We start from the raw sequence: 129,886 nt of genomic DNA, 5'->3' as shown, positions 1-129,886 counted from the left end.
TTCTGCTGAACTTCCATGCCTAGAAAGTAGGACATTAATCCCAAGTTTGTCATTTCAAAAACTGACATAATTTGAGCTTTAAAATTCATCAAATACTTTTCATCTGGACTTGTTATTAACAAGTCATCAACATATAGGGCAACTATCAGCTTAACAGAATCATCAACCTTCTGAACATACAAAGTTGATTCTGTTATACTTCTATCAAACCCCAAACTTCTGAAATGCTGGTCAACTCTGTCATACCAGGCTCGTGGAGCCTATTTCAAACCATACAAAGCTTTTACTAACTTACATACTTTAGTTTCTGAACCTTTCACAACATAGCCTTTAGGCTGTTCCACATAAATGTCTTTTGTCAGTATGCTAGTCAAGAATGCAGATTTCACATCAAGATGGCTTATTTTCCAACCTTGCTTAACTGATAATGCCACAAGTAATCTTAATGTGTCAAGCTTGGCAACATGTGCAAATGTTTCAAAAAAATCAATACCATAAGTCTGTGCAAACCCCTTTACAACCAGCCTTGCTTTGTACTTGTTTATTGTACCATCTGGGTTCAAGTTTGTCCTGAACAGCCATTTAACACCAATAACATTTTGATCCTTTGGCTTATCAACCAAATTCCAAGTGTTATTCTTTAAAATCATACTCATTTCAGTGTCCATTGCAACCTTCCAATTTGCATCTACACTGGCTTCTGCAAAACAAGTAGGTTCAGCCATAGCAACATTACATCTGCTGTAGATATCAGCCAATGACCTTGTTCCTCTAACTGCTGAATGTTTATCTTCAATGTCTTCAATCTCACTAGCTTCATCATCCACTGTCTTGTTGGATAATTCAACTAGATCAACACTTTCAGCTACATTTTTTTCAAAATTCCATTTCTGCCCTTCATCAAACATCACTTTTTTGCTTATAAATAGCCTCTCAGACTTAACATTCAGTAGTCTATAGGATCTAATTTAGACCTCTTCTCATCATCAATCTTTGTACAGCAGACACAACCAAACACTCTAAGATGAGACACTGTTGGCTTATGATTGTACCACAATTCATAAGGAGTTTTTGAAGCTAAAGCTTTAGTACATGTCACATTCAAAATATAATTAGCAATATTTACTGCCTCAGCCCAAAGCTTCTTTGGTAAATCCATTTGGAACATCATACATCTACTCATCTTTAAGAGAGTCCTGTATTTTCTTTCTGCTGTCCCATTTTGATGAGGACTATATGTCACAGTCAACTGATGCCTAACTCTCAGATTCTCTAAAAACTTCTCAAACTTTGATGAAGTAAACTCTGAGCCATTGTCACTTCTCAGTGTTTTAAAATGCAACTCTGCAAAGTTCTTAACTAATTTTCTGAACTTGACAAACTACTGCAAAGCATCTGACTTATGCACCAGAAAATAAACCCAACAGAATTTGGTATAGTCATCAATGAAAAGTTAAAAATACTTACTACCATTCAAAGATGCTTCTTGCATAGGACCACAAAGATCTGTATGAATGAGTTTCAATTTCTGCTGAGCTTTCCACCTTCTCTCCTTAGAATGGGGCTTTTTGCACTGTTTTCCAAACTGACAAACATCACATAGTTTTAAAGCCTTTTGTATACCAGGTAATCCATCTACCATATTTTCTGATGCCATCCTGACAAGTGAATTGTAATTCACATGTCCAAACACCCTGTGCCACAATTCTAACATATTCACTTCACCATATAAGGCACTATGCTCAGTTTCCATTAGATTCAATGGATAACATCTTCTCTTCATAGCTACTGTCAGAATTTCAGCACCTGTTCTGTCAAAGATAGTGCAAGCTTTATCTTTGAATAGCAACACATACTTATTATCAGTCAATTGACCAACACTCAACAGATTTTGCTATGCATCAGGTACAAAGTACACATCAGAAATGGATTTCAATCCTTTTGGAGTTTTCACTATAACAGTACCTACTCCAAGTATCTTCAAAAACATACCATTGTCAATTTTCACTCTGGCATTATCTAGTTTACTGAACAGTTTCTCATTTCCTGTAATGTGGTTAGAACTACCACTAACAATCAACCAGGTATCATTCTTAGCTGAATTAATATCAACTTCAACCATGTACAGCACTTCCTCAGACTTAGTAACTTCCTCAGCTACTTCTGCTTTGTGAAGTATCCTTCTTCAGCCTTCTTCACTTTACAAACCCTCTCTACATGACCAAGCTGATTACAACCTCTACACTTCACATGAGGTTTGTACTAGCAATACTTAGGCGTATGATTGCTCTTTTTACAATAAGGACAAGGAGGATACTTGTCCTTTATTTTCCCTTGCTTATCCTCACCTCCTTTACTGTGCTTTGGCTTCTTAGAACCCTCACCCTTTCTCCTTAAGCCTTTGGTCTTTGCAACCAAAGCATTTTTAATAGAAGCTTCACACCTAAGAGCTCTCCTTTGCTCTTGAGCAACCAATGCAACAACCAGCTCATTAACAGAAATTTTGGTTAGATCTTTAGAATCTTCCAAAGACGAAATCTTATATTCAAATCTCTTTAGAATACTAACCAAAATTTTGTTCACTACTCTCTTATCACTCACATCTTCTCCTAACTGTCTCAACTCATTAACCAACCTCAACAATTTGTCAGTATAATCCCGAATGTTATTTTCCTCCTTCATCTTCATAAGCTCAAACTGTCTAGACAAATTCAACATTTGCATTGTCCTAGTTCGACACTACCTTGGTATTCCTCTTTCAAACTATCCCAAACAACCTTAGGATCCTCATAATTCATGATTTTTGCAAAAATAGTTTCAGAAACAGCAGACTGTAAACAGATTAATGCTTTGTACCTTTTAGCTACATCCTCATTGTGTTGTTTGATCTGCGCCAAAGTAGGATTGGCATGCCTCAGCATAGAAGCTTCTCCAGACTTAATTGACTCCCACAGATCAAAAGCCTTTAGGTACGTTCGCATCTTCACAGCCCAAAAGGGGCAATTCACTCTAGAAAAGATAAGAGGTGAACCAGCACTGAAACCTGTGGTTACCATTTGATTTGAGGAAGGTACACTCAAGAATGAACAATCAAATTACAAGTCCCTTAAGAATAAGAGCTCTAATACCATGTAAGATTTTGTAAGTGTTTATGAAATCCAGAATAAGAGAGAAGAAACAGAGAAAATAGAAGAAAATTCTAAACAGAGTAGTGAAAATATATACAGGAATTCATCAAATTTTTTAGTACATCTCTTAGTATTTATATGAGAGATTTTGAATTCAAAAACTACCTAGATCCACAAAAATAGCAACGACTTTCAAAACAAAATGAATCAAGCCTGAACTCAGCTCACATTCACCATGAAAACCAGTGCCCAGCAAATAGATTACCAAATTGAAAAACAGACTTGGCTTAAAGCCTTACAAGAAATACAAAACGACACCTTAACAGTAAAACATAAAAGAAACTAAGCAAAACGACAAACTTCAACAGCGTTTCATTAATAACAAAGAAGTAGAAAACAAAACGACCCCTTATTGCTGCGTTTTGACTTCCAACGGCTACTTTAATTTGTCGTTACAACCCGCCACCTGATTCTCCCTTCTTCCACAGCTTACAGCTTTTTATCTACTAACTAAAGATCACCTTTCTAACATTGTTACGTAGATAATATACAAAATTTGAAAAAATTTTTAATGATTTTTGATATTTTTACTTAAGATAATGTTCTTACCATTTAGTAAGTATTGATCAGATTTTACTTCTGTATTTATTGATACTTAAAGAAGTTTTACAAGAAGCCCGACCTGGCTTTTTAGATAGCCATTGGCCTAAAGGCTACTTGGAATAAACCCCTAGACAATTTTAAGTAACCCCTGTTCAAGCCACCATTACAATGCAATAACCTGGCCTTACCAAAGAACACGAATACAGTAAAACCAATAAACAGATACCTAATAGAGTAACATAAATAATCAAACTCACTACCAATGATCATACAGATTAACTATCAGCAGAGTAACAAATAGAATCTGGCCATACCACAGTTGATACCTCAAGGATCCAAGTTCATTACTTATATCCATCTAACCTCATCAATAAAAAAAAAAAAACAGTTAACACAAACTCAGGAGAACATTCATACGATCCAACTTTGATACTATTACTGGTTTTGGTTGTTTGTTGCAAAACTTTGACGGCTACAACAATGTGTCTTGAGTTGTTGATGACAAACTTTGAAATTAGTAGTTGCGGACTTAAAATTTTACATGAGGGGTGCCTTATCACCAGTGACGGAAGATGTTATGGTCTATGAATCTATAACTAGTCCAACTCGATTGGACCATCAAGTTAGCAAGGATGTGCCATACGTACGAGACTCGATTTGGCCATGGGGTGATATGACCCATGAGTTCAACATTAGTTGTTGGCGAGTTAACATTGATTGGGGGTTTCCAGATGCACTACACGTCAACAATGTTGGACAGCACGAGCAAGGTGTGGACAGATGGGTCATGTCGAGCAGTGCAGGACAACAAGCTTGGCGTGCCAAGCTTGTGCACATATTATGCGCACAAGAGACGAGCACATAGGCCTCACGCATGAGGAGAATGTGAACATGGGTACACATACAGAAATGACGCACGTGTTGTGCGCATGTGGAAGCCTCGCACTAGAAGGCCACACACACACACAACCTGCCGGCCAGAAGGCTGTGAGCATACAGGCTACACTTCAGAGGGCGCACACTAGAAAGCCTCGCACTAGAGGGCCACACTTCAGAGGGCCATGCATTAGTGGGCCACACATCACTGAGCCGCATGCAAGCTATGCCAAGGGGACTCATGCATATGGACTTGCACATTAGTAGGTAGTGTACAAAAAGACAACACATATGAGGGTGGTTTATTAGCTACTAGGAAGAGTAGCAGCCAAGTTAGTGTTTTAAAGAAATTAGAATACTTTTCATATCTATTATTTACTTTACTTGCACTCTAAGAAAGGTTAGCATTGGATTACTTCTTTTTATTTTATTTACTTTACTTACACTTCAAGGAAAGTTAGGATTAAATTATTTTTTATGTTATTTATTTTACTTATACTCCAAATAAACCTAGGTGTAAAATGGTTATCACATTATAAAATAACCTGTCAAGCCCTACTCTATTATATACTTGTCATGTCATTCATATGCTTGATAAAATGTTTGTATAAGTGAATGTATCGAAAAATCATTAAAAATCGGTATTGTACCTAGTGATACAATTAAGTTGATTAAAACCTCAAACTAAGCCAAATAAAGATTTTACGATGTATTTGAGAGTTATTGAATCTTAGAATGTCTTATTATGATGATTCGAAATTCGAGGATTGATTTGGAGTTAATTCGGAAATTTTCATAACGTAGGGGCAAAATGGTCATTTTGCCACCTAATGGCAAAATTGAAATATTGGATGATATTTTGACTAAATTTGACTAGGATCTATTGGTGTCTTTTGATCGTTAGAATGATCTTTGTTTAAAGATCTCCAACTTCATGTTGGAATTTTGACAGGGTAAAAAAACTCAAGTAGTTGATACGTATAATTAAGTATTTAATTTTGGGATATATTTATAATGTAATTTATATTTTTAATTAAGTACATAATATTATGTTAGTAATAAGCATGTGAATCTAGCTTGAAGTTCATGGACATGGACAAGATTATTGGGTTGAAGTTCAATTTGTTAAGTACATGGACAAAGCCAAGACTTTTCCCTTGGCGACTTGGTTAAGAACAACATTATTTAATTATAGTAAAGGAGATCAAATATAGTATAAAACATGCCAAGTTCACTGAAACAGTACTGTAATTGCATCAGTAAGTATAAAATTATTTTGATTAAAAGAAAGAAATATATGTATAAAATATATAATTATTTTGATTAAAAGTAAGAAACCTAAAATTTTCCTACGTTGTATATATGAGATAAAGTCTAAGGGAATATGTCTCTTTAATTTTATATATTGTTACTTTATTTTGATTTTTAGATAATTTCACTAATTGAGATGTAGTGACACCAAACTGGTCCATCATTGTCTTTATTATCAGTATAAATTCTTATTTATCAAAAGGAAAATGCTCGAATCTCATGCTACGTGCCATCCATCAATTTCTAGTAACTTTCACCTGATGGAAATTGGTTGAGAAAATTTACTCATCAGTGAATTTTGGGAGTATGTGTATATTATGATAAGCGTCATCTGGGTCGTACTGTTTGTTCAATGAACCAACTCAATAAATCTCAATCCATAAATATAAATAATAAATGCCTTATCTAACATGCATGATCAAGTGATTGCAGAGAAGAAAAATAGGCCATCCATTCATGCCTATTCTGGCAATGTATATGGTATAGCTCAACCCAAACTTTCATGATACCTTTCCTTTTCTATGTATATATATATATATATATATATTTATTTATTTATTCATTTTGCTTTCCTAAGAATTTGTTTTCAAAATTGTAATAATGAGAGGCAAGGCTTTTCATGTGATAGAGGCCTGAATTAGTGGAAAATGTGTTTGTGGTTGTTAATGCTAGCCATAAGATCTGATTTGCTTCAAGAGAGTGGAAGGCAAGAAATAGGAGGATGTGAGGGTTTTGATTAATTTGTTAGATAGGCATAGAATCCAGAGATTTTTAGGGAAAAATATGTATATATTGTTTAACATTACTTTGATTTTGATTCTTCTTTTGTGCTTATTTCAAAATTAATGATTTTTATATAAAAATGGATAAAAAATAAAACCCAAATTTTTAAAAATAGGTTCAAAAAGTCAATTGACAATAAAAAAGGGCATGATCCCACTTGGTCATTGTCAATAACTTAGCAATATATTTATACTTATTGATCAAAGGATGGAAAAGGACCGAGAGGAATTTACCCTAGTTGGTAGAGTCAATTACCTTCATAAAAATTTTGGGTTCTAAATTTAAGCATCATATTTAGATATGGACAGCAGTGGGTTAAACAAACATCTCATGTAAATCTTTATTTATTTTTTGGTATGTATGAGAAAGTCTAAAAAGGAAAGATCAGTGAATTTAAATTTTTAATCTCAACTATCAATAGTAATAGTTTAAAATTTAATGTCACGTTTACATAAAAAATTATAATCACAATAATCAAATATAATATTTCATATGAAAATTCAATCAAACAAATAAATCAACATATAATTAGATAAATTTAATATAAAATTAGATCAAATTCACGCATAATATAATTTAAACATGATTACTCTTCGAGATTTCGGAACCTTTTTATCGTCGTTGGGGCAAGGCCTTGTCGGCTTCTTTTCCATCTTTATACCACCATACATTCATGAGATTCCAACATTATTTATCATCATCAACCATGCAATCCCTCTCGTTCTAGGTTTTCCTAGCAACATATATTTCCTTGTGAAAATTAAGTGATCCCTCACACTTGTGTACTGTAATGGCACATGAAATTTATGGACCAAAAACTGAAGATGCTGATGACAAATTCTAGAAAGAGCCTCAAAAGACAACCTTTAATTTCTGGTTGGAAGGGTTGCATCTCCTTTGACCCCGATTGAGTGTCACTGAACAACTATAGATCGATGAAGCAACACCTCCTACCACCTGCTTTCTATCCCAAATTAAAGCTGCTAACCTAATTGCAAGTGTTTCATCCCAATACTCACTACTCTGATACTTTTCAAGGGGAGCCACAAACTACAGAGTCTTTTTGCTAAGAGTGACAATTTGGGAGGTTTGAAGTATGTTTAGGCAACAATTGTCTTCTGCCATACTAATTAATATTCACGTGCTAGACATGGAAGGATAACTGATATAGCTGTCCTGCCTGAAAAATTTCTAATCAACGATTCTGATACTTATAATTTCAATATGAAGAAGTTAGTGCAGCTAATTATTTAACCATGCTATTTTCCATTATATGACATATATAGTAGATAATAATCTCTATTTTATCTTTTTCCTTTTTATATATTTTCAACTTATTACTTGTTTGTTTACTCTTTAAGTTACTAGGCCTGACAGCTGAAAAGTTAATTCAATAAATTGAGATACAAAAATCTTAGTCAAATGCCTTAAAACTATATTTTTTTTTGGGCAGATGCCTTAATTGAGGCTTAAAATTAAAAACCCAGATTTCTAAATCTCTAAAATATAATTACTAAAAATTAAGTTTCCATACTTATATTTTATAACATGAATTGACTAAAACACAGAGCAAGCTACACAGCTTGGCATATTATTCTCTAACCTCACAACTTGCATTTTTTATTTAGCAAAAAAGAATTGACTCAACTCCTAAATTAGCACATCTGCTCAACTTGGCACAGTCAATAGCAACCTCACAAATTATTGCATCCCTTTCTCTCTCTCTCTCTCTCTTATTGTGTGAGGTAGACAGACACCAGACTCTTACTTAAGAACAGCTAATGATGCTTAAAAAAAGGCATAATACAAGGACTACAAGGCCGTTTTGTCTTCTTCAATTATACCTCAATTGGATATTATCGCCAACTTTGTGCTGACATTCAGCTCATACCACAACTTTAATTAGCTTAGCCCTGGTTTATCAAAGATCTAATTCCTATAGCACTTCCAAAACTACCAAACCAAATTAGGCATTTTGTTAGATACAAGTCAATACTTAAAATATTTTGGAACATTCTTGAAAAATATTTATGAAACGAGAGAGAGAGCTATTTCGAATTACGTAACTCAAAATTTTTATATATGAAAAAAAAATCAATACTTTAAGAGAAAAAACAACCGTTGACTTAATGTACCCCATGTCAGATATACCTGCCTTGTGGTCCATGACAATTACAACAAGCCATTGTTTAAGTGCTTGGCTATCAGTAACTTAAGGAAGATTATTTGCTGTTATATATGGCTAGATGGAAAAGCTATCATAGGTGCTATGAGTTAGTAAAATTGATTGTATCAAACGATCTGCTATATAACTGACTTAATAAATTTTGAATCTAAACCACTAGATTAATTAAGATCAATTTGATGATGGTAACTGAAAACTATAGTGAATGCAAAGTTGAATCTACAGGCTGTGAGAATATCCAAAATGGGGAGGTGCATTGTAAGAATTGTGGGTGAAGGAGCATGGGATAACTTTCCACAAGGGGGTGATTAGTTGTCTTTGAGTATACTAGTAACTAAAAAAAGAGGTGGAGGAAGCAAAGAAAAGAACAATAATAGCTAAGTAGGAAACATCTTTTAGAAGCATGTTATTGTTATTTAAAAGAGAAAAGGACAGGAGGTGAATTCCTACGAGAAGTGCAGTTCCTTACTGGCCTTTTTCTAGACTTTTATTCTATTTTTGTCACCCCCAACATGAGAGAGAGAAAGAGGGAGAAAGGCATTCTTGTAAATGAAACAATGAAACCTAAGCCACAGGCTTTTGGTTGCGGTGGTGACAAATCCAAGCCTAAATGCTCTCTCTCTCTCCCCATGTGTGTAACACATTCCCTCCCACTGAAAAAGAACAGAAACCAAATTGGGAAAGAAGAAAAAGATGCCCATCATGAAACTTTACACGAACAATTTAGATACCTTTCAGTAACACATTATTCATTGCTTTTTATCAAAGAATTCAAGTTCATATGATTAACACATGTTATCAATATGAGGCCAAAAAACAAACGAAAAGAATCAAATGAATCTTATAAATGTTGAATAAATACGAGAAAGAAAATTTAAAAAACACCCAATTCAGCTTGGATCAATTGTGTAATATAAATGGGGGTAGAAGTAAAAAAACAAGAAAGAAAAAAATTTCCTTTAACCTTGTTTAGTAATGACAATCCACCAAAGTGGGGGCGGAGAAGACAAGAGGTGATTGTTGTTGTTGCTGTTGTTGTTGCTGTTGCTTGGAAGCAAAGGGGAATTTAGATTCCCGGTGATCGTCTTCCGGGGCAGGAAGATTGAGATCCAAGTCCAAAGACAAAACATTCCTTGGTTTCTTAGGTTGCTCAGATTCCATTGCCACTGGTACTGTCAATGACAAGGCTGTGCTAGCTGTAGGAATACTACCACCTATTGGCCCTCTATGCCTTCTCATATGCCCTCCCAAGGCTTGCCCAGAGGTAAACTCCGCCCCACAAATGGAGCACTCATGAACCTTAGCCTTATTGTTATTGCTATACAAACCTCTATTGTTGTTATTATTATTAGTCAATTGAAGAGAAAGAGAAGAAAGGTTGTTAGTCCTGATGAATTGTCCTTCTTCATCTGATGCTGCTGCTGTGAATTGTCTTGTTTTCTCATCAACCATGGCTGCTGTCTTAGGCTTCTTATGACTAGCCCTGTGACCACCAAGGGCTTGGAATGAAGGGAAGGTTCTGTTACAAGTTTTGCACTCGTAGACATAGTACCCGGCCTTGCCTGTCCCGTTTGAAGGTGCTTCCATGAACTTTCTACTAGTGAATTTGTTGTCAGTTCCCGTATGATGATCATGATCATCAGCTTGCTTCGTGGATTGTCTTGATTGGCCTTGCGCGAGGAGGATCAAGCAGTTAGCCATGTCTTCTTCTTCCTCGGTGCTGTCCTGGTATTCAGAGGAAGAAGAAGAAGAAGAAGGTGACAAAAGAGTAACATTCTTGTTGTCTACATTTGCACTATTCCCATCAAATTCACCTTCATCTTCATTGTGTATTGAATTAGAAGTTATGGCAAAAGGGATTGGTGATTGAGGCCTCAAACGCTTGGTCCGCTTCCCTTTGACGATGTTGCTATGATCTTTAGACCCCATTGCAACTTCCTCCGGAGCTTCCATCTTCCCCCAACACCACCAATGACAAAAAGGAAAAAAGAAAGAAATAGAAGGAGTTTGAGAGAGAAAGAGAGGGTCAGGGGGAATATAGGGAGGTAGCAAAGGAGAGAAAGTGGGCTTCAATATATAGTGAATGGCACGATAAAAAAGAAAAAAGAGAGAGAAAAGGGAGGAAGTTTCGGCCTTTGGGATCAGTTTTGGAGTCAAAAGAGAGACACCAATGGAACAGTAAGAGTAAATTAGTAAGGCCAAAATTTCTTGATTAGCCCACAAGATTTTGAATAGCTAATTAATGGAAGTATATATATTTTTTTATATTTATAGGCTTAGTTGGAAAAAGATAGGGAGGGGGAGATGGGGTGAAAGGGAGAGGAAATGGAGACAGACAAAGAAGAGAAAGGCCAAAAACGAACACAAATGTAACTGAAAAGATGCAAAATTAGAAGAGATAGAGAGTAAAACAGTTGGGAAAAGGTTGTTAACGTAAAGTCCGTTTCACACTCTCTTTCTCACACTTTGCCAACGCACTTCACGATATGAAATCAACAACAAAGAACATACATCAACAATTCCCCCTCCATCCAATGCTTGGTTGCACGATATAAGCATGTTCTTCACCCTCCTTTGCTCCTTGTCCTTGGACTAAACTTGATTACCAATCACACCCACTTGCCTTTCTCTCTTTGTATCATCAAATCCCCTAATTAATGCTGTGATCTACCTCTATATATGTTGCTAACATTTCATCTATCATTTACTTATTAGGATTACACTTTTTGGTAAGTAAATATGAAAATTTATTGGTTTTAAGAGACTGTATCTTAATATAAGATATTGTTTTATCATTTCATGAATCTTAATATAAGAACAATCACAGAACTTTTTTTCTTTTTTCTTCACTTAACATATGATTTCTTGGTAATAAGCTATGAGTTAGGTAAGTTATTACAGTGAGGCGCGTGGAGGAAGGAGGAGAAGAATGAGTCTCACACACGTCTTTTACAAGAAAAGATGGTGCAAAGATACAAATGTGTGGTATATGCATAGAGAGGTGGGATGGAATGGGTAGGGGGATGAGGTGAGCAAGCAAAGCAAAGCAAAGATAGCCCATTACTTTGCCTCAACGATTCTCTCTATAATGAGATGATTGGAGTGCAAGCCTGGAACCCACGGAATCCGCGGTGCTATCCCTCCCCTCCCCCCCCACCTTTGCTTCCTTTCTTTACTTCATTTCTTTTCTTTTTCTTCTATCTCTTTCTTGTCATGCTTCTTGCTTGAATGATTTCCTCCTATGTTACATGGAATTCTTTCTTATTATTATTGTTAAATATTGAACAAATAAGATAACTTGACTAGAGTAATAGTTTTAATTGAATGAGATAAAAATCCGTATTTCTTTAATTTATTTTTTTTATATAAATACATGTTATATGTATTAACGGGACAATAACATATCAGTTTGAATTTGGTCCAAATTTTTTCTTACTAGATATTATTGTGCAGTTACTGCTATTAGTTCATGAAATAACTGCTTGTAAGAATAAAATCTAGCTCTTCTGCTGTTGATATTATGCCACTTATGAAACTTGAGTGCAAGAAAAAATCCCAAGTAATTGTTTAAAGTGAAGGTTTTAACTCTCTTTTTTACTTCTAACTTACGTAAAACTTCAATAAATTTTAGCATATAATGCCAGCAGGAATATCTTAGATATTAAAAATTCGGATGTGTAAGTATCTTTGTGAGGGTTACGTGATCCATTATTATGCACACAATTCGTTTCTAATCAATCAGTTCATGTGCTGTTCACCCACTTATTTATCTAATCACATTAAATAAATCTGTCATTTCTTTTATATTTATTATATTTATTTATTATTTTCCTTTTTTTAATGACTGCAAAACCTGTTTAGCATTTAATTTGGTCATTAAAATACAAGGCTGCTTGATTATCATATGAAGCGGCCAATTATTTTGTGTTCGAAGCCAATCATTAGGGTTCATTTAATTGGATAAAACTTGGAATAATTGCCTGTTGTGAAGCTGCTGCCCAATGAGTTGAGTGCATAAGCTTACAACCACAAGCCAATAAAAAATTAACCAACTTTTGATAACTTTTGACACAAGCTATCTTGCTTCTTGTCTTTCTATTTCATTCATTTTCAAGAGAATTTTTAACAGTTAAAACTGAAATCTTTAGTTTGATAGTGGAGATGAAAAGGGTAAGATATATGAGGTAGGGAATTTACTAACCAAAGACCCAATAACAATTAATTGCTATATATACCCAAAAAACTTTTTCATAAACTTTTTTGTTTTCTATTATGGTTATATTGTATACATAGATTTTGTATTATGATCTTAAAAGGGAATCGTGAATCCTACATCGATGGGGTATTTAGGTATTTACATCATTTTTAATTTGTGAGGTGTTCTTTACAAGACAAAATTAACTAGTTAAAATGGATAATATTTTATAAGTTAATGCAAATCGTGTTATTTTGCTTATGCCTAATTCTTCTCTAGATGATCTTAAGCTATGTTGATTTAGTATGTTCGTGATTTATTTTCAGAATGCTCCTACAAGAATTGGACCTTGATTGACGAGGAAAGAGATTTCGCTCCTTTCCAACTAGCTAACCTATGAGGTTAACTTTTTATATGCTTGACTTAATTTGAGTTGCCTTAATTTACTCAATCACTTGATGAATCTAAAGATCTCTTAAATCAATATTATATATATATATATATAGAGGTGAAGAGTATACCTGGCTGCTAATTGAACTAACCATGTGAAGCATAGAGCAACTAATTAATTAATAACAAGAGAAAAAGAACAAAAAATGTAGATTCTGTATGAATAAATTGTGAAGATATATGTAGATCTCCGAGATCATGAATAAGGTGAAATGAAGTGAAGAATTGAGGTGCTTAGTGGCGGATCACAACTTGCAAGAGCTTTACTTGCATTAATATCATAATTTACTTGGAGCTAATGTGACTCGTGTTCTTAATTAAGGGCTGTTGATTTTTTTTTATTAGAGAAAAAATATTTGAATTTGACTCTTTAAATAAAAAGATATCTACATTTATTATTGATTCATGTACTCAAGTGATAATTATTATTGATTTGAAGCAAATAAACAATAAAATTATGCATTGTTATACATCGTAGATAAAAAATAAAGGATATATTATCAACTCGCTATATAGCATCATTTTACATGGTAAAATTATTTATGAATATTTTATTAATATTTATTCAATTATTATATTAATTTATTAATTTCTATAAATATAATTTGATAATGCATGTGACAATTCTCTAACTTCATGTGTGAAATTTAGAAATTTCATCATTAATGTATAAGATAATAATATATAAAATTTAAAACCAGAAATAGTACTTAGCCATGTGATCAATGTCAAGGTGGCAATAAGCCAAAACAAAGTCTACTGTCCCTACAAACTAAGTCATCGTCTCCTAATGTATAGAAATGGTGAGACAAATTCCCAGCAAAGATAAAGGGAAAACATGCTATAATTACGTCAACACGATTATCTAATCCCATCTATGGCTAAATTAATAATATATTGCTTGCATTCTTAAAGTCAGCTTCAAATTGCAAAGGGGAAAAACAGACCTATATACAATATTGGAGTACAACATATTTGAAAGAAAACAAAATAATGAAGATTCATTAAGTATGAAATCAAATAATATGTGGCAAATTAAAGAGTAATAATTTACTTGTCACGACATTTAGTATCAATTTTTTATCCTTCACGACGTCGTAAAAATTTATTAAGATAAATTTAAAAATAGGATTTACTGATTCATAATTAAATCGATCAAATAAATATTTAAAATTAAGTCAAGAAATTGTTTTCACACAAGTTTTTAGATAAATTGTTGGGACTAATCATGGAATGTTGCAAGCATATAATCGGTAATTAAAACATTAATTTGGTTTTAGTTTAAGGATATGGGATATCAAGAAAAGGGATGATGGGTGGATTAAGGAGGGCAAGTTCCTGGGGGTGAAGAGTGTCATCATTGAAGGATTGTGTGCGGCACGTAAGGTTGAAATTAACTAAACCCAAATCAAAGAATAAGAGATTCGGAAGCAAAGGATATATCCCATAATATGCATCATGGCCTCCTCTCCTGTATTCCTAAACCTTCTAGCCCACCTTTTTTTTGTGTGTACACATATCTCAGGTTTATAGCCTTCTTTCGTCCATCATTAGCACCAAATTACTTTAATTTTTTTAAAACTCTATGCATAAAAAGTGTGAGAGAAGAGGACGAGCTAGCTGGCTTGGAAGAGAATGCTTGGTAGCAATTCTAAGCAAGTTTGTGGGTGAAATACATGCAACCGAGAACCGACCATTTCAATATTTTATTCACAAAGTCATCCCATGATGAAGAGAGAGAGACAGAGAAAGGGATGAGATTCAGTAGCTTCTGAGCCACTCACTGCAACTAGGAATGCCAATGGAGCTGGGCGGTGTCAGGGAAAATGCCTCATCCGCCTCCGCCTCTACTAGAACCGAGCCCGCCGCCCTGCCTCCATGGATGTCCCTACCCTCCATATCCGCCTTGCCTTGTTCATATTAATTTTTATATAAGAAAAATTTATAATTGAATTATTAGTGTAAAACAATTATGTAACTTATTTTTACCTTGATATCAATACTGACAAAATTTAGAGAAAAAAAAAAAAAAAAGGAATGTTCATCTGCCAACCACATGTGTCACTACTGTTTAAAAATATAAAGCAGTCTAGTCTGGCTATGTGTAGATACTGCAAACTTGCTTCTTTCTCAAGTCAATCTGGTTACAGTGAAAGTTATATTTATTGTATTGTCAGAAAAAATAAATGTGAGCCAAATTAAAGTTGAAAGAAAATTACATTGTTGTCTAACAATCCCATTGTCTACTCCTTGATTTGCACCCCAGCCTCCTCGGATATAACTCTTTGCTTAGTGTCGTTTCATATCATTAAATTCATTCACTTTCAACTCTCTTTCAATATGTTTTCAATTATTTATTGCTTCTGCTCAGGTCTATTATTCCGCAGCTGGGGTTTCAATATCGGTCCGAGTTTGATGAGCCTTCTTTTACGTACTTTGCTCAACTTGACCATTATTTTTTTGGTATAATATATAAAAAAATTCCTAAGTTAATTAAAAAATTAAATAAATTTTTATATTTTTATTGCATGCAATGAAGTTTTTATATTTTTATTTTGAACCTAATAAGCTCTTATACTCTTATTTTGACTTAAATAAACTTTTATGACTAATTTTGATTTAATCAAAATGTTATTTATCATTTTATGTTGTGTCGCATTGATGCGTAATGCTGACATATCATAATTGATGATGATATACCATACTGATATATTATAATTAATGATAACGTAATATATTAATTTAATATGATAATATGATCATATGATATTTTTTATTTTGTACATCAATACCATGTTAATGTCATATGGATATAAAATGACAATTGATACTTTTAACTAATGACAATTAATCAATTATTAGTCATAAGAGCTTATTTCATTAAAAATAAAAATATAGGGCTTGATTGAATGTAATAAAAATATAAAAACTATAAAAAAAGAAATTATTTAATATTTTTTAAATAACTTAGGAATTTATTTGAGCATATACCTATTTCTTTTAGTACATATATAGAATTTCAAAAAAATAAATTATTCAATCTCTTGAATTAGAACAAGATAAAATGTATCGTATTTTTAAAAATTGTCCGATTGAGATCAGATGGTAAAATTCAATCCCAATCATGCTACTTACCATCAACGAAAATTTACCAATTGAGTCAGTCCCATATTAATTCTTAGCCTAATCTGTTTTCATAAATTCTTGTGATTGTTTTTTTGTTCCAAGAGCTGTGAATTTTAAATGAATTAAAATAGTTTGAATTTAATTTAAGAAAGAGAATTAATTAGGGGAAGCTGGAGTGAAGTTGAAGTCTAAACCTCTTTCTCTATGACAATTAATTTGTTTGTTTATTTATTGCGAGATTATTGCAGGAACCAATTGAAAGTTCTTTTTCGATGCACCGACCAACTTGGCTGAACTGAGAAGTAATCTAAGAAAAATCAAACAAATTTGCACCAAAAGAAAATATATATATTTATAAAAAAAATTAATACTTAAATATTTGATTCAATTGTAAATGCATATATTCTCTTCAAAACTCTTTTCTTTCAAGAAAAAAAATCGAATTAATTTATTTTAATAAATATTGGGTATATATATTGAGATTATTCCATCAATAGGCAAGTGAAAGCACTCATTGACAACTAAATATTGCATGAAGAATAGACATGCATAATGCTCATGCACCTTTAAGTTTTCATTCCTAAGTAGTTGAAGAAGAAAAACCCAAGAATTGAAATGGGACATGACATCGGGAAGAAGCTAGTTGAATCAGCACCAGGAGACCCAGCTGGGTCACCCCCCCAAAATTTGATTGGCCAACATTGGCACACCTCACATTTTATTTCCTTCTAAAGCTTTCCATCACTCCAGATCTGCACCAAGGATGGAAAAATACATGCAACCCCATGTACCAACATCAACTCAAGTCATTTTCCAAAATGAATTTAGTGAAGGAAAATGCCAACATCTGCAACATTGACACCAATCATTATTATGGCAAAATTGAGTAGCAGCTAAAACATGAAATTAATGTTTTGAGTATGAGATGTTCAATTAAATTGAAATATTTATATCAATCTCTCTTTCTAGGGTGTGATGGCAAATGGTTTAGGATTTGTTTTCAAAGGGATAGTGACTTATTGCCTACTCCCATCCACCATTGTTAGGTTTACACTTTACACCACTCTTTCATTCCTTCATACATATGGTTAGTGCTCCTCAGTCTCTCCTCCCACTCGTGCTTGTCTCATGAAGTGGCTGTTTTAACTCCCACTTACCAAACAGTAAAGCATGATCCTCAAAATAACAATTGCTTCTCTTGCGAAGTTAATGTGTCTGGTAGGAAGGAAGGGAAAAACAAAAAGAAAAGAAGGAAATCTGTTTTTCCTTCCATTTGGCGCAAGAGATGGAAAATGGAAGGAAAGAAAGGAGTTGAGAAGGTTTTCTCCCACTTTTGAGAGGATAAAATTATAAGGGAATAGCTATAAATCCACCCATTTTTCCTTTCCCTTCCTATTCCCCTCCTATCAAACAAACCCCCAGCCCCCATCTAGCTCCATCATTCCTCTTTCCTTCGTACCAAACACAGTGCAAATGTTTCAATGAGAGAGAGAGAGAGAGAGACTTGTACAATGTGACATGTGCAAGCAATTGTCAAATGTTGTGTTAAAGGTGCAGCCTCCATGTATGCATCAACGTTAGTGATATGACCATTATCCATGAACCATAAAGAATAATTTCAAATCCCAAGTGGATAGCATGACTGCTTATTTGTCTATACATTTTGGTGGCATTAACTCACGTGCTCTTCCCCCTCTCTTTGTTTTTTTTTTTTTTTGGTCATTTCTTCAATTAGGCATGATTTAATTGTCTAAGACTTGTTAAAAGCTCTAACCCCATTTGGAAGGGAAGATGGAAAGGAAGAAGGAAAAAGTTTTAATCTAACAAAATAGCAAATTTGATTATGAAACCTGATCATTCGATTGAAACATTTTCCATCCTCCTACCAAACATCATCCCCAGGATTCTCCTTTACCAGTCTTTCCCTCAGGTTTTGCCTGTCCCCAGCTCGAATGAAAACCATACTAAACGGGGATGCTACTTATTGAACAATCATACTTTCATTTATTATGCTTAATTATCAAACTTTTTAACCATATTATATACCATGAAATCACTTAACTAATGTGCGGAGTAATATTGTTATTCATCAATATGATCATTATGAAATCACCTATTACAGTAGCTGATCTGCATCAATTGTTAAGAACTGTCCAATACCATATAAAAGGTGAGTTAACACGGTGGCATGGTACTGCATTCCCACTCCTGGATTTCTAAATCACTGCAGATCCATTGGGTGAGCAACCCAATAAAAATGTCTTTGGGTTTGGTATGGGTCACTGCCCATGTATCCAGGGAATGCGTGCACCATTAAATCATCATAATCCTACAACAGCAGAATGGTTACCCTTGCAATTAAAAAGAGCACAGTATTTAATTTAATTTTTCCAAGCATTGACACGACAACGAGTTTCCCGCAGATGCTTGAGCATCGAGCTTTCAAATCTGTTTTCCATAGACCTTGCACGTTAGGATTTTTTGTAACATGTCTAGTCTTTAACTTGATCACCTTCCTTCCCAAGAAGTTGCTCAGCCTAGTTGCCTGATGTAGTATGTAGAGGTGTTAATATGAGCTGATTTGGCCCAGTCCGGCCCAAATCTTTATGAATTGAGAAAATATGAATTACGTTGGGTTAGTTTATTTTTTTATTTGGATCATCAAAACCTTAATCTAATTCATCCTTGCCAACTCATGAGCAGAGTTGGACCAACTCACTTCTTTTTTTTATCAAAAAAAATTTCAGTTTTACAATTCTACCTAACAAACTTTCTATGAATAAAATTATTACATAATTTAATCCATAAATATATAATAAAAGCATACTACAAACAAATAAATTACACCAAATATAAATAAGCAAATAAATTACATCCAACATAAATAAAATTTCAATTTTTAACACAAACTATAATCCTATAAACATAAATATATAACCAAATAAATAAAAATAATATAAATATATAATTAAATAAATAGAAACTTCAAGACTCATTTGTATCTTCCTCAATCCTTATTCTCAAGCAAAACATTTAAATTTTATTTGGACAGCAATTATATCTCAAAATTTAAATATTTTTAATTTATATCTAATATTTATTGTCATAAAAGAAAAAGAGAGTAAATTTCAATTTTAATTAAAATTATTAATTTGATAAGTAAAGATTAAACATATTGAAATATATAAAATAAACAATATCATTGACAACTAAATTATTAATTTTATATAACTAAATATATAAAATTATTAATTAATTAAAATTACTAATTTTTTTTCTTCTGCCGGCTTTAACCAGAGACAGCTTATTGATCAAATGGGTTGACTCATTTAGGCCTAATTCTAATATAAATCTAAATTTTCAAACCCAATCCACCCGTTTTAATAAAAAATAAACCGATCCAATAAATCTTACCTATTTTGACAGGTTTAGTAGTATGGCCTCAGGCTTTCTCTCTCTATTAATTGTGTGTGTGCAGATGCACATGTTATGATTGACTGACTTAAACTTTAGTGGATACTGAGGACTAATGTCAAAAAGGCAAGCTATGCCAATGGTGACAAAACGGAAACAGAAGGGACCAGGGGTGAACAAACTCTTCTCTTATACGTTAAATACTAAAAGACCACACTTCCAAATATTAATTCTATAACAAAGACAAGGTAATTCTATAAGGCCAACACTTCCAAATACTAATTCTATAACAAAGACAAGGTAATTCTATAAGGCCAACACTTCCAAATACTAAATTAAAACAAAGACAACACTTGCCAATCATCAGGTAGGTCATATGAAAACTTGATGGACATGAATATCAGGTATCTTACCATTCCGAATGGTTCCATGATAAAGAAGAAAGTGTGCCAATTATCATCTTTTTCCTTCGTTTTAATCATGCTTTCCACAGTTTAGTACTCAACTCAGATCACATTCCCCATCTAACCAAGATTTAATTATTATTGTTCAAACGGTAGAAAATGAATAAATGAAAAAGAGAATAGCCAAGTCTTTTGATATATTAAATAACTGAAATGAATGTCTTCATAACGAGAATGCCAGATATCATGATCAACTATAATGAGCATACGTATTACCCCAACAAGACAATCTCATTAGCTAGAACCAGAAAGGATTTAACCACATAAATATCTTATGCAAGATTTGCATTTCATTTGAAACTCTTGCCAATACTTCCATCATATATAATGCACCAGCTTGTACCTGGTGACTAAGTATCATTTAATCCATCAGGAGATATTCTTTAACCTAAATTAACAAGTAGCATTAGAAACCTGCTCAGAAATCAGGTACAGAGGTTAAGATGATTGAATTGCTGTCTTTCAACAAGAGACTTCCCTAATGCATATGTAAAATAGAAATTGGAATATCCCTTATGAAAATATGACAGTTCCAGTGAGAGTTTCCCAATTTGTCCAACATGGGAAAATAATTGAGAACCAGTACAAAAGATAATTTCTTGCAGTTGTAGCCATACGTTCAGTATACAAATTTCTAACATTCCCACAACTGAAACAATCACAAGTTCAAAAAAAAGTATGGAAAGAAAGAGAGAATGAAAGAGCCTCCTCTTATTATAAATACAATTCAGATGAGAATGCTATCCATGTATGTGTTCAATACCACCTCCAGATGAGTATTTCCCTTTTTAAACATTGGCAAACGGGACTCCATGAATAGCCTGCCACATTCATATATAGATAATTATACATAGTAATGAACCACTAAGGCTCCACTTGATTGGAGCTTTTACTATTTGCTTTTACTGCTAGAAGCAAAAGAACAAAAAGTGCATTTGGATACAAAAGTGAACAAAATTATTGAAGAATTCTGCATAAAAAATGTAGTTTTCTAGATGAAAAAATACATGATTCTACTTGGATGTAGACCGTAATAATTGGTACTAAATTTTACTTAGTTGTGCATTTTAATCAATTATGATTTCAATTTTACCTTACAGCAACTTTTAAAAGTAAAAAGCAACTAGCAAAATGCAAATAGCAAAAGCATCAACCACAAAATGGAGCCCAAGCACAATGACCTTATATTGGTGTCTTCAAGTAGAATGCATCGGACACAAAAGGATAGCACAGATGTCCAACAGCAAGCAAAGTGTCATATCAATCAAACTGAAGTGAGGAACAGATTCATATTACAGGTTGAAGAATTGTTATCACAACTGTAGACACTAAATTATATACAAGTAAAAATTAAAAATATAATAAACAAAAAAATGATGAAATGAATAAATGAAAAATGATGAAAAAAGAAAGGAGAGAGGTACGACTGGCAGGGTGCGGACGCACCCTGCCAGGCACCTCTCTCACCTGCCAGACGCGAAAAATTCGCGTCTGGCAGGTTAGTGGAACTTGCCCCTGGGTGCCCAGGGACAAGGCAATGGGGCGTGCCCCTCCAGAACCCGAGAATCGAGTATAAAGGAGAGGGGGCACTGTAGCATTTCGGAGGGGGGAACCTGCAACGAAAATTCCAGCAAGCCACACCAAAAAAATACACAAAAAAATCGGAGATCCGGCAGGCAAAAGCAGCAAAGCAACCTGCAAGCAAAAAACCACCAGATTCCCGGGGGCAGCAACATCAGCAACCGCATCTGCCATGGCTAGAGACGAAGCAGTGAACAGCACCAAAATTCCTAAGCCGCAGACGTGAGGGAGGGAGAATCTGCAGATTGACGCAAGGGGAAGACGCACTGAACGGAGAAATAGAGAGAGAGGAGCGGCGGCTGGCGCAAGGGAGAGAAGACCGTCGCGCCACCAGATCCGCCACCGGTTGGGGGAGAGTCGACTTGTCCCACGCCGCAAGGAGAAGTTCGCCGGCGGAGAAGGAACCAGACCATCGACGCCGCCCGATCTGTCGCCGGAAGGAAGAGCCGATCCAGGACAACTGCGACGCCACCGGTTGGGGAAGCCGGCCGTAAGAGTTCGCCGGCGTGAGATTGCCTGCAGGTTGACAACCAAGGGGAGCTCGCCGGCGTGAGGAGGGGAAATCCGACAGAGGAAAATTGTAGAGAGAAGTCAGAGAGTTTATAGGTAGAGAGAGAAAGTGGAAGGGAGAAATGGGAAGAAAAGGAAGAATAGGGGGGTTTTATAATTAGTGCTTAAAGCTAAACGGTGTCGTTTTGGGGAATACGTTTGGGCAGCTCAAGGACATTCAAAACGACTGCGTTTTGGCTAAGGAAGGTTGAATACTTGGGGCATGCTCACGGGCTTTCTGCCGGACTGATGTGTATTGGGCTAAGTCGGGCTTGAATCTTGGGTAAGTTTTAAATATTGGGCTTTTGTTGGTGTTAGTTATGATGATTTTCTTAATGTAGTCTTTTGTTAGTAAAATAATGGGGACATAGTATAATAATATGATAATATAAATTAAAAATATAAAAATAATAATGAGTAAAAAAATTAGAATCATTAAAATAAAAAAATATGTATAAAAAATAGGTAAATAACAAAACAACAATAATAAAATATAAATATAAACGAATGAAACAAATGGTAGGCTAAAAGATTAAATTAAGAAATTAAAAATTATTAGATTAAGCATTAAAATAATAAAATAGGTATGAGAATCAATATTAGAAAGTTAACCCTTTTAAAAAATATATACATATATATAATTAATAAAAATAATTGGCCGATGATGGGATAATCGATCGAGATGCGAGAAGTCGCAATCCCGAGTTTATGTTCCCTAGGCTCGGGATCCGAATCAAGGCTCCACCAGTATGATGGGAGGGCCTCGATTTCAAGATTTCGAAATCCTTAGTAAATAAAGAGCTTGATTATACAAAAAAATTACTTGATAAAATTACTTGATAAAAATAAATAATAAGTAATAAATAATAATAAAGTAATAACAATTCAAACATATGATAAATAATTAATTTACGAAAATATAGTATACATGACATTAAATAAATAAATAAATAAATAAATAATAAAAATAACTAATCTAAAATTAAGTATTGAGTATTAAGTGGCATAAACTATAAAAAAATGTGAAGATAAAGATAAAAAAAATAAAATAATAATAGTATACATATGAAGTAAGATCTTAGGCATTAGGTTTGAATAAAAATCGCTTATGAAAAATATAATAATAATAAAAATATAAAAATATATATAAAATAGTACGATAAAAAAATATATAATTTTTATTCATTAAAATAACATAGAATTATAAACAATTTGTCTAACTATAAATAAAAAACAAAGAACTTAGGACAAAAAATGTAAAGTATAAAAATAATAATAATAATAATAAGAAATAAGAATAGGAAATAGGATAATAAAATATATATAAAAATAAAAATATAATGAAAAAATAAATAATTGCATTAGCATAGCATATACATATTGCATCATACATGTCATTGCATATCAATATTTTTGATTTCGAGTTTAAGCCCCGATGATTGGATCTTTCGGGGATCCTGCGAAGGCGGGTATTTCTCGAAAAGTTCCTTAGGTGAAAAGATGTCCTCGAGTCCCACCAGTATGATGGGAAGGCTCGAGAACCATCTTTAATAAAAGGCTTTTGCCGAATTAGGTTCATTAGGCACGAAATATTATTTTAAAACGTACGATGACCCCGAAGACGGGAATTATTCGTCGAGTTCGCGAAGGCGAGTTTCTCGGATAATTCCTTAGGTGAGAGAATATCCCGAGTCCCACCAGTATGATGGGCGGATTCGAAAAATATCCTCAATAAAAGGTCATTTGTCCGGCATTTTTATCTCACGCCATGCATTTCATCTCGCCACCCATTTGCATTCCATTTTAGGTTAAATAGGAAGTAAAATAAAAAAATAATAATTAAGGAAATCTAGTGGAATTAAAAATTAAAGCCCAATAGGATAATCTAAAAATGGTACCGTTCATGGAACGGGCGTCCGAGGGGTGCTAATCCTTCCCCGGGCGTAACTGTACTCCCGAACCAAGATCCAGAAAATTGTAGACCAGTTTAAGGTTCTTTTCGGTGGGCTTAAAATTAATTTAAGTTTTCATCGATTAGAATCGAGTCAATAGGTGGCCAATCGCACCTAGTAAAAAAGATTGGTGGCGACTCCTAGTTAAATTTTTTTAGTGAGTTTTCACAGTTCATCGTATAGCGGTCGGGTTCCCGGACCCGCACGTTACGACAGCTGGCGACTCCACTGGGAACCAAATAGAGAGTCGAGCCATAAAAAAATAATAATAGGTTATCCAAGGCTTTAAATAATTCACTGTTTTCTTAATATTAATGATTTGTACTGCATACTTTGTTTGGTACATTAGTTTATTTCGCATTTATTACTTTATTGCTTCTAATACTTATGGGGATTTAAGGTAGAGGGATGTGAGATTGTTACTTTGAATTAATGATTTCCTTCACACACACAACACATTTTACATTCATGCATAAACCCTCCACCCGGGTCATGTCCTTTTTAGGAGGGAGTTTAGTAGCTACGCTCTCGTGAGGTGATAACCTCCGCACGGGCTAGTGAAGACTCCCACTCAAATCGAACCTAGTCCGTTTGAAGCCTGTAATGGGTGAGGACCGGGGTGCCTTACTAGTCCATGTGGACAACAGTGAGGAACGATTTGGGAACCTTAGCTCTGTTTATAAACCCCGCTCAGCATATAGAGTACCAAGAGCAGCTTAACCTTAGAAAGAGCCATACCCGTGAGAACATACCTTATAAATAGGTACACATGAAGGAATTTATTCCACTCCCTCTATTTTAAATTATGTCCCGAGATAATAAAGTATCGTGGAGTAGACAATAATACCCATGATATTGCTTGTTATTCTCTTATTATTTTTAACACCACGTTATTTCTTTTTACCATACTAACTCAAGTTTATTTTGCTTGTCATGCGCATGTTACATGTTCATTTGCATACATCGTAATTGCATATAGGAGGAATATTGGCTACACAACATTCAACCTAAGAGATCCGAGTTGTATCCATGGCATCGTCATCAGCCGGCCCGCTCAACATATACAGAAATGACTATGAGATAGAGTTACAGATGAGGCAGATTCAACAGGAAAAAGGAGACTGTTTGACCCAAGGACATATCTCAAATTTACCCGAGAGAGTTCACTTGGATCTTCAGCAGAATGACCTTACAGAGATGGTAGGGATTTGGGAACAATGGAGACGTGATCACCGAGATAATTTTCAGAACAAGTATGGACACATTGCATGGCTCCTATATGTACCAGTCGATGACCAGATGCTCCGAGCCATTGTCCAGTTTTGGGATCCCTCATATCGTTGCTTTGTCTTTAACAAGGTGGACATGACCCCTACTATAGAAGAGTACTCCTCTCTGCTCCGGATAGACCATATGCAGCCTAACAAGATCTATTGGAGGGCCCAGAAGACGGGACACCGACGAAAGTTGGCCAAGTTATTAGGAATGACTACGGTGGAAGTGGATCAGCATTTGAAGAAGAAAGGAGACACAGAATGCCTTCCGTGGAGTTTCTTGAACGGATATATTAAAAAACACATGGAGGATGAACAAGGTCTCTTGGCTTTTGCGATGGCAATTTACGGCTTAGTGGTCTTCCCGAAGGTTCTAGGTCATGTGGAGGTATCAGTCATAGACTTCTTTGATCAGGTAACAAGGAGCATCAACCCGGCCCCATCCATCTTAGCTGAAACCTTCAGATCCTTGAATTTCTGTCGACGCAAAGGTGAGGGACGATTCATCGGATGTGCTCAACTCCTAACCATATGGATCAAAAGCCACTTCGAATGCAAAGAGAGCAAATTTCGAAAGCTCTATCTGTCTGCGAGTTGTCCTATCCTTGAGTTCTGCGAAAGTGAATGGCCCGACTACAAAAGGAAAGAAGAGTGGGTCGCAAGGCTCCAGAGGTTAATGAGCATTGAAGTGACTTGGAGAGCTCCATGGATGCCACGAATGCAAGTAATGTATAAATGTGGGGATAAGCCATGGGTACCACTGATGGGACCTTGGGGAGCCATCAGCTATGCCCCGATAATGGTACGGAGACAGTTCGGATCTGAGCAGTTCGTGCCCATGACTCACCAGCTCGACCAGTTAGAGTTTACATATGGAGAGCCAGAGACGCTAAAGAAAATTGAGGAAATTACTCAGGACTGGAAGAAAACGTGCCGAGTAGATCAGGGAAGGGTTACTGATGAAGTCACCACAGGATATCATACTTGGCATGACCAAAGGGTGAAAAATGTCATACATCCCTCGAAGAATCCATCCAAACATCCTGTAAACCCAGAACCTCAAGACGTCCTGTTGGAGAGTGAGTTAACGAGGAAAAGACTTGAAAAGGAGATGATGAATATGAAGCGAAGACATGAGGATGAGCTAGAAGAAGTGAAGAAAGAGACTGCAAGAAAGGTACGGGTGGCTTTGAAAGAGCGGGATGAGTGGCAAAGCAAGTTTGAGGAAGTGAGCGGGGCAAATTCTTCTCTGTTAGCCAGAATACAAGAACTCCAAAGTGCCAACAATGCTTTGCAGCACGAGGTACGAAGACAAGGACAAACCATCCAAGAGTTGAAAAATGACTGCGACATGTTGGAAACCGCCATGGAGGGCTATAAGGCACAGTATGAAGCAATAAGGCAAGAATATTTCCAAATGAGGGAAAGAAACAATTCATGCACACAAAGCCTTCAAAGGAAAGAAGCTGAAATGCAATGGATACTGAGACAGATGAGAGAAGTGGCATTTAGAGCTCGAGTAATGGCAGATAAGACCGAAGAACTCAGGCGAGAGATCCTCCCCAAGGATGAATTGAGTGAGCGGTTGATCAGTCACCTCAAGATGGTTAGGGACCAATATGACAAAGTCGGTTTTTCTTTTTGATAGTTATGGATGGTTTCAGACAATGATGTAATTAGATATTTAAGTTTTATGGATGCGGATTTTCTTATGGTAAATGTTGGATGGCCAATATTTTTCCTATTCAAATACATTTCATTTGCATCATACTGCATGACTCAGATAAAAATAATAAATAATAATGCACTCAATATAAAATTCTAACTTATTCCTTGAACTAATAGAACAAAATTCCAGAAAAATAAATTCTCCACAGATACAATACAAGAGCCCGTTCTAAGATCATGGGGGACGAGTATTCAGAGAGGATGGATAAGATTGAGAAGAAGCAAGAAGAAATCATGGGTCAGTTATCAAAAATTTTGGAGTTAATATCTACAGATAAAGGAAAGAAAGCGGCAGGGAGTTCTGGTACACCAGAAGTCGTTCAACAGACAGAAACCAATACAGACCCCGTGTATCCACCAGGATTTACACCTCCACCTGCAAGGAATGCTTCTATTCCCATGCCATCCATGGGTCAATATCCATTTTTTGGGATGCCAATAGGACCACCACCGACTTATGCTCAAAGGCCAATTGGAGGGGCAAGTCCTTCAGATCCCATCTCTGTACCTGATTTGGATGATCCAAAGGAACAAGAGAAGCTCAAATGTGGATCCGTTGAATCGAAAGATAATCCCGATACTCATCAAAAATTTGACCTTTTTGAGGAAAGACTGCGCATGGTAGAAGGAATGGGAATGTATTGTTCTATGGATGCAATTGAGCTTTGTCTGGTTCCAGATGTGGTTATACCCCCAAAGTTCAAAGTTCCAGACTTTGAGAAGTATGATGGAACCAAGTGCCCGGTCACACATATCACCATGTATTGTAGAAGGATGGCCGCATATGCTCATGATGACAAACTCTTGATACATTGCTTCCAAGATAGCCTTACTGGTGCTGCAGCAAAATGGTACGTCCAACTGGACCGCAATCGAATCCACACGTGGAAAGACCTTGCTCGGGCGTTTGTAGCTCAGTATAAGCACGTTACAGATATGGCTCCGGATCGCCTTTCTTTACAAAACATGGAGAAGAAAACCACTGAAAGCTTCAAAGAATACGCTCAAAGATGGAGGAATGTGGCCTCTCAAGTTCAGCCACCATTGACTGAGAAAGAAACCACTGTAATGTTTGTTAACACCTTGCGAGCCCCTTACCATGAACGATTGGTTGGTAGTGCCACAAAGAACTTTGCTGATATGGTGATTTCGGGAGAAATGATAGAAACTGCCATTAAGCAAGGGAAGATAGAAGGAGGTGATATGACAAACACAAGGAAAGGGGGAACTTTCAAGAGGAAAGAAGGAGAAGCCCAAGCCATTACTTCAGGACAACACCAAGGAGGAACATACAACCCTTACCAGCCATATCTACCATACCCCTATTACCCAGCTGTGCACAACACTTCACAAAGCCCATACCCATACCCGCATATGCCAAATGCCTTCCCTAACCCGTACCCATATAATCCCATCCAACGGACACCTTACCCACCTGCTTCCGCACCTGTTACAGCTTCAACCACACAACAAACAACACCTTCAAACAACCATACTACCGGTGAATCAAGAGGATGGCGAAACAAGCAAGAGAAAGTGCAGTTTGACCCTATCCCAATCCCTTATGCTGAACTCTTCACTCAGTTGGTTGCAAACCATCTAGTAGCTCCCTTATACATAGAGCCATTAAAACCTCCGTTCCCGAGATGGTATGACACTTCCGCCCATTGTGATTATCATTATGGAATCGAAGGTCACTCGATTGAGAATTGCACGGCATTCAAGCATAAGGTGCAAGGGTTGATCAAGGCAGGAATCCTGAACTTTGAAAAAAAGACAGAACAGAATGTTAACAACAACCCACTGCCAAATCATGCTGGGGCGGGGGTAAATGCGATCGAAAGGGAGGTGTATGTCAAAAGGAACATTCGGGAAGTGGAAACCTCCATGGAGAAAGTATTTGAAGCCTTGGTAAAAGCCGATATGCTCGAGGTGTGGCCTGAATGTCCCAATGTGAATGATTCACGAGATATCCAAAGACTATGTTGCTTGTACCACAAAGGATGTGTGGGGCATTCAATCCAGGATTGTAGTTCTTTTCGGAAGGAAGTGCAAAGAATGATGGACGAATCAAAGATCGAGTTTTATACGGAAGCTTCAGAATCAGCAGTAAACATGATATCCAAGGAGTCCACTCACCCAAGGAAGATAAAACCTTTGACCATTTTCTACGAACCAAAAGGAGAGTTTGTGGAGGACAAAAACCGTGCCAAGATGATCATCGAAGTCCCTAAACCCTTCTCCTACAAAGACAACAAAGCTGTCCCATGGAACTACAACTGCAATGTACAAGTGTCAGAAGCGAAGAAATGGATAGCTGAATCTCAAGATGATGCTGCCAACATAACTGGCGTTGGAGGGATTACCCGCAGCGGACGCTGCTATTCACCGGAAGCATTCGAGAATCTCAAGAATGAGAAGGGAAAGGAAAAAGAGCAAAGTCCTAGAGGAGAAGAGGTACAACCTCCGAAATCGACAGATGGTTCAAAAAGATCGGTGACAGAAAAAGAAGCTGCAGAGTTCCTCAAGTTCATCAAACATAGTGAGTACAATGTAGTCGAGCAATTGAACCGGTTGCCCGCTCGTATTTCACTACTATCTTTGCTCCTCAGCTCAGAACCACATAGGAACTCTCTGATGAAGATTCTGAACCAAGCATATGTGGATCATGATATCTCAGTTGAAAATTTGGACTACATTGTTGGGAACATTTCAGTGGGTAACATAATATCCTTCAGCGACGAAGAAATCCCCTCTGGAGGTAGAGGAAATTACAAAGCCTTGCACATCACTACCAAGTGTAAAGGTTGTACCGTCGCAAAGGTACTTGACAACGGATCGTCCTTAAATGTGATGCCCATGAGGACCTTGGCCCGTTTACCCATCAACATGTCCTACATGCGAAAGAGTCAGATGATCGTAAGAGCTTTCGATGGAACAAGGAGAGAAGTAGTAGGGGACATTGAGATACCGGTAGAAATTGGCCCATGTACCTTTACCATTGAATTCCAGGTTATGGATATTACTCCTTCATACAATTATTTGTTAGGAAGACCTTGGATACACATGGCTGGGGCCATACCTTCATCTCTTCATCAGAAGGTCAAGTTCATCGTGGAAGGGAAGATTGTCTGTGTTAACGGGGAAGAGGACTTACTCATAAGCAAGCCAGCAGATACGCCTTACGTGGAAGCGGCGGAAGAAGTGCCTGAATGTTCCTTTCGATCCTTCGAGTTTGTTAACACCACGTATGTGGGAGAAGGAACCACACCGCCTATTCCGAGGCTTTCCAAAACCACCAAGATGATTGTCAGTCAGATATTAGGAAAAGGATACCGAGCGGGGGCAGGATTGGGAAAAGAACTGCAAGGTATTAGAAGTCCCATACGCACTACCAAAAATGAAGAAAGGTTTGGCCTGGGATACAAGCCAACTAAGAAGGAAAGAGAAGAAATGATAGCCGAAAGAAGAAAAGAAAGGTTGGCTCGCTTTAAGGGGCATGAGTTGGAAATCCGAGGAATGACATATCCTCATCTTTACAAGACATTCCGATCTGGAGGTTGCATCTTTCCTGAATCACTCACCGTTGAGAACCAAGAATCAGTGTCAGCTCTAGGAGGGACTTTTTCTGATTTATCAATATGTGCAACGGAGGAAGGTGAAGAACAGCCAAGAAATGCGGATGAGATTCCTACTACATACCTTGGGCCACCGAATCTAAAGCTAAGCAACTGGACCACCATGAGTTTACCAGTCACTTGTGATTCAATTTCAAAGTAATGCAAACTAAACATCCATGCTTATGCCCAAAAGCATTGGAATTTTATGTATCGGGCTTTTTATCATTTATCATTTTAATAAATTGACATGCGTAGTGCATTTCTCATATCTCTTCTCATAATTACTCATTTCCATTAGTATCATTTCATCCCTTTATTTTAACTATTTACCTATACAATAGCTCTACATGTTTCAATTCCCTTTACCTTCCAAGATTCCAAATAATGAATGCAAAGATGATAATGACAGTGGTTTTGAAGTTGATTTTGAAAAAGGTACAAGTGTCAGTGAACTTGACAGTACAGAAAACGTGGAGGATTATGATTTGACTCCGGACTTGTTAAGACTAGTAGAACAGGAAGGGAGACAAATTGTCCCACATCAAGAGATACTTGAAACAATTAATTTGGGAGATGAAGAAAATAAGAAAGAAGTTAGAATTGGTGTGATGTTGGTGTCAATGGAAAAAGAAAAACTAATAAAGCTACTTCATGAATATGTAGATGTGTTTGCATGGTCTTATCAAGATATGCCAGGACTCAACACAGACATTGTAGCCCATAAACTGCCTTTGAAACCTGAATGCAAACCGATTAAGCAAAAGTTGAGAAGAATGAAACCTGAAATGTTGTTGAAAATTAAAGAAGAAGTGAAAAAGCAGTTCGATGCAGGATTCTTGGAAGTAGCTAAGTACCCTGAATGGGTTGCGAATATTGTCCCAGTTCCTAAGAAAGACGGGAAGGTGAGAATGTGTGTGGATTATCGAGACTTGAATAGAGCTAGCCCAAAAGATAATTTTCCTCTTCCCCACATTGACACCCTTGTTGACAATACTGCTCGTCATTCCATGTTTTCCTTTATGGATGGCTTTTCAGGGTATAACCAAATTAAGATGGCACCAGAGGATAGAGAGAAAACTACCTTCATAACTATGTGGGGAACCTTTTGTTATAAGGTAATGCCATTTGGTTTGAAGAATGCCGGGGCAACTTATCAGCGAGCTATGGTGACTCTCTTCCATGATATGATGCACAAAGAGGTTGAGGTGTATGTGGATGATATGATTGTAAAAGCTCGCAAAACAGAGGACCATGCGACTAATCTTGAAAGATTATTTAAGAGGTTACGAAAATTTCAGCTCAGATTAAATCCGGCAAAGTGCACTTTTGGAGTCACTTCGGGAAAACTACTGGGTTTCATCGTCAGTGAAAGAGGAATAGAAGTTGACCTAGATAAGGTTCAAGCAATCCGTGATTTGCCTCCTCCCAAGACGCAAAAAGAAGTTAGAGGATTTTTGGGGAGATTAAATTATATAGCCCGGTTCATATCACAACTCACACTCAAATGTGACCCGATCTTCAAACTCCTTCGCAAACACAATCCGGGGGCGTGGAATGAGGAGTGCCAAGTTGCTTTTAACAAAGTTAAAGAATATTTGTTGAGTCCGCCAGTATTGGCACCACCTGTGGTCGGGAGACCCCTCCTCTTATACTTAACGGTAAATGAAGGATCCATGGGATGTGTGTTAGGGCAACATGATGAAACTGGTAAGAAAGAAAGGGCAGTTTACTACTTGAGCAAGAAGTTCACTGAATACGAGTCCAAGTATTCCTCGTTGGAAAAGATGTGTTGTACTTTAGCATGGACGGCGCATCGACTCAGGCAGTACATGCTATATCATACCACTTGGCTCATTGCAAAGTTGGACCCGATTAAATACATCTTCGAGAAACCTTCCTTATCAGGTAGAGTGGCAAGATGGCAAGTGTTATTGTCTGAATATGATATTGTGTATGTGTCACAGAAAGCTATCAAAGGAAGTGCAATCGCAGATTTCCTTGCAGAAAGGGTGGAAGAGGATTATGAACCAATGGAGTTTGAATTTCCAGATGAGGACTTGATGTCAATATGTCAAACAAGTGGGGAGGAATCAGAGAAAGAGAATTGGAAGATGTTTTTCGACGGAGCTTCGAATGCCTTGGGGCATGGCATAGGGGTCGTGTTAGTATCACCAGAAGGAGATCATTATCCCGTTATAGCTAAACTCAACTTCTATTGCACCAATAATGTAGCTGAATATGAAGCTTGTGTCATGGGCATTCAAGCAGCAATCGAGAGGAAAATTCACATTTTGGAAGTGTATGGGGACTCTGCTTTGGTTATTTATCAGTTGCGAGGAGAATGGGAGACACGTGACTCAAAGTTAGTTCGGTATCACAAATATGTATCAAAGCTGATTGAAAATTTTGATGAAATTTGCTTCAATCATTTGCCCCGAGAGGAGAACCAAATGGCCGATGCATTAGCCACGCTGGCGGCAATGTTCAAAGTTGGTACCAATGTCAAGATCCAACCCATCATGATTAATCTTCGAGAGTGTCCCGCGCACTGCTCTAGTGTAGAAGAAGAAATAGACGGGAAACCGTGGTATCATGATATTGTGCACTATCTCAAATTTCAGCAGTACCCGGATCAAAGCTCAGAAAATGATAAGAAAACCATTAGAAGGTTGGCAATGAATTTCTTCTTGGATGGGAACATCCTATACAAGAGAAGTAGGGATCAAACACTTTTGAGATGCGTGGATTCAACCGAAGCTCGGAGAATAGTCGAAGAAGTTCACGAAGGAGTTTGTGGAGCACATGCAAGTGGACATAAGTTGGCGAGACAGGTCATGAGGGCAGGGTATTACTGGCTCACGTTGGAAAAGGATTGTATAGACTTCGCTCGAAAGTGTCACAAGTGTCAGATATATGCGGACAGAATCCACACCCCTGCTAATTCACTGCATGTATTGGCATCACCATGGCCATTCTCAATGTGGGGCATGGATGTGATTGGGTTGATAACCCCGAAGGCATCAAATGGGCATCGATTTATTCTGGTGGCAATTGACTACTTCACTAAGTGGGTAGAAGCAGCATCTTATGCCAATGTGACCCAGAAAGTGGTATGTAAGTTCATCCAAAAGGAAATAATATGTCGCTATGGTCTCCCGGAAAGGATCATCACGGATAACGCTAGTAACCTCAATGGTTCGATGATGAAAGAGGTTTGTGCCAAGTTCAAGATCAAGCATCACAATTCAACACCTTATCGCCCAAAGATGAATGGAGCAGTGGAAGCAGCCAACAAGAACATCAAAAGGATAATTGAAAAGATGACAGATATATACAAAGATTGGCATGAGAAGTTACCTTTTGCTTTGCATGCTTATCGCACAACAGTCCGAACTTCCACGGGAGCTACACCGTTCTCTTTGGTGTATGGGATGGAAGCAGTTTTGCCAATTGAAGTGGAAATTCCTTCCCTTCGGGTCCTTAAAGAAGTACAGTTGGAAGAAGCCGGATGGGTTAATGCTCGTTATGAGCAATTGAATCTCATAGAAGAAAAAAGATTGACAGCACTTTGCCATGGGCAGTTATATCAAAAGAGAATGATGAGGGCATATGACAAGAAGGCACACTCTCGACAGTTCCGAGAAGGAGAATTAGTATTGAAAAGAATTCTCCCGAACCAGCATGATCTTCGCGGGAAGTGGACGCCAAATTGGGAAGGACCATTCGTGGTGAAGAAAGCTTTTTCAGGAGGAGCACTAATTTTGGCGGAGATGGATGGAAGGGAGTTTTCCAACCCGGTGAATGCCGATGCTGTCAAGAAATATTTTGCATAAAAAAAAAAATGAATAATAATAATAATATAAAAAAAAAAAAAAAGAAGAAAGAAAATTTTCAAGTTGAAAACCTGAAAAGGCAGCTTGAATTTGGGAGATGTGTTTAGGGCGAAAACCTGAAAGGGCGGTCTAGACACGAAAAGGTCCAAATACTACAAAAGCTTAACACAGAAAGGGTGAAGCTCATGATCCGAGATGTTCATGCAAAAGGCAAGGGAGCTGACAAATGTGCCTATTTCGGGATAAAATTTTGAGACTACTGTTAATATCTATCGAAACAGTCATTAAGAAAGGACTATATCTCGTTTGTATTAATCAATTTTCCTTTGTTCCTTGTCATTATACTTGATTGTAGAAACTTCACTTTTTTCTAATGAAAAATAGCCTTTCACTCCCAACAATGCCCTCATTTTCATTCTGCCAAAAGAGGAGATATGAGTACATTGCATTACATTTGCCATAAAATTAGAATGATACTTAATAAAGAGCATGATAAAGTAAGAAATGTTTGCAATATGTTGAAAAAAAGGATCATAATTGACAAGGAATGAAATGGAGTCTAAGAAGAAAAAAAAAGGAATGGAATTAACAATAGAATGGAGCACAGTTAAAATGTGAAGAGTGATCGGAACATGCATATGATAGAAGAAGAAAACAGTTATGAGCAATGAATTGAGGAAGACGAGAGATAAGAAATGTGATCGATTCATCCCCCATTGATCAAAGAAAAGGCTCTAAAAACACTAAAAAAAGGGAAACTGATGAAGATGAATTGACATGTTCAAAATTTTAAAGTAATTGAAAAAGAAGGAAATTCATCTTTAAAATTATATGAATCTCAGATGAGGAATTGATTATTTTTCACCATTTCAAAAAGGAAAAAGGTTTCATTGCCTCAAGTTTGAAGAATTCATTTTTTTAAAGGTACGTTGTCTCAGCTTTGAGGAGCTCACTTTTAAAAGTTCTCGTTGCCTCAGTTTTGAGGAGCTCATTTTTAAAATCTCGTTGCCTCAGTCTTCAGGAGTTCATTTTGAAGTTTTAGTGCCTCAATTTTGAGGGGTTCATTTTAAAAGTCTCATTGCCTCAGTTTTGAGGAGTTCATTTTAAAGTTTCGGTGCCTCAGTTTTGAGGAGTTCATTTTTAAAGTCTCGTTGCCTCATTTTTGAGGAGTTCATTTTAAAAGTCTTGTGGCCTCAGTTTTGAGGAATTTATTTAAACTATATATATATAATAAAATTTGGTAAGAGAATTAAAGAATTTAGTCAAATACAGTGTCTACGTCTTTGCAATATTTCGAATTTTCGAAAAGCTCAAAGAGGGGCAGCTGTAGACACTAAATTATATACAAGTAAAAATTAAAAATATAATAAACAAAAAAATGATGAAATGAATAAATGAAAAATGATGAAAAAAGAAAGGAGAGAGGTACGACTGGCAGGGTGCGGACGCACCCTGCCAGGCACCTCTCTCACCTGCCAGACGCGAAAAATTCGCGTCTGGCAGGTTAGTGGAACTTGCCCCTGGGTGCCCAGGGACAAGGCAATGGGGCGTGCCCCTCCAGAACCCGAGAATCGAGTATAAAGGAGAGGGGGCACTGTAGCATTTCGGAGGGGGGAACCTGCAACGAAAATTCCAGCAAGCCACACCAAAAAAATACACAAAAAAATCGGAGATCCGGCAGGCAAAAGCAGCAAAGCAACCTGCAAGCAAAAAACCACCAGATTCCCGGGGGCAGCAACATCAGCAATCGCATCTGCCATGGCTAGAGACGAAGCAGTGAACAGCACCAAAATTCCTAAGCCGCAGACGTGAGGGAGGGAGAATCTGCAGATTGACGCAAGGGGAAGACGCACTGAACGGAGAAATAGAGAGAGAGGAGCGGCGGCTGGCGCAAGGGAGAGAAGACCGTCGCGCCACCAGATCCGCCACCGGTTGGGGGAGAGTCGACTTGTCCCACGCCGCAAGGAGAAGTTCGCCGGCGGAGAAGGAACCAGACCATCGACGCCGCCCGATCTGTCGCCGGAAGGAAGAGCCGATCCAGGACAGCTGCGACGCCACCGGTTGGGGAAGCCGGCCGTAAGAGTTCGCCGGCGTGAGATTGCCTGCAGGTTGACAGCCAAGGGGAGCTCGCCGGCGTGAGGAGGGGAAATCCGACAGAGGAAAATTGTAGAGAGAAGTCAGAGAGTTTATAGGTAGAGAGAGAAAGTGGAAGGGAGAAATGGGAAGAAAAGGAAGAATAGGGGGGTTTTATAATTAGTGCTTAAAGCTAAACGGTGTCGTTTTGGGGAATACGTTTGGGCAGCTCAAGGACATTCAAAACGACTGCGTTTTGGCTAAGGAAGGCTGAATACTTGGGGCGTGCTCACGGGCTTTCTGCCGGACTGATGTGTATTGGGCTAAGTCGGGCTTGAATCTTGGGTAAGTTTTAAATATTGGGCTTTTGTTGGTGTTAGTTATGATGATTTTCTTAATGTAGTCTTTTGTTAGTAAAATAATGGGGACATAGTATAATAATATGATAATATAAATTAAAAATATAAAAATAATAATGAGTAAAAAAATTAGAATCATTAAAATAAAAAAATATGTATAAAAAATAGGTAAATAACAAAACAACAATAATAAAATATAAATATAAACGAATGAAACAAATGGTAGGCTAAAAGATTAAATTAAGAAATTAAAAATTATTAGATTAAGCATTAAAATAATAAAATAGGTATGAGAATCAATATTAGAAAGTTAACCCTTTTAAAAAATATATACATATATATAATTAATAAAAATAATTGGCCGATGATGGGATAATCGATCGAGATGCGAGAAGTCGCAATCCCGAGTTTATGTTCCCTAGGCTCGGGATCCGAATCAAGGCTCCACCAGTATGATGGGAGGGCCTCGATTTCAAGATTCCGAAATCCTTAGTAAATAAAGAGCTTGATTATACAAAAAAATTACTTGATAAAATTACTTGATAAAAATAAATAATAAGTAATAAATAATAATAAAGTAATAACAATTCAAACATATGATAAATAATTAATTTACGAAAATATAGTATACATGACATTAAATAAATAAATAAATAAATAAATAATAAAAATAACTAATCTAAAATTAAGTATTGAGTATTAAGTGGCATAAACTATAAAAAAATGTGAAGATAAAGATAAAAAAAATAAAATAATAATAGTATACATATGAAGTAAGATCTTAGGCATTAGGTTTGAATAAAAATCGCTTATGAAAAATATAATAATAATAAAAATATAAAAATATATATAAAATAGTACGATAAAAAAATATATAATTTTTATTCATTAAAATAACATAGAATTATAAACAATTTGTCTAACTATAAATAAAAAACAAAGAACTTAGGACAAAAAATGTAAAGTATAAAAATAATAATAATAATAATAAGAAATAAGAATAGGAAATAGGATAATAAAATATATATAAAAATAAAAATATAATGAAAAAATAAATAATTGCATTAGCATAGCATATACATATTGCATCATACATGTCATTGCATATCAATATTTTTGATTTCGAGTTTAAGCCCCGATGATTGGATCTTTCGGGGATCCTGCGAAGGCGGGTATTTCTCGAAAAGTTCCTTAGGTGAAAAGATGTCCTCGAGTCCCACCAGTATGATGGGAAGGCTCGAGAACCATCTTTAATAAAAGGCTTTTGCCGAATTAGGTTCATTAGGCACGAAATATTATTTTAAAACGTACGATGACCCCGAAGACGGGAATTATTCGTCGAGTTCGCGAAGGCGAGTTTCTCGGATAATTCCTTAGGTGAGAGAATATCCCGAGTCCCACCAGTATGATGGGCGGATTCGAAAAATATCCTCGATAAAAGGTCATTTGTCCGGCATTTTTATCTCACGCCATGCATTTCATCTCGCCACCCATTTGCATTCCATTTTAGGTTAAATAGGAAGTAAAATAAAAAATAATAATTAAGGAAATCTAGTGGAATTAAAAATTAAAGCCCAATAGGATAATCTAAAAATGGTACCGTTCATGGAACGGGCGTCCGAGGGGTGCTAATCCTTCCCCGGGCGTAATTGTACTCCCGAACCAAGATCCAAAAAATTGTAGACCAGTTTAAGGTTCTTTTCGGTGGGCTTAAAATTAATTTAAGTTTTCATCGATTAGAATCGAGTCAATAGGTGGCCAATCGCACCTAGTAAAAAAGATTGGTGGCGACTCCTAGTTAAATTTTTTTAGTGAGTTTTCACAGTTCATCGTATAGCGGTCGGGTTCCCGGACCCGCACGTTACGACAACAACAACGATCAGCATAAATAAACTTGGGAGATGAACACTGAAGTAATACTTGTGGATGGGAATAATGAATTAAAAGGGACAGAAGATGATGCAGAGAACCAGAGATAGAGTTTTCAAACAGGCCAAAAGCACTTGCATGCCAGATAATCAAATATTGGACCTCAATATAATGAAAATGAACCAGGAACCATCCTATCAGCTAGCACAGAAGATTAGGTACAGAAGCTCTTATGGTAGGCAAGAGCACTAATATGAAGTAGTAAGTTTAAACCATAAAAAAAACATTACACTGCACAAATAAGAAATAGGAACTAGTTTGAACAAGTCATTGTTTCCGCATTGTAGTCATTTAAGTTGCTAGTATAAAATATTACTACTCAGAAAACACATTCCCAACCAGAAGTATTTCACAAAATAGTATACCTGAGACACCCAGACTACTTCCTCCCCAATCATAAAAGCTTACAATCAGGTTCTGCAGTTGCCAAATGCTTCTTGATGCCATTAGCAACAACATAAACCCATTATCGCCCTGAAAAGTTGCAAAAAAAAAAAAAAAATTCATCATTAGTTTCAAATAACAGTTGCAAATCAGCATTTCCCATCTACAAGGATCAGAATATTCACATGGTTCAAACAAATAAGAAATAGTAATTCCAAAAGGCAATGAATTGTGAAAGCAGAAAGAACTCTCAAAAACAAAAGCAACAGATTCCCCCTGCCAACACCCCAGCCCCACCTTTTTTTCCCCTCTTTTTTCCAATTTTCATAACCATTTTGATTCACCCAGGTTGAGTTTTACTCTCTAAAGCAGAAACCCAGAAAGAAAAAAGGCAGCTCAGCAATTAGATAACAATTAGCTAAACGTATCCAAAGAGAAGTAGAACATGTCCCTGGTTTAGCTTCTTTAAAAAAGGGTACATTCAATAGAGGACTAAACAAAGAAAAATACTATTATTGCATCCTCTCAACTTTCCTTGCAAACTGACTCTGAACAAGAAATAGGCATAAACCAAACAAAGGAAGAGTAACAGAAAAGACCCACTAAAGGCAATCAGAAGAAAACTAAGACAACAATCAAATATTGGAAACAAAAATATGGAAATAATATCAGTAAGTAGGCATCCAAATTTAACAATTTACAAACCCAGTGTTAATAAATTTTTCCATATATTCAAAACAAAAAAAAAAAGTAAGTATCTGTTTTGGCTCTGAGCCAGTTAAAAAGTTGGGGTATTCAATTTTTCGGGTTTTGTGGGTCAGGCTTTCATATGATTATAGTTAAAAAAAGTTAGTGCAATAAAACCGTGATTTTTAAATATAATAAATTTTTTTAATGTTGATTTTTTAAGCCAAGAAGTATTATTTTCACTTATTTTAATTAAAAATAAAATGTTTACCTATTATTCTCTCAGTTTCGATAAAATATTTAAAATAATAAAGATTAAAGTTTAAAAATTTTAATCAATAGAAAGTCAAAATACGACAAGTTTAGTGGATTGAGAGAGTAAATTCTTTTACTGATTATGATTAATTATCAAGTTTCTTATAGTATTATTGGATGTTGGATGTAATTATGGAAGATCAAGTAAAGTATTTGATTTTTCAAATTTTAGATTTTTTAGTTAATATGGAAAACTTGTATGAGTTTTTGAGAGAAAAATAAATATCAAAGTTATGTTTCAAAACATGTCGATATATAGTTATAAATATTTAATTTTTACTTTACTCTTTAAGAATTTATAAAAAATTATAAAAGAAAATTATTTTATTTCACATTCATTTTTTTTACTAACTCCAAATTTTCTATTGATTATATATTTTTTATTTGTAATCAACAAATATATCTTCCTTTATTTATTTCTTTTATTTGTAAGCAATAAAAAGGTCTTTACCATTACATCTAAGCCTTTGCTTTTGATTAATTTTTACTTTTTTTTTCTTCTTTTTTTCTCTCTTTTTTTTTAATTTTTTTCTCTAAAACTACGTTATTTTGAACTTTTTTACACTCTCAAAAACCCTAACTAAAAAAAAAAATTCTTTTTTTCCTTTTTCCCTGTTTGCTCACTTTTTGCCTCATTATTTTTTCTCTCTGGGAAGGAAAAGAAATGATAAAATGATGCTTTTATAATTAGGGTTTTTGAGAGTCTAACAAGGCATCAAAATGATATAATTTTAGAGAAAGAAAAAAAAAAGAAAAGCAAAAAATAATTAAAAGTAAGGGCTTAGGTGCAATGACAAGGGTTTTGGCATGTTTGAGGTTTTTGGTTTGAACCTCAACAAACACATAATTTTTTGGTGAAAAGAAACATGTTGACGTGGCAAATCCTAAATCCTAAACCCAAACCAAAATGATGATGTGGCAATACCACGTAACATTAATGTGTTGATGTGGTAATCCCACGCCAACTACCCGCACCTAGATGGTGATGTGGCAGTGCCACATCAGCAACTTGAACAAAAATAGTGATATGGCAATGCCACGTCACCCTGATGTGTTGATGTGGCACTACCTCGCTAACAACTCGCACCTAGATGGTGATGTGGCACTACCACGTCATCCTTGACATGCTAAAGTGCCACTGCAACATCAGTAATATGAGCCACTTTTGTTTACTACGTCAATATTGGCATCATGATGGTTAACGATTAATTTGGATTTTTTAACGATCAATTTGGATGTCATTTAAAAAAAGAAATTAAATTGAAACAATTTTTAAAATTTTAAAATTAAATTATTTTGATTTTAAATAATGAGATTAAATTAAATAAAATACGCAAGTAAAAGAACATGATGAATATGTTGATTATCTTTTCTTTCTTTCTTTTCACTAGCCTTGATGACCATGGTTGGTAACATGACTGTTTGTCTTGTTTGGTTTGGTGCTTATTTTGAGTGGTGGTTCAGTTAAGGCAATGGAGGGTGATGGGCCTTTTTGGACAAGTGATGTAGTAGGATCATTTTGGACAAGCTTTGACCCATGACTTCTCTTAATACGTTCTTGTTTGGTCTATTAAGCATTTGCCTAGGCAATGGTAAACCAATCGACCCCATTTTTGTATCACTACACAATGGAGGCATTACACAATTGTATAACTTTCTCGTGCAACACATTGGCAAAAGAAAAACCAAATTCAAAAAAGTTATTTATTCTCCTTTCAACAAAAAGAAAAAGAAGAAAAGAAAGATTGTAAACATTTGAATGCAGATGAAGATGCTTCTCTTTCGTAACAATTCATCTTTTGCTTGTTGGTTGGGAAATGCTTTAGAGCAAATGATAACAAGAGAATAAAGTAAACATGGCTTTATTTTAGGATTGAGTTTTACTCTCCAATCAAGATATCCAAAAAGCATATTCATAGCTCCACACAATTAGATAATGTTGGAATTATCTAATGAGATATATACCTTTTTCATTCATTATTCTTTTGAAAATTACAAAAAAAAAAAGAAGAAGAATAAAGTAATCCTCATTTACTTTTTTAAATTAATCCATTGGTTATTTTGAATGTAAAAGATTTAGAGAAAAGATAAAAAAAGAATAAAATAAAATTCTTCCCCTCTTCTTTTTGTCGAGTTCAAGCTAATCTATCCATTTATTACATATTTAAACCATATATTTCACAAATTTTAAACCTTTTTTTTTTGTACTATTGCATTTAAATGTGGTGTGTCCACATGGTATGCAACTTTATTAATTATTTGTGAATAATTAATTGATTAATATTAAATATTGTTATGATATATCTTAATTGAATAATTAATAATAATGCTTGAAATAGGATAAATTTAAATTTAATTTGTTTAAATTTAAATTATCTATTCATTGTATTTAAATTTAATTTGTTTAAATTTAAACATAATATCCTATCTCTATATCCCTAATATGTCTATAAATAGTGAATAGATGTACTAGTTTCAACACACAGCAAAAAGAGTGAATGTGAATTCTTCTGTAAGTCAGAAAAACCAAGAAACTCTTTTCTCCTTTTTTTCTTTCTCTTCATTCTTGAGGCACCATTAAAGGTCATAGGGTTTTGGAACGTGTAATTCTTTTTGAAAGACTCTAGTAGTGGCTCCATATCAACAAGAATGAAGAAATTGTTGTATGCACGAACGAAGATTTGCAAGGCAAGCTTTTTTGATCAGAAAGGAAGTGGTATATTCTGTTGAAACGGTAAGCCCACATATCAACAGTGGTATCAGAGCAGGTTTTGGCTTACTTTCATCCTATTAATTTATGCATATTTTGAAAGCTTATTTTGATTATGATTATCGATACTGATTAATTTTGAAACTGATATGAAAAAGAGTAGGCTTTAATCCAGTGCAAACATGGGCATTGGTGTAAGGCCACGTGGTGCCTTATGGATGGCAACAAAAAAAAAATTGAGAAAAAGAAAATGCAATTAGCAGAATTCGAACCTACACTAAAAAGATCATTAAGACTTCAAAAATATCCTTCAACCACTGCACCAATGATGCATCCTTGAAATAAGGGTGCAACAAATAATAAAGACTAAAAGGGTTCAGATACTGCCATAAAGGGCCTCATATGATAGTCACATGACACTAAAATATATATTTTTCTTAATTGCATCTTTGGCCCATGAGTTTTTATTTTTACAGAATGACCCCAAAATTTTTCTTGGTAAAATTTTTTTTTTTCATAATATTATTTATGCTTTTAGCATGTTACTATTTTATTAAATTCACATGCATTATAAATATAGTTAATTAATATGTTAATTAACCACATTTTTTTATATGTTCTATATTAGAAATTATTTTTTTCCAAAACATATATATATGAATCTAGCAAATGTTTGTTAATTCAATTATGTTACATATGTTGTACAATGCTATGTACCATATAAATATATTTTGTATGATTTTACTCATTTGTTAGGTAAAATTTATAAAATGTATGATGTAATGCATGATGTAATTATTTTACTTATTTGTTAGGTAAAATTGATAAAATGTATGATGTAATTATTTTACTTATTTGTTAGGTAAAATTTATAAAATGCATGGTGTAATTTTACTTATTTTTTAAGTAAAATTTATAAAATGCATGGTGTAATTTTACTTATTTGTTAGGTAAAATTTATAAAATCATGTTGTAATTATTTTACTTATTTGTTAGGTAAAATTTATAAAACGCATGGTGTAGTTATTTTACTTATTTGTTAGGTAAAATTTATAAAATGCATGGTGTAGTTATTTTACTTATTTGTTAGGTAAAATTTATAAAATGCATGGTGTAATTATTTTACTTATTTGTTAAGTAAACTTGTATGCAAAAAGACAGCACGATAATTATATATCTCAGTAGTTTTGCCAAAAGAGACTGAGTTTTAGAGAGACCGTTTGTGACTCCTCCAACCTTTCCTGAAAATAAATGTAAAAGTAGAGTGTTTTGTTGAAGAGACTATTATAGTCTTTCCTAGAAGCATTTGAAAATATGATTTACTTAGTACTATTTTTGTGTGCATAATATTTTTGGATATTGGCACTTATAAAAGGGTTCCTTAGTAGAACTCATTATATTATGTGGTACGTGAGAGTTGTTCCTATGCTTAAGGATAATGAGAGTTGTTCCCATAATCTAAGGTTAAATTAAATTAGATATTTTAATTTATGTTTATACTATTGGTGATGATTAATAGCATGCATGCGAAATTTTCGAACTAGTAATATAGGTAGAAATTAAATATGTGCCTAATTAAATCTTATGTAGTGATGTAGTGATATGGCTTCAAAACAAATTATTGCTGATTTGATAAAAGGTGCCAAACTTGATGGCAAAAACTATGATATCTGGCATAAGAAGGTTCAGTATCTTCTCAATGAGCAAGAATTGCTCGATCATCTGACTAAAGAGATGAACCCACCTAAAGTTGGAAACATAACCCAGCATCGTCGTGACCAAGAAGTCTATGACACTTGGTATAAGAGAGACCGTAGTGCACGTTTTATCATGTTAAGCTACATGCATGATGATCTCATTAGGGAGTTTGAGAACTTCCCAACTACCAAACAGTTGTGGGAACAACTAAAATTCAAATATGGTGGAACCACAGTTATGAGGCTTCGTGCCTTGACACTAAGGTTAAATCAATATGTGATGGACTCTAAGCATATTATGGCTGAACATTTAAGGGTTATGTCAACCATGATAAGAGAGATGAAAGCAGTTGGTTATGATCTCACAGATGAGCAGCAGGTCTTAGCTGTCATCAAGTCACTCCTTGAGTCCTCATGGGACATGTTGAACTTGTATTAACACATAATGAAGGGATAAAGACTTTTGATGATATTTCTCACCATTTAGAGCTTGAGGCAGAATGTAGAGAAACTATTCGCAGCACTGCCCTGATAGCTCAAGCTGGAAATCGCAAAGGGTATGTTCCTCAGGGCAAAAGACAACAAAAAAAGGGAATGACAAGAAATCTAAAGCCCAAAAGTGATGGAGTCACCAAGCACCAAAAAAAGGCAAGCGTGGTGGGAAAAAGGATAAATCCAAGTTGAAATGCTTTAATTGTGGTAAGAAAGGACATTTTGCTCAGGAATGCACTAAGCCTAAGAAGGTTCGTGCTTTAAACCGCTTTAGAACTTATGTATGTTCTCATGTGTTTATAGCTCATTCTCTCCTTGGTTGGATTATAGATACAGAAGTAACCAAGCACATAACCTGCATCGTGCAGGATATGTATATTACCATTGTTTGCTAACGGGTAGACACTTTGTCATGATGGGGAATGGAGAACAAGAAGAGGTCCTAGGAGTAGAAACTTACCAACTCACAATGCACAATGGGCGAAAATGGCTCCTACATGATGTGCTTTATACTTCATCTATACGATGTAATCTACTTTCAGTTTTAGCATTGATGAATTTAGAATTTAATTTTATCTTCAAGAATTATAGTTTGTCTATTTTTCTTGAAAACACGTTTTTTGGTCATGGTTATTTTAAAAACGGATTGATTATGTTAGATTTGGATTGTAATAATGATGATGCTTTTGTTTCAAATTCTTTTTCTGATTTTATAAATGATTTTGTGAAATGGCATGCTAGATTAGGACATATTGAGCAAAATAGAATGTCCAGATTGGCTAGAGAAAGGTTATTGGGCTGAATCATTAATGTTAAACTTCCTACATGTGAGCCATGTCTTGCTGGTAAGTCCAGCAGAAAGCTTTTTAGGAAGGCTAAAAGGGCCACCCATCTTCTAGAACTTGTCCATTCAGACATTTGTGGGCTTATGAATGTAAAGGCACGCAATAGCGCATCTTATTTCATTACATTCATAGATGGTTACTCACGATATGGATCCAAATTTCTGTTGTCTCACCATTCTGAAGTTTTGAATTGTTTTAGACGCTTTATGGCAGAGGTTGAGAGTCAAAAAGAAAGGAAACTTAAGGTTTTTCGCATTAATAGAGGTCGTGAATACTTATTTGATCAGTTCAAAGAATTATGTGAGGAAAAAGGAATCCGTCGACAATTAATGATACTTGGAACTCCGTAACAAAACGGTGTTGCAGAGAGAAGGAATCGTGCCTTGTTAGACATGGTTAGGTCAATGATGGCACAAGCTAACCTTCCAATAAGTTTTTGGGGGGATGCTCTTTTGACCACTTCATACATCCTCAATCGTGTGCCCTCAAAATCTGTACCCACAACTCCATATAAGTTATGGAATGAAAGTAAGCCCAATTTGGAAGGCTTACGTCCTTGAGGATCAGCCGAGTACGTACATCACTCATCTCATAAGTATGGGAAACATGGTCCTAAAGCTAATAATTGTGTATTTATTAGATATTCAAAACATTATAAGGGCTACATGATGTATGGAGAACACCTTGATGGAGGGCTAACTGAGATGGAATCTCGTGATGTTGATTTTCTAGAAGATGACTTCCCAACCATAGATGAGGTTAAAGAAAACCTTGAGCTTTATGAGATAGAGAAGCCTCAAGAAAATGTATTCCAACGGAATAAATGAATGTGGAAACACATCCAATCCAAGAGACTGTTGAGGTCAGTGGGAGTCCACCATTTGAGCTCCACAAAGATTCATAGTTGCAAAGAAGTGAACATGGGCAAATACCCTGTAAACGATTCAAGATAGAAGGTCAGTCTTTCTTAAGTATTATTGTGGATGTTGATGAACTATCTCTTTATGAGGAAGCTTTAAACTCACCATCATCAGACAAGTGGCTTATTGCTATGGAAGATTAAATGAGATCTATGACTGAAAACCAAAGTATGAGAGTTAGTTGATCTTCCACCTGGACGCAAAGCAATTAGAAACAAATGGGTTCTTAAGGTAAAGTGCAAAGCGGATGGATCAATTGAAAAATATAAGGCTCGTTTAGTGGTGAAAGGCTATACCCAAAAAGAGGGTGTGGATTATGAAGAGACGTTTTCTCTTGTGGTAAGATTTACTTCAATTCGCCTTATCTTGGCTATAGTGGCACATCTAGATTTAGAATTGTTCCAAATGGATGTGAAAATTGCATTTCTTAATGGAGAAATCAATGAGGAGATTTACATGAATCAACCAATTGGTTTTCAAGCCAAAGGAAAAGAACAAAAGGTGTGTCGCTTGAAACGTTCTATCTATGACTTGAAACAATCATCCCGACAATGGTATCTTTGTTTTCATCAAGTCATCATTTCCATAGGGTTTGTGATGATTGAAGAGGACCATTATGTATATGTAAAGAGATTAGGGAATAAGTTCCTTATTCTTTCATTATATATGGATGATATCCTATTAGCTGGGAATGACATGGAGTTAATTGTCACCACTCAAAAGTGGTTGTCCTCCATTTTCGAGATGAAAGACATGGGACAAGCTGAATGCATCCTTGGGGTTAAGATCTCGAGAAATCGTTCTAAAAAGTTCTTGAGTTTGTCTCAAGAAAATTACATTCAAAGGGTTTTAAAATGATTCCATATGCAAAACTCCAAGCCTATAGACACTCTAATTGAGAAAGTTTTATATCTCAGCATGGAACAATGTCTTAAAACCAAAGAAAACAAGAAACAAATGGCAAACGTACCATACGCAAGTGCTGTTGGAAGTTTGATGTATGCTATGATGTGTACTCGATCAGACATATGTTTTACGGTTGGTATAGTTAGTAGGTACCAAAGTAATCCTGGGATTGCCCATTGGGCTGCAGTCAAAAAGATACTACGGTATCTAAGAGGAACCATTAATTTGGCTTTGTTCTATCAAGGTGAAAATCTAAAATTAGTCGGATATAGTGATGCTGATCACGCCGGTGATAAAGATGATTGGAAGTCTACTTCAGGATATGCTATTATACTTGGAGGTAGAGCTATTTCCTGGAGTACTAAGAAGCAGCTTTGTACTGCTCTATATACTATAAAAGCAGAGTATGTAGCATGTTGTGCTGCGGTACAAGAGGTGGTTTGGTTAAGGAGATTCTTACAAAGCTTGAACATTACTAGGCATCTTAGTGAAGCTATTGTACTTTATTGTGACAACACAGCTGCATAGCTTATGCAAAAGATCCTAAGTATCATGGAAAAACCAAACACATTGATATTCGCTATCACTACATTTGTGACATCATTGCACAAGGTCTTGTTGTGTTGAAGTACATTTCCACAACTGATATGTTAGCATACCCATTCACTAAACCTATTGCTCGAAATACTTTCCAAAAGCATATTAGAGGTTTAGGATTATTACGCATCTGATATTCATGTACTATTATTTCTGAACAATTAATAAATTAAGTCTATTTTGAATCATTTGATCAAATGTTGTTAATTGATTAGGGTAAATATCTAAGGTAATTATTGTCACTTGGCTTTATAGATTATTCCTCTCACACGAGATAATAGCCCCAACGCTTCAGTAGTGTGTGGGATGAGACTTAAACGATCACAAGGTACCAAGCGTTTTGTGATCTCCTTATCATATGAGTTGTGAGTAAGGATCTTAGTAATGTCACCTTGACTTAGAGTTAGATTGAGGCTCGTAAGAGTCAAACATAGAGATTATTCATATTCCATAGAGCCAGTGATAGCTAGATTTGAATCTTAGGGGATTCAAGTCAATCCTTTTGTAGGGATTGGACAGAGATCTATATAGTGGTTTTGACGTGACAAACCCTAAATAAAAGATCCACCATAACATACATTTCATACTGTATGTGCTATTAGTCGACCGATAGAAGGGAGTGATTGAATAGATCCCTATTTCATCACTGTGTGAGCCCTAAGGACTTATGTAGTCTAAATTTTATACCCTTTGGACTTAGATATATGATATGAAGTTGAGATTTGGTGTTGCTACTTTAGCATGATTTCCAAGGGTTAAAAAAATGATATGATCTAGCGGAGCATGACTAGGAAAGCAGTCAAATCTCAATGGATTGACATGAGTATCCAAGGAAAAGTCATTATACATCTCACATACATGGTCTATAACTCATTGCCCGGGCGGTTATAAAAAACATTGGTTGTTAGATATAACCATGAGTTTTGACACATAAAAAGATTCTGCATAGCTCTTACATGTAAGAGGGATCAGAGATGCAAAATGTTGTGTGATTAAAATGACTTAGGGTATGACGAGAACTCGAGTGGTGTTTTGTTAGTAAGATGGTAACTTAATATCTCACTGCTCACCGGTACCTTTATTTTCTCGTTGGTCGCACATTCCATTTTTCCTGTATGACGATGAATGGAGAATGAGTTAAATTGAGAATGGTATAAATTAATGCCAATGTGTACAAGTGGGAGATGTTGCATTTAAATGTGGTACGTCCACATGGCATGCAACTTTATTAATTATTTGTGGATAGTTAATTGATTAATATTAGATATTGTTCTGATATATCTTAATTGAATAATTAATAATAAATGTTTGAGATAGGATAAATTTAAATTTAATTTGTTTAAATTTAAATTATCTATCCATTGTATTTAAATTTAATTTGTTTAAATTTAAATAAGGATTAATTATTTTTAAATTTAATTTGTTTAAATTTAAACATAATATCCTATCTCTATATCCCTAATACGTCTATAAATAGTGAATAAACGTACTAATTTCAACACACAACAAAAAGAGTGAATGTGAGTTCTCTTGTAAGTGAGAAAAACCAAGAAACTGTTTTCTCCTTTTTTTCTTTCTCTTCATTCTTGAGGCACCCTCAAAGGCCATAGGGTTTTGGAACTTGTAATTCCTTGTGGAGGACTCTAGTAGCCACTCCATATCAACGAGAGTGAAGAAATTGTTATATGCACGAAGGAGGATTTGTAAGGCAAGCTTCTTCGATCAGAAAAGGAGTGGTATATTCTGTTGAAAAGGTGAGCCCACATACCAACATGTACGAATTGAGATATGAAATCTTTTGGACCATTACCGTGGTTTATATAGAGTAAATTATTTTATTGGTCACTTAACTTTTAAAATTTTTTATTTTGATCCTCTAATTGTAAAAATTAACTTTAATTTATAGGTGTTGTTATGTTTAATCTTCTAATAATTAAAAAAAAAATCTCCACTTGATATTTCAAGTTAGTGACTCTAATTGCATGGACCTGCCTATGTGATAATAAAAGTTATTCCTAAAATTTATAGTTCTTTTTTTTAGATTTTTTTTTTGTGTCATCTGGATATGTAACATGACAAGAATAACTGACATGGATGGTGTTCAGGTGGCAACAGCAGTTAACAAGGTCAATGATGTGGAACACCATGTGGAGGTCTATTATCTTGTTAATGGTTGAGTAATGAAAATAATAAAATTTATATATTAATGTTGACAAATATAACAATGTTCTCAAAATTCTGGAGGATCAAAATAAAAATTTCTTGAAAAACTAAGTAATTAAAATAAGTAATTTACTCTTCTATATATATTATAAATATAAAGTGATTACATAAAAAATATAATATGAGCCATTTTTGTTTGCTACGTCAGTATTGGCGTCATGATCTTTAACGATCAATTTGAATTTTTTAACAGTCAATTTGGATGTCATTTAAAAAAAAGATTAAATTAAAATAATTTTTAAAATTTTAAAATTAAATTATTTTAATTTTAAATAATGAGATTAAATTAAATAAAATACGCGAGTAAAAAAGCATGATGAAATATGTTGATTACTTTTTCTTTTTTTTTTTTCTTTTTTACCGGTCTTGATGACCATGGTTGGTAACATGGCTATTTGTCTTGTTTGGTTTGGTGCTTATTTTGAGTGGTGGTTCAATTAAAGCAATGGAGGGTGATGGGCCTTTTTGGACAAGTGATGTAGCAGGATCATTTTGGACAAGCTTTGACCCATGACTTCTCTTAATACGTTCTTGTTTGGTCTATCAAGCATTTGCCTAGGCAATGGTGAACCAATCAAGCCCATTTTTGTATCACTACACAATGGAGGCATTACATAATTGTATAACTTTCTCGTGCAACACATTGGCAAAAGAAAAATCAAATTCAAAAAAGTTATTTATTCTCCTTTCAACAAAAAGAAAGAGAAGAAAAGAAAGATTGTAAACATTTGAATGCAGATGAAGATGCTTCTCTTTCGTAACAATTCATCCTTTGCTTGTTGGTTGGGAAATGCTTTAGAGCAAATGATAACAAGAGAATAAAGTAAATATGGCTTTATTTTAGGATTGAGTTTTACTTTCCAATCAAGATATCCAAAAAGCATATTCATAGCTCCACACAATCATATAATGTTGGAATTATATAATGAGATATATATACCTTTTTCATTCATTATTCTTTTAAAAATTACAAAAAAAAAAGAAGAAGAATAAAGTAATCCTCATTTACTTTTTTAAATTAATCCATTGGTTGTTTTGAATGTAAAAGATTTAAAGAAAAGATAAAAATAAAATAAAATAAAATTCTTCTCCTCTTCCTTTTGTCAAGTTCAAGCTAATCTATCCATTTATTACATATTTCAACCATATATTTCAGAAATTTTAAGACCTTTTTTTTGTACGAATTGAGAGATGAAATCTTTTTGGACCATTACCATAGTTTATATAGAGTAAATTATTTTATTGGTCACTTAACTTTTTAAATTTTTTATTTTGATCCTCTAATTGTAAAAATTAACTTTAATTTATAGGTGTTGTTATTTTTAATCTTTTAATAATTAAAAAAAAATCTCCACTTGATATTTCAAGTTAGTGACTCTAATTGAATGGACATGTCTATGTGATATCAAAAGTTATTCCTAAAATTTATAGTATTTTTTTTAGATTTTTTTTTTGTCATGTGGATATGTAACATGACATGGATGGTGTTCAGGTGGCAATAGCACTTAACAAGGTCAATGATGTGGAACACCATGTGGAGGTCTATTAACTTGTTAATGGTAGAGTTATCAAAATAATAACATTTATATATTAATGTTGACAAATATAACAATGTTTTCAAAATTCTGGAGGATTAAAACAAAAATTTCTTGAAAAACTAAGTAATTAAAATAAGTAATTTACTCTTCTATATATATATATATATATTATAAATATAAAGTGATTACATAAAAAACGTAAATGGTAACTCCAATTTTATTTTTATTAATTTTAATTATTAAGCCATAAGATTTTCTAATATTGCATGAGAATAGAAAGTTTTTATAAAAAATTATTTTTTTGGGAATCAAAATTTGTTTCTAAAGGTTTGCACATAATGATATCAAAGAAGAGAATTATTATAATTGTCTTGTCTACCTTAGAGAGACTATTTCCATGGCATTAAATTTGTAAATACTAGAAAATACTTATACTTGAGACTATCTATATGAACCCATCAATAAGAATTTGAGACTCCAATTTTGATTCGAGAGAATGCCCTAATATATATGCGCAGCCCAAATTCAATCATGTTATATACTACAAAATTTGTATATAATTGACCTAGTATATTTTGATGTTAAGCAAAGGACTATATGTTATCATTATTTAGTCCACTTCCAAAAACCTTAGAAATGCTACTTTAAACATATTAGGATGTTAAATACTGAACATAAAAGGCATATGTTTGGAGAGGAGGAATTATAACATCTGAATATTATAGTCTGCTTTCTAATTTTGTTTTCAATGTCAAAGCCATTAACATTATTTTAGTGCAAAAATTATAAATAATCATTTATTAAAATATATTATTGTGAGTAATTACTTACAACTAAGCAAAAAGAAGACAAAAAAAAAAGAAGGCTAATTAATCATTATTATTATTTTTATTTTTATTTTTTTTATTAATGTGTTTATTCCAAATTAAGGTTGGCTTGTTAACAAACACAAGAACAGAATAAAGGAATCTACAGCAATAAAGGAGAGAGAAAAGAATAACAAGTTTATTGCTTTGGTTATAAATATTGATCAATAGCCTAATCCTTTTTCTTGTGTCTTTCCTTACCATCTCTAAATTTGTTATTCACTTATGGAGAAAGAGAAGGAGAGAGAGAGAATGGAGAACATTCGACATTTTAGCCATCCACATGAATTGGTGTTCAATGATGAAGAGCAGAGTGATCAAAGTAAAGTTCCTTGCTCAGCTTGTTTGGAATCGTTATTGGGCCGCCCAAGTTTTGGCTGTGGAGAATGCGAGTTTTACCTCCATAAAAAATGTGCCGAGGCACCTCTCGAAATTAGTCATTCTCCTTTTCATCGTAAGCACCCTACTTTACTCTTAAGCTGAACTCCCTTTCCTGCGATATGTGCAAGGAACACCGTTTGATGTTTAATTATTGTTGCACTTCTTGCCTTGCTAGCCTTGACATTAAATGTGCTTTACGATTGCATAACATTGATGAAGATTTCCGTGAGCTCAGATATGTTAGTCATGAACATCCATTGGCCTTCATTGCAAATCCCGAAGATGAACTCCAAAAAGCTGATTGTCATTGGTGTCAGAAACCAGTGATAGACTCCCTATATGTTTGTCTTGAGTGCAGATTTTTCCTTCATAAACAATGCGCTCAGTTTCCCACTCAACTTGATCACCCTTGCCATCGCAAACACCTTCTTTATCTTAAACATGATAAGCTTGTTTGTACGCAATGTGAGAAGGATCATTGGAGTTTGTTTTACAGTTGTCTTCCTTGCAATTTGCACATTGACATCGATTGTGTTCGGTCGAAGCCAAGGTCCTTTATTGAAGTTAGTACTGACCATGAGCACTCATTCACTCCATTGTTAAGGCATGATCCATTCGTTTGTGATGCATGTGGTACTGAGGGAAATTATTTTTCTTATATATGTACTACATGCTACGTTATGGTCCATAAAAAATGCACTTCATTGCCACGCATCATCAATATCACACGGCATCATCATTGTATTTTTCACAACTATTACTTTCAAAAAAAGGATCTTGAAAGCCGTGATTGTGGAATTTGTCTCACTGAAGTGAAAATAGAGTATGGCAATTACAAGTGTTTGAAGCAAGACTGCAATTTTGTTGCCCATGTGAATTGTGCATTGGAGGAGGGGATGTATGATATAATTGATCATGTGAATGATCAAGATAAGGAGTGTAGTGAAAGGTTTGCTACAAATTCTGCCATCACTCGTGTCATTGAAATGAACCAACATGGAGAAGCCACAAAGATAAAGCACTGCAGCCATGAACATGACTTAACATTAGGCAACGAGATCAAGAAAGATGATGGTAAAAATTGTGATGCGTGCATGTTGTCCATCTCAACTTCCTTTTTTTATTGTCCAGAATGCGAGTTCCTTCTTCACAAAACCTGTGCTGAATTATCCAAGAAAAAACATCTTTGGTTTTATCGATATCCCACCACCCTTGATTTAGCGGACATTTTCAGGTGTAATAGGTGTGATCGTGTTTACAGTGGTTTTGTTTACAAGAGTGACAAATGGTCTGGCACTAATTTCTGTCTAAGGTGTGCTACAATTTCTCATATCTTCAAATGTCAAGGACACAAACACTCTCTCTTTTTTGATTTTAAATTCGAAGGGCGATGCAACGCTTGTGGTGTCACTTGCTACGATGGTGCATACAAATGCAAAGATTGCACTACTTTTGCTTTGGATTTTGCATGTGTTACACTACCACAAGAAATTCGGTACAAGTGTGATACACACTTTTTAGAACTTACTTTTCATGATGAGAATGATGATCCAGAACAACATTATTGTGATATATGTGAAGAAAAAAGAGATCCAAACCGTTGGTTTTATCAATGTGCAACTTGTAACAACTCTGTTCATCCGAAATGTGTTCTCGGAAAACATCCATTTATGAAGATCAAGATTGGGATCACTTTCCCATATATGCTTCACCCACACTATCATCATCTCATTGTTGTCAAAAAGAGTTATGACACCTGCTCTCTCTGTTGTCAACCTTGTCAAGATGTAGCTCTGGAATGTGTAGTTTGTACACCCAACTACACCATCCACTACGATTGTTGGGGTCGGTGAGTTTGTTAGCTTTCTTATAAAGCGGAGGTGCAGTTGAAAAGAGCGCTTAGTGTTTTTTATTGTGTGAGATTGTATTCCACTGTTTTATGAATTTTTGTTGGGTGTTGATATCAACTTTAAGTTTGTTTTGAAAGGAACAAAAAATGAAGGAAAACTAGGTCCCATGGGGAAGAATTCCGTGCCAAGGAGTTCACTTCTAGCCTTCCTTTCCTTCTTTTGTCAATCTTTAACAGTATGTAAGTGTTGGCTTCATTGGGTTTGTAAGATTTGGTTCCATGTTTCTAATGTTTGCTTATGAGTGGATTTGGCTTGAATGACATTGCTTTTTATTTCTTTTAATTTATTGGTGTTGTTCCAATCTCTGTTTTGAATCCAATCAATTAGTTTGCAACACTTAAAAACATGAGCTTGTTGAAAATTTGCAACAAATATAATATGCTTACAGTAAGAAGAGTTAGTCTATCCCTCCTAAGCCTTCCAAATCCATATAGTGATATTCAATACATCAAAAAATAATCATCAAATATATATACGTATTGGAGTTCTAAGTCTGTTTAATCAATGAATTTTCACCTTAATCTAAGAAGTGTAATTCTCAAGTACGAATTCATTAGAGACTAGCATTATGTCAAATAGAATTGTGACAATACACATCTTGGTACATGTACGAACCAAATATTATACAGATGAATAGCAAAAAACATGATGGCACATTTTGTTGGGAAAGCATGTTTCATCCTTTGCAAGTATCTGTTCAACTGTAAAAATGCATTACATTCATTGAAGGCTTCTCGATTCAGGTAGCTTCCTTAACAGGAGAAAAGAACAGTATAAATCACGATTACAAAAGTGAAAGGTTCCAACATTCATCTGTGCTCATCAATATCAACACTGAACACTGAATCTTTAATCATCACTTTGTCATGCCAATCCTGCTTAGTATCTGCTCTCCTACCTTCACAACGCATTAAGCATCTAGTTGTTACCGATAATATGGTCTAATTGATGCAGGTAGCTTACCATTCCAGATCTCTAGTCAAGTTTTGATGCTGCTGCAGTTAAGAACCTCTGCATAAGGGAGAACCCTCTGACAAGGCACCAACTTTTAACAAACATAAGATGCATGTTCAAGGACAAATTCAGCACCACAAACTGTTCAAATTTTTTCTAGCCTCAACAAACACTGATGTTGTTCTTGCAGGCACAGTGAAGCACCCTGACAATGCTTCATACGATGAGTTCTTGACAACTTCATCAGTTGACATCACCTGTTATATTATTCACACCAAAGGGTGTTAAAAGCTATAAACAAATGAAAATATGAGCCGATTCAAGAAATAGCTTTTGAGAATTCCCACTAAATCCAATCCTTCCCACCCTGATACCTCATTCAAACCATTGAAGGTATTTTGATAGCTCAGAAAATCTGAGGAAGAGAAACAATCAAATGCTACAGCTACTACGAAACAATAATCAATTTAAGACTTCCAAGTTTTCATGTTTCATGCAATATTTTCCCTACCTGATCCCCTCTTCTCATCCATAAAGTATAGGATTGGAGAAAGCTATGGTGATGAATATCATACTTCTTTTTTTCTTTTGAATCTTTCTGTTGACCTCAAAAATACCATTTAGAACATCTAGTAAGCTAGAATTGATTAGTTCAATAGCTTTGAAAATTATTAAACAGAAATAAAATGTAAAAACATCCAATACAGAGATGGCCATTTGAAATATATCAACTACTGTCCTCAAACTAATAAACTATAACTACCTGTATGGGATGCAGTTGAAGAGTCCTTCCTCGCAGTGTAGAGCTAATGAATGATGCCTCAGTTGGACATGCATTGAAGATAACCACAATGTATGAGAAGCTGTAAAAAACAACGAATTACGAAACTATGATAGATAATATATACATCTACATATATATATATATATGTATATATATAATGTATGTATGTAATACCCACTTGGGATCTAACTGAGATATCCCTGGGACACCTTCGTCACCATCTTCAATGGTCATCACAATGAGGCCAGGGACCCATGATGGACCAGTGTTGTGGAACCGTACTCGTTGCTGGAGACATAAGCCATATCATTTCATAAGAAAGTTAGTTCCTGATAGGTTTTTTCGTGCAACTTTCTCCTAATGTTGCCATTTAACAGATTCATTCTTACAAAGACTAAAGCTAACATGGTCAAGGAGGTGGCGGTCTTCAGCTTCAAAATGAACTACGTCATTGTCATGTTTCATCTTACATTGTGGAGTGAGTGGACAGGCAACCAAGGGAAACAGTATAGAAAATGGAAGCAGGAAAACCCACATTATAATAAAAGAAAATTTAAACCTATGAGGCAAATCAAGTCGTATGATCAATATGCATTTTCCAGAAACATCAGTTGCTATAGCTTAGTTTGATATCAGAAAAGGTAGCAAATGCATTTGGCTGGGTTTTACATTTTACAATGATATAAGATAATATAAGGGAATAGATTCATCAGGGTTTTACATTATGTAATGAAAAGGAAATCTTGAAAACAGAAGATGAGGATAATTGTTGTTTCCTGAGGAGAAATCCATCATCACTCTTTCATTGTAGTCTGAACATGTTTAAATGAAAGGTTTTGTTTAAGGTTAGTCATTGATATTGACAAAGAACTGCACTCTATAACCTTCTTTATTATAAGTATAGCCACTGGATTGTGAGATGGTCGGATCAACTCAAAACATGAAAAAGATTTTCAACTAGAAATCAAAGCCCCATATTATTAAGGGCTAGAAACAGATAATATTGAATAAATTCACTATTTCTAGAAAGATTCGAGCATAGTTCAATAGTTGCCTTGAAATTAGACAGCTTAAGAACTGCCCTTTGGGCATCTGTTAAAACCCACCATAACTCAAAAAGAAGAAAAATTGGCTTAAACTTCAGAAATTCACATCCCAACCATGCATATCTTTGTCAATGCCACAAAAAAAAGAAGTTCAAATGACAAGGATCAAGAATGTTGCAAAAATTCAGTCGGTCTATCAACAAATAAGATACGGCTAACCTAGCTTTGACCTAAAGCCCTGAAGATTCTGTGCAGTTAACAAACATAAGTGTAGTCCTTGATTCTATTCCACAGTGATGTCATGGAATCTCAAACTCTCAACTTGTACATGTAAGTTCATAATGCCTTTGCTCACCTGGATAGCATTTGCTGTCCTTAAACGGAAAAGAGGTGAAGAATACCGAATGCGTAAGACGTTCATAAAGTTCTCTACTGCTGCAAGGATGTGACTCCTTTGAGGCTTGAAGGATGGATCTGCCAGTCTTGGCTGTATTCTGAAAGGACAGAACCCAATATCATTGGGAATATCATACAATACTCTCTAAAAAGTAGAATAATTGTCGGCTAACTGGCACTGTAGAGATTTTAGTGCCATAACATTACCCTTTATTAGAGAATTAATTAAAACGAAAAGGAAATAAGATGATGCTTACAGTGGCCAATTCTTTTCATTTTTCTCTTTTGGAGGAAGGCCAACACCCCAGTTGTTAGAATGGTACGTGAAGTCTAGTCTGTAAATCATAACAAGTAAAAACTGAAGTTGAGAAGAGCTGAGATATGTTACAGCTAGCAGCCACACTCAGGAAAGAGTAACTAGACCTATTTGGTTTTAAAACATCTATTTGTCATCAGGGGCAGCTTAACAATTTGTTACAATATCATCATGGAGATAATTGAATTACCCTTTTATCAGAATAAAAATCAAATTTATGGAATGATCAATAAACCAAAATAGAAAACTTGAAATGAGAAAGCAGACCTATTGAACCAATCACCAGAGTTGTATGAATCACGATCAAGTGATTTCGAGCGTAGCATTTCATCCCCAGCATGGAAAAATGGTATTCCCTATATATATAACAGAATAAAAAATTAACAATACAATAAAGATATATTCAGAAATATATCCAATTGTCAGCAAAAGCAGAATGGATCATTATAGATTATACTGAGCTGGTCGCTTGATCCTTAAAATTCCAGAGCTCATCACTGTTCACAATGAACCACACACATATCTGCTTCAATATTTGTATCATTTAATTTCAAATAAGTTTTGGAGCTTATTTATTCATTTATTTTTTGTGCCAAATGAGAGATACCAAGTACTTATGTATTTAAGCAATGATAGCTTCACCTGATCATGTTTAAGACTATGGGATTAAAAATAGGTTTGCATCCAATAGTATAAACACACTCATGTGAAGACATCAATATTTCACCTGAGTGTGTTTTAGTCTATTGGAAAATAGATTTGAAATGCCAAAATATAGCAAAACAAGTTTAGGTTGCACCATTTTAATATTCAACCTAATTATCGATAAGTTATTCACAGGCTAGGCGGTTCAGATGCAAAAGCTAATTTGTAGCATTATTAGCCCCATTAGGAAAAAGAAATTGAATCAGTTAGCACATGACTCCTAAGGGGGGTACCTTCTTGTCACTACATACTTTAAGTTCCTTCAATATATTACGATCATTGGTCAATGCAGATACATAAATTAGATTATTGATAATATTTGCAATGGGGAACCTGTGACAGTGCAATTATACTTGTTGCAAAATGATTTATCCGGCATCTCTCTTCCACAGATATTTCCACTGGAGTCTGCAAGAGGGAAAGTTAGAAGTCATAGTTGCAGTAGGATAGAACATTATCTTTTTATTTTTTGGAAAATTGGGATAGAACATTATTATTAGTATCATCATGAGCATACCTTCAAGCTGACAATGTCAAATAGGGTTTCATTGTCATGAGCTGAAACATAATTGACCTGGAAAATGATCAGAGATATAAACTATATGGTTTTGGAAAAGATTATACTCTTAAAAAAGAATGCTTACCTTTTTATCAGGGAATGTATACAATTGATATTTAACTAAAATATGCATAGCTGCTGTTGCTTCAAGAAAGACTATACTCTTATTAAAGAGTTGAACAAACAACAATTGACATTGAACTGAGATATCCGTAGTTTGTATTGATATCTCATTTGGATCAGAATAAGCATAATCAGCAACCCATGGAATCTTAGAATGCATGATGTACAGTCAATGAACTTGAGCATTCTTACAGAGCATGGTTTAACAAAAACTTCCAGCAAAGAACCAACCACATTGGCTGACTTGTTGCATCAAGATTATAAAATCATAAAAATGATATAATTTCTGACCAAATAGAAAAAAAGAATCTAACAAACAAACAACTTAATCCATCTAACTAATTAATATACTTATTATATTAATGAATTAAACATATAAAAGAACTTTGTTTTTTTTTTTTTTTTTTTGTGGACATGCAGTCCAATCTGCAGATTTATATGATGAAAAATGCCAATGGTTCATTCTAAAGAAAATTTGCATCAAAATTTCAATGACAATGCAATGGAAATGACAAGATTCCCTCCATGAAAAAACAAACAGGAAGGTAATATTTAAACAATTGCTTCCATTTTCACCAAAGAAACCATCTCCAAGATGGCCATTCCATGAATTTGGGCAATAGAAAATTTTGATCTCCATCAAGGTCCCAAGTCTTCCTCAATAGTTTGGAGTATTTCCACTCCTTAATCATAGCAAATTTTATAATAGCTTATACCGTTGCGTTGTTTCCTGTGCAGTCAACTATCCTACCCACCCATTTAAGGCAATCTATATATTATTCCTAAAATGGAATATACAAAAGTTAAAATTTGTCAGATTTGGATCTCTAGAAGAGAAACCAAACAAATACAAGCAATGAAGAATACACCAACCCTTTGCAAGACCAAAAACAAGTTATAAGAACAAGGTACAGCAGTATTGTCAATATCTTGCGATATCTTTTCTGATGACTTAAGTGTTGATTGTGTTGCCTAAACGTTGTTTGTTTTGCAGCATTTATATAGAACAAAGATGTCTCTCTAAAAACTTAACAGAATGTTCCTAAAAATTGAATCATCAAAATAATCTTCCACCAACAAACCATTTGGATTTCCATAGCACCAGTTCATAGCAATCATTTTGGAAGTCGAGATTTGTTAACCACCTTCATTTCCCTTCTCTTGGTCTGTTGGGGACAGGGTTTTACCCACAGGAGGAGGGGAGCTGCTGGAGATTCTCACTAATCTAAGGATGACTGAAAGCACATATCCTATAAAACTTTGCACCAGCAAGTAAAATGCATACATTCAAACCAAAGAGGGGTACATGAATCTAAGCAAAGTAGACGTAATGACAGAAAGTAGGATTCATACTGTTTCTGTGGGGCATAAAGCATAAGCAACAGGTGTCCCACCATAAGTGAAAACTTCTGATCCTTTCCTCTAAGAGAAAACATCAATTTAAAATGAAACAACATGAGATAGCATCTCTTGGCTTAAAAAAAGGAATAATTATAATAGATAGAAATTGAAGTATAAAACATACAAGAAGCTTTAGTGAGAATGGAAGAGTAGCAACACTTTCGGGCTTGATGGAAATATTAAGCCCAAGATAAAAGAAAATCTGTCACACACTTGTGAAGGTAGATGTAGTGACAAAAAAGATGAAGCAATTTCTAAATTAAAAAGTTGCTAGCTGTATACAAACTTAGGGAGATTGTCCAGAACCACAATTTTTCCATGGTCGTTTATGTAAGAAATATATAATATTTCTTACATCAACGACAATGGATATACGTATCATGCATTTAATGCTGTCATCTGAAAACCCAGATATATTGAGTAACAACTTTCTATTTATGCATCAATTGAGCTGATTGTCAAGAAACTCAGGGAACACACCTTCACTGTAAGAACAATTTGGTTGACAAAAGCATAACAAATAAATCCCATTACAAGCAAAAGAAAACTAAATATGAGACCTATACTTTTTAGCATAAGGAAATTATATCGTTGCATCACCAAAATAAATTTCCAGAACTAAATATAACAGCAGATATAATCGCATTTCGCATATAGATGCATCATTCCAAGAAGATTAATCTATACCTCCTTTCCTTCAAAATCAGTAAGCACAAAATCCCTCAAATTTGCAGCCATACCAACCTAATCACAGTAAACAAATTTAATTAGTTGCAAAGCAGAGGATAATCCATTTTGCAGCATCTGGATCTGAAAGCATGGGCATCATAAATTGTTTCATGACAACAACATGCAACAATTGTACGATGATAAGTATAGTCCAATTTCCAGCAGCTGCATCTAAAAGTATGGGCACAACTTTCTTATGTACCTGTATAGGTATCTATAATTGAGTTATACACAGACAAACACACAGTCGGATTGCAAAAGTATTACTCTCCAAGCTACAGATTAATAAGAGGAAACAGGATGATAAATTTTTATTTTAACAACTATTTTAATTTTACTTTCCAGGGCATTTACCAACTTTGTATGCAGATGCTATCAACTCAACCACAAAACAAGTGGATATATACACTGCAAGATGAAATAGCATTTAAGTGGGTTCTTAGCTATAAATCTTCAAAAAAGAGTCTAGCAATATAATAAAACTTCAACATACACTAAAATTCCCAACCCATTCTGCTAAACGGTTGAATCTTCATAAGTCCAGCAATATAAAATTGATTGGCACTAGTTACCACAAAATCTAATAGTCCAAAATGACATCACCATATCAATTTATGAAGAGTATGCAATTAGAGCAGTATATGGTTAAAACCATTTATTCCAGATTATCATATGTGCAGATCAAGACAACTAACCTGGATGTGGTCCTTTGCTGAAGCAAGCATCGCTCTTTCAACAGCTTTTGTACCATGATCATGACCATTAGGCTGCAATGACAAATAATAAGGATACTAAATCAAACCATGGTAATGTATATTTCTCAAAGAAAAGGCATATGCAAAAACAGTCAGTTTTTCAAACTATAATATAGCAAAGCCCAATAAACTAAAGCAAAAGCTATTTTATGAAATCGTTGTTCATCCAAGGCAAAATGCAGGCAAGAAGCTGACAATAACACTTCTCAATAATATCAACTGTTGCAGAATATGGATAAAAAATAACTATTTTTGGATGCATATCATGGAAGAATCCAAGAAATTATTAGAAGGATGAACCAAAAATGTAACTGTTAAATCGTGCTTGATAATTAGATCAATTAAGTTTGGGATTTTGTAGCAGCCTTATATTGAGATTAGGCTTTTCCACCTAGTGGCAATTTGTTTTGGGCTGGATGTCTTAATGCACAGTTTATGTTGTTTTAAGAACATTCTTTTGGTCCATGTGATAGGCCATTGTGTGAATTGTTCTATTTGGCTTGCAGACCCTACACATGAGAGGGAGTTTTAAATGGCATGAAATCCGGCATCTGTTAATTTTGAGCTATATAATGGCCTTACATTCAAGTTAGTACTCTCAATTAATTACGAAATAGTTTGAGGTTTAGATGCTTTAATGGTAATAACTTAAAGAAACTTAAAGATCTTTTCAAAAGCAGTTTCACCAATTTCCCAACCTTTATAGCCATATATTCTACATAAACAACTTAAAGGAGCCAATTATTTTCCTCAATAAGAGTCACGCCCTTATTGTTATAGTTTGACAAAACAAGTCCTTGATATAGAAAACAAGAAATTTTCAGTTATTAAACAAAAAGATCAGGCAAAATTAAAAATTATTCAAGGACAACCTTACACCAAAAGATGATGACCAATCACTGGGGAGCAAACACAGTTCGTGAGTTTATTCAACTTTTCTAATAGATAACGGTTTTAGACCCATATTTTATTAATGTTCTAAAAAGGTAAGATCAAGTCAAAAATTAGTCCAAGTGGCTACAAAATAGATTCACATTGTAGCCATTTTTTTCTAAAGTGCGTGGTTCAACAAGACAACATAATATCAAGAAGGTTAAGTCCTTGTTACAGGATTAAATCTTTCACTACCTCCAAAAACAGGCCTGTTATGAAGCCTTGCTGGAGAGGATGACCAAATGGAGATCCACCAAGCATTGCATCCCGAATTCGATCATCAAAGCTGAAGAAAAATTTTAACAATGCAAAAACCAAACAAAGCTTAATAAAAATGCATGTCCACATGGAAAAGATGATGATCTTTTTGAATTTGAGAGAAATGATAGAAAAATAAAAGTTGCAGGCATTGGTGACAAAATGGTAGCAAAAGCACACAGCAGTCTTTTGTGATAAAGCATAAAAAGGGTCTAAAATTTGTCTAAATCTGCACTTAGTGTTTTGTTCCATAACCATTGAACTACTATTTAAATGCAATTAAAATAAATCAACGAGGGAATATTCCATATTTTATAGTGGTCTCTTTATTTTCAATTGTAAATGTTATCAGTGTCGGTAACAGATACATTAGCAATTGGATTTATTTGCACCAAATTAAAATTTCAATGGTTTAGTAGAACCAAATAAAATATAATGGCTTAATTTAAGAACTGAGGTAAGTTCAATGGCTTGTCCATATTTTATCCTCAATGGCCAATGCTTCTTTTAAGTCACTCTAGCATGATCATAATTACAAAGCCAATTACAAGCCAAGGATTCAGATTTAAATACCAAATATATGTATATCTTTTTTTATTCCTTTTTCCTAGAAGAGATATTGCTAATCAATGGAAATTCGAATTACAATAGATGTGATAAAACCATCGCAGAAGTAATCAAGTTAACCATGAAAGGAAACCTCTATTATAGTAAGTATTTTAATTAGAAAATACTCCATTTATTTCAAAATGAATGTTCTCCTTGCAATTTTCAGATGAACACAAACTATAACCTCTTTCCTTTTTTTGAACATCTAAAACTTACTTTATCTAAAAATAAATAAATTATAAACTTACATTATCTGCTTCAAAAAAAAAAAAAAACCTTACTTTATCTATATTCAAAATTAGTTTTTCATTATTTTTCTTCTTTGCTCTTTGGCATTAAGAAAATCATTGAACATCGATATTATTACAAAAAGAAATTTAAACTTTAATATAAAATACCTTAAAGTCAAAATTTCTTTAAAATTGTGTGCTGAGTCAAACAAGGCCAATTTTATTTGGATTACAGGTAAACATATGTTTAAACAAAGCAAATGTAAACAGATAGAGATTGTACAATAGTGCATATCGATCTCTTATGAGAATTATAAGTACCTTCCTATTCCAGTCCCACAAATGTTAAATTGCGAAGCATTTATCCCACGTCCATTTTCAGCAACTTCACCAAAGTCCCATCCTTCACCATATCTGCAAGTAAGAAGATTTCGAACTAAAAACACCAAGTATAGCTGCTGGAAAGAAAATTACAAATATTTCCTAACTCTAAAATACATAGAGAAAGTACAAAGAAACCCTCAGGATTTTGCATAATTTCCTCTAAAACACTTAATTTATACATGTTGCAATTCAAACAGAACTCATTAAATCTGTTAATGCAAGGATTGTTGGACTGTACCCGACTACTAGCTATTGTCTTCTTTGGGACCTACCCTCACGGTTTTGTTCCCTGAGAAAAGGCACCTCCGTAGGGGAATGGGCATGCCCTTGCTTATAAGCCACAGTCAAATCCTTGCTATTAATGATGTGGGATCTTTCTCCCTCAACACTAGCCTCCTAACCTGCGGTGGACGGCACTTTCCTTGAGGGCCAGTTTGGGGTTCTCACATACGGCACCATCTGTTGATGCAAGGAATGTCAACACTACAGCCACTTATGAGGTATTGCCTACTTTAGGGCCTGCTCTCACAATTTTGTTCTTTGAGAAAAGATGCCTTGGTAGAGGAATGGGCATGCCCTTGCTTATAAGCCACAATCCAATCCTTGGTATTAAGATTGTGGAATCTTTCTCCTTCAATAGGACAAGTGTATGTATAGAAATTAACCTAAGGGCATTATTGTAATCTCACTACCCTATATCTAAAGATAATATAGCCTCCAAAGGGCTCATTCTCTTCACTCTTATTTTAACTCTCATTATCTTATCTCTATTCACTTACAAGATACTGACTTGCTCATCAGAAAGCACCTCGAAGTACAAACTCCGGTGTCCTCAAACTGTCTTAGTTTTGCAGGTTGAGCGTTGTTCTAGACAATTATGACAGATTTTGACCTCAACATTTTGGCACATCTGCGGGAATCCCATACAGGTCCTCAACAAAAGAACAATTCACCCATCTTGACGGCTAGTGTTTGAGGGGGAAAGATCTCACATCATTAATAGCCAAGGATTGGACTATGGGTTATAAGCAAGGGCACGCCCATTCCCTTACCGAGATGTCTTTTTTCAGAAGACAAAACTGTGAGACTAGACCCCAAAGCGGACAATACCTTGTGACTAAACGCAATCCAACAATTCTTGCATCAACAAAGACAACTTCATTTTGATTCCATAACTGTTTTTCTTTTCTTTTCTCTCTTTTTCTTCCTTTTTCTTTCACTTTTCTATCTACAAAACACCCTGGACTCACTCTTTCTCCATCCCCTTCCCCTGATTTGTCTCTCTAACATTCTCTCTCACTCCTCAGTGGCTGGCTGCAATTGAGAGATAAAGGGGTGTAGGAGAAGGTTAGAGAAAGAAAGTGAAAAGGCGTTTTGGAAAGAGAGAAGAAAAAAGAAGAAAATGAAGGGAAAAACAAGAGAAATATAAAAAAAAATAAAGGAAAAGGAAAAAACAAGCAACTCAAAAAGATATTTTCTTGTGAGTTACCATTAATTTTCTAAATAAAGTTGGATGGAAGGTTTGAACTAAACCAATTCTTTTTGAAAATTAATGTCTGAATTGCGACATGTTAAAGTACCCTACTTTTATAGGATTTTCTACTTCTAATCTGCCCAACTATTTTTGGTATATGATATATAGAGCCATTTCCAATAAAGTAACATAAGCACAAAAAAAGGAGTCACCTAGAAAGAAAAATCATTTCATGGAAACTCACATATAGATTCTTGAACCATCAACCCCATTTCTTTCCTTTGTTAAGCTCCACAGTGCATCTTTTGCTTTCACCTATGCAGAGATCATATGAGTTCTGTCTGAATTGCATGGCTAAATATAGGAGAAATAAAGCGATATAAATACACCAAAACCACAAGAAATTATATATAATCAACTTATAATTTCATTGCCCAGCTTAAAAGATTGTCAATAATCAAAACACTCAACCATGTAAGTCTCACTAGAAAAGAATTTATATATCCATTGACCATAGTTTGAAACGAATTTATGTGGACAATAAGAAACCAATAGACTACAAGTTGGAACTTCTATCATTAAATAACAGCACAGCCATCATTCATAATTTGAATACACCAAGCAGAAACATTTAACAGCCAACTAACGTAAATATACAACTCAGTTCCATCAGTAGACCACGTTTGTATGACCCATAAATGTTGGTCATCACCTTATCCTTATGACTAATCTAAACATGGAAAAACTCACAAAAACATATGCAACTAGAATTTCAATGGAAGCCTTTGCTACTTCTCTTTAAATTTTTAATAGTAAATTTCAAAATTTGAGACAAAGTAACCTACATACCATCGTACTTTTCATTATGTGACCCATAAGATCAAAACGAAACCCATCAACCTGACAACACCATCAAAAAATTAACATCAATGATGGACAAAGTACCCATATACTTCAGTAACACTTCATAGAAAAATAAGAATTCTAATTTAGCCTGACAACATATTACATGGTTAACTAATACAACTATAGAAAAGTAGGGAAGAAAACTTCCTACATATAGGAGAAATAAAGCGATCTAATTACCCAGAAACCGTAACAAATTATAATTAATCACCTTATAATTGATTGACCAGCTCAAAAGATCATCAATAATCAAGCGCTCAACCATGTAATGCTCACTAGCAGTATTATTCACACATGTACTGTTCTCAATAAAACCATCATTGTTCCTTCTCAGATGGTAACCTGGGACAATCTATAAGAAACTTTCTGTCACAACAAAAGGATAACAAATATTACTACCGAAATAGTATAAGCGGTATGGACACCAGAAAAACAGTGACCTTATCAAGAACAGAATCCTTATCAAAAGGACCACTTGCATGCAAGTGATTATAGACAACATCCAACACAATACGCAGACCAATATGGTTGAGTGCCTGCAATCGGAAAATGAAATCATTAAAATGACTAAAGATGAACTTCTTAAGTTTCATATATGGACCAACAAAGCAAAAATGTCAATGGTTCTGGCAAGAGTACTTTACACACTCAATGGCCCCGACATGACAAGGAAGAAAAGAAAAAATATCTAGACCTGAATCATCTTTCTAAACTCAATTATACGACATGGGCCATTTGGGTCACTTGCATAGCTTCCCTTAGGGACACCCCAGAGAACAGGATTGTACCTTCATAAGGCAATCAATGAAAGCATTAAAACATGCACAAGGTAACAGATATGACAATTGTTATCCAAATTGCATTCACATGCTCACCCCCAGTTATACGCATCATCGTTCTGGATGGCAGTAATTTGCGCTTGTTGCCCAGCTGAATCTGGTGGTAGCTTCTTCAGAATCTTATAATCTGCAACAGAGGTGATGTTGAACAAATAAGTACCTCCAACACAACTTAGGATAGCCAAAACCAAGCATAGATATTAATAAAAAAATAAATATATTTATTTTTCTATATATATATATATATTCAACACTGAGAGGGAAAGATCAGTAACCAATTTACAAAATAAATATTAAGAAAAAGTAATGTTACATTGACAAGCCATTTTTAATAGTATCATCATATTTGGACATACAAACAGACATTAAGGTTGCATATCTGTATGTCCAAAGTATGATGATTTTAAGCCCCCCACCCTCTCCTCCCACTTTGTTTAATTTTTCTGAAGTCATGATTTAGGCGAGTTAGGATCAAAAAGGACAAGAGTAAGAAAATGAAAACCAACACAAATGGAAGGAAGCTTAACATAAACGAGTTTTTTAAATGATGCCCAATAAGCTGAAGTGTTAGGAACTAACTTTAAACTCACCTAAGTCAAGACCAAATGAATTTTACGAATGCATTGATTCTTGATACATGAAAGCATACTTTTCTTTACCACACCCCCCCCCCCCCCCCCAAAAAAAAAAAAAAAAAACAAGGTTCTATCCCCCAAAGGGAAGGGAATTAGAAACAGGAGAAATTGTTGCTTTAAATGCAACATCCAAGATATTAAACTAGGAAATCCTCTTACCCACATACTTCCAGTTCTCACTCTCATCATCAACACCAGCAAACTGGAATGTTGGCAGCAAATGAACATGAGTGATGCCAGCATTTGATAATTTCTTCAAATGGAGCACTCCTGCTGAGTCCTTCAAATTGTATGTACTTATTGTTAAGTACCAAATAATCATGCATAATCATCTTTATCACAAAGAAAAGGAAACAGAAGTGCATAATCATAGTATTTTCTTTTCCTTACATGTGAAAATATATATGTACACTCGTTAAACTTTTATTGCTTCTTTCCTTAGTAACTACAGAAGTGGATCACACAAATGCCGTGATGGATTTTAGGCCGACTCACAGCAAGGCACCCAAACTCAGAAATACCATCTCTTGTGTAACAAAACGAAAACTTTGCTTTTAAATCATGCAATTTTTCAACACTATTCCTTGTACCAAACATCATTGTCTGTAATTCACGGCTTTAAACCTTCTTTACATTTTACACTTCTTGTATATTAAAAGAATACTTAACAGTAAAGATAATTTCAAAATTTTCAATATAACAAAGGCGAAAAATGAAAAAATTTTCCTAAAACCATGTGCCAAAGTCAAACAAGACATTGATATTGGGACAGAGGGAGTACAGTGGTAGTATTTCTAATTCCATATTGTACAGATACATTTGCATTAGAATCCAAATTCCAATGAAACTGCAAAGCTTGCTTTACTCTTTCAAATCAATCAAGGATCCTATTTAAGATTAAAAACGACATCAATTCCAAAAAGGAATGATGCAAAGGAAATTAAATCATGTATGCTCAGAAATTGTGTTGTAGCAGGAACTATAAACATCTTAGAATTATAGTACAGACTAGCCAAGAAACCTTTGCATTCTTTCAAGAACAACTTTCTTCCAAAAATATGGATCACAAGAACACAACTACCTGCAAGGTGAAAGCCATATAACCGCCACAAAAGTCAGGATTAACAGTGTTGTCGTTGGCACTGCAGTAGCGACAAAGATTCTCATTATTAACACAACTTGCTGACCACTGCACAAGGGCCAAAGAAGAAACAAAAAATGACCCTAATTTTGCACATTACCTAAAATAGGAACATGTGGACACTTTAGGTTACACAAACCTTAGCCTACTTTCCCTGATCCTCAGAAGGAGCAGGAACAAGCAGGCTATAGTTCAGATTCACCCTCCTCCTTCCTCCCCACTCCCAATCCCCCCAGACATGTTCTCTTCAAATGAACCAAATTATGAAGGGTAACATGAGCCACAGCTCCAAATAGAGAAAACCATAGACAGGGAAGGCTCCACATTTTAAGTTTGGGGCCTGGTGTTTGAAGAGACTCTTCTGATCCAATAACTCTACAAACTATTGGAACACCACCTGAGAAAAATCTTATAACATACTACATACTAACCCATAAAACCTATAATGTTCTCAGGAAATAAAGTAAATGTGACCTAGATTACGTTGTAAGAACAATATAAGAATTACATATATACCTAAAATCCCGTATGTGTAATTCATATATACTTATGTCAGAGAAAGAAAGTATATCAGGTTTCTTGTCTGCCAATTCATCCCATCCTTCAGGTTTTAAACCGTTGGAATCAAGATTAACAAACAAAGTTCGCCTTCCATCTGATGAAAGCCTGATTCAACAAGGAAACAGCATAAACAGCACATTAAATATATATGATCTTTATCTCAACTACATAAATATAACCATGATCAGGTAAAAGCAGACCACATAACTTTAGACACAAATCACGCACAGCTATACCAGAGAATTGTTGGCTAGCAGAGAGAACCAGCATACCCTCTTGCATATGGATCATTTGCATAACATTTTTCAATTTGCAAGGTGCTTGGATGATAGACAGATACTTCATACACATAGTAACAGCCTTCCCATCTTTTTGGTCCTTTAGTACTCCAAACACCATTAGTTTCCACCAGCTGGATTATTTCCAGGGGACTCCCACCCATTGGATCCTTATAGATATGAGCATGCACTGCCTAATTTGATTCACAAATAAGCAAAAAAGAATGATTCTAAAGAGCATAAACAAGACTTCTTCAATTTTTTTCTAAAGTAATAGTGCATACTTGGGCAGTGGGAGCCCAAAGGTATAGAGACACCACTTCTCCTAAATAATGTGCACCAAGAGGACCATCATATGAGAATAATTCATCCAGGATGCCAGGTAACTGCAAACCAGTAGCATTGCTGCACTTTCCATGGGCTGTATAGAAGAAGGATAAAGGAGATATAAATGATAGGCACCAAGTTAAAAGCACTAACCGGCCAAAAGAAATTAGATGCATTATGTTCATTCAGACAAAGAGAATTTGATAATAAATGTGTCCAGAAAATAGATAAGAGTGACTTCATCAAACAAATTAATGCTCACACAATAGAGCTTACAAAATATAGGATGCAATTTCCAGAGAAAATGGACAAGAAACACAGAATGGCGGCAATAATTTACCCTAACACATCACCAAACCAATGTTACCAACTAAAAGAAAAGACCCAATTGAAAATGTCCAACAGATCATTGGATGGACAAAACAAGCATACAAATATATACTTGAATAAACAAATTTAAAACTGAATTGGCAGCAATAGGTTGTCAGCAAAAACAGAAATATAATTAAAAAATGTCCAAGACATAACTGAGGATACTTCAAAACTTATTATCCTGATATGAGATCATCTACTTTCTTAATTACTGGTGGCAAATAATTTCCACATAAATAGAAGAGAAAGGAAAAGAAACAAAACACAGCCAAAATGCGTACAGTTGAATGCAGCAACTGCTAATTGGCATTTGAGGAGATTTTTGGCGTCCAGAGCAGGAGGCACTTTGAAAGCTCTATAATTTTGAATATGAGGAAACTTCTCAATTACCTATCAAGCTCAAGGCTAGAGGTGTAAGTCAATTACAAGGAGTACTTCAAACTTATTAAAAATATGCTTTTATTATATGTTGGCAGAAATAAGAACCAATGTGTAGGCAAACCACACAATGAGACCAACAACAACTAGCAGTGGTAGAACTAAAAGTTTAAATTATTACTGCAACTGGGAAAAGAAATTTTGTTACATTTGGAGGCAGCCCATTTCTGTCTTCCTCAAGTTTAATTTCTGCATCCTGGCCTATCATGACAAAGATTACATCAAACTTAGACAGCCGTCTTTTGATTTACAACAAAGACAAGAGGCTTATGAGAAACTTAGATCACCACGATTAAAATGTAATTGTTAGCCTAATCCAAACCTTGAATTCCATCATCTGTAACAGATAAAGCAGCAACTTTACTTGCATACAAGTAGCAGGAACCATCCCCAACATCTACATTCCACGCTATTATAGTTTTACTAACCCAATATGCCCTCGAATACAACAAACTGTCCTGCAACTGATCACCATTTTAGGTAAATTAGTATTCCAAAAATTAGCATTGTATCTTTTCAAAACCAAATATCCAATCAGATTCTAAATGAAAACAAAAAAAAAAAAAAAAAGAAATTCAAATTCTATTAGAAGTGTCAAGTTTTCTTCCCAATTACATCTGTTTTGCAGTGCTTATCCAAACATTCAGTATTATTAGCAAATCCCATCTTTATTTTCATCATTCCAAATTTAATTTTTTTTAAGCCTTAATCCTTTTTGTCAAATTTAATCCTAAAAGAAAGGATAAAACCAAAGATAAACTATTTCTCTCAATGTAATAAAAATTCTCAAACTACTCTCAAAACCCATATATAGTATCTCCCAAAATTCTCACAAAAGAAAAACTCATTAAAAGAACGAAAACGGTATCCAAAGAACAGTACTTTAAATTTAAAAAAAAAAAAAAAAAGAAGGAAGGGACCTTTCAGTTGAAAATATGTAGAAGACCCAAAGAGAGAAAAAAAAGAAGAACCTGAGACGAAGAGGAGACTTGAAAGGGCATGGAAGAGGAAGAGCAATTAAGGGGTAGTTTGGGAAAGGAAGTGAAAGAGAAAGGACGAGAGAGAAGAGGGTTTGGTTTGGTATATAAACGACGTCGTATACGAGTAGTGGCACGGCAATGAAGAGGCTTGGCGGCTGTTGCTGGTGGTGTTGATGGGAGAAGTGAAAGTGGAAGAGAAAGTACATCAAACATTTCTTCTTTTTTTTTTTTTATTCTCTCTGTTGAATGCTCAGCGAGATATTTTTCTGGAATATTTTTATTCTGTTTATATATAAACAAGCAATGGCAAGATCAAATCTTCATTTCAAGATCAAATCTTGAATAATTTTCAGTGTACCCTTCAAACAAAAGTGAGTGATATACACCTAATCCTTTATCCTAAGCTTATCACAAATCAATCTGACATCATTGGCCAATAAAATGAAGAATCTGACATGAAAAGACTTTTCTTTTCTCTGTTTTACTTCCTGTACTTGAGGCTTTATCTCTCTTTTTTACTTTCTATTCTTTTCCCACTTTCTTCCGTCAGCCTTTCCACATACTTGACCATTGTCTCTACGTACAACCTGACAATATCTCATCAATTTGGTGGTGATAACTCAAACTCATTACTCTGACATGGAGATGGAGAGTGAAACAGAGGATTTTTTGGACCATCCCTTGGTGTACAACGAAAGCAAAGAAACTTGTTGCTCAGCTTTTGGGGAATCCATTATTGTCAACCCAAGGCTACAGCTGCGAGGAATGCGAGTTTCATCTTCATGAAAAATGTGCCCAGGCACCTTTAGAAATTAATCATCACCGTCTTCATTGGGAACACCCTTTTCTTATTCTTCGGAAAGGTGTTGGTTGTTGTGATCTATGCCAGGAACCAGGTCAGATATTCATTTATCGATGTCCTTTTTGCGCGTTTTCCCTTGATGTCAAATGTGCTTTATTTTCACTTGGTCAAAATTTGCTAGAATCCAAATACAATGCCCACCTGCATCCATTGCTCTTCATTGAAAACCATAAAGATGAACTGAAAAAATTTATTTCCTTCACCTGTGAGGAACCATTAACAGATTCTATATATATTTGCATTGATTGCAGAATTTATTTTCATAAGAAATGTGCTCAATTACCCACTGAAATTAATCACCCCTGCCATCGATTACACCCTCTTTTTGTCGAATTTAGTGAACAAAGGAGACTATTTTGCAATGCAAGCTTTGCCAAACTAATCATTTCGGATACTTTTATCGTTGTTCTCCTTGCAATTTTGACATTGACATTGAATGTGTATGGCCTCGCCCTGTTATTGGAGATAAAACTCGTAATGAGCACCCCTTTAGCTTGTTATGGGGACAGGAATCATTTATTTGTGATGAATGCGGCACTGAGGGGAATAAATCTTTCGTATATGTGTTCTACATGTCATCTCTAAGTTCATAAGAAGTGCACTTCATTGCCAAGCATCATCAAAATCTCACGGCATGACCACTTTGTTTTCCACCATTATTTCAGTCAAGAAAAGGATATTGTAAAGCAAGAATGCAAGATTTGTTATCATGAAGTGAAAAGAGAGTATGGGTGTTATTGTTGTTTGAAGCAGGATTGCAGTTATATTGTCCATGTGACTTGTGCTACTGAGGATTGCAGTTATATTGTCCATGTGACTTGTGCTACTGAGGATGAGGATTTGTACTACATAGTTGATTCAGAAAATCAGGATGAGCCCATTGAAAGTTCCATAGGGTGTTCTATCACTTGTGTTATTGAGGTGAATGAATGTGGAGAAGCAACAAAGATAAATCATTTCAGCCATGAACACTACTTAATTTTAGAAGACAAGATCGAAGAGGATGATGACAAACATTGCGATGGATGCATGCTCTCTATCTTGGATTCATTTTACTATTGTTTGCAATGCGATTTTCTTTTTCCTAAGACTTGTGCTGAATTACCAATGAAGAAGTATTATTGGTTCAACCTGCACCTGCAAAACCTTAAATCCAACCGCATTTTTTAATGTAATGGTTGTTATTATCAATGCAGCGATTTCGCTTGCAACTGTGATGAGTGTGATCTCTCGTTGTGCCTTAAATGTGCTAGAATTTCTGATATCGTCATATATCAGGGCCATGAACACCCCCTCTTTTGTAATCTCAAATACGAAGGGGGATGCACTGCTTGTGGTATTCAACCTTATCATGCATACAGATGTAAGGATTGCAACTATGCTTTTGCATTTTGAATGCATTATTCTTCCACAAGTAGTGTGGCATAAGTGTGATAAACACTTTTTAAAACTTATTTATAATGATGAAAATATGATTTAAAACAACATTACTGTGATATATGAGAAGAAGAAATAAATTCAAATCATTAATTTTATCTTTGCTCAATTTGTGATAATTCTGTTTATGTTAGATGCGTTTTTGAAGAATTTCTATTTATCTAGTTTGGGAGCACATATACGTATAAAGATCATTCGCCTCCTCACTTTTATCAGGAAGATTTACTGCTACCCAAAATGTGTTAAATGCGGTAAAGGTTGCCAAGATCTGGTTCTTGAGTGTGCTATATGCAACTATATTGTTCACTGGAAATGTAAAATCTCCATTTCCATTTGGATTATTAAGACCACTATGATGGGCTGCAATGGATCATGAACCATGGAACTGGCAAGTATGTTAGAGCATTAACCCTTCTATCAATGGAATTTTGCTAGAAAGAAACGAAAGGAGCTATGTGTGGTTGTTGTCCAAAATGAAGATTATGTGTTAGTGTATTCATTAATGTTACTAATGCAAGAATTAATAAACAATTACGTAGTAGTTGGATTTTTTTTTTTCTAATTTTTTTTATGTATATATATAGATATATAAATTGTGGCATATTATTTGGAATTTTGAATTTCACCATCTATGTGTAGATTTATTGAAGAAAAACATAAATCTTTACTTTTGGCTGGATCACATTTACATTTTGTATGCAATTTATATTTAATATTTCCAGCAACCAAATTGGTTTTGGATTTTCAGATTTATCATTTTACATGAATTTTATTTAATATCAGAAAATTATCTTACATCTATTTCTGTTTTGTCCTTTCTTTTTCCTTTCTCTCAATTGATCTGGTTTTTTATTTTTTTTCTCTTTTTTGGTTGGAATCAAACCGGGCATTGTCACTCAATGACGTCTTTTGCATATTTAGTTATGTAACTGATGTTACTGCTTCTCAAAAGTGGCATTAATTTTTGTAAGGTATAATATTTTTAAAAAAATCTTAAACTATTTATTAAAATTTTAAAAAATTATTTTTTATTACATTTGATTAAATTTTTATAATTTTATTTTAAGTCAAAATAAATCTTTATCAGTAATAATTGATTAACTGTTATTAATCAAATTATTATTTATTATTTTATGTGACATGGCTTGATAACATGACATGCTTATTTGATATGATAACATGGTTACGTGTGATATTTTTACCTTCTATGTCAATGTTATATTAATTTGACAAGTGGCATTTTAATTATTTATAATTAATTATCTGTTAATTATAAAAATTTATTTGATTTAACATACAAGTACATAATTTAATTAAAATAATAAAAAATATTTTTTTAATGTTTTAAAAACATTATAATTTTTTAATAAAAATAGTGACTTTGATTTTTTTTTTTTTACATTTTTAAATATTTTAGGATATTTATGACCTTAAGTGAACTTACTTAAAATGCTTAATCCTTTCTTTCACTCTTCAAATAAAGAAATAATTTTTGCTCTAAGAATATCATAAAATCATAAACAAATTCTAGAACTTTTCTTTACAAATGGTGGTTCAGAATTTATAATTCAAATTTTTAATTTACATCTCTCAAACTGCCTAACCAATTTTTTCACAAAAAAAATAACTTCATGCATTTAAACAAAAAATTAATATTATAAATATGTTATTGTTTTAAAATTTAACTTAAACGTGTGAAATTAAACTTAATAGAATTTGAAAAAAAAATTAACTTTCATAAATTACACAAATAATAATTTCTTAGTCGAAAATTAATATAATAAAAACAATAATGGTTCACTAAAATAGAATAAAGTAACTGTTCACAAAGCCACCAAACCCAAGTAACCAACCTAAAGCAGCAGGATGCAGCAACGAAGGAAACCTAAGTGTTCTCCATAATTATATATATATATATTCCTTCTAAGCTTCAAATCACATGCTTTGGATTCAAACACCATTACAATTCATTTCTCCATGAGTAAACCAAACCTTATTACCTTATGCAACCAAAAAACGAAAAACCCAAACCAAAAACAATAGAAAAAACAATTATGATAGTCCATAAATAAAAAAAAAAATCGATGCTTTTTGAACGAAGAGAAATAGGCAAAAGAGACAAATCGTGGGCGGCCAAGAAAAGAAATCAGCAGACGAACGGTGAGTCCAAAAAGAAACAGAAACAACAGCCAAAAAATAGCACCTTGAAAAACGACAGGAAACCCCATGCAACAGACGGGAAAAGGAATAAAAAACATTAAGACAGGTATACAGCTATGGTTTTAGAATTTAACATGAAATGAAATTAAAAAGTAATTATCTAAAATCATAAATTTATATATTAAATTATATATATAATAAAAAAAATTCAAAAAAATTGACAATCATCACCATCTTAATTCCGGCACTGAAAATAAACCATGTTCAAAAAAATTTAAGTGATTTCTCCATCAATACAGTGCTAGCGCAAAGCCATACACAAAGTAAGCAACCGGAAGTAGTGCAGTTCAGCAAGGGCAAAGCCAACCACAACCGGCGGCGCAACCGAGGAGGCCAACCGACAATATTAGAATGAACTAACAAGGAGAACACAAACAGTAAATCCAAAAGCAAACACAAACCCAGGGAAGATATACCTGCCAAATAAAAGTATCAATCATCTGTGCAAAATAAAAATAAATAGATATCAAATCATAACAGAACATGAACAAATACATAGAGAAATACAAATATCGTGGATATCCTTTGATGTTCTTTGTTGATTCATTTCCATCGGCCCTCTGAAATCAGAAGTAAAGTAAAAGAAAATGGTTTTTTAACCTTAAGCCTGGTAAAGCAACTCGAGTGGACCTCTCCATCAAGGAGCCAATGTGTTAAATGAAGCATACCTATCGTCATTAGCTATCACTTGTTAATTTAAAGGGAAAAAATAATGCTTCATGATGCTGCAACTTCCTTGTGAGGCAGAGAAAACGACTTGATCTGCACTTGAACGCATGCTGTAAAATTTAGTGTTGGCATCAAATGAATTTCCATGCCATGGCTGATAGCTAAAACCAAGCAAAATAAGATTATTAAATTTATTTGGTACCGATCTTTAATTTACCAGAAAATAATGTATACGCATAAGCTAATACCTCCCTGTGAGTGTGGATTTAAGTATGCCGTCCGGTATTTCTTTTTCAATCTTCCATTAATGTATTTCTTAATTAATTTATATTGGTAAGGCATAGTGTTTTAATAATGAAAAGTTGTGGTGAGTCTTTCTTTATAACAGTCGATTGTCCTGACTCATGACTCATGGTATCATGGCATTCGAGGCATTCTTTTTTTAGTATTTAATTAAATTATAAGTCTTTCTTGATAATTGATTATGGAAAACATTTGAAACTTAGTATGTAATTTATATGATTCGGAAAGGGTGAGTGAAGTACAGCTCAATTCATTCTTCCCATTATTATTTTTTTTTATTTGAGAAGTTGCACTATTATATTAACTATTGACTTCTGTTAGTGTTATATTGAAACTTAAGACATCAGACCTGAAATACCCTTCCGCTGCATCATTGAAAGATACGCACCGGTGACAATTCAGCCATGGATTCTTTCATGCATCCTAGGAGTGAGTGCTGCGCACTGACATATATCAGTCATCAACCCAACTTAACGTTAGGAGACAAGATCGAAGAAGATGATGATGATTTATATTGTGATGGATGCGGGCTTTTTATCTCAGGTTTGTTTTATTTTTATTTTTTTTGTTTTTGCCCAATCATTGTATTTAACATATTGAAATAGAAACTGATCAAAACAAGAAGAGAGGATACACTTCAATCTACTCTCCTAGGTAGATTATTGACAAAGATTGTCATGAAATCCTGTATTGCTCTAGGGAATCGTTGTGGAAGTCGCTGCATTCTCTCCTCTTTTATCAAACTCTAACTTTGCTTTCCTTTCGTGCCGCCTTCAGCCAACAGTTACCGCCTGACTCCAGATTTTGAAAGGGAAGTACCAACAGAGTCATCTCTAATTCACAATCTCTGGTTCCCAATGGCCATTACAGCGTCACCAGTGTCTTTCCTCTCTTCTCAAACACTAACTTTGCTTTCCTTTGCCGCCTTCAGCCTGCAATCACGCCTCACCAGTCTCGAGCAAGCAATCTCTCACCAGTCTGACTTAATTAGCATTAGATGAGACTCTGTAAATGGAAGGCTCCCACCTGCACCAGCAATTCCCCATTATAGCAAAAAGCAGAAAGAAGCCAAAGAAAAATCAACTTCCTTCGCAAACAACCCATCATCATTCAAAACCCATTTCGTCCATGTTTCTACTGAATTCACCATATTTAATACGAATTTTCACTTTTGGAAACTTCTCAAAAGAAATTTATACTTTACAGTGACGTTATTATTTCATTTGGATTGAGCATACCTTTTCACAAGCTATATTATTTTTATTTTTTCGTAAGTGTTCTTCTCTACTATTTCACTCCTATTATAATTACAATTAAAGATTTGTTATACTACTGTTCTTCTCAGGTTTGTTCTACTACTCTTCACAACGTGATTTTTATCTCCATAAAGCTTGTCTTGAAATGCCAGAGGAGGTGTGTCACTGGTCACATCCACAACACTTTCTTGTCTATGTAAAAGTTACCACTCCTTTTCAATGTTACTTTTGTCTTCAAAGTTGCACTGGTTTCTCTTACTCCTGTGATCTATGTGAACATGAGATATGCCCTCGCTGTGTTAGTATTCCCAATCCCCACCAACATCCAGGACACAAAGATGAACTCACCTTTTCTGATATCAGCTTTGAAGGGAAATGCGCTGCCTGTGGCGATGGTATTTATCATGAGAAAGCATACAGATGTACGGATTGCATTCATTATGGTTTGGATTTGAAATGCTTGACACTTCCACTTGCAGCACGGCACAGGTGTGATAAACACATCCTAAAACTTGTTTATTATGATGAAAATGATGATCTGGAACGACCTCATTGTGATATTTGTGGAGAGAGAAGACTTCCAAATCATTGGTTTTACCGTTGTTCCATTTGCAACAATTCTGCTCATCCAAAATGTGCACTTGGAAAATATCCATTTATTAAGGATGGGAGTACCCTCAGTCATAAAAATCATCCACACCCTCTGATTACTGTCAAGAAGGTTTCCAACCTTAAATCTGATGAATGTTTTGAATGTGGTGATTCTTGTCAAGATTTGGCTTTTTGGTGTGAAACATGCTGCTCTCATGCCCACTTGGAATGTTTAAATACGAAAACACTGAAGACTGAAAGAAATCCTGATGAGTTACAAAAGGAGATTAATCATCCCTGTCACCGTATGCATCCTCTTTCTTTAAAATTCCATAACAAGTATAACTTTTGCGAGATATGCAAAAACAAAGAACGGGGATATTTTTATGGATGTTCTCCTTGCAATTTTGGCATTCACATTGATTGTGCATTTCCAAGCCTTGTTATTGAAAATAAAACTCATGAGCACCCATTCAACTTGTTTTGGAGACAAGGCTCGTTTATTTGTGATGCATGTGGTACCGAGGGCAATTATGCTTCTTATATATGTTCTACATGTCACCTCCAAGTCCATAAGAAATGCACTTCACTGCCACGCATCATCAAAACCGCAATGCATTATGATCATCCTATTTTTCACAACTATTTTGTTCGAGAAAGTGACCTTGATCAAAAGCATGAATGCAGAGTTTGTTACAAAGAAGTGAAAAAGGAGCATGGCTGTTATAGTTGTTGGAGGCAAGATTGCAAATATATTGTTCATGTGAATTGTGCTATTGTGGAAGATATGCACTGGATAATTGATTCAGAAAATCAAGATGAGCCAAGTGACAATTCAGTCACGGATTCTTCCATCACTCGTGTTATTGAGGTGAACCAAAGTGGGGAAGCAGAAAAGATAGAACATTTCAGTCATGGCCACGACTTAATGTTAGGAGACAAGATCAAAGAAGAAGATGATAAATGTTGTGATGGATGCGTGCTATCTATCTCAGGTTTGTTTTACTATTGTTCACAATGTGATTTCTTTCTCCATAAATCTTGTGCTGAATTACCAAGAAAGAAGCATCATTGGTTTCATAAGCACCACACTACCCTTGAATCAATTGCCACTTTTCTTTTGAAGATAGAGGCAACAGAATCACCTTGCATTTTTGAATGTCGCTTTTGTCTTCATGTTTGTAGTGGTTTTTTTTACTGCTGTTCTGATTGCGACCTCAAGGTATGCCTTCGATGTGCTAGTATTCCTCATGCCCACCAACATTCAGGACACAAAGACCACATCTTTTTAAATAGCGAATATAAAGGGAAATGCACTGCATGTGGCTGTGGCATTTATCATGGGAATGCTTACAAATGTAAGGATTGCACTGATATTTATGCTTTGGATTATGCATGCTTGACACTTCCACTTGCAGCACGGCACAAGTGTGATAAACACATCCTAAAACTTGTCTATCATGACGAAAATGATGATCCGGAACAACATTATTGTGATATTTGTGAAGAGAAAAGAGATCCAAATTATTGGTTTTACCTTTGTTCCATTTGTGATAATTCTGCTCATCCTAAATGTGTTATTGGAAAATATCCATTTATTAAGATTGGGAGCACCTACCTCAACAAAGATCAAGAACCCCGTCTCACTTTTACGAAGAAAATTTTCTACTACCCTAAATGTCTTGAATGTGGTAAGCCTTGTCAAGATTTGACTCTTGAGAGTGCAAATTCTGTATGCTACCACTTCAACTGTGTTCTGAAAAACTATTCGAAGTATGTTAAAGAACGAATGCTTTGATCTTCTTCAAAATTGTGGTCTGTATTTAACGAGATTGATGTGTTTATTGGAGAGGTTAGACTAATTTATTTCAGAATGTGTTCGGGGAAGCAAATGGCATGTAGATTCTTTGGTAAAGGCTGGTGTGGATTGAGGTGATATGTTTATGGCATGGTGGTGAGTTTGTGAAGCTTCCCATTTGGTTGTATTAGTTATAAGCAGATTTCTCTTGTCAGATTTTTCATGTGTGAGGGTGTCTGTTTGAGTTGTATGACTGGTTGGTTTCTTGGTTTGGGGATTGTAATATTGTTTGTTTGTTTTCGTTCTTTGGGTTAAATGTTATGTTGTTTGTAATTTGGGGTGTTCTCTGTTTGGGTTGCATTCTCTCTCATTCTGCCCTTTATGTTTATTCAATAAACTTCCTTGTGATGTTGTTACTTGTTCTTCCCATGTTTGTATATATAGATTGTGACTTGTTATTTAGACATGCACTAAACCGTTAACCACTTCTAAGAAAAGCTTACAACTTTTTTATTTTTGATTCACGCTTATCTATCTTCTCTTTTTCTTTTTTTTTTTTCCCTTTTTCCTGCCTAAAAATCTGTTAATTATCGATTTACCCAAAAAATATTTGGAGTTAAATACTTATAACATTTGTATTGATTAAAAAAAATAACTAATAATATTAGTAATATACCAAAACTTAAAAAACGATTTTTAATTTAAGTATTATAAAAAATAATATTCTAGCTTATATATATGTTTTGCATCAGTACATTATTACTATTACTATTTGTTATAATCATTACATAAAGAATTTTAAGGGTAAAATACATCTAAGTCATTAAAGATTGTTTTAACTTTATCTCAAATTCATTAAATTGTAAAATAGAAACTCCATTTCAAAACATCAAACAATATTATCAGATATTAAAAAGTTATTATATTATCCATACTAAAACACCAAAACTCGGCCAGAAAAACATTGATTGATAATTCCACCACAAGCTTACTTGCAAACTACCTAAAATTTTTTGTGAAGGAGTGCATAGTTGAGAAGATCGTGATCATCTTATAGGCAATTATTCCTCAAGATATCGGAATCCAATGTGTTACTGGCAAAAGACTTGTACAGAGATTTCTCAATCAAGAAATTCTTATTGAAAAATATAAGTACGAGAGTTTAATTGAACGCAATAAATGTTTATTTGATATGATGATATGCAGACATTGATATCAAGAAGAGAAATTGAGAAATTCGATCTTAGTAATAGAAACAAAGGAAATCTACAAACTCAATAAGAAGTTGGAACTAAACTTCATAGACGAGAAAGATGAGGTGATTCAAAGGTTGTTGAAACTTGAAGCTGCAGATGTAAAGGCGAGATGTTCACTGGATCAGACTCCATAGTACAGTACAAGGTTGTAGCAAAGGTTAGAATGCCGATTACGGTGATGTTTGGTGTCCGATTTCTCTAACGAGGATGTTGATAGTGTCGGAATTTCAATCTGAAGCGATTTTGAGAAGAAAAGTTGAAGAGAATGATGAACACAACATCGGAGAAAAAGAGAGAAAACAGAAAGAATTGAAAAATAATTCAAAATTTGGGAAAAAGGTATTTTTAGTTATTCTCTTGTAACAATTATATCAACCACCTTAGATCTAGCTTTGAATATTGTGCATTACAAATAGGGACGGCCCAATAAGTTTAAAGGTCTAAAACGAAACATTCAAATGAGGTTTTTTTTTTATTAAAATTAAAAAATATATATTAAAATTTTATTTTTCTAACTTTTTGAGATGTAAAATTTTTAATTAAACTTTTATAATCAAATAATTCTAATATGGTATGTTATTCTTGTGACGTATCACTTTGGATCTTGGAATTATCTTGTTAAGGTCCATTGCTTGGATTAGTTCCCATTAATATGTTAAAATTTTTGCTCTGAGGTCAAAAAAAAATTCTTCTAATATTTTTTTTTCAATTGACAATATAACCAATTCATTTAATCTTTTTTGAAACAATGTTGATCTTAAATAAAATTTTATTAATTTTAGTTTTGAAAAACTTCTTTCTCTTGATGTAATATTTATTGAAATTGTTAACATTGTTTTAAAAGTAATATAAGCATTTAGAAAAAAATCGACTATTCTTATATGATTAAGTATGTTAATTGGATTGTTTTCTTCTTGTATAATTTCTTTTAAAATTTTTAACTCTGAAAATAAGTTTAAACCATCAATATCAGAATAGTTGTTATATTTTAAGAAACATTCAAGATTAAGGCAATATTTTTTCAAACTATTATCATCTAATGATTTTAACTTTTTACCTCTAAATTAAAAACAAAAAATATTTTCATATATTTTAAATTGTTTAAATCTATTTTGAAGTGAAAAAATTACTTGAATAACCAGATTCATATTTTCGATTTGACATGAGGTACAAAAATATTGAACTATTATAATTATCTTATATTTTTTAAATGGCTAATATAAAATCAACAATCAAAATTTCTAATTCAAATAAATCAACTATCACATAAAATAAAAATAACATAACAATATAATATAAACTCTAAATTAAAGTAAAAAAAATCTGTAAATATTAGAACAATAGTACTGAATTGTTGAATGCTTATTACAAACCGCAAATGAGATTCACAACTTTATGAAGATAATAAAAGAACAAACTTCCTGTGTATTCTTTGGAGAAAAATTAAAATTAAAAAAAGAAAATACAAATAAAAAAAGAAGATTTTAAAAGTAGATATTATACATTGTAAAAAAATAATTAATTTTATATATAGAAAAAAAATAGCTATTGAAAATTATTAAATGCGTTGATTGGAAATAATATAAATAAGTAAGAAAAAAAATAATTATTGGAGATTATTAAAAACATATAATTGTTAATTTATTGAAAATAAGAGAATATAGTTAAGAATTAATAGTAATCTAGAAATAAAAAAGTAATAGAAAATTAAAATTTATTAAGCATATAATTAAAAAAATAAAAAACAAATAATTTTATTAATTATTTTTTATTTTTATATTTTTTATATATTTTTAATATAATTAATTATATTATAATTATTATAAAATTATAAATTTTTTTAAAATTGGGACCTTCTCAAATTGAGGACGTAAAACCCTTGCTTGGGTGGCTTTACCCAAGGGCCGGCCGTGAGTTTAATACTCTAAAAATTTACAATAAGCCGAATGAGATGTTGCTTGTGGCTGTTTCACCTCTTACTGGCAAAAGCTTCGTCAAAATGATCTCAGGGCCAAAATCCACAGAAAAACGATCTTTTCTTGTCAGATGACAATTTACACTTAGCGATTGATTAATAATTCCTCATCCACTTCGACATAAAGTTGATTAGGAAGTCTATAAATATAGAAATCCTCTCAACTTCCATGCCAAAGCACAAGGTTTTCATTGAATCGCCTTAACTACAATGTCGTTCTCTAGGTGTTTGGTATGCCTTACTTTGCTCTTGCTCTTGTCCGCAGGCTCACAGAGTTGCCTCTTGATAGAGAAGCGGAATCTAAACAATTCTATCGAGGACTTGAGACAGTACCTGAACGAAGAAGCTAAGAAAATCCAGAACGGACAGCTTGAGAGAACAAGTCCGGGGGGACCTGACCCACAACATCACTTCATAAATAACTATCACCTTCTTCATGTGGATTTTATTTTTTGTCACCTTTCCCTGTCTCTCTCTCTCTCTCTTGAATATGGAGAAAACAACATCAAAATGTGCGTTGACTTGAGACAGTACCTGAACGGAGAAGCTAAGAAAAACCAGAATGGACAGGTTGAGAGAACAGGTCCTGGGGGACCTGACCCACAGCATCACTTCATAAATTACTAGTTTATAACTTTTTAGTAGGAGGTGGTATCTTCTGTAACGAGTAAAACAGGATTGGCATCTATCTCCTTCTTCATGTGGATTTTATTTCTTGTTACCTCCCCCCCCCCTCCCCCCTCTCTCTCTCTCTCTCTTCTCTCTTCTCTCTTGAATATGGAGAAAACAACATCAAAATGTGGGTTTCACTTGAAAATGGAGGGAAATGTCAAATACCTGTTAGATATGAAAAATCCTCTTCTCGTAGGACCTTGTACGTTTACATATGCTTGTACTATCTTTAATAGATTAAATGAATGTTTCACTTTTTAATCTTTATTTTCTCAGCTATTCTAAACTTATTTGCATATAATGAATGCTTCCACAAGTTAATCGAGTTCAACATGTCAAACTCACATTCTCTGCAAATTAGTTTAGAATAGCCGAGAACATTGAAACATTCATTTAATCTATTAAAGATAGTAAAAGCATATGTAAACCTACAAGGTCCTACGAGAAGAGGAATTTAAATATCTAACAGGCATTTGACATTTCCCTCCATTTTCTTGTTTCTTGCAAGCAAGAGATTTTTAATTTATGTTGGGGTTCGATTGCTCCTCTGTTTTGAGGGTTTGAACTCATTTTGTTTTGATGGATTAGCTTAGGCTCTTAATTTGCACAGTGTTGATTCTGATCTTAGCCCGAATTCTTTTGTATAGAGGCTTGCTTTTCTCTGCTTGTGCTGCCAATTGCATTTTGAGCAGCCTTCTCTCTTTTGTAAGTGTACAGGGCTACGTTTCCACCAAAGCTAATTTCCTTATGTCAAGAGGAGTCTTTTACCATTTTGGTTCAAGACTTGTTACGGCATTCTAGGTTTTGGCTCAATAATAAAATCACTTGTCAGAAAAAAAAAAAAAAACCTTGTGGAAGCAAAAGCAAAAGGAAAAATAACAAATGAAATACAACTCAGAATATTTCTCTTTATCGCTTGCATACGAAAATTATTCATTCTACAGAGCTAATGTGGCATTAGAAACAAGAATAAGCAATCCAATCCTATCAACTGTTCAAAAAGCTAACTAAAAGGCTAGCCTGCAGCAATCATTTGAGTTCAAACCCCATGTTCTGAATCTTCTGATTCTTGTGTAGTATTATTGACAGTATCGATCAGTAGCATTTAAGAGCAGCAATACATTTCAAAATGGAATATGCATGCAGAGGGCTGTATTTCCCGTTGATACCAATCGGATTGAGTAATGGATCGAAAAAATATGATATAAATTTAAATCACATATATAAAATTAACCTAAGAATGGCACAATATTATCTATTACAATTTAAGGATTTCAGGCCTTCAGCCCTCTGTTAAAAAATAACATAACCTTACTAATTTCTGTACAGCATGCACAGATTTCAGTTGTCAGCACACAGTAGCTCTTGTTTTTTTTACGTTTTTGTTTTTTGGATGATTGAATATAATCTTTCATCCAATCCTATCAGTATCTTTACAACCAGTTTTTCTTTTACATCATCAGCTTCCAGGAAAATACCTTTCAAAATTAAAGTTATGATAATTTGATTATTTACAAATGATCCAAAGCAGATGCACCTCTTTAACTGGAACCCGTACTTTGCTGTTGACATCTTTTTTTTTGAAAGTTGTTGTTCATTAAAAAATAGAGAGAGCCAGAGGAGCTCCTCTGGGAAAAGTACAACATGAATAAGGTCTGTTACTCACCTATTTGCTGTTGACATCTAGAAGTAGTTTAAATGCTTAATAGGAAAATGATACAGTTAGTTGCTTGCTGGGGCAAAGCAGTTTTCTGTTAAATAATGATTGGACCAAATGGACAATTGATTGTTAACTCAGGCAGGGCTTGAATCTAAGAAGAAGAATAAAGATTTGGTTAAAAATCCACACAAGTTACCTGAAATTGATTCTAAGTATAGAGGGTTTGAACTCAAGTCATGTTGTAAAGCATGAATAGATCTATCTACTTGAAAACTAAAGGGAAAGCCAGCCAGGAAATTTGGCGTATCTATCGGTGGATACGGTGTAACTTTCAAAGTCTGATAGATAATACGAAGAGATTCATACGTTCTTTGATTGGGAAATTTAGCAGACAAAAACTGAAACGTCATTCAACCTTTGACCACAGCAAGTGTAAAGTTGGAAAGATCTTTATCCAGGAGAAGGAGAAATCGTACAGCTACACCAACTCTTTATTGGGTCGGCGTCCCTAATCACTTCGGAAAGTTATCAGGAATTTTTTAGGAGTCAGCGTTGAGCCAAAAAAAAACCTAAAGCAGTGCCAGTTGGATAAGCAGACCTAATACAAACAAAAAGGCAGCAAAAATTGCCAAATTGGGAATCAAATACGTGCTGTGTTGTATTAATAATAACCCCTGTGGGGAAGGACACTGTAAAGTGGGCAAAGACGCATTCGTTTTTCAGAGTCACTCACTTTGGATCAAACAAAAGACAAAAACCAAATGCAAGAATGACTGGAAATGAAATTTGGCATATCTGTCGGTTTCTTGTCCTTTAACATTTTTATTTTTCAGGTTGCTCAACTTTGTTCTCGTTTTTGTCCTTCTAAACTACTGCGCCGACCTTGGATTTTCAAAGAGCCGCGGATGATTTTTGCGGGTAAAGTTATAATGGGAAATGAATGATGAAGCCAAAGTTATCGGCCGCGTATGGCAGGGTGCTCATGTGGGGACCTGCTTCTGCCTTTATGCAATTTGAGGGATAATTAAAGTTATCAGGTAATGGGATTATGTTAGGAAAAGCTATATGAACATTGCAGAAAACAAAAACAAATATTCCTACAGGATTTGTCAACTTTCATACGCCATACCATTATTTCCTGAGCTGTGAACTCTTGGACGTTTGCCTTGAATTTCCCACTATATATGAGAACGGGATTAGACCGTAAAACGGCACTTGCCATTGCCATCCATTCTAGCTGGCTACAACTGATCACTTACACCGGATCCGGTACATTCAGCTTAGAAATGCCTAATTCAACCATCATGCAGGCTTCACTTGTCATCTTACTGATTTTATCAGCAAATGCAGTTGACATCGAAGCAAAGAGTCATGCTGGGCGTAAGACAATGAAGAAAAGGATCAATAGCCAATCCATTATACATGCATTGGCAGGCTATGATTTGTCTGCAACGAAACAGGGCAGGAGGGTTATGACGGATACGTCAAGAATTTCACCAGGAGGGCCAGATCCTCAACATAACTAGCTAGCTCCCAGTTACTTTGAGGGATCAACGTCCACCAGCATTGCCCTAGAGATCTGCCCTTGAAGGGACAATGTGGTTGCGGCAATAGCTCTATTTGTCAGGTCCAATAATTTCTAGTAAGAATCATGAAACTTCGATCATCGAGATGTGTTCATACTTATCATAGAACATCTCTCATGTGAAGAATATGTAGCTACTTGACAACCTATATATATGTAGTACTAAGTAGTTGTCAGTGCTTGGACTAAGTTCGAGTAACTCAAGAGAAGTTTATGTTAGCTTCTTGTCTAATATCAAATAGTAATTAAGTTCTACATATATTTTTTTTTTTTGAAAATTAAGGTTCATTCATAAAGAAAGGATGTCCATGTACAAACAGTAGAATTAGATATTAAATTAAAGTTCTACATATATTATATGGAGTCCTACATAGTTTAATTCGACAAATTAATGTCTTCTATATTGTGCGTAATTAGATATTAAATAACTAAGTTAAAGTGCAAGTGTCATACTAAGTTTGCTTGTACAAATGAATGTCTTTTAAATTTTGTTGCAAAATTATAACAAAATGTACTAATATAACATTAAAAAACATTAATTTGAAGCTAAAACCAATGAAATGTAATTAAACTGCAGGGGAAAAATTATCACCAAATACCCCTAAAATTTGAAATCTATTTCAATTTGGTCCCTTGCTATCTATCTTTAAAATAAAAGGTTTGAAATCCCATAGGAATTTCCATCAATTAAATATTCTTAATTAGCCTTTGTTAATTGAGGGAAAAAAAAAACAAAACTCAAGTAGTGTATAATTCTGGAATGAATGTGTCATTGATAGGCTGAAACTTAGTTTTCATGTGTCTGAATTATAATTAATGAAAAATATTGTCTAATTACCCCAACTTAAACACTAATAAATTGAGATAAATGAGAGGAAAATTATTGGTCCTTGGACGAGTTCTTGATTGGAACTATCCTTCTGGGTAAGTGTAACCCAGTGACTTCCTCCCTTCTGGCTCATTCATGTTTGTCGATTGTCAAAGTCAGTTTCTTCCCTCTTCAACAAATTGAAATCGATCAAACATTCTTACTTTAAGCCAACAGGGACAAAGGGATATAGGAAAAGAACTGAACGCAAGGCGACGATGCATGAGTTGGCCTTTCTCATTTCTTGATGAGAGCATGAGGCCCAAGCTAGAAACTTTTTGTCCCACATCAAATCAAGTACTGTAAATGCCCAAAATAGGGCTGGAAATTCGACTCGCCTCTGTTCTTTGTTTTGGTTTTCTCCCTCCTTTTGGTGTTAGATAATTAAGAAGTATATCTCAGGCTAAGTTTGGACTAGAAAGATTCAGATATCAATCTGTGAGCGAGAACAAGCACCAGATTAAAAGGGAATTGTATTAAAGTTTTGAGAGTGTGATCCTAACTTACCCTAATGAAAATGTTCTTATTTATAATAAAGTTCCTCGTTTGACCGGTGTTGCACGATAGAAAAGTGCAATCAATCACACGATTACAGGCAGAGAGATCCTCCAAACCTGTTTCGGTCTTGGACTTGGATGACCAAAGATTTCTGTGTTCCTCGTTCTTGATTTGGAACTCAATTGTTTTAAAGCTTTCGAGCTCTGCCTTTGTTGTTTTGTTTTTAGCTTCCTTAGGAGTTAGGAGGATAGACTTAGTTGGATGGCTTTTGTGATACCTGCTGCCATGCAGGCAGTGTTGAGTTTCCTGATTTTTGTGGGGCTACTGCCAAAGTCTATGTTAGCAGTTGCCTTTCTTGTATAGCTCCTTTGTCAAGCTGGTTTTAATGTCAATGGGAGTCTCTGATAGTTTCAGCTTGAGACTAACAATAGCATATTAGTTAAATGACCAATAAAATCCACTTTCTAAAAACAAAAATCACACAATTACAACCTGAGTAGCACGATTCCTCTATTGTCTCGATTGACTGCCACTCTTCCACCCTAACAATTTTGTTGTTCCTATTGTTAGCAATATCGGTTTTCATGGCCTTAAGATCTATCAAGATTTCGGGTCCTCATCCATTTCATGCAACCTGGAATGGAAAAAGTACTCTGTTTCTACATGCATTGACTAATTTTATTTCTGAAAGGCAATAGATTTTTGGCAAGTGTTTTTTTTTTTTCCATTTTAAATTTTGGGGCATCCACATTCATTGCTGTTTCAACGCAATGACAAAATAATAGAAATTGGTTATATTGTTCAAAAGCTGAAGCAGTTGCCATCTATAATTTGGCCATTCTTTTTATATAGAATACTTCTAGGACTACAACAATAGCAAAATAATACTTAAAATATCAAAAAAGGAGATGTTGCCCCTGATATATAAATATTCAGTGATCTTAACTACTACTGAAAAGCCTTGAGTGGGTCACCATGGTCAATATCAGCTAAAAGTGGGAGATCAACTGTTAGCTTTTCCAGGCTTAAGCCTCCCACATTCAGCTTCTTCACTACTTCCTCAAATACTACCTTGTTGCCATCCTGAGTGAGGTGCAAACCATCCCTGCATTTCCAGTAATAGCATATTAGCAGAGGGCCTAGCACTGCTTCTATTTAACCGATAATTCTTACCTTCAAAGACACGAATAAAAGAGAGAGAGCAACAACAACTGGGAACAGGATTTTGACAGCAAATTACAGATTAAAAATCAACAAACTATGGAAATTCAAAAGAATTTTACTGTGAATATAGAAAATTTCAGTATCAGATGTCAATGCAGCAATGCATTGTTTCATCAGTATATTCATGGTATTCATACCTAGCAGGTTTACAAATTTTTTAGTCTATCAGTCAAATCAGGCACAAGCCTAATCTGCAAACTCAGCGTAGAAACTGCTACCTAGTATTATAATATTAATATTGTGTACACAGAATCCATATATAGATCAAAGTATGCATTGAAGATTATTAAAAAAGTGAAAAGCCTTAGATACCTAAGATGAGCTTTCCGCCAGTCAGGATAATGCTGCATCCTGGTCCAGAGATCTACCACAGGGATTCCACATTCCCCAGTAGTTTCAACACATGCCTTGGCAAAAGCGCAGGCAGCTTCATTTGTCCTCTCGGGCAAACCCGATGGATTCTCTGCGTAAGGATGTCTGCATCCAGAAATTTTCCTTTCGTTCAAAACATTCATTTTCAAAATAACTTTGCATCAGAGGCCAAAGGTAACACACCAGTTTTAAGTAGGTAAAAAGATATTGTACATCTACAATGTAAAACAAACAGAACAAGTGGAACAAATACCTAAGGCGTTCATCTTCATCAATTGGAGGAGGAGTAATCAGGAGAATCAGAGCCTTTGGCCACCGCTTCTGAGACCCCAAAGAAGAAAGGGAAAAGCATGCAAGACGAAGGTCTATGAGTAGGACAAGCATACATAATACAGAAGATCATAGTAATCTTTTGGTGATACTGATAACAACTTGCATAATTCCTGAAGATGTTGAGTTAATTAAGTTGATATAATGGGCTATGCTTGCTCTTTCTAGGATTGTAGGCACAGCAGTATATAGTCAATTTTCGAGTCCAAATAACAATAAGAAACAATCCAGGCCAAAGGATGTGACACAATGATTGTCTAGTCCCAAGGATTTGTTGAGCTTCCCACGTTTGCTTTAGAAAACTAATCCGCTAAACAAAACCAGTCGGGAGTCCACCCTTCCACCAAAACACTCTAGCAATTATTATTAAAGCAAACATTGAAAAGGGAAGCCAAAACACATAGAAGAGACAATGCTTAACGAGTAAGTATAAACTCTTTTTCTTTTTCTCGAGTGGCACAAAATGGAGCCCCCGGTCATAAAGGCCTTAGATTTTTATCAACGAAGTAACATTCTAGAATTAATATTTAAGGCCATCCAAGTAAGAGAAGACGACCATAACCAACAAAAAAGCAACATCGCTTGAGATATCGGGCGCCGTATACAACTGCAACCCCCTCAGTGCCTATGACATCTATACCTAATACCAATCTTCTGGGTCCCCATCTACCCCTATGTAACCCTATAACCTATATCCTACTCATTAAATTTAAAACGATTTTCTAAAGTGATCTGTGCATAAATCTTTGGACCACCAGAAACGTGAGAAAAAGGTCACTACTCAGCAGAACACTCTTTTTTGGCTGAAGAAAGGTACTAAATTGTCATCGGTTTTAGATCACATGATTCATATCTTTAAGTTAAATCTTTTGGGCAGTTTCTACCCAGTAGGAATAACAAAAGGTAAGGATAAAAAGTAAGTTCAAGAATCAAGATGTGAAATAAGAAGACTAGTTGTATAACCTTTGAATAAAAAGCAACCGTCCATCTTCCGACCTTTTGTATCAAATGAAAATTTTATACATAACGGACAAAACTAGGCATTCCTACCTTTTCGTTTGACTTATTGATCGCAAAAAGATTACTGGCTAGCTAGTAAATGTAAAAATTAAAGAGAGATATAGCCAAGTGGCAAACAATAACAGAGACAACTGGGCCTTACCCTCCCACGCTTTATCTGGCTCTATCTCTTTGCTTTTTGGATACTCACAGGCCCACTTCCCAGCCACAATGGCTGCTTGACCAACCAAGCCAAAGTCCATGGCTCCCTTCTACCAATAAAGTATCCTTTTCTCTGCTGTTATCGCAACTTTTATCGAGTAGTAATTAAAATTGTTGGTCAATAAGTTAACGTGCTTAATGTGTTAGCAAATTTGTAGTATAGACTACAGACCAAGTTACCATAAAAGATGATGAGCACGTGAAATTAATATCTGTGGAGAGAGGGATGTGAACCTTGAGAGAGGACACAATGGAGTGGAGATTCTGCTGGTACTCATCAACTGGCACTTGTTGGAAAGCAGCGTATCTATCGGGAAGGCAAGCGTCGTTAGCTCAGAAGAACACGGTTACTGCAAGTGGTGGCGGTGAAGCACCGTCAGAACCACCGCTTTCCGCCGCAGGAAAAAGCACCTTCAACGCCTACCTTGAATTGTACCCAGTGTACCCTCTCAGCACCACATCAACCTGTAAACCACAACCCCTAAAAGAAAATCTCTTATGCAGACAAAAACAATAAAAAGACTGCCATTTAGCCATATTGGTATAGGAACCGCTGGAGAAAAAAAGAAACTTATGATTGGAAAAGACTTTATGTAGCATCAGATAATTAATTAATACCGTGCCAGAGATAAGGTTGGCGAGAGAAGCACCCCAACCACCATCACGAAAGGACTCCTCCGTGATTGAGTCTCCAAAAAGATAGATCTTTGGCCTCATGTTTGAGAGCAAAAACAATTCAACTTTTCTACTTCAGGGAAGCACTGTGAGAGTCAAACTTGCAAGAACCAAGGACTAGCAAAGGAGGAGTTAATCAAGATCAATTCAGATCAATTACTTCTATTGGCATAAAAAAGCTGGCACTATTAAATGCTCACCAACTTGTTGCACCCCAAAAGGGAGAGAGGGAATACAGACAAGAGGTAAAGATTAAACAAAGAAAGGTTTTGTGGGCTTGTTTTGGCTGGTTTTCGGACTTTTTGGTTCCTTTCTGAAACGAACCAATGGTTGAAATATTTTAACAGCGACACTATACGTTCAAGCACCTTGGTTCTGGGGCAAGGACCAAAGCAGCCTCTTTAGTTGGTTATAACAACGAGATTGCCATGATTGGTTTAAGACTGAGGAGTCTGAGATTTTGAGTTAAAATGACATGACTGTTTACATTAAATTCTCTCTCTCTCTGATGGGAAGTCTAAGTCATGGAGGCTATGGTCTATCTGTAATTAAGATATATTAAATGAACTCTCTAATTAAGATTCTAATGTGTCTTCGTCTAACAAATAAGTATTTAACTCCTCGGTTAGCTTATCAATTGTTAAAACTCAGAATTGAAAAATTTAAAAATAACTTTTAGACGTGTACCAATACAACTATCATTAAAGTTTTTTTTTTGTCTTTATTAATAGTATGTAAAAAAATTATTGACGTATAAACTTTGAGGATATAATGAAACTTGGTGATTGATGACGTTTTACATTGATGAAATCTATCTACTGAATCAGAGTATAATAAGATTATCAAATTTTTATAAAATTTTTTTGCAACAAAACAATATAAAAGAAAACTTTGGAGAGTAAGGAAAAGAAGGAAATATTGTTTTTTTGTTGTTTCTATTGTGTGTTCTGTTGTTCAAAGAAAAGTCTTTTTATAAGCTTAGGTGACTATTCTCAACAGATACAGTCATGTTTGTTTCAATCAGTTACAAATATTGGTCTTTTCCAACAAATTCCTTTATTTTTTTATTTTCAACAAACATGACTTATCCTTTATTTTCTAATTTTCAATAGACATGACTTTTCCTTTGGTTGCAACATGGGATTGCATCCCATATTTATATGACAATGTCCTACAATCTCTCACCATTTTCAAATTAATCCAAATTTTCGATAATTTTATAAATTAGTTGCATAAATGAAAGTGTCTTTCGATTGAACTTTCACTTAGTGAAAACATGTTAAAGTTAATCGAAATTGCATGGTAAACTATGCTTTGTACCAGTTATTCCATTTGGTTAACCAAACACATCTCACACAATTATTTCAACAGCAATAACACACAATATTCAAGAACACTTTTATAACCATGCATCTGCATCCTCTTTTCGTAAGTACTATTAGAACCTAGCACTTGAGCTCCTAGAAGCAGTCACACTTCACACTCATATAGGTATATCCCATCAAGAATGCCCTCGTAACTAAAGCATTTCAAAAATTTATGTTATGGGTCTATTAAGATTACATAACTCATCCTTTCCTCACCATTACGAGTACCTAGCATTTTACTTGGGATAGAATATAATATATCATATTATAGTACTAGCAACCACATATAAATAATGTACTTTGTCTCATTGAACTAAAAACTTGATTTTATACCAAGCGTTGAGTCGAGTTTTCATTATGGGTGACTTTCAATTTATGAGTTTGAGCCTCATTTCCTTTGAGGTCTTATTCCTTTTCGTTAAAAGATTAGCCAAGTTTCTACTAGACCTCATAAAAGTTACAATGATTACTTCATTAGAAATTAATTATCGGACATAGCTATGTCTTAATCCAATATGTCTAAACTTTTCATTAGACACTTGACTACATACTTTTGTTAGAGTTGTTTTACTATCACAATGGATAGAAATTGGAGAGATTAGTTTAGACAACAAAGGTACATTATAGAATAAATTTCTTAGCCATTTGGCTTCTTTAGTGGCAACAGCCAATGCAATAAATTCAACTGCCATGGTAGAATTTGTTATATACGTTTGTTTCTTGAACCCCCAAGAAATGGTAGCCCCACCAAACACTAAGGTCTATCCACTTGTGGAAGCATGATCTTCTAAACTTGTAATATAACTAACATCTGAATATCCTTTTAGCATTGATAGATATCTTATTATAGAAAAGTCCATAACTGATTGTTTTCTTTAAGTACCTTAGTACTCTTACATATTGTGCCTTAGTACATTAAGCAATTAATCACTCTTACATATTGTAATTGATCAATAGTCCTACTAGCATTGGTACTAATTTAATTTGAGGATCCATAAGTATAAATGCTAGTATACAATTACTAGAATTAAACTTTTTAAGCACTTTTTCAATATAATGCGATTGTAACAAAGTTATGCCATTTTTATTTTGGAATATTTTAATTTCTAAGATGACATTTGCTACACTTATATCTTTTATTGCAAAATTATTCGACAAAAACTTCTTTGTCTCCTCGACTTGTGTCAAAAATTAATATATCATCCAAATATAAGCAAATTATAACACTTTTATCATTTTGAAATATGTTATATATACACTTATCAGATTCTTTTATATTGTAGCCATTAGTTAAAACGACTTAATCAAATTTTTTATGCCACTATTTTAGTGCTTGTTTAAGCTCATACAATGTTTTGATAAGCTTACAAATCTTATGCTCTTATCTCAGAACAATAAACCCTTTGGTTTTTTTCTCTTTAAATCCTAAGAGCATAATTTCTTGTTCTAGAATCAATGCAATGAATGATCACAAAGCTACTATTGTATTAGGACTCCACATTAATATCCCATTCACATATGACTCTTTATAATTTTTTTTTCTTCATTTTGGAGTGATTCCTTTACAACAAGGTCATAGATCTCAAATGTTATATCAAATCATTCCAATAGTAGTCACATATCTCAACTATCTTTTCGTTTTTTGCTTTCTTTGGAAAAGTATATAATAAATTCTCATTAAAGATCATATTTTGCAAATATTCAACTTAGTGTATGTCTAGTTTTCTACACCCACAACAAAGAGAATTTTTCTAGTTCTGAAATCACTATTAAGCATAAATTAGAATAGCAGGAATGAAAAACCGAAAAGCTTTTACTTATTAACAAGCAAAGCACAAGTTGCATGGAAAGTATCCCAAATTAAAACTACTTATGATGGAAACGAGCAATCCTATTCACATAAAGCTTTTCTTTTTTTTTTTTTTAATGCTTAGTCATCTATAAAGAAAAATTATAAGATCTTGATTGTTTCCTCTTGAGAAATTATTTGTATATTTGACGTGATCAAATACTGTACGTAACAATAATACTAAATGTTCAATTTTCATTATTTCTTTTCAAAAATCAAATCAAATAAATAATGGCTTTGCTCTGTTGAAAATACCCTTATTGGAGTCTCACAATTTCAGTCTTTACTAAAATGGAATAAGAATGATGACATTAGTTGCCATGGCAAAGGCCTAAAGCTCCAAAACCAAGTGTATATATTAAACGGCAAAAATTGAGAAAAGAAATAATAAATTTCACCAGAATTATGTTTTCTCACTTTTTTCTATTACAAGATAGTTATGGTTACACATTACCCAATTTAGATAAAGACACTGATTTGTTTATTTATTTTTCCTTTTTGCTTCTTAATAAGTTCGCGTACTAAGATTTTTCTATGAAATTTCTTTAATCATAAACCATTAAAAATTCTTGAGATATCTAATAACTAATCCTTCTACTCTTAGGACAATTCATGCAAATCAAATCCATAACAAAAAAATTTATATGATAATTTGATGAAAAACCATTTTACTCTTTTCTTTATCAACATCAACCCGATCCAATTTCATAAAAATCAAAGCCAATTCTCTTAATATTCCACTTGCAGCAGTCATTATTAAAACAAAATAAAACCTTAAAATTGTTTGAACCCAAAACTGAAAAATCAAGAAATGACTTCAAGGCGTGCATCAATGCCACTATCCTTAAGGTTATATTTGCCTCCACTTGAAGCGTACAAAAGAATTACCTGCGTATAAACTTTAAAGATGCAATAAAACCTAGTGATTGACGATGTTTTGTACTGACAAAATCAATCTACTAAGCATTCACCGAAGTATGACAAGATTATCAAACTTTTATAAGATTTTTCTGCACTAAAATAGTATAAAAGAAAACTTTGAAGAATATAGAGAAAGAAGGAAATATTGTTGTTTTGTTGTTTGTTATGTGTTCTTTAAAAGAAAGTTCTTTTTATGAGCTTAAGTGCCTATTCCCAACAAATACATCTGCGTCTATCGCAAATAGTTACAATTATTGATCTTTTTCAATAGACGTAACTCTTTCTTTATTTACTTATTTTCAACAGACATGATCTTTTTTTTATTTTCTAATTTTCAATAGATATAACTTTTTCTTTTCTTACAATATGAGATTGTGTTCCATATTTATATGAAAATGTTCAACAGATATTAGGATTAAGTCCCCTTATGTTTCTAAGGAAGTTGAAGCAACACTACTTCTAAAATAAACAAAGATTAGCAGTTGTCTTGCAGGGACAAGGGCTTCATATAAAAATTATTAGTATTATTAATGCATAAAGGTATGACAGCCCAATGTTTATCATCAATGACAGTATCATTGCAAGGTGGCGATGTTGACCTTATCTTGCATTGGAAACCAGCAAAAAAAAAAGAGTAAATTAAAGGCAAAATCTTTGATTATCCAAAAGGAGTTTTCTCTATTTGTTTGACGCTTGGCTTATCCCTGTGAGGTGCTTATCAATAACAGAGAAACTGGCCAGTTTAAAACAAGGTATCGGATGAGGGGCTTTCAACTTTGCCTCAAAGAAATGGTTTAATTTAAAGTTTTCCAAAATTTTTATTATCAACTGTCACTGGCCAGTGTGGTTATCCACATCCACTTGTCCTCCATGGCACACAAATGGTTATGCCTAACAGTGAAGTATTCTTGACTTATCCGTATGAGAAGTTGAGAACCTTACCTGTATCAGTTATAGGCTAAAAGGAGTTTCAGGGACGACCTAATAAGATCAAAGGTCTAAAGTGAAATATTCAAATGAGATTTTTTTTATTAAAATTTTATTCTTCTAGCTTTTTGAGATGTATAAGTTTTAATTAAACTTTTATAATCAAATTCTTCTAATATGATATGTTATTCTTGTGACATATCACTTTGGATCTTGGAATTATCTTGTTAAGGTCCGTTGCTTGGATTAGTTCCCATTAATATGTTAAAATTTTTGCTTTGAGGTCAAAAAAAAATTCTTCTAATATTTTTTTTTCAATTGATAATACAGTCAATCCATTTAATCTTTCTTGAGACATTGTTAATTTTAAATAAAATTTTATAAATTTTAGTTTTGAAAAACTTCTTTCTCCTGAAACAATACTTATTGGAATTGTTAACATTATTTTAAAAGCAATATATGCATTTGGAAAAGAATTGAGTATTCTTATATGATTAAGTATGTTAATTGGATTATTTTCTTCCTGTATAATTTCTTTTAAAATTTTTAACTTTGAAAATAAGTTTAAACCATCAATATCAGAATTGTTGTTATATTTTGTGGAACATTCAAGATTAAGATAATATTTTTTCAAATTATTATCATCTAATAACTTTAACTTTTTACCGCTAAATAAAAAACTAAAAATATTTTCATATATCTTAAATTGTTCAAATCTATTTTGAAGTGAAAAAATTACTTGAATAACTAGATTCATATTTTCGATTTGACATGAGGTACAAAAATATTTAACTATTATAATTATCTTATATTTTTTTAAATGGTTAATATAAAATCAACAATCAAAATTTCTAATTCAAATAAATCAACTATCACATAAAATAAAAATAATATAAAAATATAATATAAACTATAAATTAAAGTAAAAAAATCTATAAAAATTAGAACAATAGTACTTAATTGTTGAATATTTATTACAAACCGCAAATGAGATTCACAGCTTTATGAAGATAATAAAAGAATAGATTTCTTGTGTATTTTTTGGAGAAAAATTAAAGTTAAAGTAAGAAAGTGCAAATGAGAAAGAAAGATTTCAAAAGTAGATGTTATACATTGAAAAAAAAATAATTGGTTTTATATATATGAAAAACAATAGTTGTTGGAAATCATTAAATGCGTTGATTAGAAATAAGATAAATAAGTGAGAAAAAATAAATATTGGAGATTATTAAATACATATGACTGTTAGTTTATTGAAAATAAGAAAATATAGTGAAGAATTAATAACATTTTAGAAATAAGAAAGTAATAAAAAATTGAGATTTATTAAGCACATAATTAAAAAAGTAAAAAAAATAATTTTATTAATTATTTTTTACTTTTATATTTTATATTTTTTATATATTTTGAATATAATTAATTATATTATAATTATTATAAAATTATAAATTTTCTCTAAAATTGAAACCTCCTCAAATTGAGGGCCTAAAGCCCTTGATTGGGTGGCTTCACCCAAGGGCCGGCCCTGATTACAAACTAGCTCAGTTGAGCCCAAAAACAAATGCCATTGATTTCTGTGTTTTAGCAACAGGAGTAATGACTCTCAACCAACAAGGCAAAATAAAAGAAAACGATACATAGATAAAACGACAAAGCATGGTGCCGTATGACACTAAACTAAGACTTATTCCTACTTAACTAGCTAGCCCTTAGCATTTTTTTCATAGCTTTAGTAACCAATTCCTCCATAACAAATTCTAGTAGCACGTACCACTTCTCCTATTCCTCCATAACAAATTCTGTTAATTTTCCTTCTTGGGAAATTCAGTTTAATTCCCTTCTTGTAGGCCATGATCTCATTGGCAATAGAACTGGCAAAACTCCTTGCCCTCAAGTCGTAATCTCAGCTAGTAGCACACAAACCTTAAAGAGCAAAAACAAAATAAGATTAGTTCATACTGCATGTCATTGTTGCTTCTGTTTCAAGATCGATTATTCCTCTTATTGTAACTATAAAAACATCTCAAGAAGCATGGTGTCGTAACGTGCGGGTCCGGGAACCCGACCGCTAGACGTGAAGGTGAAAACTCACTGAAAAAAATAAAAAAATAAAACTAGGAGTCGCCACCAATTTTTTTTTTTACTAGGTGCGATTGGCCACCTATTGACTCGATTCTAATCGATGCAAACTTAAATTAATTTTAAGCCCACCGAAAAGAACCTTAAACCGATCTATAATTTTCTAGATCTAGGTTCGGGAGTACGGTTACGCCCGAGGAAGGATTAGCACCCCTTGGACGCCCGTTCCATGAACGGTATCATTTTTAGATTATTCTATTGGGCTTTAATTTTTAATTTCACTAGATTTCCTTAATTATTATTTTTATTTTATCTCCTATTTAACCTAAAATGGAATGCAAATGGGTGGCGAGATGAAATGCATGGCGTGAGATAAAAATGCCGGACAAATGACCTTTTATCGAGGATATTTTTCGAATCCGCCCATCATACTGGTGGGACTCGGGATTCTCTCACCTAGGGAATTATCCGAGAAACTCGTCTTCGCAAATTCGACGAATAATTCCCGTCTTCGGGGTCATCGTACGTTTTCTTTTTAAAATAATATTTTTGTGCATAATGAACCTAATTCGGGCAAAAGCCTTTTATTGAAGATGGTTCTCGAGCCCTCCCATCATACTGGTGGGACTCGAGGACATCTTTTCACCTAAGAAACTTTTCGAGAAATACCCGCCTTCACAGGATCCCCGAAAGATCCCATCATCAAGGCTTAAACTCGAAAACAGAAATATTTATATGCAATGATATGTATGATGCAATACATATATGCTATGCTAATGCAATTATCTATATTTTTTGTTATTATTAATTATTTTTATTTTATTATATATTTTATTATCATATTTCCTATTCTTATTTCTTATTATTATTATTTTTTATCTTTATCTTTACATTTTTTGTTCTAAGTTCTTATGTTTTCCATTTATACTTAGACAAGTTGCTTATAATTCTATATTATTTTAGTGAATAAAAATTATATATTTTTTATTATATTATTTTTATTTTATATATTTTTTATATTTTTATTATTATATATTTTTCATAAGAAATCTTTTATTCAAACCTAATGCCTAAGATCTTACTTCATATATATATTATTATTATTTTTTTATCTTTATCTTCACATTTCTTATAGTTTATGCCACTTAATGCTCAATATTTAATTTTGAATTAGTTATTTTTTACTATTATATATTTATTTATTTTTATTTATTTAATGTCATGTATATTGTATTTTCAAATTAATTATTTATTATATGTTTGAATTGTTATTATTTTATCATTTTTTTATCATTTAGTATTTATTTATTATTTTTATCGACTAATTTTTTGTATAATCAAACTCTTTATTTATTAAGAATTTCGGAATCTTGAAATCGAGGCCTTCCCATCGTACTGGTGGAGCCTTGATTCGGATTCCGAGCCTAGGGAACATAAGCTCGGGATTGCGACTTCTCGCATCCCGAACGATTATCCCATCATCGGCATATTATTTTATTAATCATATATATATATTTTTAAAAGAGTTAACTTTCTAATATTGATTCTCATACCTATTTTATTATTTTAACGCTTAACCTAATAATTTTTAATTTCTTAATTTAATCTTTTAGCCTACCATTTGTTTCATTCATTTATATTATTATTTTATTATTGTTGTTTTTGTTATTTACCTTTTTTTTTATGTTTTCTATTTTAATGATTTTGATTGATTTTGAATTTTTTTTTTTTTACATTTACATTATCATGTTATTATACTATGTTCCCATTATCTTACTAACAAAAGAATACATAAAAAAAAAAATCATCATAACCATCACAAACAAAAGCCCAAGATTTAAAACTTACCCAAGATTCAAGCCCGACTTAGCCCAGTACGCATCAGTCCGGCAGAAAGCCCGTGAGCATGCCCCAAGTATTCAGCCTTCCTGAGCCAAAACGTAGTCGCTTTGAATGCCCTTGAGCTGCCCAATCTTATTCCCCAAAACGACACCGTTTTAGCTTTAAGCTCTAACTATAAAACCCACTCTTCTTTCTTTTCTTCCCATTTCTTCCTTTCACTTTCTCTCTCTACCTATAAACTCTCTGACTTCTCTCTACACTCTTCCTCTGTTGGATTTCTCCTTCTCACGCAGGCAAACTCCCCTTGGCCGTCAATCTGCAGGAGACCTCACGCCGGCGAACTCCCCCTTGCAGCTGATCAGAAGTTGTTGGTGGTCTCACGAGTTCCCTTACGGTCTGCTTCCCCAACCGGTGGCGTCGCTCCTCACCTGGATCGGCTCTTCCTTCCAGCGTCGATAGATCTGGTGGCGCGATGGTCAGGCTCCTTCTCACGCCGGCGAACTCCTCCTTGCGGCGTCGCTAAAGTCAGCTCTCCCCAACCGGCAACAGATCTGGTGGCGCGACGGTCTGGTTCCTTCTCACGCCGGCGAACTCCTCCTTGCGGCATCGCTAAAGTCGGCTCTCCCCAACCGGCGACAAACCCTCAGTCGCAATCGGTCCTCTCAGGCCGGACTCTCCTTTTCACTCTCACTGAACACGTTTTCTCCTTTTCGGTTATTTTTTTGGATATATCTCTTTGATTTTTTTTTTGGATTTTTGTTTCTGCTGCTAGAGAACTTAGGGATTTTCTTGTTGTGATTTCTTGGCTGCCAGGATTTTTTTTTTGTTGCAGGTTCCCTCCTCTCCCTGGATGCTACAGTGCCCCCTCCCTTTATACCCGATTCCTGGGCTCTGGAGGGGGCACGCTCCATTGCCTTGTCCCTGGGCATCAGGGGGCAAGTTCCACTACCCTGCCAGACGCGAATTTTTCTCGTCTGGCAAGTGAGAGAGGTGCCTGGCAGGGTGCGTCCGCACCCTGCCAGTCGTACCTCTCTCCTTTCTTTTTTCATTTTTTCTCTTTTTTTTTTAAATTATTATATATTTTTTAATTCATTTTTTTTGTTTATAATTTAGTGTCTACAGCTGCCCCTCTTTGAGCTTTTCGAAAATTCGAAATAGTGCAAAGACGTAGACACTGTATTTGACTAAGTTCTTCAATTCTCTTACCAAATTTTTATTTTATATATATATATATATATATATATATATATTTTTTATTATTATTATTATTTTTTTTAAATAAATTCCTCAAAACTGAGGCCACAAGACTTTTAAAATGAACTCCTCAAAACTGAGGCAATGAGAATTTTTAAAAGTGAGCTCCTCAAAGCTGAGGCAACGAGACTTTAAAAATGAACTCCTAAAAAATGAGGCAACGAGACTTTAAAAATGAACTCCTCAAAAATGAGGCAACGAGACTTTAAAATGAACTCCTCAAAACTGAGGCAACGAAACTTTTTCATTTTTTGAAATGGTGAAAAATAATCAATTCCTCATCTGAAATTCATATGATTTTAAAGATGAATTTCCCTCTTTTTGAATTGTTTTAAAATTTTGAACATGTCAATTCATCTTCATCAGTTTCCCTTTCTTTTGGTGTTTTTAGAGCCTTTTCTTTGATCAATGGGGGATGAATCGATCACACTTCCGATCTCTCGTCTTCCCCAATTCGTTTCTCATAACTATTTTCTTCCTCTATCGTATGCATGGTCCAATCATTCTTCACATTTTTACTATGCTCCATTTTATTGCTAATTCCATTCCTTTCTTTCTCTTCTTAGACTCCATTTCATTCCCTGTCAATTACGATCCTTCTTCAAAATATTGCAAACATTTCTTACTTTATCATGCTCTTTATTAAGTATTATTCTAATTTTATGACAAATACAATGCAATGTACTCATATCTCCTCTTTTGGCAAAATGGAAATGAGGGCATTGTTGGGAGCGAAAGGCTACTTTTCATTAGAAAAAAGTGAAGTTTCTATAATCAAGTATAATGACAAGGAACAAGGGAAAATTGATTAATACAAAAGGGATACAGTCCTTTCTTAATGACTGTTTCGATAGATATTAACAGTAGTCTCAAAATTTTATCCCGAAACAGGCACATTTGTCAGCTCCCTTGTCTTTTGTATGAACATCTCGGATCATGATCTTCACCCTTTCTCTGTTAAGCTTTTGTAGTATTTGGACCTCTTTCGTGTCTAGACCGCCCTTTCGGGTTTTCGCCCTAAACACATCTCCCAAATTCAAGCCGCCTTTTCAGGTTTTCAACTTGAAAATTTTCTTCCTTCTTTTTTTTTTTTTTATGCAAAATATTTCTTGACAGCATCGGCATTCATCGGGTTGGAAAACTCACTTCCATTCATCTCCGCCAAAATTAGTGCTCCTCCTGAAAAAGCTTTCTTCACCACAAATGGTCCTTCCCAATTCGGTGTCCATTTCCCGCAAGGATCATGCTGGTTCGGGGGAATTCTTTTCAATACTAATTCTCCTTCTCGGAACTGTCGAGAGTGTGCCTTCTTGTCATATGCCCTCATCATTCTCTTTTGATATAACTGCCCATGGCAAAGTGCCGTCAACCTTTTTTCTTCTATGACATTCAATTGCTCATAACGAGCATTAACCCATTCGGCTTCTTCCAACTGTACTTCTTTAAGGACCCGAAGGGACGGAATTTCCACTTCAATTGGCAAAACTGCTTCCATCCCATACACTAAAGAGAATGGTGTAGTTCCCGTGGAAGTTCGGACTGTTGTGCGATAGGCATGCAAAGCAAAAGGTAACTTCTCATGCCAATCTTTGTATATATCTGTCATCTTTTCAATTATCCTTTTGATGTTCTTGTTGGCTGCTTCCACCGCTCCATTCATCTTTGGGCGATAAGGCGTTGAATTGTGATGCTTGATCTTGAACTTGGCACAAACCTCTTTCATCATCGAACCATTGAGGTTACTAGCGTTATCCGTGATGATCCTTTCCGGGAGACCATAGCGGCATATTATTTCCTTTTGGATGAACTTACATACCACTTTCTGGGTCACATTGGCATAAGATGCTACTTCTACCCACTTAGTGAAGTAGTCAATTGCCACCAGAATAAACCGATGCCCATTTGATGCCTTCCGGGTTATCAACCCAATCACATCCATGCCCCACATTGAGAATGGCCATGGCGATGCCAATACATGCAGTGAATTAGCAGGGGTGTGGATTCGGTCCGCATATATCTGACACTTGTGACACTTTCGAGCGAAGTCTATACAATCCTTTTCCAACGTGAGCCAGTAATACCCTGCCCTCATGACCTGTCTCGCCAACTTATGTCCACTTGCATGTGCTGCACAAACTCCTTCGTGAACTTCTTCAACTATTCTCCGAGCTTCGGTTGAATCCACGCATCTCAAAAGCGTTTGATCCCTACTTCTCTTGTATAAGATGTTCCCATCCAAGAAGAAATTCATTGCCAACCTTCTAATGGTTTTCTTATCATTTTCTGAGCTTTGATCCGGGTACTGCTGAAATTTGAGATAATGCACAATATCATGGTACCACGGTTTCCCATCTATTTCTTCTTCTACACTAGAGCAGTGTGCGGGGCACTCTCGAAGATTAATCATGATGGGTTGGATCTTGACATTGGTACCAACTTTCAACATTGCCGCCAGCGTGGCTAATGCATCGGCCATTTGGTTCTCCTCTCGGGGCAAATGATTGAAGCAAATTTTATCAAAATTTTCAATCAGCTTTGATACATACTTGTGATACCGAACTAACTTTGAGTCACATGTCTCCCATTCTCCTCGCAACTGATAAATAACCAAAGCAGAGTCCCCATACACTTCCAAAATGTGAATTTTCCTCTCGATTGCTGCTTGAAGGCCCATGACACAAGCTTCATATTCAGCTACATTATTGGTGGAATAGAAGTTGAGTTTAGCTATAACGGGATAATGATCTCCTTCTGGTGACACTAACACGACCCCTATGCCATGCCCCAAGGCATTCGAAGCTCCGTCGAAAAACATCTTCCAATTCTCTTTCTTTGATTCATCCCCACTTGTTTGACATATTGACATCAAGTCCTCATCTGGAAACTCAAACTCCATTGGTTCATAATCCTCTTCCACCCTTTCTGCAAGAAAATCTGCAATTGCACTTCCTTTGATAGCTTTTTGGGACACATATACAATATCATATTCAGACAATAACACTTGCCATCTTGCCACTCTACATGATAAGGAAGGTTTCTCGAAGATGTATTTAATCGGATCCAACTTCGCAATGAGCCAAGTGGTATGATATAGCATGTACTGCCTGAGTCGATGCGCCGTCCATGCTAAAGCACAACACATTTTTTCCAACGAGGAATACTTGGACTCGTATTCAGTGAACTTTTTACTCAAGTAGTAAACTGCCCTTTCTTTCTTACCAGTTTCATCATGTTGTCCTAACACACATCCCATGGATCCTTCATTTACCGTTAAGTATAAGAGGAGGGGTCTCCCAACCACAGGTGGTATCAATACTGGCGGACTCAACAAATATTCTTTAACCTTGTTAAAAGCAACTTGGCACTCCTTATTCCACACCCCCGGATTATGTTTGCGAAGGAGTTTGAAGATCGGGTCACATTTGAGTGTGAGCTGTGATATAAACCGGGCTATATAATTTAATCTCCCCAAAAATCCTCTCACTTCTTTTTGCGTCTTGGGAGGGGGCAAATCACGGATTGCTTGAACCTTATCCGGGTCAACTTCTATTCCTCTTTCACTGATGATGAAACCCAGTAGCTTTCCTGAAGTGACTCCAAAAGTGCACTTTACCGGATTTAATCTGAGCTGAAATTTTCGTAACCTCTTAAATAATCTTTCAAGATTAGTCGCATGGTCCTCTGTTTTGCGAGCTTTTACAATCATATCATCCACATACACCTCAACCTCTTTGTGCATCATATCATGGAAGAGAGTCACCATAGCTCGCTGATAAGTTGCCCCAGCATTCTTCAAACCAAATGGCATTACCTTATAACAAAAGGTCCCCCACATAGTTATGAAGGTAGTTTTCTCTCTATCCTCTGGTGCCATCTTAATTTGGTTATACCCTGAAAAGCCATCCATAAAGGAAAACATGGAATGGCGGGCAGTATTGTCAACAAGGGTGTCAATGTGGGGAAGAGAAAAATTATCTTTTGGGCTAGCTCTATTCAAGTCTCGATAATCCACACACATTCTCACTTTCCCGTCTTTCTTAGGGACTGGGACAATATTTGCAACCCATTCAGGGTACTTACCTACTTCCAAAAATCCTACATCGAACTGCCTTTTCACCTCTTCTTTAATTTTCAACAATATTTCAGGTTTCATTCTTCTCAACTTTTGCTTAATCGGTTTGCATTCAGGTTTCAAAGACAGTTTATGGGCTACAATGTCTGTATTAAGTCCTGGCATATCTTGATAAGACCATGCGAACACATCTACATATTCATGAAGTAGCTTTATTAGTTTTTCTTTTTCCATTGACACCAACGTCATACCAATTCTAACTTCTTTCTTATTTTCTTCATTTCCCAAATTAATCGTTTCAAGTGTCTCTTGATGTGGGACAATTTGTCTCCCCTCCTGTTCTACTAGTCTTAACAAGTCCGGAGTTAAATCATAATCCTCCACGTTTTCTGTATTGTCAAGTTCACTGATACTTGTACCTTTTTCAAAATCAACTTCAAAACCACTGTCATTATCATCTTCACATTCATTATTTGGAATCCTGGAAGGTAAAGGGAATTGAAATATGTAGAGCTATTGTATAGGTAAATAGTTAAAATAAAGGGATGAAATGACACTAATGGAAATGATTAATTATGAGAAGAGATATGAGAAATGCACTACGCATGTCAATTTATTAAAATGATAAATGATAAAAAGCCCGATACATAAAATTCCAATGCTTTTGGGCATAAGCATGGATGTTTAGTTTGCATTACTTTGAAATTGAATCACAAGTGACTGGTAAACTCATGGTGGTCTAGCTGCTCAACTTTAGATTCGGTGGCCCAAGGTATGTAGTAGGAATCTCATCCACATTTCCTGACTGTTCTTCACCTTCCTCCGTTGCACATATTGATAAATCAGAAAAGGTTCCTCCTAAAGCTGACACTGATTCTCGGTTCCCAACGATGAGTGATTCAGGAAAGATGCAACCTCCAGATCGGAATGTCTCGTAAAGATGAGGATATGTCATTCCTTGGATTTCCAACTCATGCCCCTTAAAGCGAGCCAACCTTTCCTTTCTTCTTTCGGCTATCATTTCTTTTCTTTCCTTCTTAGTTGGCTTGTACCCCAGGCCAAACCTTTCTTCATTTTTGGTAGTACGTATGGGACTTCTAATGCCTTGTAGTTCTTTTCCCAATCCTGCCCCCGCTCGGTATCCTTTTCCTAATATCTGACTGACAACCATCTTGGTGGTTTTGGAAAGCCTCGGAATAGGCGGTGTGGTTCCTTCTCCCACATACGTGGTGTTAACGAACTCGAAGGATCGAAAGGAACATTCAGGCACTTCTTCCGCCGCTTCCACGTAAGGCATATCTACTGGCTTGCTTATGAGTAAGTCCTCTTCCCTGTTAACACAGACAATCTTCCCTTCCACGATGAACTTGACCTTCTGATGAAGAGATGAAGGTATGGCCCCAGCCATGTGTATCCAAGGTCTTCCCAACAAATAATTGTATGAAGGAGCAATATCCATAACCTGGAATTCAATGGTAAAGGTACATGGGCCAATTTCTACCGGTATCTCAATGTCCCCTACTACTTCTTTCCTTGTTCCATCGAAAGCTCTCACGATCATCTGACTCTTTCGCATGTAGGACATGTTGATGGGTAAACGGGCCAAGGTCCTCATGGGCATCACATTTAAGGACGATCCGTTGTCAAGCAGTACCTTTGCGACGGTACAACCTTTATACTTGGTAGTGATATGCAAGGCTTTGTAATTTCCTCTACCTCCAGAAGGGATTTCTTCATCGCTAAAGGATATTATGTTACCCACCAAAATGTTCCCAACGATGTAGTCCAAATTTTCAACTGAGATATCATGATCCACATATGCTTGGTTCATAATCTTCATCAGAGAGTTCATATGTGGTTCTGAGCTGAGGAGCAAAGATAGTAGTGAAATACGAGCAGGCAACCGGTTCAATTGCTCGACTACATTGTACTCACTATGTTTGATGAGCTTGACGAACTCGGCAGCTTCTTTTTCTGTCACCGATCTTTTTGAGTCCTCTGTCGATTCCGAAGGTTGTTCTTTTTCTTCTCTAGGACTTTGCTCTTTTTCCCTTCCCTTCTCATTCTTGAGATTCTCATATGCTTCCGGTGAATAGCAGCGTCCACTGCGGGTAATCCCTCCAACACCAGTTATATTCGCAGCATCATCGTGAGATTCAACTATCCATTTCTTCGCTTGTGAAACTTGTACACTGCAGTTGTAATTCCATGGGACAGCTTTGTTGTCTTTGTAGGGGAAGGGTTTAGGGACTTCGATGATCATCTTGGCATGGGTTTTGTCCTCCACAAACTCTCCTTTTGGTTCGTAGAAAATGGTTAAAGGTTTTATCTTCATTGGGTGAGTGGACTCCTTGGATATCATGTTTACTGCTGACTCTGAAGCTTCCGTATAAAACTCGATCTTTGATTCGTCCATCATTCTTTGCACTTCCTTCCGGAAAGAACTACAATCCTGGATTGAATGCCCCACACATTCTTTGTGATACAAGCAACATAGTCTTTGGATATCTCGTGAGTCATTCACATTAGGACATTCAGGCCACACCTCGAGCATATCGGCTTTTACCAAGGCTTCAAATACTTTCTCCATGGAGGTTTCCACTTCCCGAATGTTCCTTTTAACATACACCTTCCTTTCGATTGCATTTACCCCTGCCCCAGCATGATTTGGCAGTGGGTTGTTGTTAACATTCTGTTCTGGCTTTTTTTCAAAGTTCAGGATTCCTGCCTTGATCAACCCTTGCACCTTATGCTTGAATGCCGTGCAATTCTCGATCGAGTGACCTTCTATTCCATAATGATAATCACAGTGGGCGGAAGTGTCATACCATCTCGGGAACGGAGGTTTTAATGGCTCTATGTATAAGGGTGCTACTAGATGGTTTGTAACTAACTGAGTGAAGAGTTCAGCATAAGGGATCGGGATTGGGTCAAATTGCACTTTCTCTTGCTTGTTTCGCCATCCTCTTGATTCACCGGTAGTATGGTTGTTTGAAGGTGTTGTTTGTTGTGTGGTTGAAGCTGTAACAGGTGTGGAAGTAGGTGGGTGAATATTTGTGGGGTAGAGTGTCCGCTGGAGGGGATTATATGGGTACGGGTTAGGGAAGGCATTTGGCATAGGCGGGTATGGGTATGGGCTTTGTGAAGTGTTGTTCACAGCTGGGTAATAGGGGTATGGTAGGTATGGCTGGTAAGGGTTGTATGTTCCTCCTTGGTGTTGTCCTGAAGTGATGGCTTGGGCTTCTCCCTCTTTCCTCTTGAAAGTTCCCCCTTTCCTTGTGTTTGCCATATCACCTCCTTCTATCTTCCCTTGCTTAATGGCAGTTTCTATCATTTCTCCCGAAATCACCATATCAGCAAAGTTCTCTGTGGCACTACCAACCAATCGTTCATAGTAAGGGGCTCGCAAGGTGTTAACAAACATTACAGTGGTTTCTTTCTCAGTCAATGGTGGCTGAACTTGAGAGGCCACATTCCTCCATCTTTGAGCGTATTCTTTGAAGCTTTCAGCGATTTTCTTCTCAATGTTTTGTAAAGAAAGGCGATCCGGAGCCATATCTGTAACGTGCTTATACTGAGCTACAAACGCCCGAGCAAGGTCTTTCCACGTGTGGATTCGATTGCGGTCCAGTTGGACGTACCATTTTGCTGCAGCACCAGTAAGGCTATCTTGGAAGCAATGTATCAAGAGTTTGTCATCATGAGCATATGCGGCCATCCTTCTACAATACATGGTGATATGTGTGACCGGGCACTTGGTCTCATCATACTTCTCAAAGTCTGGAACTTTGAACTTTGGGGGTATAACCACATCTGGAATCAGACAAAGCTCAATTGCATCCATAGAACAATACATTCCCATTCCTTCTACCATGCGCAGTCTTTCCTCAAAAATGTCAAATTTTTTATGGGTATCGGGATTATCTTTCGATTCAACGGATCCACATTTGAGCTTCTCTTGTTCCTTTGGATCATCCAGATCAGGTACAGAGATGGGATCTGAAGGACTTGCCCCTCCAATTGGCCTTTGTTGAGCATAAGTCGGTGGTGGTCCTATTGGCATCCCAAAAAATGGATATTGACCCACGGATGGCATGGGAATAGAAGCATTCCTTGCAGGTGGAGGTGTAAATCCTGGTGGATACACGGGGTCTGTATTGGTTTCTGTCTGTTGAACGTCTTCTGGTGCACCAGAACTCCCTGCTGCTTTCTTTCCTTTATTTGTAGATATTAACTCCAAAATTTTTGATAACTGACCCATGATTTCTTCTTGCTTCTTCTCAATCTTATCCATCCTCTCTGAATGCTCGTCCCCCATGATCTTAGAACGGGCTCTTGTATTGTATCTGTGGAGAATTTGTTTTTCTGGAATTTTGTTCTATTAGTTCAAGGAATAAGTTAGAATTTTATGTTGAGTGCATTATTATTTATTACTTTTATCTGAATCATGCATTATGATGCAAATGAAATGTATTTGAATAGGAAAAATATTGGCCATCCAACATTTACCATAAGAAAATCCGCATCCATAAAACTTAAATATCCAATTACATCATTGTCTAAAACCATACATAACTATCAAAAAGAAAAACTGACTTTGTCATATTGGTCCCTAACCATCTTGAGGTGATCGATCAACCGCTCACTCAATTCATCCTTGGGAAGAATCTCTCGCCTGAGTTCTTCGGTCTTGTCTGCCATTACTCGAGCTCTAAATGCCACTTCTCTCATCTGTCTCAGTATCCATTGCATCTCAGCTTCTTTCCTTTGAAGGCTTTGTGTGCATGAATTGTTTATTTCCCTCATTTGGAAATATTCTTGCCTTATTGCTTCATACTGTGCCTTATAGCCCTCCATGGCGGTTTCCAACATGTCGCAGTCATTTTTCAACTCTTGGATGGTTTGTCCTTGTCTTCGTACCTCGTGCTGCAAAGCATTGTTGGCACTTTGGAGTTCTTGTATTCTAGCTAACAGAGAAGAATTTGCCACGCTCACTTCCTCAAACTTGCTTTGCCACTCATCCCGCTCTTTCAAAGCCACCCGTACCTTTCTTACAGTCTCTTTCTTCACTTCTTCTAGCTCATCCTCATGTCTTCGCTTCATATTCATCATCTCCTTTTCAAGTCTTTTTCTCGTCAACTCACTCTCCAGCAGGACGTCTTGAGGTTCTGGGTTTACGAGATGTTTTGATGGATTCTTTGGGGGGTGTATGACATCTTTCACCCTTTGGTCATGCCAAGTATGATATCCTGTGGTGACTTCATCGGTAACCCTTCCCTGATCTACTCGGCAAGTTTTCTTCCAGTCTTGTGCAATTTCCTCAATTCTCTTTAGCGTTTCCGGCTCTTCATACGTAAACTCTAACTAGTCGAGCTGGTGAGTCATGGGCACGAATTGCTCAGATCCGAACTGTCTCCGCACCATTATTAGGGCATAGCTGATGGCTCCCCAAGGTCCCATCAGTGGTACCCACGGCTTATCCCCACATTTATACATTACTTGCATTCGTGGCATCCATGGAGCTCTCCAAGTCACTTCAATGCTCATTAACCTCCGGAGCCTTGCGACCCACTCTTCTTTCCTTTTGTAGTCGGGCCATTCACTTTCGCAGAACTCAAGGATAGGACAACTCGCAGACAGATAAAGCTTTCGAAATTTGCTCTCTTTGCATTCGAAGTGGCTTTTGATCCATATGGTTAGGAGTTGAGCACATCCGATGAATCGTCCCTCACCTTTGCGTCGACAGAAATTCAAGGATCTGAAGGTTTCAGCTAAGATGGATGGGGCCGGGTTGATGCTCCTTGTCACCTGATCAAAGAAGTCTATGACTGACACCTCCACATGACCTAGAACTTTCGGGAAGACCACTAAGCCATAAATTGCCATTGCAAGCCAAAAGGCCTTGTTCATCCTCCATGTGTTTTTTAATATATCCGTTCAAGAAACTCCACGAAAGGCATTCTGTGTCTCCTTTCTTCTTCAAATGCTGATCCACTTCTACCGTGGTCATTCCTAACAACTTGGCCAACTTTCGTCGGTGTCCCGTCTTCTGGGCCCTCCAATAGATCTTGTCAGGCTGCATGTGGTCTATCCGGAGCAGAGAGGAGTACTCTTCTATGGTAGGGGTCATGTCCACCTTGTTAAAGACAAAGCAACGATATGAGGGATCCCAAAACTAGACAATGGCTCGGAGCATCTGGTCATCGACTGGTACATATAGGAGCCATGCAATGTGTCCATACTTGTTCTGAAAACTGTCTCGGTGAGCACGTCTCCATTGTTCCCATATTCCTACCATCTCTGTAAAGTCATTTTGCTGAAGATCCAAGTGAACTCTCTCGGGTAAAATTGAGATATGTCCTTGGGTCAAACAGTCTCCTTTTTCTTATTGAATCTGCCTCATCTGTAACTCTATCTCATAGTCATTTCTGTATATGTTGAGCGGGCCTGCTGATGACGATGCCATGGATATAACTGGGATCTCTTAGGTTGAATGTTGTGTAGCCAATATTTCTCCTATATACAATTACGATGTATGCAAATGAACATGTAACATGCGCATGACAAGCAAAATAAACTTAAGTTAGTATGGTAAAAAGAAATAATGGAATGTTAAAAATAATGAGAGAATAACAAGCAATATCATGGGTATTATTGTCTACTCCACGATACTTTATTATCTCAGGGCATAATTTAAAATAGAGGGAGTGGAAGAAATTCCTTCATGTGTACCTACTTATAAGGTATATTCTCACGGGTATGGCCCTTTCTAAGGTTAAGCTGCTCTCGGTACTCTATATGCTGAGCGGGGTTTATAAACAGAGCTAAGGTTCCCAAATCGTTCCTCACTGTCGTCCACACGGACTAGTAAGGCACCCCGGTCCTCACCCATTACAGGCTTCAAACGGACTAGGTTCGATTTGAGTGGGAGTCTTCACTAGCCCGTGCGGAGGTTATCACCTCACGAGAGCGTAGTTACTAAACTCCTTCCTAAAAAGGACATAACCCGGGTGGAGGGTTTATGCATGAATGTAAAATGTGCTGTGTGTGTGAAGGAAATCATGAGTTCAAAGTAACAATCTCACATCCCTCTACCCTAAATCCCCACAAGTATTAGAAGCAATAAAGTAATAAATGCGAAATAAACTAATGTACCAAACAAAATATGCAGTACAAATCATTAATATTAAGGAAACAGTGGATTATTTAAAGCCTTGGATAACCTATTATTTTTTTATGGCTCGACTCTCGGCGTCCCCAGTGGAGTCGCCAGCTGTCGTAACGTGCGGGTCCGGGAACTCGATCGCTAGACGTGAAGGTGAAAACTCACTAAAAAAAAAAAAATTAAACTAGGAGTCGCCACCAATTTTTTTTTTTACTAGGTGCGATTGGCCACCTATTGACTCGATTCTAATCGATGCAAACTTAAATTAATTTTAAGCCCACCGAAAAGAACCTTAAACCAATCTACAATTTTCTGGATCTAGGTTCGGGAGTACGGTTACGCCCGGGGAAGGATTAGCACCCCTTGGACGCCCGTTCCATGAACGGTACCATTTTTAGATTATCCTATTGGGCTTTAATTTTTAATTTCACTAGATTTTCTTAATTATTATTTTTATTTTATCTCCTATTTAACCTAAAATGGAATGCAAATGGGTGGCGAGATGAAATGCATGGCGTGAGATAAAAATGTCGGACAAATGACCTTTTATCGAGGATATTTTTCGAATCCGCCCATCATACTGGTGGGACTCGGGATATTCTCTCACCTAGGGAATTATCCGAGAAACTCGCCTTCGCAAATTCTACGAATAATTCCCGTCTTCGGGGTCATCGTACGTTTTCTTTTTAAAATAATATTTTTGTGCATAATGAACCTAATTCAGGCAAAAGCCTTTTATTGAAGATGGTTCTCGAGCCCTCCCATCATACTGGTGGGACTCGAGGACATCTTTTCACCTAAGGAACTTTTCGAGAAATACCCGCCTTCGCAGGATCCCCGAAAGATCCCATCATCGGGGCTTAAACTCGAAAACAGAAATATTTATATGCAATGATATGTATGATGCAATACATATATGCTATGCTAATGCAATTATCTATATTTTTTGTTATTATTAATTATTTTTATTTTATTATATATTTTATTATCATATTTCCTATTCTTATTTCTTATTATTATTATTTTTTATCTTTATCTTTACATTTTTTGTTCTAAGTTCTTATGTTTTCCATTTATACTTAGACAAATTGCTTATAATTCTATATTATTTTAGTGAATAAAAATTATATATTTTTTATTATACTATTTTTATTTTATATTTTTTTTTATATTTTTATTATTATATATTTTTCATAAGCAATCTTTTATTCAAACCTAATGCCTAAGATCTTACTTCATATATATATTATTATTATTTTTTTATCTTTATCTTCACATTTCTTATAGTTTATGCCACTTAATGCTCAATATTTAATTTTGAATTAGTTATTTTTTACTATTATATATTTATTTATTTTTATTTATTTAATGTCATGTATATTGTATTTTCAAATTAATTATTTATTATATGTTTGAATTGTTATTATTTTATCATTTTTTTATCATTTAGTATTTATTTATTATTTTTATCGAGTAATTTTTTGTATAATCAAACTCTTTATTTATTAAGAATTTCGGAATCTTGAAATCGAGGCCCTCCCATCATACTGGTGGAGCCTTGATTCGGATTCCGAGCCTAGGGAACATAAGCTCGGGATTGCGACTTCTCGCATCCCGAATGATTATCCCACCATCGGCATATTATTTTATTAATCATATATATATATTTTTAAAAGAGTTAACTTTCTAATATTGATTCTCATACCTATTTTATTATTTTAACGCTTAACCTAATAATTTTTAATTTCTTAATTTAATCTTTTAGCCTACCATTTGTTTCATTCATTTATATTATTATTTTATTATTGTTGTTTTTGTTATTTACCTTTTTTTTTATGTTTTCTATTTTAATGATTTTGATTGATTTTGAATTTTTTTTTTTTTTACATTTACATTATCATGTTATTATACTATGTTCCCATTATCTTACTAACAAAAGACTACATAAAAAAAAAAATCATCATAACCATCACAAACAAAAGCCCAAGATTTAAAACTTACCCAAGATTCAAGCCCGACTTAGCCCAGTACGCATCAGTCCGGCAGAAAGCCCGTGAGCATGCCCCAAGTATTCAGCCTTCCTGAGCCAAAACGTAGTCGCTTTGAATGCCCTTGAGCTGCCCAATCTTATTCCCCAAAACGACACCGTTTTAGCTTTAAGCTCTAACTATAAAACCCACTCTTCTTTCTTTTCTTCCCATTTCTTCCTTTCACTTTCTCTCTCTACCTATAAACTCTCTGACTTCTCTCTACACTCTTCCTCTATTGGATTTCTCCTTCTCACGCCGGCAAACTCCCCTTGGCCGTCAATCTGCAGGAGACCTCACGCCGGCGAACTCCCCCTTGCAGCCGATCAGAAGTTGTTGGTGGTCTCACGGGTTCCCTTACGGTCGGCTTCCCCAACCGGTGGCGTCGCTCCTCACCTGGATCGGCTCTTCCTTCCAGCGTCGACAGATCTGGTGGCGCGATGGTCGGGCTCCTTCTCACGCCGGCGAACTCCTCCTTGCGACGTCGCTAAAGTCGGCTCTCCCCAACCGACGACAAACCCTCAGCCACAATCGGTCCTCTCTGGCCGGACTCTCCTTTTCACTCTCACTGAACACGTTTTCTCCTTTTCGGTTATTTTTTTGGATATATCTCTTTGATTTTTTTTGTGGATTTTTGTTTCTGCTGCTAGAGAACTTAGGGATTTTCTTGTTGTGATTTCTTGGCTGCCAGGATTTTTTTTTTGTTGCAGGTTCCCTCCTCTCCCTGGATGCTACAGTGCCCCCTCCCCTTTATACCCGATTCCTGGGCTCTGGAGGGGGCACGCTCCATTGCCTTGTCCCTGGGCATCAGGGGGCAAGTTCCACTACCCTGCCAGACGCGAATTTTTCGCGTCTGGCAGGTGAGAGAGGTGCCTGGCAGGGTGCGTCCGCACCCTGCCAGTCGTACCTCTCTCCTTTCTTTTTTCATTTTTTCTCTTTTTTTTTTTTAAAAAAAAATTATTATATATTTTTTAATTCATTTTTGTTTTTTTATAATTTAGTGTCTACACATGGGAGAAGGTTTTCAAGATGTTTGCCAACAAGACCGGCGCCAGGGTTATATTTATGAAAAAGATGTGTTGGAGGCTACGGAGAGGAAAATTAAAGTAGTCTTTAAAATATTGAATGTAATGGTAGGTGACAGAAAATATATGTGGCAAATTAGAAAGATTGAGAATAGAGCGAAAAATGGCTAAGTATAAGAGAATTTGATAAAGAAGATTAAGAGAGAATTAAGAGTGAAAATATGTCTATATTAGCTCAAGAAATCTTGTTCAACCTCAAAATGCATTATCAAAACTTTATATATAAAGTCAGAAGAAACAATTACTCAAGAACATGCCTTAATGCACATAATGAATAACCATACTGAAAAGAATTTTACTGTACATAATTGGTAATAGATATTGAAAAGAGTTTTATTGTACATTATGAATAGCGTTATTCGCAGACAGATTAGCAAAGGAAGGGGTCCAGCACAGAGCGACTTTCTGAATGTTTTTGAGTAAATCAATTTGGAATCAAATAGAGAGCCAAAGGGTGCAGCTTGCAGAGGACCTTATCACTGTCCTGGAGTAACCTATGTTCAGTGCGAGGTTGAGGAATAAGGTATGCTTTGTTCAGGTGACGTGGAAGGGCACCTACAGGACCGGGTATGCTCTTTTGTGTCTGCTGGTCTTGATGAGATTGTTGGTGAAAATGGCTCTAAGGACCACATGGTGCGTAAGGCCTCTTTGATCTTGTGGAGGCGACGCTATGAAGTTTGTTGAGCGTAATTGTGGATAATGATTTGTGTAACACCTAACCCCGTGATCTTGATCTGGGGATGAGGCTTGATGTCTTTTTGGTCAATTTGTGTTCTTGATACTTGCTGTACAGGTTAGAGATGTGATAAGAAGGGGTAGGGGAGTGCTTTCCTTCTGCACTGAGCAAGGGCATGATGTTAATTTTGTTGCAATGACAGGGTATGTAATGAGGTTGTTTTTGGTATGGCGGCTGTGCCAAATGCTAGGAAAACCAGGGAATGGCTGCACAATGTTTTTCTTGTAGGGGATTCTTTTTGTAGAGGTGATTTTGAACTGTTACCCCTAGGCTAGAGTGTAACAGATCTGAATCTCCTCTTTTTTTTTCCTGAGGTGAACATATGCCTTCCCTTGTTTCTGAATTTACATGAAATTTCAAAAAAAAATTAATGAATAGCAGCTATTGAAATTCATTATGTGACTTTTGAAATATTAGATTTTTCTAACGGATGATCATTGATTGTGTAATATTACTTTTTATAATATAAGACGAGAGAAAAGGTATGAAAGAAAATGTCCCAAGAGAACAAGGTAAAAGAGAAAAAAGTGAGAGGGAAAAACACTTGTACTTCAAGAAATTTGAAAGTGAAGAAGAATTTATTATCCATCAAGTCAAACTCTTCAAAACATCTTTAGACGAAATTAACCCGTTCGTTTTACTTATTCTAATTATTCTCATTACTCTCTTTATAGCATTATACTTGTTATAAAACAATTCTCAAAAAAGTAATAAGTTAAAAGCTAAAATTATGTACACGTAACAATCTTTGAACAATAAACTTCACACACTCCCATTGCAGCAGAGCTTCTTGAGTTTCATAGTTCTACTTCTTCGATATTGTCTACAGGCTTGGGAAGGTTGAACCAGGAAACTTGACCCTTAAATTTAACAAAGTAACACTACCAAAAGTTGCCATTTGATACGGGCTTTCTCAAAAGATATTTGATGATATTTTTGGTTTTAATAAGTGGTTCATTTAATTTGACTGTTTACATATTCATCACATTAAAGTTGCCAATTCTAGAGCAGGGATTGATGGCAATCAAGCCTCTAAAATCAATGTGGTAACCACCTTTAACTAAAATCCAATTGCCATCTGTTACATTCAATAGTCATACCTGATACCACAAGCATAGACAATTGGTCTTAACATGCTTGAAAGATGTTCGAAGGTGACATTTAGCTGCATTTGCTATTAGGCTATGCCCAGATTCACTAGTCAAAAGGAATTGCCTTTCCAGCTTTCATACTGATAAGCTGGTATTTGCAGCCACATATCCCTGATGCACAAGGTATCAAAAAAAATGAACATTCAGCTGCTTGCAGATGGAGCAAGATGCCTCGGTGCAGAAGCAACTCTGTTGTTTGACACAGTAATTAGTTTAGTACAATTCAATTTATCATTAAAAGTCCTCCTTGATCTAGTGAGATCAAGTTTGCTAGGTCATTGGGCATATTGGCTCACACCTAGTAAGTTTTATAAGCCTTTACCAGTGCAACAATAGGCCCAAGAGTCTAGAACAGATCACAGATGAAATATTAACCCTTTTCATCTGGTGCAAACAGCTATGAAATTTGGTCTGCTGCCAAATATTGTAATAGCATATTTTTCCAAAACTGGCTTTCAGTTTGCAATTAATACTTCTATTATACATGTTCATTTCAAGACATATTCAATGTTGCAGACTGGAATTTTGTAGCTTAAAAAATTTGAAGAACCTGACCTGCAGAACACTACACTTGGACTGTAATTAGGCGTGACAAATTTTATTAATAAGATTGACTGGCTAGTGCAGTCATCTTGCGGCCTGCCAATTCCTACCCTTCAAATGCAGTTTAGTTGGTTGGATTTCAATCCTTTGCTATGTTTGAGAACATGAATTTGAGAGAGTGGATTTTGGACTTGGTTTGCTGTATATATTGAGAATGAAATGCACACACTTTCCACAAATTAGTTAATATTCAACATACCTAAGTATTTGGAAGGGCATAAGCAGATAAATTTCCAATTCACAAATTCCTATAAGTACTTTAAGTTCACCACTAAAAGGGAATCCAATAAGTCGATACATTTGAAATTCTTTCAGCCTTGTGCACTGTAGAATTTCATTTGTTTCTTTTCCTGTCAAGTTACATATTCATCCATAAATTATGATAAGGTGACATTTTATAAAACAGACTAAACTCTCTAGTGAATTAATCATGAGTGTAATCTAGGTCACTCATATTGTCATGTCTTCTAAGTGAATTATTCATTGATAATATTGGAGAACCACAAATTTTAACATGCTTTTGAGGGGAGCTTTACTTAATGGGAAAAGATAAGGCACTGCCATTTGTACCCCTTCCAATTGCAGTAACAGGCAAAATACATATTAATGGAATTAAGGGGGATAAATGTTGCAGATACTTAGGTTAAGGGCTGGGGATGATTGGCTACATCTCTGGAGTTTCCCAGCCGTTTTTAAAACAGGTTAATAATTAAGTTCCAAGCCAAAGTCACAATCTAGTATATGATTAAAAGAACAGTTGGTCTGGGAAAAAAAAGACATTTGATACACCCAGCTTTCAGTTCACTGCTCATTTGTTCTTCTGTTTAGACCATAAAAGTAATATTCCAGTTGAAATTCGGCCAAACCACGAGTCTGATGCATTGGTAGACCCTGGAAAACGTGTGGGACCATTACCGGTGAATCTTGCGCTAACCAGCATGTGCCGTGCATGATTATGGCTAAACCGATCATTGAAAGCAAAATCCGTAAACATCTTTAATTAGTCCCTATGCTTTGATGCAAATGCTGCACCACCGGTCTTAAAGCAAACAATGACCTTGACCCCTCCATGTGAAGCAAACCATTATTTTTTAGGGTTTTCTTTGTCTAATTTTTGTCAAACTTAGTTTTTGATCAATGGGCACTGATCAATGCTTTATGGGAGCTCATATGCAGTTAGTCATGATAGTGAAATCTGATTAGTTGCGCTTTTAATGGCAGACATTCACCATGGATGGTAGGTGTGCTTCATGGAAAGAAAAAAGAAATCTCTTTGAAGATCTATGATTGCTTTGTCTGGTCATACTTTTCATCATTAACCAACTTTAATCTAACCAAAAGCAAAAGCAAAGACAAAGGAATGCCATGAGAGCATAAGGCACAACATTAATTTGATTGAAGCATAAAAATCGTCCCAAATTTTGGCTACATCAGAAATTTCATAAAAGGTTCCTTACTAATCTGGAAAATTGGAACTTCATTTTGGATTCCATTCATATACATAATTAGGAAAGTCATGCATATATTAAAGACATTTTAAGTCTCCATCCAACATTGGAGGGTAGTCAGGATATTTGATTCCTAAGGCAAAAACTAGTGTACAAAATTCTGAATTGACAGATAAATGGCCATCTAGTTCATGCTGATTCGCTAAGAGCATGAGAAGGATGGCATATTAGAGAATTAAGGGTTGCAATAGGTATTGTTCAGTGGAGAACAACCTTCTGGTACTTGTTGTTAGGGGAAGGCTCAGAGCCTTCATAGTTCTCTGCACCCCTCTTCTTGCTTAAACAACCATTAAGATTGTTGAAAGAGTCCTGGTGAATGAGATGCTGCGTAGGGGAAGAAATGGCCACCGGCGGAATGTCAATGGAGGTAAGTTGGGGAGGCGGATGCTGCCACTGAGGAAGCGGTCCGGCCAAGAGAAGGTTCTGCAGGAGTGGACCGGCGTCCTTCACTGCCTGCAGCAGCTTTCCTTTCTCTGGTAGTCGCTTGTTAGCTGCTAGTTTTAAGGCTTCTTGTGGAAGTGGTGATTGTGGTTGTGATGGTGGATGCACTGGATGGGGAATTGAGTCTGAAACCGGAGATGAAATTATGCTTCTGTTACTATCAGAACTGGAAAGATTCTTGTTGGAGTGACCGGGTTTGGATTCATCTTCACTGCTAGAAACCCCAGAAAGTGAAGCAGTTTCTTGCTGGTGTTGTTGCTGCAGCTGCTCTTTCTGTTGTAGTTGTTGCTGAAGTATGAATTTCTCCAACATCAGCTTCTGGCATCTAGCTTGAGCTTCATCTCTCTCTTTGATTGTCCTGCTTAGAACATCTTTGAGATGAATCAATTCAAACTCTCTTCTTGTAATCTCCTCCTTAGCTGATATTAGTGTTGTCTCTAGCTCCAAGGTTGTGTACAAGAGGGTATGCTTTAACTCTTCCATCCCCTGTCAATTGCAGAAAAAGTTAGAACTAAACACCTTTTAAAACCCCAAAAGTGCAGTACTAAAACAAGAAACAATTCCAGACCCTATTGGAAGCAAGGCCTAAAGACCTTAAAGAGTCCCTTACCTCTTCCTGATAGCAATATCCCCAGCTGAGTGGACTGCATTGGTCTTCCATTGCTTTGCCAAGGTCTAAAGACAAGTTGGGAAATGGAGGGTTTCGGCCTTTCAGGCTTCTTTAAGTCAGGATCTTCAGCTTCTTTATAAGAGTTGAAATGCCCTGTTCCTGTTTTACATGTAGCCTTTCCCACCCTTTATTTTTTTTCTCATTCATGGGACAAGAGGTTGGACAAAGAACACATCAGGCCAAAAGCTCAGATAGGCCAAAAAAATGTTTAGTGCATCTACCTTTTAAACAGTTAGATTCTATGAAACCCCCAAAGACTTTAAATTGTGTAGTTTGAAGGGAATGTGAAATCAGCCGTAAAAGTGGAGCCACAATCCTTCAAGTTGCTACTTTTTGGCTATATGCATGCTTGCTGCACTTGTTGGCTCGTGTGCACATGGAAACCTTTCAAAGGTAAATTTTCATGAACTTGCTATACTAAAATCTCCTCGGTTCACCAAATAGAATCATATAAGATAAAATAAATATCTGAAAAAAATAATTAATTTATAATCTTTTAAACAGTTCATGACAATTATCAGTCACTCAAATATAACTTACTTGAGCTATAAGTCATTGGAATGTTGAGGAATTTCCATTTAGCATCGGGCATGATCAACGAAGATATCATATCATATACATATATATATATATATATATATAATCAAGTTTTCTTATGTTACAAAAATCATAAAGACAATTCAATCTTATAATTATTTATTCTTAGGATAAATTTTGGGTCTGATTTTAATTTTATTAAAGAACTAAGATTTAGTCAGTGTGTTAATTAAAGATTATGTATATGTTCTTGGCTTATTTAATAAACTTTACCTTTAACAAGTGTGGGCTAACCACCAGGCAAAAAATCTGTGATATAATACAAAAAGTGTCAACCATTCCAGCTCAATGTACCAAAATGTTGGAGCAATTTATTTATATTTAAATTTTATGTACCAATATATATATATATATATATAATTTACAATATATATATATAAGAAATGATTGGTGACTTTATTTAAGCAGGGTAGAAAGGACATGTTTAGTCTGGTGCTAGGAATTCTTTGGTTAGGCCTAAAGACAAAGTCTACTTTGATAGATGAGCAAAGCCGTCTTATGTATAACTACCTTTTTTTTTTTTGGATATAGGAGAAAAAGGGGGTAGGTTTTCTTTTTTGACTCTTAAAGAGGAAAATGTTTAGGATAAAGCATTCTCCAATGGAATGTAATGCTGCTTTTTGACAAGGGGAATTTGCAAAAACCACAGCTACCTATTCAACCCTACTACAACCTCTTCTCTCTCTATATACTATATATTTAGCCCAATTAAAATATGGTACTGAATAGTGATACTTCTTTTGTGTGTGTGTGTGTTTTTGTACATTCAAAAGGGATAATACATACTCTTTAGAGTAGAACTATTCAATAACATAGACACTTTTAAGGATATATACAAGAATGTTTGACAATGTAAAGATTGTGTTTGCTAATATGTAGTATGTGAAGAAATGAGACTTCCTTTTTGCACTTTAAGAAATTATAGTAAAATGAAGTAATCGAATGCAAAGCAAAATGATTATCTATCTGTAATCTTTCATATCTTCTAATTGGGTCTGAGGAGATAAACAGACATCATTGTTAACTTATAGCATTGAGGCCATGCTGGTGTACTACCACTTTTGTCCCAAAAAAGAAGAGGAAAACGAAAAATTTTACTATTTAGGTTTTTACGATCGAACTTTTTAAGTAAACGATCTTACTTTTATACATGTTTCGAGTTTTTCAATATAAATATGTAAGTAAACAAATAAAACCTAGATATAAATATAAATTTGATAATTTTACGTTGAAAAAAAGTAAAAATGTCGTATTTACGTTATTTATATGTAAAAATAAAAACTTTTTATGCTATGAATTAAATTGTATGAAAATGTAACTACAACTCAAGTATAAGAGTGTGTGAATAAATAATGTTATTTTTCCTTTTATTAAAAAGGAATTGCGTATAGTTCAATTCAAACTATGAATGTGCAAGTGAGCCCACACGTCTGTTTGGGGACAAGCATCCCCCACCCTTGAAATTTAATGTTCAACATAAATACATTCTCATTTGCAACACCAATTTCCAAAATTTCTCTAGTAGAAATCTTTTGAGCATTATTTAAATACAATATATAAAAAAGAGGATGGTTCCAAAATAAAATTTTGACAAAGGAAACCTCACCTTGATTTGTCAACATTTGTTTGCATGTCAAAGACTATAAGATCAAACACCCTCCTATCCCTTGAAATTATGTCTAGAATTATGAGGACATTGCTATCTTTTTTTTTTTTTTTGTAATTTCTCTTCTCTCAAAGATTTTCAAAAAGTGAAAAAAGAAAAAAAAAAAGAGAAAATAAAATGGTAGGGCCTCAAAACTACACATGAATCCCCTCCTTTTGGACAACAAAGGATATCCCTTTAAAGGGGAAAAGTTAAATGATCAAAACAAGAGGCTTCCAATTTGACCAATCCCATTTTGGCCTAACCCAAATCCCATGTTTTACGTGTGGGGTCCCTCCTACAAGAGAAATCATGGTGCACATCCCACGCTCACATGTACACATGCATGTGGCTTTTGGGGCTACTTTCATCTCTCCTAGATTTTTTGTGGGGATGTCTTCTTTTTGGAGGGGTGCAATCAGAATCTGACACATTTCAACCTAAGGAATTTTGCATTCTCATTTCTCATATTCAATCATTTTCAACGAATCCACAGAGTTTAACATGCTAGGGTGTATAACGTTTTAATAGTGTTAAAATTTTCTCTGTTATTAATATTGACATAACGTTTGATTGTGTTGAAATGATATTTTTTTGGTAGTATGATGTTGAATTTGATGATATAATAATGATGATGTGCATCGATCGTACTAACATGACATGATCAAATATTAATATGGATTTTATAAATGCTGACGTGAGATTATCCAACATGATATTACTTTGTGAGATTTATTATTAGCAAATAGAAAGAAAGCCTAAACTACCCATACTTGCCTTAAACATAAAATTTATTTAGATTTTTTAATTCATCTCGACAAGTTTGTGTCTGGGTAGTCTAGATCTTCTTTTCATATTTGGCAATAATAAATTTTACATAACAATCTCACATTGGATAATTTCACGTCAATGTTTATAAAATTTATATCAATGTTGGGTCACATCATATTAACATAAATATAAAAAAATTTAATATTATTAATGATTGAATTAACATTATCAATTTTTAAAAATATAAAAATTTAATTTTTGTAAATTATTGTACAAATATTAAGTTCACTATTTTGACAAAATATAAAGATTAACCATAATTAGCAATTTTTTTGAGAGCTTCGATCAATATATAATCTATCTCAATCTCTAAAATAAATAACAAACTAACTATAGGATAACATAATCTCTTTCCCTTTCTTTTGATACATTGAAGAGGAAAATATTTCAATCTAATTAATAAATAAATTAATAAAATAAGCTTGAATCATCCCTTCAATGTCAAGTTGTCTTTTAGAGAGTTAAATTTTGATTATTGTAACCATCTCTTGCATCTTAGATTCAATACTACTGTAACTCACTACTGACAAAGCCCATTTGTCATAATGATTGAATTAAATTCAAAGAAAAAACAGTATTAAGGCAGCTAAATACCATAAATTACAAAATTTTGAGTTGAATGATTTGGGTTAATTTCTAAACGATGTTGAAACAAGACACATGGCTCTTAGATTCAATCCCTTTCCTTTTCCACTGATGGCCTTTTCATTTAACATGACCCATTGTCCTCACTCTTCAACTCCAGTCTCAAGTTAGTTAAGTGAAATTGAAATGTTGAAACAAGTCGACTTTCATTTTACCAGCCATTAAGGAGAAAAATTAACCATTCCTAGCTACTTAAATAAGTAAATTTATTTATGATTGATATATTACGTTCCTCTATGAGGATTGCGAAAATCATTTATCAATTTAAATAAGTAAATTTATTTATATTGATTAATAGTATTAACAGTCAAGGAGTCAAAAACCGTTAGTTAAAATCTTACAGGTGATTATTAATTTTGTTGAAAATTTTTGACTTAATTACTATATATTAAAAATTTCAATTTTTTTATAAAATATTAAATTTTGTTAAATATCAAAGTGATGCAAACTACAGTATCCACAAATTTGTTTTAGAATTCGATTAAGTTTTAAGTTTTTTTATTCTGTCAAATACTAAATTTTATCAAGTATCAAAGTAAATTTTATTAAATTTAAAAAGAAATAAACAATCTTTTTAAAAAAATACATCGTTATCTTAAAATATATATAATATTAAATATAATTTTTTAATTGTTAATTAACGGCGTTAACAGTTAAGAGATCAAACATATAATTTTGAAGGAAAATAGGAACCAAAGAGTGTTTTGAAAGTGAACTTTACCCGAAATTTATGAGATGAGATAGGATTATTTCTAAAAATGTGACTTTAAAGTGGTAGATCATTTCTAAATTGTGCAACGACGCGGTTTCGGAGTTGCAAAGCAATGAAAATGATGTAAAAGCAGTCATTGGCATAGCTTTCCTCGATGCATGTGAGAGTTTGATGGGTAATGGACCCTCATGTTTTTCCTTTTTTTTTTTTTTTTTTTTGAGAAAAGTTTTTCTTCTCTCATGTTTGGGAA

At 34.9% G+C, this 129,886-nt stretch overlaps 4 protein-coding genes, 1 long non-coding RNA gene and 4 pseudogenes across 9 annotated transcripts; 4 read left to right on the top strand and 5 right to left on the bottom strand.

Moving 5' to 3' along the window:
- Positions 1–9,818: 9,818 nt before the first annotated feature.
- On the bottom strand, positions 9,819–11,002 carry LOC18586530 (C2H2-type zinc finger family protein). Its single transcript, XM_007009979.3, has one exon. The coding sequence runs from the start codon at positions 10,837–10,839 to the stop codon at positions 9,856–9,858; it is 984 nt and encodes a 327-aa protein (XP_007010041.3). The 5' UTR covers positions 10,840–11,002; the 3' UTR covers positions 9,819–9,855.
- A 10,028-nt stretch (positions 11,003–21,030) lies between these two features.
- On the bottom strand, positions 21,031–40,516 carry LOC18586529 (uncharacterized). The gene is made up of 3 exons (XR_001929670.2): positions 40,115–40,516; positions 39,799–39,907; positions 21,031–21,356 (listed from the first exon to the last, which is right to left on the bottom strand). It is a non-coding gene; the product is annotated as an uncharacterized LOC18586529 (long non-coding RNA).
- A 7,924-nt stretch (positions 40,517–48,440) lies between these two features.
- Positions 48,441–49,120, top strand: LOC148760305 (secreted RxLR effector protein 161 pseudogene; annotated as a pseudogene).
- A 4,698-nt stretch (positions 49,121–53,818) lies between these two features.
- On the top strand, positions 53,819–56,186 carry LOC18586528 (uncharacterized; annotated as a pseudogene).
- Positions 56,187–56,506: 320 nt separating this feature from the next.
- Positions 56,507–74,657, bottom strand: LDA (limit dextrinase). 4 transcript variants are annotated; one of them, XM_007009976.3, is made up of 28 exons: positions 74,029–74,657; positions 73,380–73,521; positions 73,206–73,258; positions 72,901–73,009; positions 72,205–72,341; positions 71,915–72,114; positions 71,598–71,747; positions 71,022–71,082; positions 70,100–70,220; positions 69,342–69,432; positions 69,161–69,254; positions 68,907–69,002; positions 68,678–68,818; positions 68,410–68,460; positions 67,805–67,875; positions 66,024–66,116; positions 64,801–64,891; positions 63,613–63,684; positions 62,876–62,932; positions 62,141–62,209; positions 60,623–60,679; positions 60,439–60,513; positions 59,668–59,756; positions 59,342–59,419; positions 59,044–59,182; positions 57,821–57,930; positions 57,622–57,721; positions 56,507–57,115 (listed from the first exon to the last, which is right to left on the bottom strand). In XM_007009976.3, exons 1-28 carry the CDS (start codon positions 74,248–74,250, stop codon positions 56,987–56,989), a joined length of 2,898 nt encoding a protein of 965 aa, XP_007010038.3. In that variant the 5' UTR covers positions 74,251–74,657; the 3' UTR covers positions 56,507–56,986. The 4 variants fall into 4 exon arrangements, with proteins under 4 accessions (XP_007010038.3, XP_017984815.2, XP_017984816.2 ...); XM_018129326.2 differs by having other exon boundaries at positions 73,380–73,515; XM_018129327.2 differs by lacking the exon at positions 62,141–62,209.
- On the top strand, positions 74,657–76,712 carry LOC148760304 (uncharacterized; annotated as a pseudogene).
- A 3,164-nt stretch (positions 76,713–79,876) lies between these two features.
- Positions 79,877–83,427, top strand: LOC18586525 (uncharacterized). Its single transcript, XM_018128802.2, has 2 exons — positions 79,877–80,071; positions 80,874–83,427. The coding sequence occupies exons 1-2, from the start codon at positions 79,933–79,935 to the stop codon at positions 83,171–83,173; spliced, it is 2,439 nt and encodes an 812-aa protein (XP_017984291.2). The 5' UTR covers positions 79,877–79,932; the 3' UTR covers positions 83,174–83,427.
- Positions 83,428–92,504: 9,077 nt separating this feature from the next.
- On the bottom strand, positions 92,505–95,811 carry LOC18596728 (GDSL esterase/lipase At5g45920-like; annotated as a pseudogene). The gene is made up of 5 exons (XR_016028825.1): positions 95,453–95,811; positions 95,069–95,299; positions 93,537–93,604; positions 93,224–93,388; positions 92,505–92,792 (listed from the first exon to the last, which is right to left on the bottom strand). The product of XR_016028825.1 is annotated as a GDSL esterase/lipase At5g45920-like (transcript).
- Positions 95,812–123,969: 28,158 nt separating this feature from the next.
- Positions 123,970–125,397, bottom strand: LOC18586521 (uncharacterized). The gene is made up of 2 exons (XM_007009970.3): positions 125,147–125,397; positions 123,970–125,022 (listed from the first exon to the last, which is right to left on the bottom strand). Exons 1-2 carry the CDS (start codon positions 125,195–125,197, stop codon positions 124,294–124,296), a joined length of 780 nt encoding a protein of 259 aa, XP_007010032.1. The 5' UTR covers positions 125,198–125,397; the 3' UTR covers positions 123,970–124,293.
- Positions 125,398–129,886: the final 4,489 nt, after the last annotated feature.

Source organism: Theobroma cacao, chromosome 10 (assembly GCF_053813885.1).
Source record: "Theobroma cacao isolate CCN51 chromosome 10, ASM5381388v1, whole genome shotgun sequence".
Classification (NCBI taxonomy): domain Eukaryota; kingdom Viridiplantae; phylum Streptophyta; class Magnoliopsida; order Malvales; family Malvaceae; genus Theobroma; species Theobroma cacao.
The sequence above is the reverse complement of the archived record's forward strand: the minus strand, read 5'-3'. Positions and strand labels throughout refer to the sequence as shown.

What these genes read in the sequence shown, in the direction of transcription:
- LOC18586530 (XM_007009979.3), bottom strand. Translation starts at nt 10,839, where the DNA reads ATGGAAGCTCCGGAGGAAGTTGCAATGGGGTCTAAAGATCATAGCAAC.
- LDA (XM_007009976.3), bottom strand. Translation starts at nt 74,250, where the DNA reads ATGTTTGATGTACTTTCTCTTCCACTTTCACTTCTCCCATCAACACCA. An exon ending in CAGCAAAGGACCACATCCAG is followed by an intron (nt 62,933 to 63,612) that starts GTTAGTTGTCTT and finishes TACTGTGATTAG; the next exon opens with GTTGGTATGGCTGCAAATTT. An exon ending in CTGATTTTGAAGGAAAGGAG is followed by an intron (nt 62,210 to 62,875) that starts GTATAGATTAAT and finishes GTTTTCTCTTAG; the next exon opens with AGGAAAGGATCAGAAGTTTT.
- LOC18586525 (XM_018128802.2), top strand. Translation starts at nt 79,933, where the DNA reads ATGGATTCTTTCATGCATCCTAGGAGTGAGTGCTGCGCACTGACATAT. An exon ending in ATGCGGGCTTTTTATCTCAG is followed by an intron (nt 80,072 to 80,873) that starts GTTTGTTTTATT and finishes TGTTCTTCTCAG; the next exon opens with GTTTGTTCTACTACTCTTCA.
- LOC18586521 (XM_007009970.3), bottom strand. Translation starts at nt 125,197, where the DNA reads ATGGAAGACCAATGCAGTCCACTCAGCTGGGGATATTGCTATCAGGAA. An exon ending in GATATTGCTATCAGGAAGAG is followed by an intron (nt 125,023 to 125,146) that starts GTAAGGGACTCT and finishes TGCAATTGACAG; the next exon opens with GGGATGGAAGAGTTAAAGCA.